The 139888-nt window shown below is 37.6% G+C and overlaps 13 protein-coding genes across 19 annotated transcripts; 6 read left to right on the forward strand and 7 right to left on the reverse strand.

Moving 5' to 3' along the window:
* Positions 1 to 10778: 10778 nt before the first annotated feature.
* LOC103992189 (cytokinin hydroxylase) lies at positions 10779 to 13560 on the reverse strand. Its single transcript, XM_009411799.3, has 5 exons — positions 13200 to 13560; positions 12878 to 13107; positions 12530 to 12771; positions 11818 to 12193; positions 10779 to 11481 (listed from the first exon to the last, which is right to left on the reverse strand). Exons 1-5 carry the CDS (start codon positions 13483 to 13485, stop codon positions 11059 to 11061), a joined length of 1557 nt encoding a protein of 518 aa, XP_009410074.2. The 5' UTR covers positions 13486 to 13560; the 3' UTR covers positions 10779 to 11058.
* Positions 13561 to 23201: 9641 nt separating this feature from the next.
* Positions 23202 to 24848, forward strand: LOC135679146 (zinc finger protein CONSTANS-LIKE 16-like). Its single transcript, XM_065192580.1, has 2 exons — positions 23202 to 24345; positions 24439 to 24848. Exons 1-2 carry the CDS (start codon positions 23308 to 23310, stop codon positions 24670 to 24672), a joined length of 1272 nt encoding a protein of 423 aa, XP_065048652.1. The 5' UTR covers positions 23202 to 23307; the 3' UTR covers positions 24673 to 24848.
* A 5698-nt stretch (positions 24849 to 30546) lies between these two features.
* On the reverse strand, positions 30547 to 35369 carry LOC135679147 (protein CURVATURE THYLAKOID 1A, chloroplastic-like). 2 transcript variants are annotated; one of them, XM_065192582.1, is made up of 7 exons: positions 35063 to 35369; positions 34669 to 34772; positions 34485 to 34592; positions 34191 to 34262; positions 33605 to 33665; positions 32716 to 32990; positions 30547 to 30708 (listed from the first exon to the last, which is right to left on the reverse strand). In XM_065192582.1, the coding sequence occupies exons 1-6, from the start codon at positions 35211 to 35213 to the stop codon at positions 32743 to 32745; spliced, it is 744 nt and encodes a 247-aa protein (XP_065048654.1). In that variant the 5' UTR covers positions 35214 to 35369; the 3' UTR covers positions 30547 to 30708; positions 32716 to 32742. The 2 variants fall into 2 exon arrangements, with proteins under 2 accessions (XP_065048654.1, XP_065048653.1); XM_065192581.1 differs by lacking the exon at positions 30547 to 30708 and having other exon boundaries at positions 32585 to 32990.
* A 601-nt stretch (positions 35370 to 35970) lies between these two features.
* LOC103992193 (protein PLANT CADMIUM RESISTANCE 2) lies at positions 35971 to 37109 on the reverse strand. Its single transcript, XM_009411803.3, has 4 exons — positions 36751 to 37109; positions 36601 to 36672; positions 36302 to 36517; positions 35971 to 36207 (listed from the first exon to the last, which is right to left on the reverse strand). Exons 1-4 carry the CDS (start codon positions 36935 to 36937, stop codon positions 36134 to 36136), a joined length of 549 nt encoding a protein of 182 aa, XP_009410078.2. The 5' UTR covers positions 36938 to 37109; the 3' UTR covers positions 35971 to 36133.
* Positions 37110 to 38354: 1245 nt separating this feature from the next.
* LOC135679149 (formin-like protein 11) lies at positions 38355 to 41907 on the reverse strand. 2 transcript variants are annotated; one of them, XM_065192585.1, is made up of 5 exons: positions 40959 to 41907; positions 39886 to 40862; positions 39612 to 39802; positions 39283 to 39518; positions 38355 to 39212 (listed from the first exon to the last, which is right to left on the reverse strand). In XM_065192585.1, exons 1-5 carry the CDS (start codon positions 41586 to 41588, stop codon positions 38487 to 38489), a joined length of 2760 nt encoding a protein of 919 aa, XP_065048657.1. In that variant the 5' UTR covers positions 41589 to 41907; the 3' UTR covers positions 38355 to 38486. The 2 variants fall into 2 exon arrangements, with proteins under 2 accessions (XP_065048657.1, XP_065048656.1); XM_065192584.1 differs by having other exon boundaries at positions 38356 to 39212; positions 39886 to 41906.
* A 2625-nt stretch (positions 41908 to 44532) lies between these two features.
* On the forward strand, positions 44533 to 45841 carry LOC103992194 (cell number regulator 2). Its single transcript, XM_009411804.3, has 4 exons — positions 44533 to 44871; positions 44952 to 45023; positions 45134 to 45346; positions 45458 to 45841. Exons 1-4 carry the CDS (start codon positions 44679 to 44681, stop codon positions 45529 to 45531), a joined length of 552 nt encoding a protein of 183 aa, XP_009410079.2. The 5' UTR covers positions 44533 to 44678; the 3' UTR covers positions 45532 to 45841.
* A 17899-nt stretch (positions 45842 to 63740) lies between these two features.
* Positions 63741 to 64841, forward strand: LOC135679999 (cell number regulator 10-like). The gene is made up of 4 exons (XM_065193977.1): positions 63741 to 63957; positions 64042 to 64113; positions 64210 to 64422; positions 64499 to 64841. The coding sequence occupies exons 1-4, from the start codon at positions 63741 to 63743 to the stop codon at positions 64576 to 64578; spliced, it is 582 nt and encodes a 193-aa protein (XP_065050049.1). The 3' UTR covers positions 64579 to 64841.
* Positions 64842 to 67702: 2861 nt separating this feature from the next.
* LOC103992196 (aluminum-activated malate transporter 4) lies at positions 67703 to 73806 on the reverse strand. Its single transcript, XM_009411806.3, has 6 exons — positions 73329 to 73806; positions 72618 to 72755; positions 72245 to 72514; positions 71500 to 71636; positions 71252 to 71398; positions 67703 to 68676 (listed from the first exon to the last, which is right to left on the reverse strand). Exons 1-6 carry the CDS (start codon positions 73681 to 73683, stop codon positions 67984 to 67986), a joined length of 1740 nt encoding a protein of 579 aa, XP_009410081.2. The 5' UTR covers positions 73684 to 73806; the 3' UTR covers positions 67703 to 67983.
* A 2994-nt stretch (positions 73807 to 76800) lies between these two features.
* Positions 76801 to 82040, forward strand: LOC135679150 (probable glutathione S-transferase DHAR2, chloroplastic). Its single transcript, XM_065192587.1, has 6 exons — positions 76801 to 77108; positions 77278 to 77368; positions 77467 to 77610; positions 78772 to 78889; positions 80440 to 80580; positions 81627 to 82040. Exons 1-6 carry the CDS (start codon positions 76907 to 76909, stop codon positions 81711 to 81713), a joined length of 783 nt encoding a protein of 260 aa, XP_065048659.1. The 5' UTR covers positions 76801 to 76906; the 3' UTR covers positions 81714 to 82040.
* Positions 82041 to 86279: 4239 nt separating this feature from the next.
* On the reverse strand, positions 86280 to 96216 carry LOC135679151 (GDT1-like protein 5). The gene is made up of 12 exons (XM_065192588.1): positions 96064 to 96216; positions 95921 to 95989; positions 94925 to 94984; positions 94797 to 94844; positions 92272 to 92360; positions 92132 to 92168; positions 92002 to 92049; positions 87154 to 87222; positions 87024 to 87068; positions 86880 to 86941; positions 86709 to 86781; positions 86280 to 86614 (listed from the first exon to the last, which is right to left on the reverse strand). Exons 1-12 carry the CDS (start codon positions 96082 to 96084, stop codon positions 86540 to 86542), a joined length of 696 nt encoding a protein of 231 aa, XP_065048660.1. The 5' UTR covers positions 96085 to 96216; the 3' UTR covers positions 86280 to 86539.
* Positions 96217 to 99873: 3657 nt separating this feature from the next.
* On the forward strand, positions 99874 to 105449 carry LOC103992199 (uncharacterized). Of its 2 annotated transcripts, XM_065192589.1 has the most exons (8): positions 99874 to 100054; positions 100123 to 100215; positions 100303 to 100498; positions 100631 to 100686; positions 100768 to 100846; positions 100943 to 101081; positions 104077 to 104194; positions 104984 to 105449. In XM_065192589.1, exons 1-8 carry the CDS (start codon positions 99889 to 99891, stop codon positions 105169 to 105171), a joined length of 1035 nt encoding a protein of 344 aa, XP_065048661.1. In that variant the 5' UTR covers positions 99874 to 99888; the 3' UTR covers positions 105172 to 105449. The 2 variants fall into 2 exon arrangements, with proteins under 2 accessions (XP_065048661.1, XP_009410087.3); XM_009411812.3 differs by lacking the exon at positions 104077 to 104194 and having other exon boundaries at positions 104980 to 105449.
* Positions 105450 to 105989: 540 nt separating this feature from the next.
* Positions 105990 to 108058, forward strand: LOC135679152 (uncharacterized). Of its 4 annotated transcripts, none has more exons than XM_065192592.1 (2): positions 105990 to 106620; positions 107584 to 108058. In XM_065192592.1, exon 1 carries the CDS (start codon positions 106111 to 106113, stop codon positions 106573 to 106575), a length of 465 nt encoding a protein of 154 aa, XP_065048664.1. In that variant the 5' UTR covers positions 105990 to 106110; the 3' UTR covers positions 106576 to 106620; positions 107584 to 108058. The 4 variants fall into 4 exon arrangements, with proteins under 4 accessions (XP_065048664.1, XP_065048663.1, XP_065048665.1 ...); XM_065192591.1 differs by having other exon boundaries at positions 107587 to 108058; XM_065192593.1 differs by having other exon boundaries at positions 105990 to 106605.
* A 1933-nt stretch (positions 108059 to 109991) lies between these two features.
* LOC135680000 (probable WRKY transcription factor 9) lies at positions 109992 to 111924 on the reverse strand. Its single transcript, XM_065193978.1, has 5 exons — positions 111588 to 111924; positions 111381 to 111521; positions 110976 to 111296; positions 110777 to 110890; positions 109992 to 110693 (listed from the first exon to the last, which is right to left on the reverse strand). Exons 1-5 carry the CDS (start codon positions 111807 to 111809, stop codon positions 110142 to 110144), a joined length of 1350 nt encoding a protein of 449 aa, XP_065050050.1. The 5' UTR covers positions 111810 to 111924; the 3' UTR covers positions 109992 to 110141.
* Positions 111925 to 139888: the final 27964 nt, after the last annotated feature.

Here is a 139888-nt window from a genome sequence, read left to right on the forward strand (position 1 = left end):
GAGAGGTTATTGCATTTGATTTATCCATGCCTTCACGTACGTAGATACGATCTGAAAGCGAGTGGGACCTAATCTTTGAACGGTGTTCATGTCAGCTGTCGTCTTAGATTTCTTACCTGCTTTCGCGCTGGTAACTGAGTATGAACCGGATGACTGCGTCCACTACATGGTTATCCAAAAGAAAGGTTTCAGTAACTATCATGGCTCTGGTGGAGGAGGACAAGATCCCAGTGTTAGGGGAACAAAGCCCGTGATTGACGGGCCTGAAATGGCTGCAGCGCTGAGTCTTTGTCGTTAGCAAGCAAAGGCCGCAGCAGGTTCGGGGAACATCGCTTGAAGAAGTCAAGAGTGAGACTGGTTAATGACACGGCTTTTGATTTAAATGCTTATTTAACTCTTTGTTAGGAGTGGTCACGAAGGTCGCGCTGTCAAAGCGCCGAGTAGCGACGACTTTGTCTTCACCACAGCGGGTTGACGCTGCAGCTCTCGTTGGACGGGGATTGTTCGTCGGCTCTCGCTTTTGCGACAGTAGCTGTTTCGTCACCGTGACTGCTTCATGACGACAGAGAGAAGGGGAAGACTCCTTTTAACTCGTAGAGACAAACCATCGCTGAAGTGTGAATTTAACTCATTATTCATGTGCCAATAACACCACAAATTTGTTCTTTGATTATTTTCTTCCCTTTTTCTTCTTTCCAAACTCATGTGATCAGTGAGAAAAAACAAATTGCCTCAACAAATTCTACTAAACCCCATTAATTTGCTAGGAAAAGTCCAACTGCAGGTCATCTTCCTGGTATGAACATTTGTGACCTTCATCAGAAACAATTCCATGAACCTTCGTGTGGGGCATGCAGATATGAGGTTAATGTAGAGGCTTTACAATCACATGAACAGCAGAATTTATCCACTTATTTTGACTGGATCGAGGGTTCAACGTTAAAAGAGAGGGATTGATGATCATGAGATTGACTCCTCGGTTGCTACCTTTCTATGGTGGATTTGTAAGAATGTTACTTGTCTGATTGACTTTGTTTTTCATTGCATTATGGTTGATTTGCTTCCTAACCCGCAAGTGAATAAAAGGGTTTCTCTTATAGCTCTCAGATGGGAAGATCCAACATGAGTTGGTATAAGCTCAACAGTCATCAATAAGGTAAGGGTGGTATTGACTTTTTGATCAGAGATACTAATGGTGGCTGTTGGATTGTAGGTTGCAATGTTACCATTGACGGCAACAACAGCTACAGTTAAAGAGGGACTGTGCAATCTACAATCAAACAGCCACCATTAGTAGCTGTTGGAATACGCCAAATGTATCACAAGGCTAATCCAAATGACCTGACTTGAGACTTCACAGACTAATCCCGACCCGTCCAAGCCCGTCCCATGGTCGGGTTGGGCTTGTGTGGGCTAAAGAGTGCAAATATAATTACTCCAAATGCTTGTAGAAAAATCGAGTCAAGTCTCAATTTGCAGCACAAAAGTGCAGTTAAGAACTTGGATGACGAGGGACTGTGCTTTGGCTTGAAATCGACAGACGATTAATTGCAGCAACATTTTCTGAACTTTTTGGAGAGAGTTTTCTGCATGGTCAACGCTTTCACGAGTACTTGATGTAGGAAACATTTTGATGTATGTTAATGTTGAATTAGTAGGCTAACATTTCACTGGATGATACTTTAGATGATGTTAAAAGAGCAGGCCATTTCACTGGATGATAGAGGCAAGTTTTCCTGGGAAACTTACAGCTTAGGAGGAACCAGTTCTATTATGCACCGAAGTGAAGAGCGATTAGTACTCAGACAGCACTATCTCCACTGCCAGGAGCCTTTATCTTAATCTGCCCACAGATGATCTTCGCTGCTTTTGGTTTAGGTAAAACTGTTAGAATAATTTTTTTCTTCGGTTTCTCATAAATATATTAATTTATTATCAAAATATAAATATTAATCGGAGCAATATAAATAGTAGAATAATAAATCAATTAGAGACATTAATTTTTTATATAAAAAATCTAATGTAAAAAAAATCACGGACCATAGTCCACCTCAAACTTCCACTATTACCGATAATGATAATATATTTACAATAAGTTTTAATAACTAAAGGATCAATGCAATAACATATATTCATTTCATGAATTTTTTTTTTTAATCTTATAAAATGAATATAGTAGGAAAACACTTTAAAGAGGATAAATTATAGATCGGTACCCTTAAGATCGCAAAAATTATTGCAAGAATTCTTTATATAAAATTTGAGCCAAATCCAATAAAATTTAGTTGCACGATCATATAGCAAAAACCCTAAAATCCTTTTTTTTTTCTTCTCCTTTTCTCTCTCACTATGCACGTCTTTTTTTTTTTTTTTTTTAATAAATAAGATTTAGGCTTACTGCCTAAATCATCTAATCCAAACCCAGATATGAGTTGGATCCAAAATTATTTTCCCTCTAGCTCATATGATGGGCTGTATTAAGCCCGCTTTTTGTCTACATGCTTTAAGCTTCTTTTTAGATAAATACTTTATCTATATATAATCCATTTTCATTGATATGTATCTTTTCCAAGTATAATTTTTTTATCTCAAGCATATCACGAATCCACCAGTGACAACATCAATATGCTTGGATCTTGTATGTTGAATTCAACATCAATATGTTGAATTCTTTCTTCTTTTCTCTCTCACTGCCCTTATCTCTATCTTTTTTTTTATTTTATTTTTTAATAAATAAGATTTAGGTTTATCGTCTAAATCATCTAGTCCAAGCCCACATATGGGTTGAACCTAACAATTCTCTCCCTCTAGCTCATATGGTGGGTTGTACTAAGCCTACTCTTTGCCTACATGCTTTAAGCTTCTCCTTTGGCAAACACTTTATTAACATATACGATCCATTCTCATTAATATACATATTTTCCAAGCGTAATTCTTTAATTTCAAGCACATCACGAATCCAGTGACATTTAACATCAATATGTTTGGATCTAGAATGATATATTGAATTTTTGGAGAGATGAATGACATTCTGATAAACAATATATCCTTTCTATTTCAAGCCCAATTCCTATATAAACTTTTTCATCCATAAAGTTTCCTTACAGGTTTCAGTAATTGATATATATTCTGCTTTTGTGATTGTTAGAACAATATAATTCTATAACTTAAACTGCTAAGAGATTGCTCCCCCTGTAAATGTCATCAAGAATCTTGAAGTGGACTTCTTGAAATCAGTATCACTTGCCATGTTTGTATATGCGTACCCCTCTAGAATAGGTTCATCATTGCCAAAACATAAATATAACCTGGAAGTACCTCTTAGATATCTTAATATCCATTTCACTATTGTCCAATGTTAGAGAGAAATCGATTGACAACTCCAACTACATGAGCTATATCTGACCTAGTATAAATTATAGCATACATCAAACTGTCTACTACAGATGAGTAAAGCACTCTCGATATTTCTTATTTTTCTTTCTTACTTGAAGGACATTGTTTTGAACTAAGCTTGAAATGACCCGCAAGTGAAGGACAAACTGCTTTGGCTTTACTAATGTTACATCTTTCAATAACATTTTCAATGTAAGTCTCTTGAGATAGTCAAATATTCTTTTTCTTTCTATCACGAAGAATCTTCATGTTAATTATTTGTTTCACCGATCTCAAGTCTTTTATAGCAAAAGACTTAGCTCTCTTTTAAGTTTTTTAATTTTACCAATATCATAGCCAACAATTAATGTATCATCAACATATAGTAAGCGAATAATAAAATCATTATTTAAAAACTTCTTTGTAAATAGATCAGATGTGGTTCTATTATATACTTGGCTCATCATAAAAGAATCAAACTTCTTATACTATTATCCAAGGTGATTATTTGAGTGCATATAAGCTTTTCCTAAGCTTGCACACCAGATTTTCTTGTTGCTTCATGTAAATTTTTTCTTCTAATTCATCATAAAGAAATGATATTTTCACATCAAGTTGCTCAACTTCTAAATTTAAACGGGTAGCCAAACCAATAACAACTCAGACTGAGGGCGTTTTCACCAGAGAAGAAAATATTTCTTCAAAGTCAATACCTTTCTTTTGATTAAATCCTTTCATAACTAGTCATGCCCGGTATCTTTTTATAAGTTATTATTTTTGGTTTTCAATTTGTAAACATATTTATTTTTTAGAGTTTTTTTCTCTTTAAGTAATTTTATCACATACGTGTGGTTCTTAAGCAAGGATCTTATTTCTTCTTGTATGACTTTAACCCACTCATTCTTATGCTCATGTAGAATAGCTTCTTAGTAAGTTTTTGGTTCTCCCCCATCAGTAAGTATAACATACTTATGTAGAGGATAGATGGTTGTTGCTCTCTTGTGGATCTTCTCAATGAAATCACAGTTTATGGTGGAGGTACTTATTCAGTTGGTTTAACATCATCAACTATAGGAGTATCATCATCGACATTCTCACCATAATCTTCTTGCTCATCTCCCTCATGATCATCATAAACTACAGGTGAAAGAACTGGACCCAAACTCCAATGAATACAAACATATATTTTTGGCTTCTCAATATTATCACCATTATTAAATAATTAATTTTTAAGAAACACAACATCTCTATTTCTAATAATCTTTTTATTCATTGAATCTCATATTCTGTACCTAAACTCTTCATGACCATATCCTAAGAAGATACATGTTTTTACCTTATTATCAAAATTAGACCTCTTGAGAATATAAACAAATGCTTTATACCCAAAGACTCTCAAGTGATTATAAGATATATCTTTTCTTTTCCATATTTTCACTAGCACATCACCTTTCAGATGAACTGATGTAGACAGATTTATCAGGTCAACTGTAGTTCTCATAGCCTCCCTCCAAAATGACTTAGGTAACTTGGCATGAGAAAGCATATACCTAATCCTTTCTTCAATGGTTCTATTCATCCTTTCTGCTACATCGTTCTACTAAGGAGTTTTAAGAATTGTTTTCTCAAGACTAATACCATGGAACTTGTAATAATTCTCATTCTCAAAATGATCCCTATACTCGTCACCATTATCTACTCAAACACACTTTAATTTTTTACTAATTTCTCTTTCAATATTGATATGAAACTCTTTAAAAACGTCGAGTACATGGTCTTTAGATTTCAAAATAAAAGCCCAAACTTTTCTAGAATGATCATAAATAAAAGTAACAAAATAAAGAACACTTTCAAGAATTCTAGTTTGTATAGTACAAACATCAATATAAATCAAATCAATAACATTTGATCTTTTAGATAATAGATACGTATGAAAGGCAACTCTATGTGTTTTTTTCAACTAAGTAATGATCACAAGATTTAAGAGATGTACCTTATAACTCTAGTAAGAACTATTTTCTAGCAAGAGTTTGAAGTCCCTTTTAGCTGATATGGCCAAGCCTCTTATGCTAAAGATCTATACTTTCACCCTTCTGAATTACATTAATATCTTCTTTATGTAGTTTAGCTTCTATGATATAAAAAGAGTTAAGCTTCTTTTCTTTTATCATAATTAGAGAATCTTTAGTAAGTTTTCATTTGCTTTCATCAAAATAGCGTGTAAATCCTTCATCATCAAATCTATTCGTAAATATCAAGTTAAGACAAATATCTTGAACATGTCTGACATCTTTGAGTATCAATTTGCTTCCAATACTGGACTCCAAGCAAATATCTCCAATACGAAAAATCTTAGATGTACCACTGTTTCTCATTCTGACATTATAAAAATCACCAACAGTATAAGATACGAAGAAATCATCATGAGAAGTAACATGAAATGAAGCACTAGAGTCAATTACCCAATTATTGTCTTGAGCTACAAGACTAACACAACCGTTATCACAAACAATAATGATATCACATTTAGCAGCAATTGTATTAGTTTCTTTCTTATTTTTCTTCCTTTCATTATGTTCTCGCTTCCACCTACACTCTTTCTTCATGTGACCTGACCTATTATAGTGGAAACATTTGATATCTCCTTTAGACTTAGATCTTCCTCTATAACCATATGGATTTCTATTATGACTTCTTCCATGTCTTTCTTATTTTTCAGTAACAAATGCATTAGAAGATTCTCCATATTATTTTCTTTTGATATCTTCATTTAGCAAACTGTCTTTAATAATATCTATAGTTAAAGTCCCCTCTAGCATAGAGTTACAAATTGTTACCACATACATTTCCCAACTTTATGGTAAAGAGTTGAGAAGTAATAATCCTTGCATCTCATCATCTATATTTATTTTCCTAACAATCGGCTTGTTTGCAAGACTCTAAACTAGGTTTATGTGCTTAACAATGTTACCACCATCTTTATACTTCAAATTTACAAGTCTTCTAAGGAGAAAAAATATATTTCTTGCTATCTTTTTCATAAAAAGAATTTCTAATCTTTGTCGAACAATATCAATTTCCTTATTTTCCACCGTGGAAACTTTATCTTTAAACTTGATGGGCTTATACAAATCTTTGCAATAGAGTAAATCTTCCATCGTGGAATAATTTGATGAGTTTAATTTAATCATATCATCTAACTATTCCATTTCAATCATATAAGAAAAACTAGCACCAAATAACATATTGCACTGATACCATTGGTTGGGAAAAACTATTATAGCGGAATAATTCTTTTATCTCTTTGTGTATCAAAATGAGTTTCGTATCAAAATACCAACTTATTACCAAAATATAAATATTAATTAAAGCAGCATAAAAAGTGAACAATAAATCAATCACAAAGTGAGACAACAAATTTTTATGTGGAAAACCCAATATGAAAAAAATCACGGGACCGTAGTCCACCTCAAACTTCAACTATCACCAATAATGATAACATATTTATAATAAGTCTTCTCCAGATAACCAAAGAATCATAATAATATCAAGAATTGACTTAATATTAACATATCATCGTCATCATCAAAGATAAATTTCATGAAAAAAAAGAAGATAAACTATAGATTGATGCAATTAAAATTATAAAATTTATTATAAAAATTTTTTATATAAAATTTGAATCAAAACTAAAAAAGTTTAGTCACTCGATCGTCTAACAAAAGCTTTAAAAACCTTATTATTATTTTTTTCTCCTTATCTTCATCTCTCTTTGTTTCTTTCTCACGCTGTCACTATTGACTGCATAGACACCTTCGCTGTGCACGTTTTTTTTTTTCTTTTCATTTTTTTTAACAAATAAAATTTAAACTTACTATCCAAATCATCTAGTCCAAGCCGGCTGGACCCAAACATTTGGGTCTTAGAACTCATCTTTGATGAGCTTCCTTTTCCTGCTGCAAATGTCTGTCTATAGAAGAGCAAAACGCAGCGCATGAAAAGGGTGGCAAACCATGTGTGCGTCTCTCGGGTTTGAGGTTGACCCAAGTCACAGAAATGCTTGATGAGGCTTGGCATGAACAAAACCATTGCTTTATCTATCCTCATTCGTCTGCTTTAGCTTTTCTTATATGTTCTGTAGCTACGGCGATATTGGAGGTGTGTTTGCAGATCTCATTAGTCTAAAATTGTGCATCGTTGGACGCCCACAGGAAGTCTTAACGAGGCTTGGAATGTCCAAATATGAGGTCTTGCTTAAAAACCACGTTGCAGATGAACTTTAGCTTTGCTTTGCAGCTATATAATATCGAGAGGAGCTAAATCTTTCTTAAATGTGACTTGTTGGATACCCACTGGGTGCATGACATGTACATGACGCAGTCGTTGTGTCTATCTATAAAGAGATAGACACACTTCCCATGTGAACATAGCTTGCCACTAATTAATCATCATGGTCAGTCTAAGATAAGAAGATGAATTATCATCTAAATTAGTATGACATGTACGGGTTAATCAATGTAGTTTAGTATTGAAATCTAAAATAAAGTAATAATATATTTAAATTTATAAATATAACTTTTGATATTATTCAGAAATTCTTTATCTAATTTACGAAATGTACCATCGATTTGCAAAAAAAATTAGATTCATAGGAGAGAGGAGATAATATATGTAATCTTTTAATAATGTCACATATCAACACATCTATATATTCGTATATTTATTATCATAATTATTTTTTTTTATTAATTGATAATCATAATTAGAATCCAATAATATTCATAATATATCTTACCTAACAATATAAAGTTACATAATCTAATATTCTTCCACTTAGCCAAGTAATTAGTAAGATATATTCAAAATAAAAAAAAAATAAAAAAATAAAATTTATATAACTATAATTTTACCCAATTGGATTTTAAATTTTAAAAATCATTCATATACACATGAATAAAAAAATAGATCAATAAATCTAATAAATATAATAATACTCTATATTAAGTCTAACTAGTAATGCGAGTCTATATATCATTAATATTATATTTCCTTTAATATACCACAACAACATTGTTATCATTTACTAATGTAGTTCAAAATGACCTCATAATTTGTATTGTCAAATTAATCCCATTATCACATTCAAATTGTACATAATGTGAATAGAATAATAAAAATAAATAACTTTTTAAGTACATAAACAAGAATATCAATAATTATGTTGACTCATATATCATCATATCTTTTATGAATTATTTACGAACTCAATTATAGAAATATATTATTTCAAATAATTTAGATTGTAAATCATAATCGAATGAATCAACAATTAAATTAGATTGCTATAATTTAGATTATAGTAAAACTTAAATTATTAATTGACATTAGTTATTTCTGATTTTTTTTTTCCACAAGAGTATCAAGTTATTAAACGGACGCCCACAGAAAGTCTTAACGAGGCTTGGAATGTCCAACTATGAGGTCTTGCTTAAAAACAAACGTTGCGGATGAACTTTAGCTGTGCTTTGCAGCTATATATAATATCGAGAGGATCTAAATCTTTCTTTAATGTGACTTACCGATACCCACTCGATGCATGAACATCTACACGATGCAGTCGTTGTGTCTATCTATAAAGAGATAGACACTTCCCGATGCGAACAGAGTTGCCACTAATTAATTATCACGACCAGTCTAAGAAGTTAAACAATCATCTAAATTCGTATGACATGTACGGGTTAATCAACGTCGTCAGCATACCTAAAATCTAACTTCCATGTTAGGGACATAGCTGCTGCCTCTATGGTGACGGAAGGGGCCATGGGGAGAACATTGACTCTTTACATGCACAGGCCGCCGCTTACCTGTTCTCTTAAACCCGAGATGGTGCCATGGCCTGCGCGAGAGAGCCTCGATGGGGGACTTACCACCAATGCCAAGTCTCAGCACTAGCCGATCTATCTATCTTCCTATCGTGGTGGATGCAGGAGATCATGTAGCGTAAAAAATGACATGGTGCTCGAACAGTTCAGCGGGCGACCCCGCAACAGGCGATGAGTGCGCGGACGACGGCGAAGCTCATTGTGAGTGCGGCAATCTAAGAAGGCAAGCGGAGCACTGAGACTATTGTGACAGTGAAAAGGAGAGGAAAGTTCGGTCGAAAGCAACGAAAGAAGAGGATGGGGCTGTTTGATATCCAAACTTATTGGAGTCAGTTAAAATTGCTCCTCTTTTCGTATACTATTTCAGCACATTATCTTTGTTGTTTGGCACACAAATCTTTAGCGAATCTGAGTTAACCAAGCATCAACAATTCACTGAGTCCAACTAGAGTTTAAACGAGTTTCAATCCTGGCAAAAATCCAAGGTCGAGACGACTTGAAATCTTGATGAGCTTAGTTTCATGCAAGCTAAATGGCGTCCTAAAGAAGAATCGGTTTTGATTGGATGTGTACCACATTATGTAGGAAGGAGAAGTTTTTTATAGTAACAAATGGATTGAGAAAATGGTGGAATGAGTCATGACAGACAACGACAAGCAGAAAGCTAGATAATGGTAGAGAGGAAAGTTGGCAAGCTTTAAATCAAGTTGAGCAGCACTTCACATTAAACTTTAAGCTACAGAAATATCATGGGATGGCACATGAGAAGCCTCAGATGCTGCTTAGTTGCTCCTTTACGAACCTTTAGGGTTTATCCACTCTTCATTGCATCTAAGGACATTGCTCTCTGATATAAAGTAATTCGAGTGATAGCTTAATTTAATCCTTGAAACAAAGCACTTCGGAGTCCACCAACTGCCCATTAACTTAAAGCAAGCTCGTTAGGAAGACACGTGCTCCTGTTATTGAATGAACAATCGATTCAGATTAGGTTCCCGCACAAGCCCTCAGCTTGTTTTGAAGTTGAAGGATCAGCAGCTGTAAACCAACTAAGCCGATGAGTTTCTTGCTGCTTGTCAGCTGGAGCTGTAGAGCTCAGCTCGCGTAAGCTTAGTTCTCATTCGGTCATTTAGCTTTCCTAGAGTTGGTTTTTCTCGGTTCTACATATTGGAGGGTCAATATCATACATACTCTCTCAAGACACTAGTTTGTTCATCAACCGAGAAGACAATCTTTTTAGGACCAAGAATTTTATTTTGCTCATGAAATCATTAGCTACTTGGTGATAGTGGGCATCTTAGCTTAAAGAGATGGGCCCCCTGATGCTTTCTACCTTCCCAGTTCAAAGCTAAGCATAATGAGAGGGGCTGACAACATGAATCAAATTCTCTCACATACATGGGGGAACTTGTCAACTAGTTGCTGCACTTGCTTTGCAACAATCAATGGCGTTTCACATTCCCGTCTCCTTTTGAGAGGTAGGCCAACCTGCCAAAGTTCTCATCGGACACCAATGAATCATATCCATCCACATACCTTTCCTTAAAAAACTATAAGAAGCATATCCAGTACATTGCAATTTGCCTTATGATACACTTGGTCACGCTCGGTAGCATGAAAAACCTGTGCCTGCGGACTTCAGCGACTTACTGAAGGCGACTGGGCATTCAGAATGCTTGGCACATTATTTTTGCATCATATTCTTCTCATCTTCTGGTCCTCCTCAAAAAGCATGTCCCTCGAAGTCCTTAATACGACTCTCGTTGGAAGAAAACGGAAAATGGATGTCTCGGTAGGAAGATCAGTGCCTGAGGGGTCTCAAGTGGACGGGGACGCCATACTTTGGCTTCAAGGTGAGGACGTTGATCGGCGCGTGCCGGTAATTATTGGAGATGGCGAAGCTGAAGCTGGAGAGAAGCATGGCCAGGATGATCTTAGCTTCCATCATGGCGTAGGCCTGCCCGACGCAGTTGCGAGGTCCGGAGGCGAACGGCAGGAAGTGGCGAGTCAGAGCAAAGGATCTACCGGCGAACCTCTCTGGGTTGAACTCATGCACATCCTCGCCCCAGATTGTCGCGTCGTGGTGGATCGCCAGCACCGGGATCCAAATGGACAGTCCCTTGGGAATGTGAAGGTCCCCCAGCCTTATATCCTCGAACGCCATCCTCGGTAGAAGGGTTGCAGGAGGGTACAGCCTCAATGACTCGTTAATGATCATAGTTAACTGCAAAGAACAAAGATCATGCAACGTAGTTATAAACAGAAAGCAGACGGGTATGCATCGTTGCGAGTCGTCATTGACACAGCTATAGTGGTCCTCTGGTCAAACCGTTGTGCGGCCACAAGTCCTCTGATCCCATATCAACGAATACTTTATGCTCTACGTGATGATTAAGGTGGAATTCATTGCAGTTAAATTCGGTGACCGCAGCTACGTGATGATCATTATATGATTGGCCGGATCTCGTTATCATCATTATGAGTCATCGGATGGACTTCATCTGATATTTTATATGTGAATTGCTTTTTCTTGGTCATGCCTGGACGTGGAATTGCTTACCAGTGTGAGCTTTGGGAGATGCTCCGATGAGGGTGGGTCGTCCCCACAAACTTGCGCAACCTCTGCACGCGCTCGCTCTTGCCATGTCGGGTTCGTGGCGAGGAGCATGACAGTCCATGTGAGGAGCAGCGCCGAGGTCTCGTGCCCCGCGAAGAAGAAGGTCTTGCACTCGTCCATCACCAGCGGAAGGCTGTAGCTAAATCCCTCCCTCTTCTTCTGGGCCTCCGACAGCAGCATACCCAGAAGGCCTCTACCGTACGATGAACTCCTCCCTATCTCGACGCCATCTTTGCTGCTCTGTATGATCTCCATCAGCAGCCTCTCCACTCTTACCTTCATCTGTTTGATCTCCCTCCGGAACCTACTGGGAAGGAACCTGCAACACAAAAAATTAGATGTGCAATCAGTCAATGTGCGGAAAAGAACAAATCCAATTGAATTAACAATATGGTGATTCCACAACACGAAGAGGCCAGTTGTTCGAATCATGCAGGCCTCGAAATCTGTGCTCATGTCGAAAACCAACCGACAGCTGTGGACATGCCAGGGATGGAGGGAATATTAAGTAAGAAAAGAAGAAGATGATGAAAGAAGAAGAAGAAGAAGAAGAAGAAGAAGAAGAAGAAGAAGAAGAAGAAGAAGAGGAAGAAGAACATCGCACGTGGATGCGAAACCATTCATTCTTTGAATAAGTTGGTAAAATCTGAGTCACCTGCTGCCGGGAATCCACAAGTAGCGGCTCGATAGAGCAGTGAGGCTCTGCAATCTCTCAAGAAGCTGGAAAATCTGCTTGCCTTTCTCGTAGCTGCTATCGAACTCGGTCCGGGATATTATATCTCCGGTAAGGCGAGTCAAGTAGCCTCCGATCTCCACCTCGTCGTCGCCGGTCGCGATGGCATCATGCATGGATTTGATCATTGTCTTCGTGCAGGTCACCATGTAACCGGCATGGCTCTGGGTTATGACATTATAGTCAAGTAGCGGTAAGTCGAGTTGGTACAAAAAGAAGATTGACCCGTTCAAATAACGAAATCGAGATGACACACAGGGGATCGCGTACTTTCAATCTGTCTGCCATGAATGCCGGAGACACGATGCGGCGCTGGTGGAACCAGCTGTGGCCATTAGCCATCAACAAGCCCTGCCCTACGAAGTGCTTGGATCCTTGCTGTTGGAGCCAAGACCTGCCGGTGATCTGCACATATTTGGATGAGAGGAGCTCCTTGATCATGTTGGTCTCCGTCAAGCACAACCTCGGCTCGCTGCCGTACCAGTACATGAACCTCTTGCCTAAAAAACGAAAAACTTCGGTTAGAGAAGATGCTGGTGAAACTTTGCGTGCATGAAATGAGTTCAAGCACAAAACAAAGAGAGCTACGCACCGTAGATTTTGGACCAGAGGACGTAATGGGGCATGAGGCGGCCGACGATGTCGTGACCTATCACCTCCATGTCATCGGAGGTAGTCTTCTTGACGAGGACGGCTATGTCTTTTAGATTTCCGACAAGGAAGCGTGGGTCGGGGCCGTGAACTCCTTGCTCCGCCATCGCTCTCCTGATGCGCTTGGGAGTCAAGTAGTAGCAAGAGATGGTGATCCATACTGCTCTCAGCAACAAGGACAGAACGACCGCGCCCGGTATCAGTATCATGAGCGCCATGAACACCATCTTCAAAGCCTTAAAGAGAGAAAGAGGGGATGCGGCCAAGGAGGTAGACGGGAGGTGTTATGGCCACTGAGACCGTCAGTGGTTCTCTTTATATAAACCCCAGTGGTTGATTCCTTTAACTAGAAAATGCAATGTGTAGAAGAGTTGCATGCTTCAATGCAATTTGGCTAAAAGAGTAGAAGAGTTATCTGCAAGGATCCTCCTGCTGCAAGCCACTTAAAATGCTTGAGGAATAAGAAGCAGGAGTAAAAATTCAATAAAGAAGTGAAAAAGATCTTGAGAATTTTCAAAAGATAAGTTATGACCATGGATTTTGATACTCACTTTCATATTCTGTTCTTTGACAAAAACCAATTTGGTAAACAAAAGGGCCATGCTGAAAGCATCTGTGCTTCCACTCAAACCTCAAAAAGAAGTCTAAAAAAGAAGAAAACAATGTTAAGATAAGGAACATTTTTAACTTAAATATTGTGTTCACTGCATGCAGTTGAATAGATATCCATGGAAAGGCTGATAGATGTATTCTTGGCACAGTTCATGTAAAGTGCCAATCACATCCATTAAGTAAAAAAAATAAATTAAAATTAAAAGGTGTTCTATGTGTACAGTTCACACCCACCTTCTCTAGTACTAGTCCTTACTAAATCTCTTCTCCCATCCAATTGATTTGGTCTTGCCCATGCCCAAGCCAGTCTAACAACACTTCCCTTTTGTTTCTTAATCTGCTTTGGATGTGCATCTACACTTTGAATTATTGGATCAAGGCTCAGTGGGCTTTCATACATGGCATATGGAACAGAAGTGGGAATGCTTTGGCATGCCATTGTTCTAAATGTGATGGCATGCTTAGGAACTGCATTTCTTCCTCACCTCCCTCTAAAAAGTCATGGCTTTTGCACATAAATACTCTTTACTGATTTATTTATCCTTCTTTTCCAAGGTGACCGGTAACAGCATTAGAATATCTTGCTTTGGACTATTAACTCATAGTTCCATGCATTTCTTTATGAGTTAAATGTAAGCATTTTGCTTTACTTGAGGAGGTGTTTACCTTTAATCAGCAGTTTTTTACTATAAATATTTGATGTGTGTAGATTATATCTCTAAATAAGTTATGAGTTTCGTTATATTATAGAAAAAATAAAATTACATATTCATATTATAAATTATTTTTCAAAAATATATTTGTCACGAATGGGTTAATTGATCTATTAATTTCGTTTGGTCTAAACGACTGATCAAAATACTTAAACTAAAATTAATAATACTATACTCGTATCTTTGTAAGTTAATCTTAATCTTTTAAGGTGTTATAATATCAAGTGCATTAATAACCTAACTTTTTTACATATTATATTATATATTTTTTTAAATATATATTATACAAAGATAAATTAATCTTTAATTTTTTCTTTTTGTATTAAATCTTGCATCCATTCAAACAACGAATATTGCAGCAACAACCTTGCTTCACAGGAATGAACTTGATAATACATGGCTTATTAATTTTATGTACTTGGATCATTGTTGTTACTATAATCCTTCTTTAGCTTCGCTATAAGTCATTATGGCTTATAATAAATACAACACAAAGAAATACCTGTTGCCTTAAAATTAAAATAAATAAAATTCAAAATAATTTAATATAAATCACGTCAACAATTACTTCTTCTTATTATTATTGTTTTCCGGTAATTCTCAATGCGTTTCACCAATTTGGAAACACCCAATGGAATTGGTTCCATCCATATCTTTCTTAGGATGCGTCGTTATTCTGAACACCTATATCTGGTTTTTGAATTCTACGTAGAATATGTTCCTTCCAACTGTTAATTTTTTTTAGATTTTTAATATTCTTTGTGTTTTAGAGAGAATTTGGAACAATTTAATGGTGAGAGAGGTACGGAAGAATCAACCCATTGAAACATTCTTTTTCGCCATAAGAATATTTGGCCTAAATATTTAAAACAAAATCAAATTGGCATAGGTTAAAAAAATAATTATTTATGAAATAAAAGAAAATTTTGATAATTCATTATTTCACTCTTTTCAATAAACCAAAGTGTAAATCGTACTATGAATACAATTATTCAATTATAATTGTTATATTTTATTTATATTTATTTTTATAAAAAAAATTAAATTATATTAAATAGCGTACCAAATGCTGACACGGATACATTCAATTTCTTATAAATAGCAACATTTGAATCTATTTGTGGCTTTCCCATGACATCACCAGAGATTTCATAAGAGCATATTGTATATATTTACGCAAAACATTATCTTGACTCAATTTGTTTTGGATTTATTAGAGAAGCAATTTGATTTAATGTGCAATTTTTTGTAAGTGAGCACCGAGTCATGTCACAACTCGAGTCACAATCGGCTCGTGCACATCACACTTTTGGACGCCCTTCCACACTCGTGGCTTAAGTGGTGTTGTTCTGGTGCTTCTATATTAGCATGTACCTCCGACGAACCGAGCAAAACTCGATGGGGACCCAAAGGCACTTGGATAAAGAGGAGGAGCCCATGCTGACAGAGGTCGGAGCAAAGGCGTCTTGCTCCGAAGATTGGGAAATCATGGGATGCCACCAAGCCAAGTCACTCTCACGGATGCTGACACCGCTAAAATAGGGCCAAGATCTACTCGACTCATTTGGTGACTGGCTACGCGCAGACGTCTATGCAAATCCATCGTCTTGCTCAGCCACAGCATGGGCTCGACGTCGACATCGACATCGACATCGACGTCCCAAATCTGCTGTACACTCTGCCCTCCTCTCCGAGTTCAAGGAATGCAGAATATCCGTGCAGCTAAAACTTGCAGTTCGTGTTCTCGGTGTGGCATCATGGAAGATGCTTGTGAAGAAACCAGTGGGATGTTCCAACTCCACTGGCTGTTAGATTCCTCATAGCTAAGTTAATTTGCAGTTCGTTTTCGGATTAAATTTTGATAGCAATGCTGTTGATGCTCTCTAACATGCAATTTAAAAAAATTAAAAGTTGGACGGATTAAAGATAAATATAGAATGATAATTTTATATTTATTATGTATTTTAATCCACAGTCAATCTATATGATTCGAGAATTAATTACTATGATATATGTGCATGATTTGAGCATATAATTGAAAAAAAAATTCTCCCTCAAATCTGTATAAATTAAATTATCTTAGATTATCATGATATTCTTCGTGGTATTGGAGCCTTCTTATTTTTAAGTAAGATTTTCTCTTTCTCCTATTCTTCAACGGAGTTATCTTAGCATTTCCTCAGTTGGGGAAGTGATTTCTTCATCCTTTATTGTTTTGGGACATCAACGTCTATCATCATGGGCTTCTTCTAGCAAGCAAATCTATGCTCTACTTCACAAACAACGTATAACTCCGGCACAATGCTAGGGATCAAGCTTCATTTTCTCATCGAAAACTATTTCTTTGATTTACACATGCAACTATAACATCATCTTCTTTCTTGCTATTCTACTTTAACAAAAATTTCTCTTACTCACCGATTCCTCCTCTCAATTTGTGCTTTCCTTACTGATTTACGATCGTTATTGTTACAAAGTAAAGCCTCCTCCCTACCCATGATTTCTCTGTTAAGAAATCAAAGTATATTTTTGAAATATCATAAATTAATATTTTTTTTATTTTAAATAAAATTAGATAGAATTATAGGGATAAATAATTCTTAGTTTAAAAAGTTAAAATATATTTTGAAATATTTCAAATTGATGTCTTATCTTTTAACTAAGATTAAATAGAATTATAAATATTAGGAACTTTTATATTTTATATCTATAAATAGGTAATATATACATGTTTAAATCAATCCAAACCTCAAGTATTCAAGCTTATAAAGCTGAAGTCTAAGAGTCTTGTTTTTCTTTTTTAGAAGTTTAATATAATTTTTTTCGTCTTGATTTCTTTTATTTTATTTGATTTGATCTTCCGCTGGTAGAACATTGTTATACTTAAAGTGCTACGCTTGTATGTGATCCCACCTTTTCTTACTACTTTGTAGCTACTACAACAGCAATAGCAACTTATGTTTACGTCTACAACCAAAGATTGAAGGCTAGTTGCACCCTTTGACCAACTTCGTTTTAAATCATCTGATCTACTACATCAGGCACGAAACAAAGTAGATAAAGACTTCCTAAATTATCTATGCTTATCATATCAGTTAGGTTAGATCTTATTAGAAGAAAGACATCAAAGGCGACTTCATCATAATAGATTCGCTTGATCTAACATAGATATGATCTACTCTAGATTTGATTAGATATAATTAGTGTCATCCTCCATTTGCTATCTAGGATCAACAACCGTAATTGTCACAACACTAAATGTAGTGCAAGGAAGTCATCTTTTTTCAACAATAGCATTAACAACTTATGGTATCTCTTGTGATTACTTATATAGTTCTAATCAGTCTCTTTTTTAGACAACACTTATTATCAACATTTCTTTTTTCTCAAGTTTTGATGCTTCGATTGTTATTTTATCTGAAAATAATAGTTTTTCATAATCTATCATGCTCATATCTACTAATCTTCTATTTGGATATAATTTAGTGGGCTACATCGATAGATCTTTTCCTTCTCCATCCGAAAAGATTCAAATACTTAGAGAAATAAACTTAATGATAAATCCTGATCACATGTTATGGTTATGTTAAGATCGTCTTATTCTGCAATCTATCCAAACTTCAATCATTAGCTCCATAGCATCATCAATTTCTTCTTATAACACTAAAGTATAACTATGGTCAAAATTATAAATCAATTGCTCTCGCACTCACATTCTAAGTTATGAAAACCACTCAACAAGGGATTACTATTTTTTATTACATGCAAACTCTATAGGTTATTGTAGTTGACTTAGCTTTAACGAGTCATCTTCTAAGTACCGAAGAAGTCATCGTTCACACTCTCAATTTAGGAAATGAATACAAAGAATTGATAATTACTATTCGAGCATGTGATTCATCGATATTTTTTTAAGAACTATGTAACAAACTACTTAATCATAAAACCTATATGAAACAAGAAGAAAAAATGATCAGATTTGCAATCATAAGTCTCTAAAAAGATATAAAGGCAAAGAAAACTAAAACAATCAAAACAATAAGAAAAACAAGATGCATTATGGACATGTGGGTAACCCAATCATCATCCATCACTCTACTACCAACCTACTAATCATTGTGGTCATTTCAACCCAAGAAGTAACTTCAAATACTACTATTACTAAGAAGCATGACACCTTAATAACTACTATAGTCAATGAAAAGTCATCTATCAACTATGTGATAAGATTGATCATACAATCAACATGTGTCATTCCTAACTAAAGTCCAATCACATACCTAATTAGCCTCAAGCAAATATTATGACTAATCTGACTACTTATTCAACTAATTATATTATCGATTCGGGTGCTTCATATAATATCAACTTTGACTTATAGAATCTATCCACTTCAACTACGGTGGCAATAAAGACATTCTCATTAATGATGATAATGGAATCCCTATCATTTACACTGGTTTTATGACACTTAATTTACACATGAATATTTTTACACTTGATGATATTTTATATGCATTTCATATCAAAAGAAATATTTTTTATATCTCTCAATTCTGTAAATAAAATAACACTTCTATTGAGTTCTTTTATGACATATTTCTTGTAAAAGATTTGAGCAATTGAGTATCCTTAGATTGAGGCAAGAATAAAGATAATATATACAAGTGGCTGTTAGCTCCACAAATCACCTAGCTAATCACTTTTGCTTCAATTGCTACTCTAATCTATATGTGACATCGTCGTCTTAGTCATCCATCATCCTTTATTCAATAATAGTTACCTTGGTCTTTACTTATTTTAGAAAGATGATCAAAAATTTCTTTCAATCTACCATTAAAATAGTTTATACTAATGGAGAGGTGAATATTAAGCTCTAACAGGTTATCTCTCATCATGTGATATACAATATCTCAAGTCATCATCATACACATCTCAACTACTTAGACTCTCCCGAATGAAAGCACCAACACATAATTGAAATTGATCTCACCCTCCTACACTAAACCTTCGTACCATTAATCTTTTGGTTAGTATTGTTATAAATTATGATCTACCTCATTAATTGTATGCTCACCCCAATCTTATAACACAAGTCATAATTTAAAAAATTATTTTATAAAATTTTAAATATTTAAAAACTTAAAGTATTTGATTATTTATGTTATCCCTTGCTACATCTCTATGCTTTACATAATTTAACATCAAGATTTATGTATTTTCATTAGGTACTCCCTTGAAAATAATATTTTTTAGTATTTTGATCCTCAAACTTATAAGATCTTTGTATCACATAATATTATTTTTGTTGAGTCTATATTTTCCTTCTAAAATCTTGCTAATTCAGTAATGTGAGCCACTACAATGATCATTCATTGTTGGGTTCATATCATTATACCTCAAACCCCCTTAAGCACACCTCTTACCACATCAATCAATAGTTCTCCTTTAAACATGTACTCTTCTATTACTCTAGTTTATTAATATTTCACCTCTTCTGTAATTTTTCCATCCACAAATTACATCCACCTATTCACCAACTTACTTTATGATGCTCAATGAAACAATACCCTCAACACCACAAATGATATTTTTGTCCTTTTCTCGACAAGTGATATCGAAGTGCATTAGCTTGATGAGGCATATGTCATTGACTTTTCACCAATTCTTATACCATTAACATAACCTAATAATACCATCGAGTTTAAACATCACATGACAACAAATACCAAAAATGATATCTTTAAACTATACTAAATCCTTAATTTTTATGTTACCTTATGCTCTCTACCCGACCCTACTAAACCCACAAGCATCATCAAAGCCCAAAAGTAATATGTAAGAAATATAATGCTCTGTTTCACAATGTCATACAAAATGTCATCGGGTGTAAGTAGACCTTTCAAATTAAGTAGATCCTAGATGGATCCATTACCAATATAAAGCATGTCTAATGGTAAAAAAATTTCACCAATAATCAGGTATTGATTTCATAAAGACTTTAAGTCTAGTTGTTAAATTGATAATAATTTGATTCATCTTAAGTTTGACTATCACTTAAAGCTAGGATGTACGTCAACTAGATGTTAACAATACTTTCTTACATGAGACTTTAACTGGATATATCTTTATATAGCAACTCATTGGCTTCATCCACAATTAATATCTAAACTATGTTTGTAAATTATGAAAAGTTATTTATAGACTTCATTAATCTCCAAAAGCCTAATATATTGAACTTAGTTTTTTTTTTTTTTATGTCAACTGACTTCATCAACTCCAAATCTGAAATCTCTTTATTCCTACAATAACAAAAAGATACAATATATATCTATTGATTAATGTTGATGATACTATCATCACAGACAATAATTCTATGAAGATCAAGCAATTCCTTACATAATTAATAGATCAATTATCCATCAAAGTCCTAAGAACCTTAAGATATTTTTTTCAAAGTGGAAGTAACGTTCATATGTTATAGACTTATTCTATCTCAAAAAAAAAGTACATTTAAAATCTATTATCAAGGATAAAAATATATATTATGCTAAAAAAGTTATCACCCTACCCTTCTTCACCAAGTCACTCAGATTATATAATGGTAACCCTATTATGGATCCCCCATAATATTGATAGATACTTGTTCCTTATAATATTTTTTTATTACACATATAAACATTTCATTTATAATCAATACATTATCATAATTTATAGCTTCCACCACACTTTGGTTTGTACTATAATGTGATATCCTAAGGAGACTTTCAATCATGAAATTTTTCTTTATAAATACTCATTCCTTCATTTTTATACCTTCGTTGATGCTGATTGGATGGAAAATATGAATAATACAATAATTACATCAGTCTACATTATGTACCTTAGAATAAATATGATCAATTATAGTTTTAAGAAATATAATATAATTACAAGATCCACCACTAAAACTCAATTATGTCACCAATATACTATAGAACTTGATGTTACCTCATAATTCACTCCAATAATATACTGTGCTCAAACTCGACTTTCACTTTGTTAAAGATCAAATTTTTACACATTAACTATGTGTTTCTCATGTCTATACTTTTGACCAATTAGCTAACTCTCTCATAAAATTTCTTGCCTATAGGGTATTTCAATTATATCATTTCATTCTTAGATTGACTTTGGTGAAAGCTCAATTTTACAAGATATGATAAAGGATCATAATTGAGATAAGTCTAGAATGATAATTTTACATTCCTTTTATATCTAATTCTCAATCAATCTATTATTTAAGGATCAATCATCATGATTTAAGAAAAAAAATCTTAAATTTATATAAATATATATTATATTAATGAATTAGATAATCAAGCAGCAAATTGTTCAATCGGCTGCATATATTATTATACTTTCCTTAAAAGGGTTTTATGGGCTGGTATAGTCTGTCGCCATCTATCATCAGCCATTCATTATGAGATGAATGATTAGAAGCCCAGTTATGATGATTGACATTTAATATCTGGCCACATCCCTTCTTTAATTTCTGCATCACTTTCGGAGACATTTATGGAACGAGTTCACAGACATACAACAATACCTGACGGACAGCTTCTTATCTCGGAACAGAGATGCTAACATTAACATGATCATTTAATTCTGAAAAGAGACTGTTTTCATCTGTTTAACCTGTGCTTTATCTCTGCAGATAAACAAATAGCAGATGTCATTACCAGACACCAAACAGTTTAAGTAAGCTAATCGAGCTGATGGCATGTTGCACTTGTGCAGCAAAATGTTCATCCACTACTTCACACACATGAACAACAGTGGATCACTGTTTCCCGTTTTCCCTCAGGTAAACAGTCACATCTGTACAAAGGAGCCCATTCTGTGGGTCAGTGAGCTATCGTGGCTCTCCAAATACCTTGCTCTATTCTCACTTCTGACAGGGAGGTGTTCCGCATAAGTACAAAGGTACAGTAGAGGCCCACTAGAAGTCCCCATACAAGTCTTGAGCGTACTCTGCAGTCGCTCATCCTTCTTTGCCTCTGAAAGCTCTGTCTGTTCAACCATCTTTGGATTTTAATGCTCCTTGCAGTTTATTATACATGTTAAGATACAGATAGAGCTCTGTCAAAGATCGCTGTATTAGCAAATCTGGAACAGATTTGCTTCTTCGAGCACTCGCCAGTTCCTCGAGGATAAGATTGGTTCTGGCAGACACAGAGATCCAGAAGTAATCAGCAATTCCGCGTTGAACAAAACGCCCGTCGTCGTCGCCACCATGGCGAAATAAAGATCGAACCTTTAAGATTGCAATCCATGAGAGACGTTGACACTGAGCGACTTGTCCGGGGGACCGCCGCCGGGTTTCCTTCTTCCAAACGAGGAATTATTGCTGCGGTCCCGGGCCGATGGCGAGGGCGAGAGCTCCCCCTCGTGGACCCCGCAGGGAAATCTCGACCGCGGCCAATGGGAGTGCCGGGAAGCGGATGCCCTTCCTCGCCTCGGCCAATGGCGTTGCGGATAAGGCCCGCGGCCGTGAGGAAAAGCGCACCACCGTCTCAAAAGTGCACCTCCGGTGGCCCACCCGGACTTCCTCCTTTTTATAACGTTCGCTTCTCTTCTAGTCTTATCCAGCTCCGGAAGATATAAGCCACGCTCGTGCGATATTTCTGTGCTGCAAGTACAGTGTTCTTGTGGATCTCCTCCAATCTACCATTGTAGCTAGTAATGAGCCTATACGAGAAGCAGCGAACGGCCGCGGTAGCGGCGTCGAGCGCCGTGGCCGGGAAGACGGCACGTGCCTGCGACGGCTGCGGACGTCGCCGCGCTCGGTGGTACTGCGCGGCCGATGACGCTTTCCTCTGCCAGAACTGCGACTCCTCCGTCCACTCCGCCAACCCCCTCGCTCGTCGCCATAATCGCATTCGCCTCAAAACTGCGACGTCGTCCGGTGCGCCCGATGTGGATTCGGACGATTCGGCTCCCTCTTGGCTCCGGGGGTTCAAGCGAAAGGCGCGGACGCCCCGGCCGCACCAGCATGCGAAAACGGCCTCTGAAGCGAGGACGGCGCATCCGACTGCGGTGCCGGAGCTCGTCGAGACATCCTTGGATGAGACCGAGGACGAGGAGCAGCAGCTTATCTACTGTGTCCCGGTGTTCGACCCGGCATTCGCGGAATTCCGCTCCCCTCCCCCTCTGGACGACTCAAACGCTCCTTCCGGCAATGAAGCTAAGCCGACGATGGATTTACAAGAGTGCACCCCTGCGTCCACCCCAACCATTAATACCGCCAATAGGCTGACCGCCTTCCTTCCGTCAGATATGGAGATTGCGGAGTTCGCAGCCAACATGGAGAGCCTCCTTGGCGGCGGTCTCGATGTCAGCGACGGCTCCTTCTCCATGGAGAAGCTCGGGCTCGTAAACTCTATAGAGGACGGCGTCAACTATTGCTTGGGCGATGCAGGGCGCTTGAAGACGGAGCAGCCGGACGACACGGTAGGGTGCCCAGTCGAGCTGGACATCGACATGTCGAGGGAGACGCTGGAGCTGGACTTCAACTGGACAGGGTCATCGACAGCTGAAGAAGAGGAATTCGAAGAAGAGAAGATAATGGTGGCCACGGAACAGCAACAAGTAACACAGAAAGCCAGACTGAGTCTCGACTACGAGGCGGTCATAATCGCATGGTCGAGCCATGGCTCTTCACCGTGGACTGACGGCGAGCGGCCTCAGATTAATCTAGACAGTTGTTGGCATGACTGTACGGTAAGCTCAGTACTCCCATCACCCAAAATATGTTTAAGCATTGTTTCTCTGGCGTTCGATGAAATGAAAACTGTGGTTTTTGGCGGACTTAAGGGCATGTGGGTGGAAGGAGCGGACTCACTGGGAGTCGGGCTTGGCAGCGACACCGGAGGGGGGTATGCGGATGTGGGGAGGCAGGCGAGGGTGACGAGGTACCGGGAGAAGCGGCGGACGAGGCTGTTCGCGAAGAAGATACGGTACGAAGTGCGGAAACTGAACGCCGAGAAGCGGCCGAGGATGAAGGGCCGGTTCGTGAAGCGAGCTCCGGGACCAGCGTTCGCTCACTGACAGAGCCTCTACAAGCAAATCTAGTTCTTCTAATTTCTAAGTGCTCGGCTTAGTCAATAACCGACTTCTGCTCTTTTTACCCTATCATTGTCTTTGGGCACTTCTGCTGCAAGAGACAGTTTTTTAGTGCCCATTGTTTTTATGATGGGATATATAATAAATCCACTTTTTCTTGATGTGGAAGGACTCAGATTTGAAAGATGAGATAGTTTCAAAAGAAAAAAGAAAAAAAAAAAAAGAGGAAGAACAGGAGTTGAGAAAACCATTCCCAGGATATATTGCTAATATACTGTGTTTATGATAGAATATATATAATGTGTTCTAGCTAGCCCCTCGATTGTGAAGAACAAGAATATTCTGCTCTCAACTTAACCTTGATAACTATTTTCTAGGTACATGTTCGAGCAGAGCCTCTGGGTGATCAAACATCATTTTCAGATCTTCTAAATGGCGACAAACCATTTCAATTTATCAAAGTATAAAGGATTACAGGCAAAAGCACCAGAAGGAAAGGTCTCAATTGTCTGTTCCATCTTGATTGGTGCTCCGACCATGCAGGTCAAGAAGAACTCGACAACATCCTGGAAAACATCAAGATTATAAGTGGGAATCATTTCTGTTTTCCCTTATAGTCATCTTTTTATTGATTGCATCATCCCTCCAATTCAGCCAAGGGTAACCAGTAAACAACTGGGAATCCAAACCACTGTAGTGCGAAGACATATCTGGATCAGGAACAGGGAGAGGTCAGAAGTTTGAGAGCAAGAAAAGGTAAGAGAGATTTAAGGTGTTCATTGGTTTTTCTCATGGATTAAGTTGTCCTCAGAACACAATTACCTTGCACGGCAGTGTTGGCCATATGTTAGGACTTGGATGTGAGTCTCCCCAGCATGAAGAGATAGCTGATGCTTTCAGCTGATGAGAGTCATCGATAAGATACAGTGTCATGGGATAAGTCCAAGCAGATAATGCATAGGCTACAGAAAATTCCGTCCAAATAAATTTCCCCAGCAGTATTCTCGATGTCACCATCCCCGTCTCTTTGACAAACCCAGCCAATGAAGTCTTTCTCCGTTGGGGGATCAAGTGAGAGCCATTGCAGATTGCATTCATCCTTTGTTGTCAATGACATCGCCCTCTGATGAATAATCAAACATGCTCCGTTTCAAATATTTGCTACGGCTGCACTGTTACGAACAAACTTCTAAACAGTATATTTGATGCAATACTTATGTATATTCGTGTCTTTTGGTATGTTCATATTTTGTACAACATGTAGAGGGACGATCGAAAACTTAATAGTCTCATCTTAGTTAAGTTTGTGATCGCTTTAGGCTCGTAAATAAAGGTTGTATCATGTGGACATGCGCGAGAGATTTTCGGTCTGTAATGGATCATTTTACCCTTTGTTGTGCAACTGTTCAGAGCTTGTAAAGTCTATTTGTAATTTGCATTATCTATTAAGTGTTTTCGGAAATGTTTGCTTGTGGATCCCGAATGAGGCGTTTTCTCTAACCCGTTCTCTCTTTTGTGGGTCCTAAGGAACATGAGAGGTTTCGGGGAGGCTGACTTTTGCAGACGGACACGCAAGGGTGCCACACGACTTAGGCAAAACCAGCTAAGTCCGTGACAGATGGTATCAGAGCGGGACAAGCACTCATAGAAACACTTAGCATGCAAACGTGGGGGACCTAGCGGGGCTGCGTTAAGGGCAGTCAGCACATGCGCGACCGTTTGGGGGAAAACATGCATGGAGATGTAGGGAAAAGGAGTCGCTCGAAGGAGCGGGCATTTGACATTGGCATTCAGAGGAATGACCAACCCTTCGCGCAAGAGGCACAACGAGAACAGGCAAGCTTGGAAGAATACAGAGTGCACAAAGGTTGGGATGGCTGAGTTTGAGCTATGGCTCAACGTTGACAACTATACTTGATGGTGCTCAAGACAAGCGAGACGCTTGGTAAAGGATGAGACCATACAAGGTGGAATGAGTTGTTCAGCGACTGAAAGAGTTGTGCAAAGCTCACAGAGGTGAGGGGAATTGCTAATTCAAAGAATTTGGTACTCATGCATAGACTTGTATGCGGACGATGGAATGTTCGCGGCCATCCCAAGGCGACCGAAACTCGACGCCATGGAGCATTGAAACTTTCTCTTCGGCATGTGAAGGATACGTACGTAGGAGGCTGAAGGGTGCAACGAGTTCAGCATGTTGCTAGGCCTTGAGTGGTGTAACGAGAGCTATATTGACGTGGAGTCGCAATCTAGCAAGTTGCAGGAAGCAGAACAATGCACAGTTTGTTCAGCAAATCGGAGTAGTCCAAGGGGATGGTGGTCTCCGAAACGAAGAGAGATGTTGCTCCAACGGGATAGTTATCCAGGAGGGATAAGTCTCGGCTCTCCAGAGGGAGAATCATGTGGGATGGACCTCACATGTTGAGGAGGAGTACCTCAACAAACAACAACTCCACGAAGCTCAATGGACTGAGCAAGCGACGAGGAGTCGTTGCATGATCTCGCTCGAGAGAATGCATTGGTGGATGTATTACGAGATCAAGTGGGAGAGCAACCCAAAGCAACTCAAATGAATGCACACTTAGAGTCGATATGGAGATCAGACTCAAGGGAGGGCTAACCCGTGGAATGGTGGGCGCGAGGGCCACCATCAACTCACTGCAAAAACGAGCGGAGCAACTTGGGTGTAACTTGGCGAAGTACCCAAGCCGCATGAAGGGAGCCAGCATAGAAGTTGGAACATGGAGCAGAGGCACGGTGCTTTCCTTAGACAGAGGTCAATGACACGAACTCTTGCAGAGGCAAGAGTAGGATCATGTTGTTCCATGGGTCCTTCATTCTGACGGAGCGGACTCATCTTGCATGGTATAAAAGACGAAGGGAGCTTCTGGGCACATGCACCTTATCCCGGAAAAGCATTTGATGGAGGAACTAAGGTGACTCAATTTGCGGAGGTGAAGTTGGGTTCAGAAGGCCTTAACACGGGGCAAGAGGACGCAGAGGCGGGTACTCTTGAAGAATATGCCACAGTGTTGCAAATCAAGTTACTAGGTGACGGACTGTCCTAAAGCGGTGCTTCATCTAAGTGTGACCCAAGAGTGGGTGGATGAAGGTCGATTGCCAAAGGAGCGAACAAAATCGAATGTGGAAGAGACCCAACGATGTATTGGCAGAGGCCACACATGAAGGGTTCACAATTCGAGTTCATCCCACAAAGATCAGAATGCAATAGAGATGTCACCAGGAGGCGACATGGTGCAGCGGATCGTGGTGGAATAGTTCGTGACAATGCGATATACACAACCAAGTCCCATGAGGGACTAGATCATATGGAGGTATGATCGGGAGCTACTGGAAGCTCCACTTCAGTGAACAACACGACGACAAGAAGGGCTATGGATTCAAGGAGTGAAGGCCATGGTACCGTAGAGGCGAGTCTTCCGTGCGTGCATCGAATTTTACATCGGATGAAAACCTTGGTCATCAGCATATAGGGGCTGGGTTCCACCAAGGGAAAAGTTCGTATGCAAGTACCAGTGAGTCCCATGGGAGGGACTTGATCATACAAAGGTATAATCGAAGCAGCTGGAGAGTTGGACTACTCTAGAACTCATATTCGCTTAAGAGAGCCCGGTATGTCAGAGGACAAGGTCGAGTAAGCGAACGTTGCTACCAAGGAAGCTAAGGAGAACAGAATCGGTGCAAACCCTACAACGTGATGGCAGAGGCCATGCATGGGAGTTGTAGTCTGTTTTTCCATCGACCAAAGAGAGCTGCTTGGAGAACACAGAGGTGTTGAAGCAGGGGGTCGAAAGGGGCGAGGAAGCGACGACGAGTCCAGAGGGACTTAGCTACCCAAAATCAAGCATCAGTTGGAATGAAGGTGAACTCAGAGGAGTGCCACAAAGACATATCTATTGATCATGAAGAAAAGGGATGCAGATGCGAGGCGACAGATAGTAGGGCCATGGGCATGGCAGCGCCATGGTACCGCAGAGGCGGGACTTCCGTGAAAGTCATTGATCTCTTGCTCTCATGGAGGGAGAGCACTTGGTCGTGAAAGGGGCCGAGGAGGCGGAGCATGCAGAGGCAATCTTCAAGTACCGAGACAAGACTGAAGGGCAAAGACCAAGAAACTTTGTAAGACCGGTGTCAACAAGCTTCTTATCAAGATAGCCGAAAATAAAGGACTTCGAGTCAGGCAAGAGTGCATGACCAAGGAACGAAGCAGACAGTACGCGGTGTTGTACCTTTGCTACTCAGTGGAGTAGGTGGCAAGGTTGATGGAGAAGACAGTACAATCCCAGAGGCGACCAAACCTATGAGAGAATCACTCCAAGTTGGGGTGAAAACTTCCTGCATTCCAGAAGTTCGATGGTATTGAGAAGGTGAATCACAGTAACTAACTCAACGCAAGGAGTACAAACACTTCAAGTGCTTCAGAAGTGTGAGCAAAGAGCAAGCGAAGGCTAGTAACTAACTCGATGCATGGAGTACAACCTCGAGGAGGCGGGCGAAGTCAAGTAACCTTTGCCTTCTCAACTCTTAAGAGGATGGGCGAAATCGAGTACCCCAATTCTCTTATCTATCCAACAGAGGAGCTCTGCATATGTTCAAAGACCCTTTGAAGATAATGGAAGATAATAGTTGTCAAATCCTCACCAACGGTGAGCAGTGTTACTGAGAGTAGATTGTCCGCTTCATTTCCCAACGAAATGCCAATCAAAAACGGAAGTGATGCGAACCTACTTTGATGTGACAACTAAGTGAAAGAAGAGTCAATGAGCAAATTTTGTGGAGGAATGACCCAAAACTTCATAAGTTTACGAGGCGATGCTCGTTAAAGCTCCAACAAGCATCCACCCAGTTCAAGTAGCATGAGGCATTTGAGAGACTAGCGCAGTAAGGATGGTCTTTTCCTTCATCTGGAGGATCCGCAGGAACCAATATGGATCAACACAACTCAGCCAACCCCATACTAGAGTTAGAGTCATTGGCGAGTTGAAGCAGCATGACATATCAAAGGTTCGACTACTCAAAAACAGTAGTAGAGAGTAGTTGGGAGCCAAGAGGCGCATTGCAGTTGGAGCAGAAGATTGAAGACTCAGCAAAGGCGAGAAGTTGTAGTGTCGACAAAGGCTTCGACGAGGACGTCAAAGGAATAAGTGAGGGAGAATGTCACGGACAAACTTCTAAACAGGATGTTTGATGCAATGCTTATGTATGTCCGTGTCTTTTGGTATGTTCATGCTTTGTACAGCATATAGAGGGACGATCGAAGGCTTAATAGTCATATCTTAGTTAGGTTGGTGGCCGCTTTAGGCTTGTAAATAAATGTTGTGTCATGTGGACACGCGCGAGAGATTTTCGATCTGTAATGGACCATTTTACCCTTTGTTGTGCAACTGTTCAGAGCTTGTAAAGTCTGTTTGTAATTTACATTGTCTATAAAGTGTTTTCGGAAATGTTTGCTTGTGGATCCCGAATGAGACGTTTTCTTTAACCCGTTCTATCTTTTGTGGGTTCTAAGGGACATGAGAGGTTTCGGGGAGACTGATATTTACGAACAGACATGCAAGGGTGCCACACGACTTAGGCAAAACCAGCTAACTCCGTGAAAACATGGAAGATGAGTAAGCTCAAAAACCCATACTTTCGTGACTATAAGAAGCAATGAGTAGGGCTTTAGGTAATCTAAAAAGTGTCGTATGTGTTGCAGCTTCTGGTTGGCATATAATGATTTTTTTGCCAAGATCACTATTGTACATAGAAAGGTTGATTCTTCGGTTCAGAAGATGACAACACACGATGATAGCTCTTAATTTGCTTCACACTTTTCTATCTAGCATTTCAATGGTGTACAGAAAAAGGTGTTATCTTCCACATTAATGAGTGTCTACTTTCCACCACAAAATAGCATTCGATGGCCTGAGAAGTTTTCCATCATACAGAAACCATACAAAACATTATTCACTCCGCTTGATCAAAGACAGTGCAGGAGTAACCCAGATTCTTGATATGCTGTAATAAACAAGGATGAAATGTCTAAATATGACAGATGTGCATAAAAGAACTTTGCCAAATGAGCGGTTAATAGAAAAAAAAAAAAAAAAAACTATGCTGGAGGTTTATAAGTAGCAGAAGCCTTGTCAAAATCACATTTCATGTAGTATTACAATGTTGCAAAGTAATAAAGAAAGAAGAGAAAAATACTTAAAAGAAAAAAAATCATGCAACTTGGACAGTCACTTAGCAATCAAAGACATCAACAGCTCAACCATGTAGGTGACAAGAAGAATGTGTTTGCGGTAAGTGATGCCAGCAGCAGATATGTTCTTAAAAGTATTAATTGTGCCACTGTCAACATCAATGGGAAAATATAACTGTGCACTTGCACATACATATACACATCCATACACACATAAATATAGATTATATATATCTGAAGTATCACAAATTATTAGAATTATTTTTCTTGTTAATAATATAATTGCACTGCCATATTTGTGAGATGCAATAGTCATGCTATTCACATCACAGCAACAAATTTATGAAATGCTGAAAGAAAAAAAAGAAAGAGAATAACGAGCACAATGGCTAACCAAATAGAAAAGCAGAATTAAGAAAATATTCACTTATGATACACAAATAACAAACAATTTATAGAAAGTTTTGATGTTCCAATTTCAGTTTCTTGGTTAGTGTAAATATTGTAAATATTTTTGTGGTCTTGGAAGTTCAAAAGATTCTTCCTACCTGTTTTCTATTTCCCTCCTACATGGAGAAGTGAAGGCAATCAGAATGGTGAGACAGATCCCTAGAATCTACTAGAAGGTCCGGCAGGGATCAGTGTTATCCTCCATTACTTTGAAAAAGATATTGCTCTTGGAAATTTTGCAGTTTTGGCAATTCCTATTTTAGAAAATTGCATGATTTTAAAATAGAAAAAGAGAAAAATGCATAATTATCTTGATTAACATATTCAATTAACACCATGCCACCATATGCGTATCTCCACAAACACAGAAATAATTCATCTCGAGGGAGACTCTTCTTGGCACTATATATTTTATATACCTATGTTTCTCTAATGTACATAATAAACATCATCGGGTACCCTCAAAATGTATTTAAATATGTTACAGTGTAATCCCGTCAAACTCGTTCTCACGATCCTAGAGTTCTATTGTACCTATTCTGATCTCAAACTATCGTAGTTGGACCATTTTAAATTTACATTTTTTATTCAGGTGATTAGAGGATCTTTCTCAGTCCAAGTTAAGATCCAAATCAAAAGCAAATCAAGTCTCGGGAAGGAGTCCTAGTCCTACCCTAATCCTGCTTGGATAAGGAGTTTACATCTACTTGGATTAGGATAAAAAATGATATATTCAACCTTATTTTCAGAGGCAACTTTGAAAAGCCTCTAAAAACCCCATTATGGATGCAGTATATGTTAAGCAGATCTTTTTATTAGCCCGAATAGAGCGAGCAACATTTTGCAATGTGGATTAAACTTTCCATTTTTTGACTTCTATGATTATAGATTCCTAACTGATCAAAAGAATAGGGGAGGGAAGGTATAAAGTATAAATAAAAGGCCTTTTTTGCTTAGCCCTATTAGGAAGAAAATCCTATTACACACCATATGCATATTTTTTAAGCATCAATATTGACTTGAATCTCTAAAACATATGCATATTATTAATTCAGTATAGAGTGTACCGTTTATATCAATTTCATTGCTAGATGTGTATAATGAATCACGTAGATTTCGCATTGTTCCCCAGCTGAATGTAAACCCTAACTCAGCTCCTGAATTGCTAATTAGTGTATGTAGTGTGGACACAGAACAGAACATGGGTGTTGCACATAGGAAACATGAAAGCATATAAAAGATCAGAAAAAAATCAAATTTTTTTATCGTGACTAAGGAACAGAATCACAATTAGACTATGCAGCAATAAGGATAGAGATAAACCAATAGGCCAAAATACCCGAAGCGAACAAGATTATCAAAGTCCTCACCAATTCGAACTAATTGTATGATTCTATTTAAGCCGTGGGTTTGCGTTGGAACCCTTGACCGAGATCCTCGTCGGAAGGAAAGGAGGCAAGGGCGGTGACGGAGACTGAGGAAGGGCCCACCCTGCAGCGCCTCTCGACCATCTGGTCGACCGCGGAGGGGTCGTCGGAGAAGAGGGCCTCGACGGAGCCGTCCCCTCGGTTGCGGACCGAGCTCCCGGGTGGTCTGGACCGTCCAATCTCCAAAGAACGCCCCTTGATCACCACCCGGAGCTGAGCTGGAAGGAAATCCAACCATATCAGAGATCAGATGAGAAGAGGAGTCGAGAACGAAGAAAAGGTCGGAGGGAGGGACGATAAAGTTTTGGTGGACGGAGGCATCGGCGGCGGGGTTGCAGCTGCGGCTATATCGTTCATGGGCGATCCGCGTTGAGAAGATTGGAAAAAGAGAAACAGGGCCGTGGATGGCAAAATAAATAAATGAATTTATATTAAATACCACTGATTTACTATATATATATATATATATATATATATATATATATATATATATATATATATATATATATATATATATATATATATAAATATATATATAAATTCGACTCAATTTAAAATAGATAAAGATAAACCCTTTGATTCACGAACGATTATCGATTACTAAGATTTTATTTTGATATAAAGGAATCTATTTTGATGTAAAGGATTAAAAGTTTTTTTTATTTTGGTTGATCAGTAACTATAAATAATAATTAATAACTTTTTTATCGGCATTACAAGGAGGAAAATTCTCAGGAATAGCATAAGGGGCTGTTTGATATGCTATCAATGCATCTTAGAGAGGTCATCAAGAGAATCCTCAAGAGATTGCCGGCTAACTACAGTTGTTCACCTGTTCCGACAATCTTCTTCTTCAAAGATTCAATATCACTGGCTAATTCTTTTCTGCTTTCCTGTAAATAACAAGTGATCTGTCAGGAAAGAGAAGATGATGACAAAGAACAAGTAGGGCAAGACTAAGCATTACATTTTTATGACAATTAGATGTACCAATTTTTATGACAATTGGCATCGCATTTTGTCAAAACGAACCAAACAATATGTACACTGTTTAACATTTTAGACTTGAGATCATGTAAGCAATTATCCTAAACTACTCTGGCTTTCCATACCAAGCAAAAGAATATTAGACATGCATGAAATTTTAGATACTTTAGAATTCTTATATTTACATACTTTAGCAGCTATAAATGCAATACAACCTATTTACAGATGATTTAGATGAGATATATTCTTTGGTAAGAATCTCTTCTAAGTCCTTGGATAACTTACAATTAAACTCAATGGTAGTAATGATCATAAATAGCATTGGTGTTCATCAAATAAGTAAAATCTAAAATGACAAATGGGTTAGAAGTGATCAATTGCTTTGAATCAAACAGTAACATTCATTAGAACATCTGTATCTTAAACTTTACCTTGAAAAGTAAATAACGATATACGAACCATCCAGTGTATCCAAGCCCCACTAATTCCATGATCTTTGGAAGCTGAAATCACAAGTAAGAAGCTTTGAGGACAAAGCAACTACATTTTTGTGTGTCAACTGTCAAAGATATCACAAGTTTGGCATCATAAATGCTGATTGCATTTCTGCCTTGACTTCTCAAAATATATCCAATGTGGCAGCATTCGATGCTATCACAAGGATTGATAGTTGGTTCATAAGAACATACGAATCTGTAATCAGAGTCAATAAGTCATCTTAATACCAGAGGAACTGAGTTGACAGCACCGACGATTATGGAAGATAGCCACACTGCAACAATTGCACCTCCGCCGTACAAGAAGACCGTGGATTTGTTCTCAATCGAGTCCCACTGCCATCACAGCTCAGTTGGATCAGATTCCAAGACAGGTAAAGAATGCTAATGTGCATGAATTGGGCAGGCTTACTTTGTCCTTCAAATCTGCCAGGAGCTCATCAGTTTGAACAGAGCCAGATGACTCTTCTGATGATGAAGATGCTCTTACCCGGAGCGAAGAAAACCTGCAAACATCTGCAAATAAGATCCTGAATCGGTCGTGCGATGTCACTTGATAACCTGTCCTTAATGCTAAAGACACACTTGTTTTCCCATTTTGATTCATAAAACTCAACTAAGGAAACCCTTTGGTATCTTCTAGGATTCACATTCAATCAAAAGAGGAAGAGAATCATGAAACTTCCTCAAAATCTAATCTTCTCTGTGCAAATTGTACCGTATAAGTGATTCATGGAAGTTCCCAACTAGAAATATAAGAGATTGAAGCTGAAGTTGTATAAGAGGCATGATAAGCGTAAGGATACCATGGGAGTGGGAGGAGGAAAGGGGGAGAGGCAGGGACGAGGAACGGCGAGGTCGCGGCGGGATGAGGACCGCGGAGCCGGGTACAGGGAGGCGAGCTCCGCCCAGCACCGCGGCAGCCGTTGAGGACGCCGCAAACGCCGTCGCCGCCATGGAGGTCTGCTGCGAGAGGACCGACGGCAGCTGCCGTTCTTGCTTCGCTGCCGCTCCTGACTTGGGCAATTTCTTCTTTCTTTTGGCTACTTCACTTTCCTCCCCGTGAGGTGTCGACACCCAACTCTGAGCACTAACCAATGGACAGGTGGCAGATAGGCTCCTTCTGATTGGTTGCTTTCCTGTCATTAACGCATGGTGGTAGAAAACTGCGATACTGACACTCCCCCAATATTTCTGGCTCAATTATTAAGTGCACTTGGGTAATTAATATTTCTGGCTCAATTATTTTCTTAGTTTAAGTAACTTTGAATTAATTGAATTTGATAAATTACTTTATAAATAACTCTAAAAAATCCTTTACTTTGATAAATTACTTGATAAATCCCTTAATCATACCTATTTGAAAATATAAATATATTTTTTTATTAAATTATTAAGCAATTAATATCACGTATTTCTTAATTTAATTATTTAAGATTTATAATTTTGTTGTTGTTGACGAAATCTAACATCGATATCATCTTGAGGAGATGACGCGGAGTAATAATTGAGTGCAGCCTGGTTTCGCCGAGATGGGGCCCAAACATGACATTAATGTTTGAAACGAGGCTAAGAAATATCATCTGCAAGATGCGTGTACATCCACTGTTGTCCCACTTGAGTCAAAGTCCACCTTCCAAACATTAGAAAGTAAAAAACCGTGTGTAGACTGCAAATGAACAACTGTGGGCTGACATCTTGAACCATCAAATGCTTCATGAAACCATAATCCATATGAAATTAAGCATCCACGAGACATACATTATTTACTTTTCATACAGGAAGAAACGGGTAGTACAACCGTAATTTGTTCCGTAATTCAACAACTGCAGTCACTTAATTATAATAGCATGTACTTTCCAGGGTGTGTGCGTGTATCACCCGCTCATGCTTTGGACCGGCGGCGGCAAGGTTGCCGTTTCTCCCTGTCTCTCCATGTTTGCATGCCAACCTGCACAAAAGAAAAGGAAGTCAGATCATGCAGAACTCAGAGAAGAACTCACGAAGAGAGAGAGAGAGAGAGAGAGAGGGTGTGGCTCTGGAACCTATGCTCATGTCGAAGCCACGACGCTTGAGCTCTCGGTACATCTGGCAGAGAGAGCAGGACTCGCAGCAGCAGCAGTGGACGAGGCAGTCGGCGCAGGGCTCCTCCTTCAGCCCGTACTGCCTCCTCAGCTTGGAGCGGTAGAAGCACGAGTAAAAGCACGGGCAGAACGTCACGAACGCTAGAAGCGCGTACAGTGCCCCACTCACCCCACACGCTTCTCGGATATCAATCCATGGGTTCAGACAACGAAGAAGAACAGATTCCACGATTACATATATATATAAAGAAAAAACTCACAGGTGGATCCTTTGTCGATGATCTCCGCGATTTGGCCAAAGGTAATACAAGGGCAGAAGCAAGTGATGAAGCCTGCAATAACATGCGTTACAAGGAAGAACCAAGATGAGTAACAACAGTTGGGATGAAGAGACCGGAGGGATTGATTACAGTTGCCGACGTCGTCGCAGCAGTCGCAGAGGCCGGTCGACCATGGACCGGTCACCGGAGCTTGGATATGGAAAACGCCGGGAGCTAGGGGCACCGGAACGCCCGTGGTCGGTGGCGCCGTAGGGTAGTAGGGGCCCTTCGACTGCGGCGGCGGAGGGTAGTAGGGATCTGGTTTGGATGGATACATCGTGGAAGAACTGGACTTGGTTGATCTACAGCTGGAAGAAGAGCCACTTGTGGGTTATCTAGGGGAAGATCGCTCTAGGAATTAGCTGATCTTGATTTTATATCATCCACTGGGTCATAGGCGAATGCGAGCAATGGAGTCATCATTGCCAATGTCACACCTCCTTGACCAAATGCTTCGCTGGGTCTTCGTTGTGACAGACATCTCATCTTTATATATATAATCATCCTATGATATAATATATCTACAAGTTCCATCAAATTCTAGGCAATTAAGTAATTAAGCCCGATTTAAATATCTACTTTTCTACTTGAATTCATCCTAAATTTGATTAAAAGAAAAGTGAACTCACCATCATACTTATTCGAAGTTGGCTTTAATATATCCACAAAGCATGTGGAAGGCCCTAATCTTAATTATTCTTTCACTTTGGCACACGGTTTGATTAGAAAAGACATTTTCGCAGTACAAACGAAAGAAGGAAAAGTCAAATAGGCGTGTTAGAGAGGATTGACATTTCATTATCAGCAAATAATTACGAGAAAATGATTGCCTCGCTCGTAGAAAGATACAACAGTAGACTCGTCTGAGAGACCGATCGTGCCTAAGAACGTCTCAGTTTAGTCAGAATAGCACTCAAGTCATATGCAGCTTCCAAAGCCTTTCTTCTGCAGAAACTTGAATTCTTCAAAAACAAAAACACCTCCTCTTTTCTTTAATGCTCAATCTACAGTCTATTTGTTAGCTTTCTAAATGAAAATAAAAGCGATCCTGATATAAAAACTATTATCGTAAGGATTGCTGAGGAAAACCATACTAATATACACTGACAAACCACGACAACATCTGATACAGTACGGTAGCCGGGAGGATTCAAGAACAATGAAGCATAGCTTTTTCCTACGGGGGAAACCAACGAGACAAAAGAACAGTGTTCTTGCGGCCATATGCAACTCTTGGAAAGCCAAAGGCAACGATCGAAGCCTGCCAAATTGGACTGTGGCCACTCCACTCCAATGATGAGACTTCGTCAGCCGTGTTCTCCGTAGAATTGTCTGCATTCCTAAGAGACTACTAGTCAAACTAGCTAATAGGTTGATTGCTACGAGAATGGTGGTGTCGAACCGTTCAAAAATAATATAAGTTTATTAAAAATATTAAAATTAATATAAAAATATTCATATTTGGTTATTTTTGTTTCTAGATCAATAAAGATAAATCTTATTTTTATATATAAATAAGTTTTATTTAAGTTTGGAAGTACTAAAAATACAGTGAGTCTATTCAAAAATAATAAATTGATAGTATTAAGTCTTATAAAAGAAATATTGGATCAATTCATTTATGTTCTTGGATTGTTTGAGGTAATACAATTCACAAATTAATTCGCATAACCAATGTAACATATTTTTATCAACACGTTCCAAAGCAATATCATGCCGAGGGTTATCTTCTCATCATGGCTTCTTCACACAAAAGAGAAAGAAAAATTAAGTGATGGCTCTACAATTGGAAGAAATATCATATAAGGGAATGAGGAGGAAGAAACTTATCCGCGTCTATCCAAAAGCAACAACGAAATCGGACCCTGATGAGTCTTCGAGTTGCCCACCTCTTTACATACTCGATCCAACATGCACAGGAAGTCCCCCACGATCACGAAGATCCGAAGTGGGTTCGCTTCATCCTTGCTTACATCTCCATGATAGTACTCCGCGATGTTCCTGACCTGAAGCAACACTTGGTTTTCGTCATCTTTCAGCTCTTTCACTATCTTTTCGGCTTCATTCAGGAAGGATCTCATGCGATGCACGAATCTCTTGCTCTTGTCGTCAACCGTCATGTCTTGTTCTACTAACTGTTTCGACTGAGACAGTCCACTCGAGAGATTTGAGACGGAGCTGATCAGGACATCCAAGTCCATGCTTGCAGTCTTCTTGACGTTGCCGAGCTCGGTGATCAATCCCGAGACAAGTTTCAGACCTGTTGCCCTGTGATCCTCTTCTTTTTCCTCCGCCGTCTTCGACTTGTGCTTCTCTGTTTCGGTCTCCATTGCGTTTACACCTTCCAGTCGAACTATCTCTTGAACGACAAAATGCAGTAAGGTAGTCTTTCCATCAGTTCCTTTCACATCAGCCAGTTTTAAGAGAGCATCGAGCTTGAAGGCTCTTGCACCTCCTCTGATGGTTCCAACGTTCATCCGGTTTCCAGTTTTGAGCACGGCTTCCAGCAGTCTGAAGAAAAGCCTGCTGGATCTGAGTTCCTTGCAAGCTTCCTGGAAGCAAATTAAGATCGATTAGCACCCCAAGTCACTGATCAATAATAATCTGAATTCGAGTCTTCACCTCGATCATAGCAAAAGAATTTCTTAGATGTGCAACTTCGTCTTCGAATGTTTCCCTGTACAACATGACTTCACTCCTCTGGAACGCAAAGGATACTTGGAGTACCGCCTTGAGGAACTTCTCCGCTGGATCTAGTTCGTCGCCCTTGCCTTCGACGTTGGAAAGCTTTTCTTCTTCTTCCTTCGTTGGCGCCATCTTCACCAGTGCCTCCAGTTGTTGCACGGTCAATCCTTCACCTGACGAAACCCAACCAACAGTGTCTTGAAATTAAAAGAATCATGCCAAAGGATGAGCGAATGCGACTACGGAGTATTCGTTTCTGGATCTACCTAGCATCAGAGCATTGCGAACTTGCTCGGCATTCGCATTTAAGGCCTTCATCAGTATGGTGATGTTCTGCAGTCTCTTGTGCTCCATGACATGCTTGCCGGGAGATGGCGTCTTGCTCTTTCCCTCTTCCGTCCTGGATGAACTTCGCAAATTGTACCCGAAAAGTGATTCGATCATCTTCTCATCGAACCTGTAAGGATTCAAATAAAAGGTTGAGTAAGCACCGATCTCGTCCGACCAAGGAACGGAAGAAGATGAGGATATGTCGCTTACTCGAATGAGCTTGATCTTATCTTGTCCCATACCATGGAACGGTCGGGGGCGGCTCTCACTTTGTCCCAGTGCAGGGGTTTCAACTTGGGCAGTGGAGTACCATCTTTGCCGACCGGCGTGCTTAGCTGAGCCGGGCACGGTGGTGGAGGAGGGGCATGGCCAGAACTGCACCCTTTTGGAAATGGTGGTGGCCTGATGGGTGGTGGTGGAGGTAGTGGTGGCGGGCCTGGTGGCTTTGGAATGCGTCCATTACTAACCAATGGCATCGGAGGGGAGAACCCCGCTTTACCATTACCATTACCATCAGGGGAAACTGATTTGCTCTGATGTGGGCATGTCATGGGTTCTTTTGCTGCAGATTCTGCTGTAGAAAGCAAGTCTGCCTTCGAGGGAGCAGGTGAGCTTTTCAATTCATCGGAAGGCGACGACTCAACCGACGCCATTTCTAGCTTTGAACAGAGTTCAGTGCTTTCGAGATCATGAGATTCAATGCTGTGGACGAAGCCAAGTGTTGAAGGTTCACTGCGGCTAAGAGAACTTCTATCCTCAATGCGAGGCGCAGCTCGAGGTCGAGAATCGCTTCCTCCAAATCTTCTTGAAGAAGAACAGAGGAAGGAGTCCGTGGGAGCTGTTACCTTCTGAGGAATCACAAAATTTCTTGCAGGGATTGCTGAGGTAGTGCCATATGAAGATGATACATTGTTGTGGCTCGATGAGGTAGATCTGTAGGAACTGATTGGAGAACAAATCTCTGAACGGCGACTGAAGTTTTCCTCTGACGAACTCACTGATTGATTCAAAGGATGAGAACTTACTGAATGGAAGGAGTCGGAGTCGTCGTCATCGTCATCGTCACCGTTGCCGGAACGACACGCGGTCTCCGCCGGAAGATTTTCCTCGTCCAAACAACTGACATTGTCCGACTCACAACTCTTCATGTGTTCTAAATTAGTCATGCTTTCAACCGAGGCCACGCTCTTGAGTTGAGGTGTTTGATGGAGACTCAAATCACTCTCCAGGTACTTGGTTAAAGAATTCAGATAGAACTGGTCCGAGCAGGGATCGAAGCTCACCTTGTTGGAGGGAGCAGCAGCTGCGGACGCTTGAAGCTTCGGTATTCTGCTAGGGAGTAGCATCAGCCTTTCCGGCCTCTTCTTGGATGTCCGTCTCTGGGCCCTCTTGCAGGCTAGAGTGACCGCAACACCAAGAACGACCAGTGTTGCGCCGGCACATGCCACAACAACGACGATGAGTATCCTTCTCCGGTGCCTTTCTTTGGCTTCGCTTCCACTCCCGTACTCCAGGATCTGAACTGGTGCAATGTGAGGCCGACGGTGCAATGGCGAGGCAGGAAGGACGTGGGTTTTGAACAGGGGAACAGGAGCAGGGGTTTCGGCTCCAATGGCAGGGGCAGGAGCTGGGGAGTAGGCAGCTCTGGCGTGCCCTGCTCTTCTGTGCTTGGGGATCTTCATTCCGAGGAGAAACCTGACCCTTGTGATCAGCCGAGTCCCCAAATCTCCACCGGCATTGTCTTCTCCTGACATCGCTTCGACTCGGACCTCCCTCCCTTCGCTCTCAAACTGCAGAATGGTCCTGCTCTCATGCAGAGCCCAAGATGCGTCCATGAACCGGGAGTTCAAGAAGAGGAAGGTGGAGACAGCGACCAAAAAGAGCATGCGAAGGAACCTGGAAGCTGAGACCATGTTCTTTGGCTCAACTTTTCACCACGGCAGGGAAGAACAGCAGAAGGGGGAGGGGGGGTGGGAGGAGTTAGCAAAAGCTCATAAAGGAGACGAGAAGCCTTGTTTCTCGATCATTGAAGTTGGGTGGCGAGGTGGATCCATTGCAAAAGGCTTTAATGCTACTCCAAGGAATCCCTGAGCACGGCAGTTGTCTGCAGTAATGGCCCTTTGCTTATTTTGCCTCATGAGCTATCCTTTACCATACCCTTCCTTCTCCTCCTCCTCCTCCTCCTCCCCTCCCTTCCCTCGGGTCCTTTTTGTCTCCCTCTGCTGCTGCGTTAGGTGGGATATCACTGCCTTTGGATCCAAGTATTTACCCTGTCCTCTGCGGCCACCCTTTTTGCGTTTGGATCTTCTGATCTATTGTCCCATCATACTCGCATAACCAGCAATCCTCTCTCTGCAACCTGAACTTTTCTGAATGATAGCATGGGATTTGAGCCAAATGGGTTTTAGCAATGAGCTACGCCTCTCGGGACCAGGAGGAACTCATGGAATGTTGTGTATGGGGGAGGTGCATCAGTGGACCACCATTTTTGGTTGGAACTTTTGCTTGCTTCTCAAGAGTAATAAATAGAGTTGGGAGACTTCAAATGTTTCCTTCGACGCCCACTCCTTTTAGTGCATGGAGAGAGTCAAATACCACGTAGTAGTAGTAAAAGATTAGGAGGCATTGGTCTTTTGACTAACGCAATTTGCATTGCCACATCTTTTGGTCGTACACTTCCGTGATTGATGGGGCTCTTAAAATTAAGTATTGGCCTACGTTCATTAGTTGAAGGCACTACTGATCTCACCTACTAACATCAGCTACATAGTTAATGTCTTGTCACAAGATGACCAGCTTTTCTCATTTACATTCGTCCAAACCTAAGTCTGTCCCTCGGAGAAATATTGTTTCTTCGTTAGCCCAACTTATGCCTGCACATTCCTTGAATTGCCTCTGTGAAATTGCTCAGAGGACATGCAATTCTTGGCTAGAGAATTCATTCCATGTCCGGAAAACCATAAATCTAAAGTAGAAATGGTTCCTTCTCTGATGTCTCGCATTGACTCATCTATTCTGAGCCATGCTAAGCACAATTGAATTCTAGTCTAAACAAGGGGAGTGCGGGTTGGCTGGTTCTCCTCCTTCACCTGTTCTTAGCTTACCTGAAGAGCAGCTGCAATATGGTAAAGCCATTATTTGGTTCCTTTACTCCCAAAATGTTCATTCATGTACGATGATTGCGCAGCAGAACACACACACACACACACACATATATATATATATATATATATATATATATATATATATATATATATATATATATATATATATATATATATATATATATATATATATAATATAATATAATATAAATTTATATATAACTTTGAAGGAAGGCATCTCTTAGGTGAAATACACCAATGTTGTACAGTGTGATAGTTCTACCTTAAATTGGATTGACTGCTATTCATAGTCAAACACGGAAAGAAAAAGATGAAACGAATACATTATCCTTTAATATAAACAAATTAAACTAAATATATTTTTGATGGGAAAAAAAGTTTTAAATCTGAGCTATGAATGTGTATGGAAACGAAGAAAGATGTCGTGACAAAGAAATACATCAAGCACCATAGTGTAATATCCTGATTTATTTTTGAATTAGAAGTGGATAAAGACTTGAGTTGAATGATAAGGATTCATGAGTATGATGTCATTAACCTCGACTTAAGGATCTTAGTTCATCGATTTAGATTTAATAAACTAATAATTTAGTTATCTCAACGAGTCTTTCATCCTAAACTACATTAATACTTGTTAGATATTGTGAATTTATAATATCTTAAATTATTTCATACAAAAAGTGAATAAATATTCAAAATTAACTTATAAGAGTTGATTGATGTATTATAATTAACTTGGGATTAAGTATTTTAATCTGTAGTTTATATTCAATAAGTTAAGAGATCAATCTAATTCCTTGGATCGTTTCTACGTTTGAGGTAACTTTGAATACGGAGACCTTCTTTTGTTTCTTGATGATGATCTAAAACTAAACTCATGAACTTATTAAGATTGATAGAATTTTTCTTAACGTTCTCGTAGAAATAATAGAAGATAAGAACAATAGAATATAAGAAGCTTTATTGAAGAAATGAAAATACTTTAGCTTGAAGGATTTTCCTCAATAAAATAAACAAAATAGAGATATTTCCTGGGGGAAATCTTATCTTCTATCAAGTTGGGGAAATTATCTTCTATCACTCGTGTCCCTCTCATATGATAATATAAGAATATAAAAAAGAAAGAGAGAGAGAGTTTTTATTCCTTTTGATATATAGGCCTCCTAATCCATGGACTATTAGCTCAAGTGCATCTCAAATAATTGCATCATTATGCTTGTACTACGAGGGCTTATCAACCGCATCAATGTGTTAATCAACACATAATCATGAGAAATGGATCATTCAGAACATATGAACATAATATACTTCTAATTAGAATTTAAAATCAAACTTCTCCTTAACAAGATAGATGAGACGATTAGGTAGGATCTTACATTCTATTCATTGATTAGATTTAGATGATTCATGGCAACCATCATAGCTTAATTCTTTTTGAGAATCCATATGTCCTTTATTTAAATCTACTTAAATTTAAGTTTCTTCAAAAGAATATTTATCATTAGAAATTATATATCACTTCAGGAAATTTCTGATCATGCCGAACCAATCAAATATAAAGATCTTTGCGCGAAGAAAATATATGGCTGATTTAGCTTGCAAATAATGTCGGTCACACTGTGCGCTTCGTCTTCGTCCCAATGGGTTGGCGTCTTCCATTGGCCACACTAATAATGGCGGTGTCTCTTTCGACAAAGACAGATCCGTTGTTGACCCACCTTTTAGAGCAACCAGCGAAGCCGTGGTCGAGTAGGTACAACCACATGCCGTAATGCCTGAACTCCTCGCTCACCTATAACAGTGGCTGATGGATATGATATCAAGATCATCTCCAAGCCCTCTTCCCCCATCTCCCACTTGATCAACTGCTCTTCCACCATGTATCCATCCAAACAACCACAACCCTACTACCCTCCACCGCCGCCGCCGACGACCGACCCCTACTACCCTCCGCCGCAGCCGACGATGGGCGTGCCGGTGCCGACCGCCCCCGGTACTTTCCAGATCCAAACTCCGGCGGGCGGCGCTTGGTCCACCGGCCTCTGCAAGTGCTGCGACGATGGCAGCAACTGTAATCGAGCCCTCCTCCACTTTTACTCGGTAATTCCTTGGTCCAATTGCTGTTGTTAAGCATCCGATTCCTTACTGCAGGCTGCATCACTTGCTTCTGCCCTTGTATCACGTTCGGTCAAATCGCGGAGATCGTCGACAAAGGAGCCACCTGTGAGTACTGTTTCTTCTTGGAGTCATTGGATCCTCCGTTCTTTTTTGTTGTCTGGCTTTTTACTGCATGGAGGATTGAACGGCGAAGCCTTTGATCGGTATCTGTGAAGCATGCGGGACGAGTGGGGCGCTGTACGCGCTTATAATGTATGTGACGTGCTGCCAGTGCTTGTACTCCTGCTTCTACCGCTCCAAACTGCGGGCGCAGCTCGGGCTGAGGGAGGAGCCCTGCGCCGACTGCCTCGTCCACTGCTGCTGCGAGACCTGCTCCCTCTGCCAGATGTACCGAGAGCTCAATCGCCGTGGCTACGACATGAGCATAGGTCTCTCTCTCTCTCTCTCTCTCTCTCTCTCTCTGTGTGCTGACTCTTCGTGTGTTCTTCCTTTTGGGAGAGAGGGAGACTGAAGCAACGGCGATCTTTCCTTTCGTGCAGGTTGGCATGCAAACATGGAGAGGCAGGGGCAACCCGCAACCATTCCGCCACCGGTCCAAGGCATGAGCCGTTGAGATCTCAACTCAAAGTCCAGTGCTGCCATAATTAGGGACTGCAAGATGTTTGATAAAATGCGAGGTATGGATTTCGTTGTTTATTACTAAACGTCATATGCAGATAATACGACCTATAAGAGAAGAATAAAATCAATGTCTGCGGTGGGCATGAATTGGATGATGATCCAAAGTCGTTTACTACGAGTCTACAATTGAGCATTGTTTGGAAAAGTGGACTTTCACTGTGATTGGCCAAACCTTATCGTCCTTTGTGATTGTAGCCTCACTTCAGATACATGGACATGATGTTTGGGCCCCAATTCGTTCACACACAGGCTGCACTCAATTATTATCTCTGCATCATCTTGATATGTTTCTTCTCCCGCTATCATTAATTATATTAAAAGGCGGCACTAATTATCTATTCCTATCACCCACGTCATGGAGTTATCTATTATATATATAAATACAAACTTATATGTTTCTATCAAAGTCATCACATGGAATATTATTTAATCATAACTAATGTGGATATTGATCATAGACTCATAAATATTTTTTTTAATATTGTAATATGTATACTATTATTGTTATATATATATATATATATATATAATGTAATATCTTTTGAGTGATATTTTAAAAAAATATATATTTGGATATTTTCCAATCGATACTCTGCTTTTTCCCAAATAATACCCTTAATTTGATAAATATCCAAAATGCCCCTTAAAATTTTTTTTTTCGTTAAAATTTTTCATCCATTTTTCATCAGTATTAAACTGTTATAATATTTTTATTTGGTTTGTTTATAGTATTTTTTAATAACATTTATAGTGTTTTTATTGATGTATTGAAAATACGTGGCATCTTCTTTAGTTATCATTGCTCATAGATCATTACAATATAATATTTTTAGGTTTGTAGTTAGTTTAATTAAGGTTAGGAGTTCATTTCGCTTATTTACAATATTTTCGAGTAAACTTTGTAGTATTTTTATTTTGGTGACCAAAATACTATAACAAGTCAAATTTTTATGTTTATTTAGGTAAATTATGATAACTTCTCATATAAATCATAGTATGATATTTTAAATAATTTCTAGTATGTTTTGATTCTGAACTCATTTATAATATTTTTAAATAGGCTTTATAATGTTATTATCATAGTGACCAAAACATTATAACATGTCAAAAACATTATAGTAAGTCAAAAATATTATAACATTCAGAAAACCTTTTCAGGAATAGTTTAGATTTTAAATTAGGAGTATTATTTTAGAAAAACGATACGGATTGAGAAATAGTCAAAATACAGATATTTTCTAAGAAAATCGCCTGTATCTTTTTTTTGGCTTTATCCTTTTCATTTAAGCATGTCATTACCACAATAACTTCATCGAGAAAATGCTAAATGAGTCTTTTAATTGCTCACATCCAACAAGGTGCATAATATTGGCTTATATGCTAGTAATGTATGGGAGTGAAGACGTGAGAAAGAGAGGTATCAAAATTGATCACATTTCTATTTGTAACCCGATCTTTAACAACAAACTGTGGACGATATGAATCGCGAAATCCAATTACAAACACAAATACATATAATACAAATGATTTACTTTGAAGATTATCTAATGCTTGCAAATATATTGCTTGTTTTAAAAAAATTATAAATAGTCCACTTATAGGAAAAACCTACCAACTATATGAAAAATATGGAATATTCATGTCTAGTCTCATATTGAAATAAGATTTCGATCTACTTGTAAGAGGCAAATATTTGTATTATTATTAACATAGGCTTAAATATCTTAAGTCATTGGTTTACACTAAAAAAAATTCAAATTTAGTTAAGATAATTAAATCATAGGTGTTGTAATTGATAATAGATGAGATTTCCTTAACTGTTTGAGGAAATCTCTCTACTCTGTTGTGGAAAATCTTCTAACCTATACGAAAATTCTCCCTTCTAACTTGTATAAAAAGAAGGGGATATGTTAATAATAATAACTTCTTCTACAAGTTGTTTATCTATTTATTTTCTAACATGGTATCAGGAGCAGTTCCTTCTTAGCGACAGCAGTATCGTCGTGTGTTAGTCAAGCGGCCATAGTAACACACTGCCTCAAGCTGAGTCATTGAAGAAGCACTAAGACACAGATTCAGAGCCAATGCTAATGAGCATCGTCTTGGCTCTGCTCATCCACTCCTTCTCTTCCTTCATCGCCGGCCTTGCTCCCTCTCCTATTTGCTGCCTACAGCAGACACTCTCCGTCGCCGCCACATAAGGAGGAAAACATTCTCTCACTGCCTCCTCAATAGCGGCGAACAGCGAACAGTGGTGTCTTCCTCGCTTCCCGGCCAGCAGTAGTCGCAACTGCTACATCTTCCTTCCTCTACCGCAGCAGCTTTCGCTACCGCTTCCCTCTACACAACGACGCCTCCTCAACGGCGGTGTCTTCCTCCTCAATAGCGACGAATGATGAACGGCGGTGTCTTCCTTGCTTAACGACGGTTGCCGCGTTTTCCTCCTTCGCTGTCGCAACCGCGCCAATAGTAGCCGCAACCGCTGCATCTTCCTTCCTCTACCGCAGTAGCTTTCACTGTCGCTTTCCTCTATACACCTAATTGCTGCAGATTTCTTTCACTACAGTTTCCTTGAGTACCGCTGTAGATTTTCAAGGTCATTTCCCGGCAAACCACAGTCTTAAGTATCGTTGCAGTTTTTGCGGCCATCTTCCGACGAACTGCAGCCTTTATAATCTGCTGCAGCAAGCAGCAATCCACAACAGCTGCCGACAACTTTGGGCACTGTTGTAGATTGCCCAATCTGTTGCAGCAAGCAGCAATCTATAGCAGCGGCCCCCCCTCCCTCATTCTCCACCTTGTGTGACTTGAGTACACAAGGTTCACTGCATTGCTTCTAAAAAAAAAAATGTCTTCATTCACTTCTTCTGTTGTTTCAGTTCCTGTAAGGACTCCCACTTCTTGTTCTTCTACAGGGCTTATCTCCATCAATGCTGCCACGCTGATCCCCTTTAAGTTATCAAAGGATGACAACTATGCGTTCCGATGAGCTCAATTTTCTAATCTTTTATTTGGATACGACTTGTTATGTTACATTGATGGCTCCTTCAGTTGTCTCAACATCCCCGGAGATCCCAGTCCAGTACCCAATCCAGCTCACAAACTGTGGCTACATCAAGATCGTCTCATCCTCCAAGCTATTCAAGCGTCAGTTGCTGGATCCGTTGCTCCCTTGATATCTTCATGTGTGATAGCTGTCGATGCATGGTCTAAACTGTAAACCACCCTGGTAAATCGTTCGCGTATTGAGGATGAGTTTGCAAACATGTTGTGGATACTGAGGATGAGTAAAACCGGGGGGTTGTTGCATAAAAAACATCTTCGGTTAGAGATCCCTGCATAAATGTATTATTAACATCCAATTGTCGTAATTGTCAGCCTTTAGTGGTAGCTAGACTCAAGATAAGCCGGATTGTAGTGGGTTTAACAACAGGACTAAATGTCTTAGTGAAATCAACTCCAGGTCGTTGATGAAACCCTTTTGCGACCAAGCGTGTCTTATATCGGGCAACAGAGCCATCTGGATTCCGCTTAATTCTAAAGACCCACTTACACCCGATGATATTTTATGAAGGATGGAAAGGAATGAGATCCCACGTTGAATTATACAGGAGGGCATTATATTCCTCACTCGTGGCAGTACACCAATGCGGAGATTTTTGGGCTTGAGTGAAGGTGGTGAGTTCAACGTTGGGGGATGAGGAATTCATGATAGCTTGTAGATTAAGTACCTGACGAGGTTTAAAAATACCATGCTTAGAGCGAGTGGTCATAGGATGATTGGAGACGATAGGATTGGGAGGTGACGTTGGGTGAGGATCTGTGGCACAAGCCAGGTCAAGTGGAGACACGTCAGGGGCACTTGGGCGAGAAGGTGGTAAAGAGGATGGTTGTGTTTCGGAACATATTGCCCCATCAATTGGGGAAGAGTGGAGTGGAGTAGGTGTTGGGAAATCATTGGGGGCGACATCATATGCGCAGCGGAAGAACAAGAAAACAAAAATCCCCGATTCCCAAAAAGATGTTCGTCGTCGTGCGAAGATTGGTGCGCAAAAATCCGCAAAACACAAAACTGCGTATAGAGATTGTGTTACCTAGGGAGATCGTATATCCCTGTTTCCTTGCAGATCCTTAGGAGAGGGTGAAGGAGGTCAAGCGTCCTCCTCTCTAGCGGTGATCCACACAGTAGGGTTGCGACGACGCTCCTCAAAACTCCAGGCCTACTCTGAGGTGGAGAGGGAGAGGAGAATAGGAAAGGCAAGCAAAGACTCTAGCCTATGAGGCTGTGAATCCCTCATATTTATAGAGATCCAGTGTCAAACCCTAATGGGTCCTTCCCTAGTGGGTATTGGATCTGCATCCAATAAGACAAGGGCTCCGTCGGATATCTCATATCCGAACCTCTACTCATCGCAATGCCTACCATATGTGTGTGACCCTCTAGCCCCAATATCGAGCTGGCCGTGAGTCATACCTGTTAGAACTCCTTCTAACTCAGTGAATTATTATCTCTGTAATAATTCACTCGACTCATCGACTACGGACGTACTAGGCCACTACGCCGTAGTCCCCAGACGATACAGGGGAATCCAATCCATTGGACCTGTCTATCCTCAATTACCATGTACCTATAATCCCTCATCCATCTAATATCCCAGAGACCGTATATCGAGCATGGTGTTGTCAGACCCATACGGTTTCTACTCGAGTCTCGCTCTAATCGGATTCTCCCGGAGAACTCTTTCTCTCTCAACCTGAATGACCCTGGCCAGGGATTTGTCTGAGCAAGAACACATAGGATATTCCTCTCATGACGTCGAGAGTGGATGATCCTCTATTGACACTCAATAGCCCTCGTAAGGTCGACTACCACTCCCAATGACCAGCTGTACTAGATCTGGGAACAGCCAAACCTATAAGTCTAGTATCAAAGAGTGGAGCACTCATACAGGACATCCTTGGTGTCTCAAGTCTAAGGACCAGATACACCACTAGGACTACGGAATCGCTGTCTGACAATAAGGCATCATCAACCATCCAGCATTCCGTAAGCGGATCAATCAGTGAACTCATTCTCCAATGAGCACCTGTACTGTATCCCTAGTGTCCCTACACGAGCAGCTATGAGACCAGCTGCATCCATCATATGGACGGGTATACAGCACACCAGTCTGTCCGGTTATCACGATGTCCCTCTCGAGTAACCTATAACCGGGATTATTAAGGATATGTGTTTAAAGGTAAATCGATCTCATTATCGTGATCTCATCACGATCCGATTCCCATTGCACAAATCCAAGGACATCACAATATGTATATATATATGTATGTATATATATATGTATGTATATATATATGTATGTATATATATATATGTATGTATATATATATGTATGTATATATATATATATATATATATATATATATATATATATATACATACATATATATATACATACATATATATATATACATACATATATATATACATACATATATATATACATACATATATATATACATATATATATATATATATATATACATATATATATATATATACATATATATATATATATACATATATATATATATATACATATATATATATATATGTATATATATATATATATGTATATATATATATATATATATATATATATATATATATATATATGTATATATATATATATATATATATATATATATATATATATATATATATATATATATGCATTTATGCAATAGTTATAAAGTAATATACGCCAAAATATAATAAGCAAAAAAGATTCTGTATCAAGTCACACGTGCCATCACTCACGTGATTGGCTTGCTGGGCACCTATGACTAGCAATCTCCCACTTGACCTAAAGCCAATCACCTATCTGTCTGATCCCCATCAGACTCCTGTGACGCTCATAGATAATCTGAGACAACGGCTTTGTCAGTGGATCTGCAATGTTATCTTCGGATGGAACTCTTTCCACTGCTACATCTCCTCGGGTTACGATCTCTCTGATAAGTTGGAACCTCCTCAGAACACTTCTGATGAGACCCGGGTTCCCTTATTTGAGTAATCACCCCATAGTTGTCGCAATATAAGGAAGTCGACTTGTCGCTATCTGTATCGACTCCCAAATCTGTGATGAACTTCTTCACCCAGACTCCCTCCTTTGCTGCATCCGATGCAGCGATGTACTCTGCCTCTGTGGTCGAGTCAGCAGTGGTATCTTGCTTGGAACTCTTCCAGCACACTGCTCCTCCATTCAAGGTGTACACATACCCTGAATTCGACTTGCTATCATCGACATCAGACTGAAAACTTGAGTCAGTGAAGCCTTCAACCTTAAGGCTATTATCTCCATATACTAGTAAAAGATCCTTAGTCCTTCCCAAGTACTTAAGGATACACTTTACTGTTTTCCAGTGCTCCAAGCCTGGATCCGCCTGATACCTGCTCGTGACACTCAAAGCATGCGCTATATCAGGCCTAGTACATAGCATGGCATACATGATAGACCCTATTGCTGAGGCATAAGGTATCATATCTATGTTCGCCCTTTCTTAGAATTTTCAATGCCAAACATTTTGACAATGGTTTCTATGTACGTGGACTGAGACAAGCCAAGCATCCTTTTGGATCTATCTCTATAGATTCTAATCCCCAAGATATAGGATGCTTCCCCTAAGTCCTTCATGGAGAAGTGTCTAGATAACCAAGCCTTTACCGTGGATAGCGTTCCTACATCATTCCCAATGATCAGGATGTCATCCACATATAACACTAAAAAGGTGATAGCGCTCCCACTTACCTTCCTGTATACACAAGGCTCATCCTCGTTCTTAACGAAGTCATAAGATCTGATTACCTCATCAAATCTTATGTTCCAACTTCGGGAAGCTTGCTTTAGTCCATAAATGGATCTAAGCAACCTACACACCTTATCTGGGCAGTTCTTGGACACGAATCCCTCAGGTTGCATCATATACACCTCCTCCTCGAGGTTCCCATTAAGGAATGCGGTTTTCACATCCATCTGCCAGATCTCATAATCATAGTGTGCTGCAATAGCCAATAGAATTCTGATGGATTTTAGCATTGCTACGGGTGAGAAGGTTTCGTCGTAGTCAACACCTTGCCTTTGACGATTCCCCTTAGCCACTAACCTTGCTTTATAGGTCTCTACCTTTCCATCTACTCTGATCTTTTTCTTAAAGATCCACTTGCAACCGATGGGTACAATACCTTTGGGCGCATCAACTAGGTTCCAAACCTTATTAGAGTACATAGAATCCATCTCAGAATTCATGGCTTCTTGCCACTTCCCGGAGTCTATACTCATAATAGCCTCCTCGTAGGTCTGAGAATCAATATCCTCTACATCCTCTCCTCTAATATGTCCCACATATCTCTCAGGAGGATGTGATATCAGACCTGCGTAAAGTTGAAACTTGTGTATTAGGTACCTAAACAGACTTGGGCTGTAGAGTGGTGCTTGAGCTTGGTTCTCCAACCTCGCTCAACTCTATCATTCTCCCACTGTCTCCGCCAAGAATGTGCTCCTTCTCAAGGAACACTACTCTCTTAGCTACAAAGACATTTTGGTCCTCGAGATGATAGAAATAATACCCACAAGTTTCCTTGGGGTATCCCACAAATTTGCATCGCTCTGTCCTTGATTCTAACTTATCGGGGTTGTGTCTTTTAACGTGGGCAGGGCAGCCCCAAATCTTAACAACCTTAAGATCAGGCTTCTTCCCTATCCATATCTCATATGGTGTAGACACTACCGACTTAGTTGGAACTCTGTTCAGTAGGTAAGCTGTGGTCTCTAGGACATATCCCTAGAAGTAGGTCAGCGAAACTCATCATGGACCGTACCATATCTAATAACGTACGATTTCTCCTTTCAGAGACACCATTGAGCTGAGGTGTGTAAGGAGGTGTCCATTAGGATAATATCCCATGGTCTTTGAGGAACTGAGTAAACTCTGTACTTAAGTACTCACCTCCTCGATCTGATCGAAGAGTTTTGATACTCTTTCCAGTCTGGTTCTCCACCTCATTCTTATACTCTCTGAATTTCTCAAAGGCCTCGGACTTGTACTTCATTAAGTACACATATCCATACCTTGAGAAATCATTAGTAAATGTAATGAAGTAGGAGTAACCTCCAATGACATGAGTTGACATGGGTCCACATACATCACTATGTATGAGTTCCAACAACTCAGTGGCTCTCTCTCCAGTTCTACTAAATGGAGATTTGGTCAGTTTTCCACGAATGCAAGGCTCACAAGTTGCATATAACATATAGTCGAATGGATCTAGATATCCATCATTTAGCAACTTTTGAATCCTTCTTTCATGGATGTGACCTAGCCTACAATGCCACAGGTATGCACTATTCAACTCATCTCGTTTCCTTTTGGACACATTTACATTCATGATATGTGGAGTGGTGTCTAACATAAATAAACCATTATGCAATGTTCCTTTCGTGATGATCTTATCATCTAATAATATCGAACAACCATTGTTCTCAAAAACAAATTTATATCCACTAACTGTTAAACATGAAATGAAGATAATGTTTTTGATAATAGAAGGAACAAAATAACATGCATCTAATGCAATAAAAGCTCCACTAGGCAGATGTAGGGCGACCTCGCCAACAGCTAATACAGCAACTTTTGCTCCATTACCCATCTTGAGGTCCATCTCGCCTCTCTCTAGTCTCCTAGGTCTTGCCAGAACCTGCAACGAATTGCATATATGATAAGCACTACCGGTATCCAATACCCATGTGTTATCATAAGAGTCTGACAAATGGAGACTGATCATGAATGTACCTGAAGCTTCATCAAGCTTTTTGTTTCGCCCTTTCTGCAAGGTACTCTTTGCAGTTTCTCTACCAATGCCCATCTTTACCACAGTGGAAGCACTGGCCTTTGTCCTTTGCTGGGTCTTTCTTAGCAACCTTTGCTTTACCTTGTTTGCCCTTGCCCTTTCCCTTCTTAAGGGACCTTTCTGCTTTCCTTTTCTTTCTGGTCTCACCAGTGTAGAGAACTGGCTTCTCTTTCTTAATAGTACTCTCTGCCTCCCTCAACATATTGAGGAGCTCTGGGAGAGTCACCTCAAGCTTGTTCATATTAAAATTCATTATGAACTGTGAAAAGGAATCTGGTAGGGACTGAAGTACAATGTCCACACACAAGTTATCCTCTAGGACCATTCCTAGACCTGTGAGTTTCTCTATCCACTCAATCATCTTTAGGACATGGTTCTGAATCGGTGTCCCCTCAGTCATCCTAGCGCGGAAAAGGCTCTTGGATATCTCATATCGTTGAGTCCTTCCCTGTTCCTCAAACAATTTGCGGACATGTAGGAGAATGGATCTGGCATCCATCTTTTCACGTTGTCTCTGTAACTCTGGAGTCATAGAGCCCAACATATAGCACTGAGCAAGAGTGGAGTCATCAATGTACTTCATGTAGCGAGCGATCTCATCCTCGCTTGCCCCTTCTTCGGGCGTAGGCATCACTGTATCAAGGACGTACACGATTTTCTCCGCTGTGAGAACAATTCTCAAGTTACGGAGCCAATCCGTATAATTTGGACCAGTGAGGCGGTTGACATCAAGTATGCCACGTAAGGGATTTGAAAGCGACATTTTCTGAAAATAAAGATGTAGCAGAAATGAATAACATGAAGATTTTGCAAGAAATAAACTATCAAGATATGGACTTCTATCTTAATATGCTCCCACTATTTTACTATCGAGTAACGCGACACCCTCAGCACGTAAAACGGAAGTCTCCGGCAGACTTCTAGTGGGGATCAGGATCCAATCAGCGTCTTAGTGTAACCTCGAGGGACTCGACCAATCACACTAAGCCTAAAAGGTAGGCAACTCTTACCGATCACAACTCCTTATGATTCCCGTCCTGTTCGGCCTCCGAATCACCATGGCCTCGAGGGACTCGACCAACCATGATGCTCGGTTAAGTCAACACCTTCGTTACAAGATGAGTCTGATTTGATGATATACCCTCGAGGGACTCGACCAAGCATACCATGCCCTCAGGTCACCGGTGACATCTCTGTGTCGTAAGCAAGATAGCGAATCGCGATATAGGTGAGTCTCGAGGGACTCGACCAACTCAACCTACACCGGGAATCGGTTCCTACTCATAACGATGGAAGGCCACGTGGGTCAATCTAATTGCCTCACGTTTACCGACTTAATATTATCGAGAGATGTTTCTATAATTTAGTCTCCTAATATGACATGTCACACATATACATATTTAATATATATCTACATCGCATGCAAATATATATACATATCTAGTATGTGTATAAGCAATCACACAAGATGATCATGGACCACAACCTAATATGATTAGGCCCGAGCCAGTAGGCCTAATCACTCACATCAAGATCTATGTGTGCAACGGTGCATCTCCATGCCCTGTGATCGTCCATCTCGTCCTCGTCGGTTTCGTCGACATCTTGATGCATCTCCATGCAACACGATCGTCCGTCTCGTGGGTCCCGCTATCGCATCCACGCTCCCGCTGCGCCTCCTCATGTGATTACAACTTAATCATAGGCACGCAGGCCCGACAATAAACGAGAAATATAATGGAGGTTCGCAGACCTCAATAATAAAAATCACAAGTACACACATCACACGGTCCATGATCATCCGTCCACACATCATACATCACATGTATAAATAATCATCATCATGTAGGACTACTAGATAATAATAAAAATAATAATCAACTAAACCTTTTAATTAATTAATATTTTTCTGAAATCAGGGACATGTAGGAAATTTCTCAATTCCTAAGGGTATTTTCATAATTTGGACAAAAGACAGAAATTGGAATTTCTCAAATTCACAGGGGCAAAACTGTCTTTTTGCCCAAAACCCTAATTCCCTCTTACTGCTGCCATTGCCGCCGCCGCCACCCTGCTGGCGGCGGCCTGTGCGGCGGGGTGAGGGCGCTGCCCTCGCCTGCAGGCGGCACGCCCGCTGGCGACGATGCCGCTGCGGGTGGGCGCCCCCTTCGAGCGCCGCTGCCTCCGCAGGCGGTGCTGTCCCGTCGGGCGGCCGCCCCTGTGGGGGGAGTTCCGCCCGCGGGAGCAGCGGCGGCAGGCGTCGCTGCCCTGCGACGGCAGACGCCGCTGCCCTTCGGCGGCAGGCGCCGCTGCCCTACGACGCCTCTGCCCGCGGGCTGCCAGCCCCGCCGGTAGCAAGCCTGCTGCAAGCAGGCCGCCGGCCGGCTGCTGCAGACGCAGCCCCTGCGCTGCACGCACGCAGATCGAGGGCAGCAACTGTTGCTGCCCTTTCTCGCTTTTGCGTCAACGATTTTGACGTCAATATTCTTCCTAAACACAACACACGCAGTTCAAAACCAATCATTCGCACGAACAACCTGGCTCTGATACCACTGTTGGTAAATCATTGGGGGCGACATCATATACGCAGCGGAAGAACAAGAAAACAAAAATCCCCGATTCCCAAAAAGATGTTCGTCGTCGTGCGAAGATTGGTGCGCAAAAATCCGCAAAACACAAAACTGCGTATAGAGATTGTGTTACCTAGGGAGATCGTATATCCCTGTTTCCTTGCAGATCCTTAGGAGAGGGTGAAGGAGGTCAAGCGTCCTCCTCTCTAGCGGTGATCCACACAGTAGGGTTGCGACGACGCTCCTCAAAACTCCAGGCCTACTCTAAGGTGGAGAGGGAGAGGAGAATAGGAAAGGCAAGCAAAGACTCTAGCCTATGAGGCTGTGAATCCCTCCTATTTATAGAGATCCCGTGTCAAACTCTAATGGGTCCTTCCCTAGTGGGTATTGGATCTGCATCCAATAAGACAAGGGCTCCGTCGGATATCTCATATCCGAACCTCTACTCATCGCAATGCCTACCATATGTGTGTGACCCTCTAGGCCCAATATCGAGCTGGCCGTGAGTCATACCTGTCAGAACTCCTTCTAACTCAGTGAATTATTATCTCTGTAATAATTCACTCGACTCATCAACTACGGACGTACTAGGCCACTACGCCGTAGTCCCCAGACGATACAGGGGAATCCAATCCATTGGACCTGTCTGTCCTCAATTACCATGTACCTATAATCCCTCATCCATCTAATATCCCAGAGACCGTATATCGAGCATGGTGTTGTCAGACCCATACGGTTTCTACTCGAGTCTCGCTCTAATCGGATTCTCCCGGAGAACTCTTTCTCTCTCAACCCAAATGACCCTGGCCAGGGATTTGTCTGAGCAAGAACACATAGGATATTCCTCTCATGACGCCGAGAGTGGATGATCCTCTATTGACACTCAATAGCCCTCGTAAGGTCGACTACCACTCCCAATGACCAGCTGTACTAGATCTGGGAACAGCCAAACCTATAAGTCTGGTATCAAAGAGTGAAGCACTCATACAGGACATCCTTGGTGTCTCAAGTCTAAGGACCAGATACACCACTAGGACTACGGAATCGCTGTCTGACAATAAGGCATCATCAACCATCCAACATTCCGTAAGCGGATCAATCAGTGAACTCATTCTCCAATGAGCACCTGTACTGTATCCCTAGTGTCCCTACACGAGCAGCTATGAGACCAGCTGCATCCATCATATGGACGGGTATACAGCACACCAATCTGTCCGGTTATCACGATGTCCCTCTCGAGTAACCTATAACCGGGATTATTAAGGATATGTGTTTAAAGGTGAATCGATCTCATTATCGTGATCTCATCACGATCCGATTCCCATTGCACAAATCCAAGGACATCACAATATATATATGCATTTATGTAATAGTTATAAAGTGATATACGCCAAAATATAATAAGCAAAAAAGATTCTGTATCAAGTCACACGTGCCATCACTCACGTGATTGGCTTGCTGGGCACCTATGACTAGCAGTAGGAACAGAGGAAACATGCAAGTGTTGAACTGGAGTGATATAGTGCGAATCAGGAGGGAGGAAGTAGACGAAGTCATGGGAGGCTCGTCCGATTGGTTCGAAGGTATACTCCAGTGAGATAGTGAAGTGGTCGGTATGGCAGAACATGGAAGGGTTTGGAAAGGAAAGTTAGACTCAACAAAGACAACATGACGTGATATGAAGATTTTGTGAGTATGGAGATTATAGTAGTGGAAAGCATTATGTTCAAGTGAGTAACCAATAAAGACGCAAGGAGTAGATCGGGATGTTAACTTATGAGAGGCATAGAGATGTAACCAAGGATAACATAAACAACCGAATACTCGGAGTTTACGAAGGTTAGGGGGTTTGTGAAATAGTGTGTCAAAGGGGGATTGGTATTGTAGGACTAGTGTAGGCATTCGATTAATAAGGTAGACAGTAGTTTGAAAGACTGTTGTCCAAAAAGTTGAAGGCATGAAAGCCTGATGTAGAAGTGTGAGTCCAGTTTCTACTATATGCCGATGTTTGCGTTCGGCAGAACCAACTAGTTGAGGAGTATGTGGGGGAGACTTGAGGTGTTGAATGTCACAAGCTGAGAGATGGGATGCCAGGGCTTGATATTCACCGCCACAATCAGAGTAGACTATTTTAATGGTAGACTGAAAATAGTTTTCGACCAACTTCTGGAAAGTGGAAAAAAATGCGAGAAACATCAGATTTATGGGAAAGAGGATATATCCATGTGTACTTAGAAAAGTGATCTACAAAAATAACATAAAATCGGAACTTATCAAAAGATAAGATTGGAGCAGGACCCCAAACATCAGTATATATAATTTTAAAAGGTTTAGAGGAGGAAATGGAAGATGAGCCAAAAGGCTGCCGATGACTCTTATTACTAAGACATGCATCACAATGCATCATAGAATTAGTGAACTTAAAAAGAGGAAGAGAGTGACGAGAAAATAATTTCTGCTGAATAAAGGACGAGAGATGACCAAGCCGACGATGCCACACATCAACTGGAGCCGCAACAGAAGAATGAACAGTGGGCTGGGTTATTTGAGAGGCTGACGGCCATTCGTAAATGTTGTCTTTATTCGGGCCTTGGACCAATGATGCCCCCGTGCTCAAGTCCTTAACAAGAAATGAATCAGGAAAGAATTCAATAGAAGTATTGTTATGTTTGCAAAATTGAGAAACAGAAATGAGGTTGCGTTTAATATGAGAGGCGCATAAAACATCATCGAGGGTAAATGTAGTAGAGTCAGAATTAAGCGTTGTGGAACTAGTATGAGTATGAGTTATAGGAAGTCCTTTACCATCACCGATGATGATATTTTCATCGCCGCCATAGGGATTGTGAAGAGACAAATTCTGAAGATCAGCGGTGATGTGATAAGAGGCACCAGAGTCGACAATCCAGTTGGACTATAGTCAGGATATTTACCTGAGGCCAGTGTGACAGAGCAGGGAGACGAGAACGAGACCGGCAAACTTTAGTGGAGTGGCCGACTTTGTCACACAGTTGGCAAACGACCCGTCTTTGATGGCTCGATAGGGTAGGATGCCAAGACGGATGATGGCTGGAGTTGCCACTTTGCGAGAAGTGATGACTAGGAGGATAGGAGGGGTGTTGTATAGAACTCACATAATCAAGAGGCGCATTAGCCAAACCTTAGGTGATGTTCGGCGAGTACCAAGTGCTCTTCTGTTTAGACTTGTGACTGACTTGAGCTGTGACAGTCGATCCAGGCAGTTTGTCTACACGCTTCAAGTACATCTCATAGTCAGTCAGCTTATCATAGAGATCTTCAAAAGAGACTGGTGAGTCGCGTGCCCGAATTGCAGTAGCCAATTCCTTGTAGTCGGTGTCGAGACCATTGAGGGTATGAATGACAACCTCTTCGTCACATAGGGAATGACCTATCAAAGCCAAGTCATCAATGATAACCTTGATATGTTGTAGATAATCAAAGATAGTACTTCCCTCTTGTTTTGTCACCATAAGCTTGGATAGAAGACTGAGCTTGTGAGTACACGAATGATTTGCCAGGGTGGTTTACAGTTTAGACCATGCATCGATAGCTGTCACACATGAAGATATCAAGGGAGCAACGGATCCAGCAACTGACACTTGAATAACTTGGAGGATGAGACGATCTTGACGTAGCCACAGTTTGTGAGCTGGATTGGGTACTGGACTGGGATCTCCGGGGATGTTGAGCATGGCCGAAGGACAACTGAAAGAGCCATCAATGTAACCTAACAAGTCGTATCCAAATAAAAGATTAGAAAATTGAGCTTGCCATGACGCATAGTTGCTACCCTTTGATAACTTAAAGGGAATCAGCGTGGCAGCATTGATGGAGATAAGCCCTGTAGAAGAACAAGAAGTGGGAGTCCCTACAGGAACTGAAACATCAGAAGAAGTGAACGAAGACATTTTTTTTTTTTAGAAGTAGTGCGGCGAACCTTGTGTGATACTCAGGTCACACAAGGTGGAGAATGAGGGAGCGGGGGCCGCTACTATAGAATGCTGCTTGCTACAACAGATTGGGCAATCTACAACAGTGCCCAAAGCTGCCGGCAGCTGCTGTGGATTGCTGCTTGCTGCAGCAGATTATAGCGGCTGCAGTTCGCCGGAAGATGGCCGCGGAAACTGTAGCGATACTCAAGACTGCAGTTCATCGGGAAATGATTGTGAAAATCTACAACAGTACTCAAGGAAACTGCAGTAAAAGAAATCTGCAGCAATTATGAGTTGTGCTCAAATTTGAATCAACTTCTTCAAATTTGTATAAAAAGAAGGAAATATGTTAATAACAATCAACTTCTTCTATAACTTGTTTATCTATTTATTTTTTAACAGTAATGTCATTGAAATCTCAAATTTGAACTTTAACGAAAGTTATCGTTGTTAGCCCAAGGAATCACGAAGATTTTTTTTTGTTAAATTTTATAAATGATATAGTGATATTTCCAAGGAAACTATAAATATTAGTTAAATAAGACACTTTTAATGTTATTACAATTAATCAGCTGAGGAAGCTCTTATTTTTTAGAAAATTTTATGAAAAATTCATAATATATAATCAAATCAACAGACGTTTAGTTTTGGTAAAAAAAGCTGAAAATTTTGACATGAAAAAGAATATATGTTAAACAATAACTATTTTTCGTATTTTGACGACTTATATATAATTTAATTGTTGTAAAAATTTACGTTGAGACACACGGAATAGAATAGATGGGGTGAGAAGGATATAAAAAATTGGCGTGATTAGATTATGAGTTGTGCTCTAACTATATATAGTTTATAGCATCATCATCTTAGCCTTTAAGTGTTTTGCAAAGCCCTAAATTTAAGTAAAAATTTCCTAGGCTTTTAGAAAGATCGATCATAAGTTCATTCAGTGAAGCACAAGATTACTTTTAGGAAGATCAATCATAATATTCTTTTGTTAGATGATACCTCCCATCATTTTTTTCATTTGGTGCTTCATTTTTAATTAATATCCTTAATGTCTTTTGTTGTCACCAATATCTGGTCACCTTCATCTCATTGCTTCACCTGTCACCTCCATCCCTTTAGCAAAGTCGTCGTAGTCACTTTCACCTATGCCACTACATCCTTAACATTGTCATCCCTTATATTCGAACATATCATGCTTGCACTACTTCTGTCTCTTACGTGCTTAGCACAAACTTAAACGCATCATTCAACTCTTCCCACTTCATTGCTTTCGACTATAATGCTTTTAAGCATGGGTGTGACATTTGACTTTACTCTTATTATTGGTACATTCATGTCTCCACGTAGATCACCATCATCAGTGATGCCAACTTAGAGAACCATACTAGTAGTATTAACATCCCATGAAATAATAGGATAATTATTGGATTCTGTTAGGCTTGTGTGCCCTTTGCTCACTTGACCATATCGGTTATCCACGAGTACTATCACTATCTGGTACTAAAGTGTAGACCTATTATATCCTCTACTCATGTGGCTCCATCATCACATCCAGCATCGAGACCTTATAGAGAAAAAGAGATCGAGGTAGAGGTAAAAGTGATAGGGTAACAAGGTTGAAGTGATGGAACAAAAACGATAGGACGAAGACGGTCCTATCGTCCTAAGAACAAAAAGTGATGGACGAAGACGGTCCTATCGTCCTAAGAGCATTGACGATGACAAGGGACATTTAGGATAGTAGAGAAAAATAAAATGAGAAAACTGAAAATGAGGATATCTTTCTAAGAAATTAAAAAATAATAATTTTTCTACCAAATCGTCCAAAATATTATTATTATTTACATATATCAACTTTACATACGTAAAAGACAGCATTATACGTATATGCTTTTAGTTGCTTTTGCCACGTATCTATTTTCACATACATCAACTGACAAGTGACCTGAATAGCTTTTACATATATCAATTTTTACACCGAACTCTCTACACACACAAACAAATATCCTATTCTTAGAATCCAGTTCAATCCAAACATGAGAGTAGTAAGGTAGGCATCACATGATGCTCTCAAATGTGTACCCAAATAATGGAAGTCCACGGGATCGCCAACTTTGAGATTATCTCGTGGAGGCACGTCTGACATCTGCAATCAAAATTTCCAACGCATGTGCAGATGGCGTCGTACCATTGCTCACAGCAGTTTTTGACTTTGTCCGAGTCAATTCCTTGTTCCGGCCGTCGTTTTCTCGTCATCTCGGACGGTTTTGTCCCATAGGAGACGACGCAGCCTCCTCAAAACGTATATGAGACTCAGCTCTGCAGGTAGCGTTTACCAGATATCTTATCATATTTCCACTATAATACCTTTCCTCCGAACTGGCACGGAGTGTTCCTTAAGCTTCTGAATCTGACTTTGGGCGATTCAGCAATGCCAAAAATAATAAAACTACGTGTGCGATAATGTCGATGATATATTTTTATCGGATATGTTCTCACTTCTCAGTCACATGGTTTGTTTCCTTAAATTACTTGTTCTTCGTGTCATCATGCGGAATACAAAGTCTACCAGTGATATTCTACGTTTTGTTGAGCAGTTCATCTCTGACCTTACCGTGTATGCCCTTCTAATTTATTCGATTAGGAACTTTCGGTGTGATAGGATAGCTCGATCGTGCACAGCCAGTCGAGCAGGACTCGCATGTTTATATACGGGATGCTTCTTGCATTCCTCGCATCAGATATCATCTCTGTATCTGTCATTGTCTCCGAAGAAATGTATCCATCCAAGGTTGGTGGGCCGGCATCTGCACCGCCGGTGACCGGCGTTCCCATGGCTCACAATGCCTTTGGTGGTGCTGAAACCCAGCCGGTGTGGTCCACCGGTCTCTGTGATTGCATGGATGACTTCGGCAACTGTGGGTTCTTCTGTCGCCGTCGTCCTTATCGACGTCGTGATTGAGATGGCCTAACGTTGTTCTTGTCTTTGTCCATCGACGCAGGTTGCATGACTTGTTGGTGCCCGTGCGTTACTTTCGGCCGGGTCGCGGAGATCGTAGATAGAGGCACAACCTGTAAGTTCCTTAGCTTCAATTTGTCTTCTCGCGAGCAGCAGTTTACGGTGGTTTACCGGCCCGAGTAACGTGTGCATCGACGATGTAAACATGCAGCGTGCGGGGCGAGCGGAGCGCTGTACGCGTTGATAATGGCGTTTACTGGCTGCCAGTGCATATACTCGTGGTTCTACAGGACGAAGATGAGGGCTTATTACAACTTGCCCGATTCCCCGTGCTGCGACTGCTGCGTCCACTTCTGCTGCGAAACCTGCGCTCTGTGCCAGGAGTATAGAGAGCTCAAGAACCGTGGATTCAACATGGCCCTCGGTCTCTCTCTCTCTCTCTCTCTCTCTCTCTCTCTACAGCAGATGATAATGAAGGTTCTTCTCGTTAAGTATTGCAGGGTGGCATCTTAACGTGGAAAGGGAGGCCGGAGGAGGAATGACACAGCCACCAATGATGCAGGGAGGCATGATGCGTTGAGGAGATCATGAGAAATGGACGAGTGATGCTTTCGGTGATGTCACATGTAACAGTAGCTACCGTAATATCTGCTCCTTTTTCTTCGCTTGTATGTGGTGCAATGTAATATATTCATTCGCTCTAGAGTTGTTCTTGTCTTTGAATAATTGGCGAACAAAGGATACTGTTGTTTGGATCCAATTCTTGTCTACAATGTTTAAAGGGCGTATGTGCTATGCATATATTCGAACAAAAAAGATGGTTTTACGTGGATATTGATCTTATCTTTTCGAGGCCTTCATTTTCATTTTGTATGGCTACAATTTAGCATATACATCACCATAGACCTTTAATTGTTTTATGAAATTGAAAACACAGGTAGATATATTTAATCATACGTGGCAACGACATGCATTCATTCTACCCACGCTTGCCTGTCCGTCTACCTTCCTTCTGATTGGAGTAGCAGTCGCAAGCCTCGTTTCTGGTCACATCACGAGACGGGTATGCGACGCGAGTAGCGACGTGCTCGGGTAGGTGAAAGTATTGTTCTGTTGCGAAAGTCAACTTGACTAACGAAGCAAGTGGCTCAAGTCCAACAGAGAGATACATGGCAATTGGCTTGGTGGGTCCCACGATACCATCAACCTACTACAACTAAAGTCTTCGGTGAAAATGAAAGGAAGTGACAAGAACAGATCAAGGAGGATGAATGCAACCTTATCCTTGAAAGATTATTTTTATGACTTTAATATCTTAATCTAAGGTCATTATTTTATGGTTTATAAGGCCATCAGCATTAGTGGAAATTTTACGGTTATTTTTTTAATATATTTATCTAAGATATTTTTATTAATGTGTCTAATTAGATAAGATATATTATAAATCTTACTAAATTTTGATTATGATTATTGATCAATAATCTTAATTTTTTATGAGATAATCTTGATGGTAAAGATTCTCCTAATTATTATCATAAGTCTTACTAAATTTTGATTATAATTATCGATCAATACAAATATATATTTTATGAGATAATCTTGATGGTAGAGACTCTTCTAATTATCATCATAAATCTTATGTTTTCATCTAAAAATATTAAGATTTCATCGGGATGAAACACCAAAGATTATATATGTAAAGAATAGAAAGAGAAAAAATATATGAATATAGTTCTTCTTGTATATCGTATGTTCGTACGTCAAATAAATTTTTTTTTGAATGGTATCAAAATGTATGTAAATATTAATATATCATATTTGATTTTGATTCTTATATTAAAGTTTTTAATAATAATAGGATAATTATAATTTTTATACTTACAATTTTAGGAGGATTTTAATGGATTCAAGTAATTTTGGAAAAAAAATTTGATTAGAATAGAAGGAATAAAGTTAAAATTTTAAACAAGAAAATCATAATAATTTCTAAACCACGGGGCGTTATACGGTAAAATGTAAATACTGAATTATTTTCTAGATAAATTATCTCGAAACTCATGGATAGAATTATAAAATACACCATTGTGATGAGATCCATACCGTTGATCATCAACATGAGCATTCTAGCCTCCAAAGAGTTGTTCATCGTAGGACAGGACCTCTTTAGGTTTTTTCCTTTTGGATCATATTAAACATGTAAGTTTGTCCAATCCACTTTTGTGAGCATTTAGAAGGGAATGTATAGGCCAAAGTCAGGTCCAAACTTGGATAATTAGATTCAACTCGAGGACACATAAATTGCAACTGAGGGACAAATACCTAATTAGTTACTAAGGTTTGGAGTCAAAATAGATGGAATTAGTAAGTATCCTAGCAGTTGTAAACGGGAAGTCAATGAGCTTCTAAAAAGGGTCACGAGAGATCATTAACCTATCAATTATTGATTGGCAAAGGGAAAGAACAAGACCAAAAGGAATCGAAAATAGCATACCTTTGACATTGATTCCACCTCAATCATACTAGACTCCACGACCATACCTTTGACATTAAATCATGACACCGAGTTTTTTTTTTATTTTTTCCTGGAATAAAAAATCTAATCATGACATCGAATTTTTTTTTTAATCTTGTAAAAGCATAAGGGACAATTTGATCGATCGATCATTGGTGTGGCTCATAGGCTCACGAGAAATTATCTGCTTTAGGAGATAGATGTACCCATACGATTTTATCATTTCGGAGCAATGTGAACTTCAAAAATCATCTTTAAGGATAAAGGAGATCTATCGGGTTCATAACAGCTTTGATGATTGGGGTGATGATTAAACTGTCTTATTACTTTTTTATTTGATGATTGGGGTGATGATTGCTGATTAAACGAGAGCTTTAACATTAGGTATTTTGAGCTTAGTAACTTTCATTCTAAATTGTCTTTAGTAGCTTTGGTTAAATCGTAACAGCAATCGCTTTAGCAATCACTGCTCCGGTGTATATCCCCTCTAAGCGATACAGATGATCTTTGCATTCTCAAAGCTCCCGTATCCCCTTTGCTACAACTTATTGCCATGAATCTTTTGACCACTGATGATTTTGGTCTTACAAATGATGGCTTTGTCATCAAAGACATTGAAGAAAGAATCGTATGGCCTCCTCCTCTATAATGATAGGCTCTCTACTTGAAGGACTCTAACAAGCCCTTCAACACAACTTGCACTCCTTCAAAGTTAAAAGACGGACTCGTCAACTACATCTCCTCCTCCTGCAATGGCACATCAAAATCATAATTATGAATATTCTCTCACTTGCTAACCTGTTAAATATTATGAGATTCAACCAATTTTTACAGAACAATCAACTCTGCTATCCATGAATGAGCATCCCACTTTTTCTAAGGTGCAGCACATTCCCCTTTCAATTCTTGTCTACAGGTCTCCAACGCCTCAGTTTTTGGTAACCCCCAACTAATTTATACAGCATTTTCCTTTCAAAATAAACTCATACCTTTCACAATGATTAAGCACAACAAAAGTTTATAGTTTCTTTCACAATCCATTGCTTTTCTAAAAACCTAATAAATAAAACAAGCAATTGTCTTTAGATATCATTCAGGATGTCAAACCACAAAAGCTCCACCTTCTGAGCCAATTTACCATCGCTGAAACAGTACAAACGACTTGAAATGAATGGACAACATTCCCAGGATATGGCTATCGGAAATAATAATAATAATTTATAGGATATTGTTGTAAAAAATACACGGGGTTATATTTTTTGGGTCATCTGCATGCCCAACTGATACCAGTAGAATCCAATTTCTTGTCATTATATGTTTACATGAGCCTTTGGATATTTACATGCTTGCGAGATAGCAATCTGATTGCCAGACGAGAACTCTAAAAGTTCTCCAAAAGTTTTAGCTGCAACACCGATATTTCACTGCAAAACACTCCGTTAGGAATCTTCGAACAACGAATTCCTTGACCCTCTAAACTAATTCCTCTTTTCTCACATGAAACTTCCTGATTCTGGTCCACAGCCCAGCAGTCTCCGACACTGGTTCATCTACATTCCCCTTGAAATTGGCTTGTTCACTTAGCTCTTCAAATGCATCCACCAAATTTTGAAGCCTCGCAACAAATTCAATGAGAAGCGAAGCAAACGTTGCCAGTGACAATGCACTAGCGCTTTCATAGGTTCTCGACTCTTCTCCATTAAGCATGGCTTCTAAATTAAACGACTGCCTTCCAGGCCACTGCATCTGCCTCTTGAACATGGAGTCCATCTTTGGCAGAGAACCGGTGTCACTTGTGACTAAGTTGTGAATATCAGAACTTGTAGAAAGTGGTGGTGATCGATGATCGACAACTGCTTCACCATTAGATCTTCCTGTGTAGCATTTGCTATCATCTTCCGTGATGTTAGGTCTGCCAGGGATTCCCTTTGTTCCATCAGTGAACTCTACACCCTCCCAGCTTTCTAGATTCACTAGAAGGTACGATTTCCTGTCTATCTTCTTCTGCAAAACTTCAGCTGCCTCATGGACTTCAAAGAGAAAATTTGGTTTATCCAGTTTTCTCATTGTCTTAATTAAATCTCCAAGCTCGCGTAACACTTTAGCACCTTCAAAACCAACTCTCTTCAGCTCGCTGCTAAAAATTTGTCTGCTTTCTGGTGGGGCCTGTGATTTTTAATCACACAAGTGGCAACACTGGTTAAAATGAAAATGAGAACACTTAAGACTTTTATTATGCACATGCAAGTGCATAATACATGTGCTAAAAATCAAATAATTACAATAATCTGCAGGTTCCAGATTATCACATTAATTACATAAATAACAAAGATAGCCTTATACTTGCACAAAGTACCATACTGTATTGGACTTTAACATGATCCACTTCTGCAGGAAGAGAATTCCTTTTTATCAGGTACGATTAGTAAAGCACAGACAGATGAGATTTTAACAGGTAAGCGTAGTAAAGAATAGATAGTGGAAGGTTTCTGAAGAGAATTCCAAAGTCATGCATCTACAAGGATCCTTTTATATCATTAGTTGTACAGAAGAGAATATCCTGAGGCAGTCCAAGGATTCTAATATCAACTACAAGGATCCATTTCTATCATTTAGCTATATTGAAGTAAATATTCAGAGACAACCCAAGGATTATCATATCCTTGCTATTTCTGATGGTCTTCTTTCATCTTTGTCATTTCAATTTGTATTTTCTAGCTATTTGACTAACATTTTCACCCAGATATGGCATGATGACTCATGGTGATGAGAAAGGATCATTTTCTATATGTTGCAAAGCAAGGCAAACTAATTTGTAGTTGAATATATTCTTCAAGTGAAGATTGATCCATGATTCTAGTTTATCATGTAATGAAAATTAAGCATAACTGCACCAAGTATAGTATTCCAAGGACTAAAGAAGTAGAGTTGGCCCGGAAATATGTACATGACATCTCTAACTTTTTCAAGTTTTCCAATGATGCAGAAATAAGCAATTTTACTAGCCAAGAATTACCAAGTGTAATGAAAATTTTGGCACAACTTCTGAAATTGACAAACCTAGAAGGATCCAACTCCAACAACCAACATGAAAGTTTCTACATGGATCAAGGAACAATTCCTCAAACAAATAATTCCCTTGAGAAATATATGCTTATTCCTTTATGTACATGGTGCCAGTTTTTGTTATTGAGCAACAATAGGAGGACATCAATTAAAGATGTGGAATTATTTTATGGAAATCCCGTTGATATTTATGTTCCTCCAAAAGTAGACCTTTAAAACTCTCCGATTATGACATTGATTAAGATATACTAATAACTTAAAATTAGGACTATTATGAATCCATGATTGCAGTGTAGGTTCCTGAATCTCTAGCCTACTATTTGATGTATCTTTTTCATTTATCTTTTTTTTCATATAATATCATATCATGTCGATCACTCTATTGCATGTATAACAGCCAAACTTGGAAGATGTTATATAATAACATGTCATGCCATCTATCATATCATGTGACTGCAAAAAGATTCATGCTGCTCTTATTCAGAAGAAAGAAGTATGGTATAATTACGGTACAATTCACCAAATCAACCACGATATAAGGAAGCTTGTGGAAAAAGTCATAAGAACTGAGCAATACTTGCACCCAATGGCAGTTCCAAATATAGAGCTTAATAGAGGCAGAACTCTTCAGCTGGAAAATCCTAGTACAAATTATGTTTTTGTTTTTTCAATGAGAGTGATGCTACATTCTAAAGCAGTAAGACAATAATCCTTCTTTTGAACTTTCTGCCACTTTACACATTTTTTATACTATGCTTCTTAATGCGATTTTGCACCTTCAATAAAATTAGGCCTATAATAACCCAATAAGGCCTATAATGACCCAATATGTCAAGACCACACCCAAAAGGCTAAGAGAGTTCTTTTCTCGCATTGATCCCATAAAAGACCAGTATTGTTCATTTACCAAAATTTATGTATGATAAACACACACCGCATTTAATTTTCTGTTTATGATATAATCTGCTTGTTAGAATTCTAAGGTTCAATTTACATAACAACATCATGATCGGTTCATTGTCAATCCTAATCATGTTCATAATTAGTTCATGATCAACCACAATAACACATCTGCTCTTTGATGTACCACAGTCAAATATGAATGCGGACTGGACTGGTACTCATACCATTCAATGACTAGTCATGAGTTATTATTCAAATCCTATGGCCCTACAAGCACCAAAAGCCTCTTCTGTGTACACCCAATGGACTGCCGACTTTAATCATGTAGTTGGCCATAAGTTATTATAGACCTCAATTAAGTTTTGTTAGACTTGTACAATTTCTTAAGACTCATTCATGCTCTGTCTTCCAAACTGTCGACCCAAGAACATGGTCCTATCACTTAATTTCCTTGCTACATATTGTCAGACAGAAATCTTGCCTTATATGCCACTAAGACCATGCTACATAATTTCCTTGCTACTACATATTCTCAATCATCAATCTTATCTATGCCACTAAGCCATGTGGTAAGATAATGTTATCCACTATTATTTAGGATTCTTAGAATCAATGATAGACTTAGTTAATCATTTTAATAAAAAATATTTCCCATTCTTACCAGATTCAATAAGCGAAAACAAATAAGAACAAACTGAAAGAGAGCTTTCAAGGAAATATAATGTACTAAATCAAACAATGCTAGAAAAATAACACAAAAAAAGCATCCTACCTGAATCTCTGATAGTATACAACCATGTAATGCCATAACCATGAAGGCACAGTGCCTGAGCGAACCACTAACTTTAACATAGCACTTCCAGGGATAATTCCACATTTTGTAAGGACCATGTGGTGGCTCCCAGATAGCAAAACCTAACTATGATAAAACATGGAAAAAAATACTTATAAAAAATACTCATCTTCCATTCAACCAATGACAGATTTCAGGAATGCATAGAAGTTCAAAAAGATACATACAAGAGCATCCTCTTGACTTGTTGATTGTACAGCAGATCGATACCCACTGTACAGAGGATCATCATAAGCCTGGTAAGTAAGAATTTTTGAAGGAACTCTTTCATATTCAACGCATTGAAGGTATCCATTGACACAACCTACAGAAATAACAACAGGATCAGCTGATAAGTATTATGGTTCTACCAATGAAGGATTTTAATTTCAGTCCAACACCAATTTCCGTAACCTACTGGAGTCGTGTGATATCAGTATGCACCGAGTAGTATACCATTCTGTACTGCCAAATTTCATTAAATAACATAACAAAAAAAAAGAATAGTATTGTACCAATACCAAGATATATGTTTCAGGAAAGGTACTTGGTTGGACTGGAAAATACTGGTGGGTATTTATCAGTCCATCTGGTATTAAAACCTTGCTTCCAATATTAGACTAATCCAGTTATAACTTCAGATTACTCTGCCAACTGAAGATTACATTTCACTTTCTGCCTAACTCTCTGTAGGCAGAAAAAAATTGTAGTAAAAAAATTGCAAAAGTCTTATGTTCAAAATTTTGAATCAATTATTTGACAATGAGTTCAAGTACCATTGTGCAAAATGTACCGATTATCAAACTATTGGAAACAGATTACATTGCTATAGTTGTTGAGCCTGGTCCAAGTCATGAGCACCAAGATGTTTCAAAACTTCAAATCAGATACCATGTGAAATGATAGGATGAAGCGTATTCATATAATAATTACCTTCCAAAGACTTAGCTAGACCTGTGAAGTTCTTTGCTACCAGGTTGTGCAGATCCTCTCCTGCCCAGATTGGATAAATGCAAATATTTATTCCCAAACCAACACCAGCTCCAAGAGCAATTAATAGAAACCGGCTCACTGCAGTCTCAATAAATGCCCTTGTCCTATATCCGGACACCATTATGAAACAAAATGTGAGCAAAAAGACTCGAAAGCCATATTCATAAGGCTTCATTGTCGGGTAGAGCTTTATGAAGCTTGCAAAAAATCCTGCATCGGTGATGGATGAGAAATGAAAAAAAGGAAAAAGTCAGTCCTATATAATGCAAAATACTCAACGATGAAAGCAAGAGACAGGTGTTATGCATCTCACCAGCAACAAAGATGCTAATAACTACAGTTACTTCCTCCAAATCTCCGGTGAGTATTGCTAGTTCTGCAACACCTAGAGCAAGGCCTCCGGCAAGTAATGTTCCTAAACCCCGATTAAGCCCTTTGCTTAGAGTGGCACCTGCATGATGCAGACTTGGATACTCAGGCTGGATTAAGTATGCATGGGGCAAGAATTTAAAAGGAACTAGTAGGAAAATTCATTAATGGGCCTATGATCTGCTCACTCAGAAATTCTCACAAGTAGATAAAAGACTAATTACAACTTCTTTATCTTCTAGCGGTCAAACAGCTCCAATAATGTTCCATCAGTCTTCACACTTTCTCTAAAGAATGTGTTACAAATGTAGAATCGACTCTGTTGACCATGATGAATGACCGTTATAAATTAATTTACAAAGTCAGCTCACTTTTTATAAACATGAAGTAGACTAATTGGCATGTCCATTAATCCAAGGTTTATTCCACCAGAAAAAGAAACCTCCAAGATCTTATACTATACATGAGGGAATCCACATGACAAAGCATGAAGAAGACAGTATCTGATATAAGGAAGCGCATTCATCTTCAAAGCACAGATAAGCAATCAAACTGCGATTTTAGGCATTTTTCGTGTCTCGGAAAATAAATTTGCACGAAGAAAAATAGACGACATGAAGATCTCATCGATCATTCAAGTTCCCACCCACCCCACCTATGCTGAACTCGAAGACCACGACGACGGTGAGGATGGCCCAGACGGAGTACTTGGTGAGGTCCCGGAAGGGCTCCCGGAGGAAGATAAGGAGGGAGATGAGGGTGAGGGCGAGGCCCATCTTAGCGGCGAACACCACCTTCCGTGGGTCCGACCGCCCGAACTCCCAACCCTCGACGGCCAACCACCGGATGAAGGCCCACGCGGCAGCGATCCGATCGGCCAGGCGGCGGAAGCAGCCTCCCTGCCGGGTGGAGGGGTCATCGTAGAGGTGGGGGAGGAGGGTGGAGGAGAGGAGCCGTTCCTTGCTCCGCTGCTCGAAGTTGTAATGGAAGGATCCCAGTTTAGGGGCCATTTGGTGGTGCGTATGGAGTTCTCGGTTACTTGCGGTGGCGAGAGAGAGATAGAGAGAGAGAGAGAGAGAGAGAGAAGCTTTTAGGCTTTTCAACGTCAAGGAGGAGTGGGTCGACGCGAAGGTTAGATGGGAAAAGATAAAAGAGGGAGAAGCGACGGCTGATCACATTCCACCAACTATAAATGGCGAATTTATGGGGAAAAAACTGTTTTTAGCTTTTTCCTCATAAAGGTACCTAATTTTTTATTTTTTATTTCCTAATACCAGCTACTTATTATTATTTGACAATCTACCCATTTTTGCTCTTTTTTTTTTTTTTTTTTGGGATGGATTGAACCCCTACGATAAATCTATCCTTTTATAATATTTTTATATTATATTTATATAAAAATATTATACTTGAATTGGTTCATTTTATCCCTCCATCCATAGGCAAAGAAAATAAAAAGAGATTGATGGATTGATATTTTAAATATTAAACAAAAAATACATTATATTTTCTGCGAAAAACTCAAAAATTGATCTTTTTCGAAAATTCAGCCAACTACGGTTAGGATCTATTTATATTTACATTTATACCCCTATATATATATATATAGCCTCAAATTACTTCAAAAGTAGGACTGCTAATGATCGAAAAATTCTCATATTCTAAATGTATATTAAATTGTCTTGCCTTTAATTTTATGTATTAAATTAATTTAAATCAAAAGAATCCATTATTCTTTAGTAGTAGTGCATCCATGCAAGTGTAAATACGTAAATTTAGAATTTAGTAAAATAATTATATGTAGAGGGGCTATATAGTAAGAAAACTCAACATACGAGCCGCCCAAACCAACATTTCTTAATAGCGCACGAGATACACGAGGGGGTTTCATCGTCATTTCAGTTTCATTCTGTGCGGTGCCGGCATGCCCCCGAAACATGTGGTTGGAAATGATTTCCATTCTCAACCAAGAAAAGTGGACATGTCTTTTTTGACTGTTCCCTTTATTGGACGGTCCAAATATATATATATATATATATATATATATATATATATATATATATATATATATATATATATATTTATAATTGGTCAGATATAGGCTTGTTATGAAAATAATGGTTTCCCTATCGGCCGTTTGGCTTTTCGATACAAAGAAGGGTTGTCAACCCCGTGCTTGTGTAATCTGCAACGACACTAACAAACATTCTATATAGTGTACGATTTTTAATTTCTAATAAGATGACAAATAGCTAACAAACGTCACAAATTTATTAATTAATTTTTTTTATTTTTATAATCATTTAAAAAGTAATCATGGATGACTTTACCATTGTGTGAAGGCGTTCTTATCCAAAAATTTGAATACATGTATTTATTTTTTGTCAGGTACATTTTTAATTTTATTCTATTATTATTTTATCCAATCGATTAATCAATCATATGGTGGCCTACCATCTTTGATGATGATGATTGCTTTGCTTAGAAGATTGATTTAGCATTCTTAAGATGCAGTCAGTGTGTTAGAGATCAATCGATCATAATCTGTCTTTGTGTTAAGGAGTAGATCTACATGTAACCTTTGTTCTGAGAAGTAGTAGGTCACCATTGTTTAAGCCTTGAAGGCATTCATCGATGGGCGAATTCTTTTTTTCCTAAGAAGCATTTTCATTTTTAAAATTCTAGAATATATATATATATTTCTTATAAATCAATCATAAAGTTAATCAATCTCGTATAATATTTTTTTTTTATTGTATTATATTTTTTACAAAACATTAAGGTATTTTTAATAATATTATAACATAGTATATAAACACTATTACACAATACCTTTGTACTATATTATAATATTTTTTATATTACTGGATTGATTCATCATGTGCATTGATCGCTAAGAAAAAAGACAGACGATTGGGGTATTTTTATTTATTAGAAAAAATAAAAAAAGGAGCGTTTATGAAAAAAGACTCAAAAAATAATTTTTTTGCTAATGGATATTTATAGGTCAATGTAAAAATGTTATATAATTTTAGTAATAGCAAAAAAGAAATATTATTTTTATAGTACTTTTACACAACGTTAACGTATTTTTAATTATAATAATTTTATTTTAAATAATATTAGGAAAAATATTGTAACATAGTATATAAACACTAGTACACAGTATCTTTGTACTATATTATAATATTTTTTTATGTTATCTATTGTAGTTAAAAATATTATAATTGGATTGATTCACGATTGATCCATAAAAAAAAATAGATGTTTCGGATATTCTACTTATTAAAAAAATAAAAATTTTAAAAATAAGGAGCGTTTCTGAAAAAAAAATCAAAAGATAATTGTTTTGTTAATGAATATTTAAAGGTCAATGTAAAAATGTTATATAATTTTAGTAATAGCAAAAATATTATAATATAATAATTATATATATTTTTATAAAAATATTGTTTTTATAGTATTTTTAATTATATTAAAAAATACTAAAGTAGTACAGCAATATTATAATACATTTTTTTATTTTTAAATAATATTATAAAAAATATTATAACATGGTATATAAACACTATTACACAGTATCTTTGTACTTACTCTATTATAATATTTCTTTATATTAATTAATGTAGTGTAAAAATATTATAATCGGATAGATTCGCCGTTAATCCATAAGAAAAAAAAAGATGATTGGGATATTCTAATTATTAAAAAATAAAAATTTAAAAATGAGGAGCGTTTCTGAAAAGAAATCAAAAAATAAAATTTTTTTGTTAATCAATTTAAGTCATTAATCTTATTGATCAATTTAAGTTATTATGTTAAACTAAATTGGGATATCACACCCGAATCATAAATATTAGCCTAAGCTGAAATGAGCACCACAAATTCTTCTGAAAAAGAAAGAAAAAGCCAATTTTTCGAATAATTTCTTCAATTAATTGTGTTTTTCTATTCTCATTTTATGAGGAAACGATTTCGCTTCACTTCTCCGCGACATGTGATTCACGTGAGCCGCTGGATATGCAGGCTTCACTTTCATCCGCCGTCCATTTCCGATGGCGAACGCGTGCACGTCCCATCTTAAATCTCATCCGTTGATGCCCTACCCGCGCAAACGTCACCAAAAGGAACACCCGTTCGTTCCATCCCATCCCACCATCGCAAACCGCATCCATCTCGGGGTGCTCTCTTTCGTCGTGTACCCACGGCCGCGAGCGGCGAGGGGAAGCAGCGATGTCGGCGGCGACGGCAACCATCGCTCCCGCCGCCTTCTTGTCCCGTTCCTCGTCCCTCCTCGCATCCACCGCCGCCGTCCGCCTCCGCTCATCCCGGCGCTGCTTTCGTGTGCTCCCCGTCCGCGCCTCGTCCCCCTCGGAGCCCCCTTTTGAGGTCTGCGTCAAGGCGTCCATCACCGTCCCCAACCGACTTGGCGATTGTAAAGCCTCTCGATCTCATCTCTCTACTTCCCCCACTCTCATGAATGATTCCTTTATAATGTTCTGGTGGAACTAATTGGAACTATGTACTAGACATGTTTGTCTAATTGTCGGTGGTTTTCAGCATCGATGTTTGCTAGAATTAGACCATTCGTAATGTCTGTTCAGGTCCTTTCTCGCAAAGGGTTCTCTTGACCCTCGAGGAGAAGCGTTTATCGTATGACATGAAATTGGTCGATCTGGGAAACAAGCCAGAATGGTAAATCTTTAATTCTTGTTCTGGTAAAGGAGGAGCAAAATGCAAGGGATGGGATGGATTCATCTCATGATATGTTTGGTTACCATTCACTGCTCTAGGTTTCTGCAAATAAGCCCTGAAGGAAAAGTTCCTGTCATTAAGCTTGATGAGAAGTGGATTGCTGATTCAGACATTATTACAAAATCATTGGAAGAAAAATACCCTGTTCCGTCTTTAGAGACGCCTCCAGAGAAGGCTTCAGCGTATGGATTTCACTTTTTTTTTTTCTTTAAATTTGTCATCGGATTGGTATTTAGTGAAAGATTAGATACAGTTTTCTCTCTTTTTTTGTTGGTTCAATTATTTTATATTAATTCATAACTCTTTGCAGTATTTCATTGGACAGAAAGCATGCCTAAGTCATTTAATTATAAGCTATCACCTAGTGTTCCCAACAATTTTGAGAGTATCATGCTTGTTTGATGGTTATCTCAAATAGAAATCTAGATTAGCCATCTAAGAGTTCCTCCGTGCTACCTATATAAACAATGGAGTTATACCAGGAACAGGTGTTCTATGTACATGATAATTAGTGATTGAAAAATAGGCATAAAATACTGTTATAATTGTTACCGACTCCTTGTCACTTTTCTACAAACTCAAGAAAAGGGAGAAAGAACTTTTGGAATGTGTGCAATCAAGAGCCTAGTGCTAGTGTAGAAAGTAGTTTCTGCAGTTCACTTTTTTTATGCTTTAATGATCTGTTGGATATATCAACTTTTGTGATCAAGGGACATCTTTGATAGTGTCACCATGTAATATGTTCTCTTGATTCTTGAGATGATGTGATCCATTACTAACAAGTCCTTTGGCTCATTACTGAATGGGTTATGTTGAGGAGTTCATCAATGACACTAAACCATTTTAGTGGTTCTGAGACAGTTACCATGATGATGTAAAATCCATGACATTTGAATTTCTTAGGTAGCTTTTTAATTATCATAGTGCTATTTTACGAGTTTATCACTCTTGCCATTGGCAGCTTCTTGCAGGAATGAGGTAATTTATCACATTTTGAATCATAAATATAACACATAGGAGACCTGTACTAATACCCTTACATCAAGAATTTATTTTCATATTAATCTTGTTGTAAGTGTTTTAATCTATCTTTTGATCACTCACTGAGGTGTCTGGAATATTGTCTAGAAATTTCTACAAATTGTGGTAACTTGTAACTACACTATTTTGGAGTATAAGACAGCAACCGACGAACCGATTTACCTAATCCAGATCCAGTATTATCAATCTCCTTACTTTTTTCCCAATCTATTTACTTTCTGTGAACAACTTTTATTTACATTTGATAATTTCTTTTTACATCTTTTTAATTTGATATGACAATAACATGACTTTTCTTGTAGTGGTTCAAAAATCTTCTCAGCTTTTATTGGTTTCTTAAAAAGCAAAGATCCTAATGATGGCACAGAACAAGCCTTGCTTGATGAGCTGACTTTGTTTAATGAATACTTAAAGGACAATGTAAGTTTGTCTTGTCATTTTGTTTTGAAAAAAAAAAAATTCATACTACTTTCCGGTCATGCATTTACCGCCTTTATTTTTTGAACTGTCTACTGGATTTAAAATTGTGTGCTACATGTATTTAGGGCAGCTTTTTGACATATTCATGTCCTGTTTTGTTGTTAAAACCTGTTTTTTTGTTAATGCTGTCTAAGTATAACTTTTGTTGAAGACAAATGCCTACGGTTTCTTCTTTATGTTTTATTTAATGATTTTATCTATCCCTATTTACTTGTATTATGTTTTATTTTATCTTTGAAAGTTGCATGTGTGCAGGTGGTATGGTTCTGATTGTATTATTGTCATCGAATGTGAAAAAAATATGAAGGCCAAGACATTAGACCAGCAAAGCAGTGTATAGTTTGCCTTCTTGCTGAAACTTGTTAATCAAATTTGATATTAAATGCTTGATTTGACTGATAGAGTCAGGAACACCATTTGCTAATTTGAAAATATACCCATCCCATTTATTTTATTATTGTTAGCAATGATGGATAATAAAGACTTGTTTGATACTTCAATGACTTTTTCTTTTTACATTCAATAATTAAACCAAGAAGTTAAAAATTAGAAGTGTTACGGTAAGTAACTTTTTTAGCCGTGACCTGGGGGTCGACGCGGCTGGATCAGGGGTCCAAACGGCTGGGATCAGGCGTGACTGGGGGGGATCTTGTGACGGCCGATTGTGAGGGATCTGGCTGGAATGCTCCGTGACGCCTGGCTGGGTCGGCTTCGGTCGAGTACCTGCATAAAGGTCGGGTCGGCGGTTCGGCCCGACCCCTCCGACGATCAAGTCAGTGATTGGGAGAGGAGTTTTTGGGAGAAGTCGTGCTTTTGTGTGCTTACCCGGCTTGTTTGAAGCCCGAGGGTATTTATAGGTAAATTCGATGTTACCTGATGCGCCATCCCGCCGGGGCAGGGCCGTACACCCAATTGTGTCTGTCGTCGTCGTGGGCGTTGCGTGGGAGGCCGAGCCGCCGCAGGGTATGGCGAGCCTTGGTCGACGCCTTCCCCTGCCTCGTCCGGTCGTGTGAGGTCAAACGATGAGGTCGTCTGGGTACGGTGAGCGAGGGTGCACATTACGTTGGTGTTAATGCTCGCCCCTTAGGGCAGTGTGCCGTCCAAGTGTGCCCGACGTCGGGGTGTATTACGTCAAATCTGGTGTGTTACGTCAAATCCGTTTTTACCCCTATCAAGAAGTATGTCAGACTTATGATATTTTTAGCTCTTTAACATTTTTAAGTTGATTGATTTGAACAAATAAAGCAGATGCCAAGTTCTACTTGTTCGCCATCATGGAATTTTTTTGGCTAGACATTTTTTGTGAATTGTATACTTGATTCTGCTCTTTGGGATTGACTTGAGAATTCATTGTGCAATATACAACAGTAAGTTTCATGTGGATAACCATCTAGTTCTTGTTCATTTCTGATTCCAATGATTGAATTTTTGGTAGTGGTTACAACTAAATTAAGAAACTTAAAACTTGGTTTGTTTGTTTTCTTTGTCAGGGGCCTTTTGTGAATGGTGACAGTATATCTGCTGCTGATTTATCCCTTGGGCCTAAGCTTTATCATATGGAGATTGCCCTTGGTCACTATAAGAACTGGTCAGTTCCAGAATCACTTGCATATGTGAGGAACTACATGAAGGTATGTAAAATAATCTTGAATTTTCTGGGTTTTTTAGATATTTTGTGATTATATGGTTAATCAATCCGTTATGAATATTATGACAAACTTTATTACTGCACTTTCAATACTTTGTTTACTCTAATATATTTGGTAAAATGTATGAGGCATAATTTATATTATATTTCAGTTGATGATTAATCATTTTATGTTCTTCATGAGATATCTATCCTATGTCCAAAAAAGCAGACAAGAATATTTTACAACATTTCTCTGCTTTCCTAAATGTGATACATGTGTGCAAACCATTTTCATCATTTAATCAAATGCCTTTCCACTTTATTATGGAGACTTGTTTGTAGACAGTTATTGATGGAGGATTATGATAGAGACAAATCTGGAATAACAATTTTGCATTCCTTGCATGTTTCAATCCAATCTATGATATGAGGATCAAGCACCGCATGATTGAGGGAAACCTCTCCCTCAAATTTGTATAAATACATATTACCTCATTGAATGAATTCATTAAACATTATAGCAAATTCTTTAGCTATCTTCAGAGGACAACCAAGAGTCGAAAGCAATTATGGATGAAAATTGTGGAAAGTATTGGAGAATACTCACTAACTGATTTCTAGCTTCTGTTTTAGAAAAGTATATAGATAATTGGCGATATTTTGGTTGGATTTCATATCATCTTGCTTCTCTTGTGAATAGAGAATTTCTCTGCATTGTTGCTAGAATTTTGTTAAATCACAAGTTATGTCATTGTGTACAAGCAGATTTTTTATATTTTGTTTCTGTTGTCATGTCGGTACTACGGTAAGTGATCTACACATTTTAGCTGATTTCATCCCTATCACGAGTGATAGTTCTTCACACTTCACTTGCTTGCTTCCGTTAGACTTTTACCTCATGATGCATGTTTACCTTTTCTTAAAGCATGAATCTTAGGTTATATACAATCTATGGCAAGTTGATATATCCATTAAGAAAGAAGTGATCTTTTTCCTTTTTGTTCTTTTCTTTCGCCTTCCTACTAATGCAAGTTGTTGGTGTTGCAGTCGATTTTCTCCATGGATTCATTCGTCAAGACTCGGGCACTCCCAGAGGATGTCATTGCTGGATGGCGTCCAAAAGTCATAGGTTAAACCATTTAACAACCCTCATATATTTCTGCTTGAATTTAGCATGGCAGCACATGAAATGCTAGTCAAATTTTGGCTTCAGTTTTTAACATGATTACTATATCAGTCTGTTGCTAATTCGTAGAAAGGCTTATGTATCTTCAGATTTACCAAGCTTTGGGTTTCTTTTATATTTATAAGTGAGGTAAAAGCCTATATCTGGTTTCATAGGCTAATCTGTAAGAGGTCCAGTAGGAAAAGGGTGATCACATGCTCTACTTGAGAAATCCTTATTGAAGTTCCAATTTACATATGAATACGTTTATCAATATCAATGATCTTTAGATGACACTTCCAAGAGTATTTAAAGAGAACAATGCTTGACTGGGGCCTTTAACCCATATAAACATTTTTCTTCCTTGCACCTCATGCCCTTTCTTGAGCTCATCTATTTTTTTATCGAGATAATTTTAGATCATATAAAACTAAACTAATATTAAAGGGTAATATGATGATATCGTGGCCGACATATGTCGCTTAATATATTCTTTAAGTTTTTTTTTCCTCTCATGTTTATTGTCATCATCGTCTTGTCTTCTCCTTCCGATTTCTCTCTCGCATCTTTCTCTTGTGTGCATCTTCTATGCTTCCGTTACTACGACGTCTTTTCTAATACCCACCCACCCCTTTAATACTCTTTTTTGTTACTAAAATATATCATAGTTGGCGAGCTTACTATCTGATCCTTAACATATCATAAAGTTAAGACCGCAAAATAGCTCTTTGGGCACCGTTAACCCTGCTTTATTTTTGTATTCGATTCACGAAATGGAGATTCACTCAATCTAAAATCTATTTATACACTAGATGAAATCCGTTTCATAGTGTTAGTGCTCCTTATAGTTGAAAAAATCTCGATGGAGCCAGTGCAAGTAGTCTCCTCGGGCTAGAGTGTCCGACTTGCAAGAAGTTGTACAGGGTGTTCTTTGATACGAACCTTTCTACGCTTTCAGAGAGTCGAATAACAAATATTGCAAGAGAATTCGTTTGCTCTTGGTATTTTTGAAGGTATTATTTTTCACATGCGAGTATAATTGGCGATGCGGCAATTGGTCATGTTTCGTGCGATGTCGTGACGCGTCGTGGTGGCCACCCACGTGTTGCAAATTAGCCCCAACATGAAAGCTGACGTGGGGTATGTTTGAGTGACTTGTGTCAGTCTATGTCCACGTGGATAGTAAAGTGTCGGATACATACAGCACATAGAAACAAGGATAACACATAATTTGTTCTGCTATTATTCTTGTATACTCCTTCACATCTTTCACACCATCGACACGCATACATAGCCCACCGCGAACACGTTGTGCACGATATGTTCTAGACATCGTACGATTAGCATGCGCAATATTTAAAGCACCTCGTAATCGTACAAGTACAATTTAACACCTTAGAGAGAACGAAGAGCTCATATAAACACTCACATTTTATATAATGGTTACAATTCATCGATTGCCCGAGAAGACGCTATAACAATCCGCTCCGGTAAGGCAAGGGGTATTTGTGTTAGATTATGTGGCTCTATTAATAAGATAAAATATATATAATAGAGCTAATTGAATTCTATAATATATATTAGTTAATAAAAAAAAAATTATATCATAGTAGGATTCTTTAAGGGATGTTTTTGATAGGAAGAACTCGCCCAATAATTCATCTATTATAACAGTTTTATACTAACAATTGATATCAAAACCTAAGTTCTTGATATCAAATATCATAGATATATTATTTTCTGATTTACGTTGTTCGAATGATTCATATTTTATCGATCTAAATTTCTATCTATTTTGTCTTGTCGTCTACTTGCAAGCGATAATCTATTTTTCTATTTTATTTGTCCTATCATTTGATTACGATCGATGGGGTTCCTAATAAATAAATTATATAACTTCTTTTAAGTTATAGAATGATAAGAAACCTAACTTAAGATATTTACATATTTAGAATTATCCTACGGAGAAAAGGATCTTCAACTCACATAAAAGAAAATTAGATTTACTAACTATTTTTAACTATTTTATTATTTATTCAGAAAAGTTCAAAGTTCAAAGGGATATATATCTTATTGTCCTAATTATGGTAGGAGGATAGTTAAATATGATAATATAAGATTCCTATAAAATAGTGAATCAATAGGAGTGAAAATCTCAAAATTTAATTTTGATATTGAGGAGATATAGATTGATACTCCTTTATTATTCAAGAGATTGTTATTACTCAAATTATTAAATGATTTGATAAAAGTTAATAATAAAATAATATTACTAAACTCTCACATTATATTGATATCGCTATTAATGATCTTGTAGAATAACCATAATTGACGGTCTTAGGAATATCTTGAAAGGAAAGAAATCCTATCATTTATGGTTATTATATGCTATTTCTATAGGAATTATACAATGATATAGGAATCAGAATGATTCCTCATTGTTTTCACATGTCATGAAAAATAATGATTCTGAAAAGTAATATAATGTAATAAAAAAGAGTTAAAATCAATAACCAGAATAGTGTTTGATGAATTCGTTGAATTGTTCAATAATTATAAAAGAAATTATTATATAAATATGATTTAAAGGATAATATCGAACGATATAATGATCAAAATTATAATTAAAAATTTTACTCATAAAGAATATATCAGTCAAAATATTTAGTTTTTAAATGAACTCATTAAAAATCATCATGACATTAATGACTCATTATGAGTTTGAGTTACGATATAAAAATAAGTTTTTGATTAAGGATCTAGCTATGGGTTCTCTAAACAATTTATAGAGAATATAAAGATAATGATCTTAAACAAGCTTCAAGATAATGATATATAAAGGTTCTTGACATCATTACTTTTTTTCTTCATATTTAAGAAAAATACTATTAATCGGTATTTATATCAATATGAGTAATTTTATTATATTAGTCTTATATATGGATAATATTTTATTTACCAATAGTGATCTTGGTTTATTATACTAAATTAAAAAATTTGTCACAAAGAATTTTAAGATGGTTGATATGAATGAGACATCTTATTATTATTGAATTATTTAAGGATATATCTCAATGATTATTAAGACTATCTCAGAAAAGAATATATTAACCAAGTCTTAAAAGGATTTAATATACAGCTTAGTTCAATAAATATAAAATTTTAGTCAAAAGTAAATGCTTTAAAATGATTTAAAAAGAATCAAAGAAAGAAAGTATTTTTTATATATACACAGTTAGAAGTCTATGTTCAAGCTTATCGGAATAGAAAACACTAAAGAACTGCAAAGAAAGTAATAAGATATCTAGAAAGGACGAATGATTACGTACTCACATATATGAATTATATCAACTCGAAATGATGATATTTTTTAAATATTGATTTTATAAATTACCTCCATAATAAGAAGTTCATCTTGTGAATAATATCTATATCAATTAGAGAGATAATTTATTATTATATTATTAATAATAAAATTTGATTTTGTAGCATGTTTTGAGCCATTGATTAAACTTTATGACTGTAAAATTTTATCTTAGGCAGTGTGGTCAGACTCAATTACTAAATCACTAAAGATATTTTATGACATTGTAGTAGTTTTCTCCTCTAAGATAAGTATTATTACATCTCTATGCATTATTATATAAAGTACTTAGATGGTCAGAGAAAGGAGTCCAAAAATATCCAATATCAATTAATTACTTGAGTTATATTGTATTGGTTGTTGATTAATTCACTTACAATATAAAGTATTGTATTTTGAAAGAACATGTTCTTATGATTGGGTTTATAAGCAACTCATAAAGGATATAATGATATATGTTTTAGTGGACACTATAATTGATATTCGTACTTACATACTTAAAATTATTTGTTTCTAGTATCTTATTCATAATTATGTATATATATATATATATATATATATATATATATATATATATATATATATATATATATATTATGGTTGAATGTGATGATATGATTGTAGACAAATTATAAGAATCATTTTGGACTGTATTAGGAAAGAGTAATAGTGTTGTGATACATAGAAAGAAATATGACAATGATGATATACAACCGTTATGACTCATATTATTAGTCAGACTTAATATAGTATTATTGTATTTATTAGACTTATTGGTCTATTTTTAAAATTTACGCGTGTAGATAGTTTTTTAAAATTTTAAAATCTCATTGGGTAAAATTATTTTCAAATAAATTTTATTTATTTATTTTTTATTTTAAGTCTTCATGTACTTTATTAATTAATGGGTCAAATGAGAGAATATTAGATTATGTAACTCTATATAATTGGATAAGATATATAATAGAATTAATTAGATTACAAATATTGATGAATAGAAAAGAAATTCATATTTAGGATTCCTTAGGAGATTCTCTTGGTGGGAGAAACTCTCCTAATAACTTATTCTAGATCCTCTATTCTCACTTATAAATAGACAATACCTCTAAAGGAAGCAGGATATAGTTGAGAGATTACAGTTTTTCTCTCAACCCTCATGAGAGATAAGAAGGAAAGTCTAATTCTCCTTATAGATTGACAACATATTTTGAATATAAAGACCGTATCTTTACATATTACACAGAGATCATTTTCAGATACATATCATAAAAACCAATATAATATTATTTGATTTTAATCCTAGCATAAATTTTTTTTTTGCATTACATATAACAGTTTTTTGATCGTAGATTCTCCATGGCTCATTGAACAGAGGATGATATACATGATCAACTACATTTAAGTTCAAAGAAATTGTGGAGCAGTCAGGATTCATGACTCTCCTGTTACTGATAGAAAGGAAAGCAGACCAAATATTAAGAAAAGTACGCCGCTGGAGAGTGCAACCTAAGAAATCGGATTAAAGTATGCATCAACTCCAACGATAGTGTTGTGTTTTGTAACTTTCAGGAATAATGGAAAAGAGAGGACAGCTGCTTACCATTTTTTCTGATATCTGGGACGCCAAGCTCTTTCCTCCGAGTACTGCTGCTGTGGTGCAGAATGCTTGTCCGCTGCATCAAAATAAACGAAGCAAATCCACACTGAGCCGTTGGGCTGAATGAATGAAATGAACCCACATATAATGAGAATTGAGGAATGGATGCCATACACGATGCCCCCGAGAACCACACCAAATGGGTTTTCATCAGAGGCCAACCCGATTGTAGCTATCTGAGAAATACAAATGGCTGAATTGAGTAACCATACCCAGTCAATGCGAGGAAAAGATTAATCACATTTAACCACGAGTTACCTGGCTCTTGTCACCCCACTCGCCGAAGAAAGTGATGGAGAATGCCTGGGTTATCAAAGTGGCAGGACGGTTCGCATGACAAAACAATACATTTTTTTTATTAATTAAGTCTTTTAACTAAAACAATTACCTTTAGGAAGACGGGCGAGAAGAACTGAGTTAGAAATGGCCTCTGTTGTTTCTTTAAGTCTTCCCTCACCTGATTATGGCAAAAGCATTTACATTATAATCTCTTCCAGGCAACAGCTTAAAACACTGGAATCTAGTAATAGGGGAAATTGACTGTTGTGTTTATCTGATTTTGCCAATTTCGTAAAATGGAGATGCCTTGGCACTTAGGAATCAAGTAGTCTCGGTAATTTCTCAATGTGTTATGTTCAGAGTTCTTAATTGAGATTAACTTGGAATTCTTGTAAAATCATATTTGATAAATATGAAACAATTACACTAAAACTAACTAATATATTCACACTGTACAAGGACATCTGTCAGCATCAAAATTGCAGAAGAACCTTAGACACCCATTGTATCAAGAAGCCATTAGTTGTACATGGTGGTCACGGATTCATGTTAAGTAATTCGAGATCAGAAAAAATAAAATTCTCCTTAAGGGTTCAGTAAACTCTATGTACTGATGAAATATTGTTAGAATAATTTTTTTTAACTTTTGCAGACAATATTAAATGTATGGAAAAATAACTAGGACTAGAAACGTCTTGAAATAACCGTATGTTTGGCCATAAACAAACTGAAATTGTGCCTACTAAAATATTTGATTGAACGCTGCAATTGCTATTTGAGAAGAACATGGCCAGCAAAGTAGCACAGGCATAGTTCAACAATCGCAAATGAATTGACTTGATTAAAAATTATGTAAATGATAAAATGACAAAGAAGGAAAGAAGAAAGCCAACAGATCTTGGCCAAATCAAAAGGTTTAAAATCTTGGGCACCAAATCTGTACCTATCACCAGCCGGACTAGTACAGGTCCAGTTCATATTGGCATATTGACACATGGTATATTAGTATATGATGCAGTAACTCCCTGGTCATAGCATACGTAATAATATTTTTATTGTATAAGAAACTACTTACACCATGTATTCTTCCAAAGGTAAAAACCCTCTTGTCATAGTTAAACTAGATCTTGAAAAAGGGTTTGATAGATTATCTTGGACTGCAATTTTAAAAACTATATCCTCCATGAATTTTCCTCTAAATTTTTAGATTAGATTCAAGCTTGCATTTCTTTACTGAGCTTATTTGTCTTATTAATGGTGAAATCTCTTCATCTTTTTCTGGCCACTGTGGGGTTCGACAAGGTGACCCCTTGTCACCCTATCTATATATTCTTGCTCAAATTTTTACAAATATGATAAATCAAGCAACAAGAACAATACAACTTACCCCCTTTCTCTTGGGCCTAAATACAAAATTAGTCATCTTATGCTTGCAGATGACTTATTACTATGCTTTAGGACTAATGCAAAATCTTGTTTAACAATTACGAAAATCTTTAGAGATTACGAACGCATTACTAATCAACGTATTAATTTCTCTGAATCAGAAATATTCTTTTCTAAGTCAGCTTCTAGATCTTCCATAAATCATCAGGTTTGCTCAACATTGGGTTTCAAACATGGTTTTTTCCCTTTTAAATATTTAGGTGGCAAAATTGTCCCTTGAAGGGTCACCTCATCAATTCACAAAGAAATGCTCAGTTAGATTAGGGCAAAACTTGGTAATTGGTATTGTTACCACCTTTCTCAAGCTAACAGAATTATATTAATTAAATAAGTCCTAAACTCAATTCCCATTCACACTTTAAGTGTTACCTAGATGCATGATACTTTGTTTAAAAAAATAAAACCTTGATAAAAAAATTTCCTTTGGAAAAACTCATCTCAATCTAAAGGTCTACATCTCATAAATAGGAACACAATAACCTCCGGTAAAGAGGAAGGTGGCCTTAACCTTCATGATATTAATTATTTCAAATATACTTTACATCACAATTTTTAATTTTGAGCAGTACATACCGGTTCGACAACATAACGATATACGGAGCGCACGCAACCAGGCAGAACGCTTAATATCGTGCAATATCAGATGATACGAGGGTATATCGGACGGTAATGGTCAAAATTTCGACCATTACCGCTTGACACAGCTCGATAATGGTCGATTTTGATCGTTACTACTCGGCACAGCTCAGTAACGATCGATTTTTGCTGTTACCGATTTGTAACAGTGCTCCAACGGTCATTTCTCATGGGTTTTAAACTCATTTCTCCCCTATTTCATTCCATTTGACTCTCACACTCTCTTAAACTACCTCAAACTCATTTTTTCTTACATTTAAACCTCCTAAATTCTACAAAGCAATGATTTATAAATTGATAATTCAAATAATTTTCTGTATATATTTTAATATTTACAAAAGAGCAATCTATAACGAACCAAAATACGAACCTTATACAAAGCTATTCCTCAAAGTCTGAAAAAGATATGTGTTATTATTCTTACCTAATTTATATTGATTTTTCTAAACTTATACTATTACTATATTTATTTCTAACTTAAAAACCCCTATCCTAACCTTTTTTTTTTTTTTAAGTATTTTGGAGGATTTTACACCTAAATTAGGTGTATTATACTGAGCGAAGCTCGAAACTCCGGTATGATACAAAATTTCAATCCTTGCTTTATATGCCTCCTGTATTAATCGCAATCTAAACCAAGATAATACCCTTTAGAGTAATACCCTACATTCTAAATATGGAACGATTCATCCTTGGAGCATTCCCAAATTTAAAAATATAAGTTGTTGTAGTTGGAAACTCTTCGTTCAAGCAATGTCTGAATCAAAAGAGGGTTTCTCTAAACACAGAGGGAATGGTTATAACACTGAATTTTATAAGGATCCATGGATCCTTCTCAACTGGCTACCTCTTTATATTAATGTTAATCTATTGCCTGCAGATTGTAAGGTTGATGTGCTGATCCAATCTAGTAGCTAAAATACCCAGTTGCTATTGGACATGTGCATGCCTGACTTGGTTTTTGCTATTGAAGCCTTAGATTTTGCTCAGGTCCATTGTGATGATAAATGGATCTGGAAGGCCCATCCTTTTGGAAAACCTGTTTCAAAAGGTGCATATCATTTATTGCATCCATCCAAACTTGAGCGTTGCTAGCACTCCACAAAGGTTCAAATCTTCTGCTGGAAACTACTCCACAAACGTTTACCAACTGCAGACAGACTTATACGTTTTAACCTTACTATTCAATCCAATATCCCCTTTGTCTTACCACCGGTGAATCTATTGATCATCAATTCTACCACTGTTCCTTCACTTCCCAACTTTGGGATCTATGGCAACAAAATTTTGATATCAGTTTTACCCAAACAATTTTCGGATTTGGGAGATTGGTTAAAAGATGGTGAACTTTTGGGATTGGGGAAACTGCTACGAACAGCTATAGTAAACCAGTTTTGGTTTATTTGGAAGATACAAAAAAACCCTCTTTAATAAAAAAGTGCCTTTTATAAAATGGGCCTGGTCAGAAGCTGTATCTCATACTAGCTATTATGCTCGATCTATATTGTCTAAAGGGACTAAAATGAGCAATACTATTATACTTCATTGGTAAAAACCACCTGTAGGCTGGTTCAAACTGAATACTGATGGAGCCTCTCTTTTGCAGGATGGAGGCATTGGATACATTATTAGAGATCATGAAGGAAATTTCTGTGCTGCTGGACAAAATTTCATAGACAACAAATCTGACCTTCAATGTCAAGCTTTAGCAATCAAATTGGGATTACAAACTGCAATCACAAAAAAAATCACTCATTTGCAATTGGAAACAGACTCTTAAGGTTCTTCAAGACCTGCTGATCACCAACAATGATACACCATGGTCTATTTCAAACACTACAGCTGATATCAAGATTCTTCTACAGGAATTTATCACTTTTAATGTGATTCATTGTTATAAGGAATGTAATCAAGCAGCCAATTGGCCTGCTAGAAATGCTAGGATTCAAATCTCTCCTTGTTGTGGGAGGCTTCTTTTCCTACAGAACTTTGCTCCCTTTTGTATAACAATTTGCCCGGATCCTTTACCAGATCTATGTTAACTTAATATATTTATTTTTGTTGAAAAAAAAATATATGCTGCAGTATCAAGAAGGGAGGAGGTGGATAAGGAGAAGAAGAGTAGAGGAGGATGAGAAGAATTAGAGAAGAGGAGAAGAGTCCCAGTAGTACTGGATGATGAGTGGACCAGCAAAGGCAAGCAGAAAGTGAGTGGGTGGCGATGACATGCCCTATACCCAAGGCTCAGGTGTCATGGTTGATCAATTGATCGATCAATATAGAGAGAGAGCGCTCAGGGGTTGCAATTAAGAGAGAGACAATGAGAGAGAAGGCAGGTTTGATATATTTTATAAGTTTTAATTAAAAACTTTGAACCAGATCCAGACAATGGCTAGTTCACGGCCTGGTTCTTCGTCGAACTAGTATCTATCTCCTAACCATGGTTAATGTTAAAAATGATAAAACATAAATGAAAAAGAAGCATGTGCCCATCTATGCTATATTTTTAATTACTTTTCTATCAAGTTTCACATATATCCACAGGAAGAATATGAAAACATAGTCTAGAAAATTAAATGTCTGGTGAACACATAAGATGTGTACACTGTATGCACAAGCCTAAATACCTTAATCCTAGTCATTTTCATTAAATACAAAGAAATTAATATATGACAGCTACACATGAAGGCACCAGCAACACATCTTTATCAATTCTGAAGCATTAGTTATTTGATTTTGAGTCATGAACTTTTAGATGTATATTTTCAGTAAGCTGAACAGATAAATGAAGAACTGTCTTGAAAGTTAGATGTTTAAGACTCAAGAAATCAACATATAGACAAATATGCAGACGTCAAATTAGATGTCAAATTACCTTAGAATCTCCCTTGTTGCTTCCAGTTTCAGCCTTCCAATCAGCGTTCTAAATGGATGAAGAAACTTAGAAAAAGATTTATCCATGATAATAGATAAAAGAGCAAATACTTTATATTATTTCAACTGACCAATTTAGCTTCTACTTCTTTCAATTCTTCAGCCTCCCTAAAGGAAAACGGCAATGGTTTTCGTACTATTCAGAAACCTGATATGAATTATAAAGCAAGAAAGATAACCGTTTGAGGATAAGGTAGAAAGATAACCATACCCTTCTTCTGTAAATCCTTCCCACAATGACCAAAGCCCAAATCCAAAGAATAACACAGTTGTTAAATGGTGCGACCATCTACGAGAAATCTGTTCAAGTGCAACCCCATTCTTAGCATGTATGAGAAAAAGATAAGAGACAGAAGCATGATCTGGTGACTTTCTATTATAAAATAATGAACAACTATGCAAATATGAAAATATGGAAAATATTTAATAAAATTGACAAAAGCAGAACTTCCTAATTCCTATTCAGCAAGTCTTGGAAACCAGCACAGATAGCCTAATTGATCCTTGAGGTAATGAGTACAATGACACAAAATATGAAGCAACATATGTTACAATTTCATTTTATCATTCATTTCTGAGAAAACCAGATTATTGCTACCAAAAATGTATCAACTTGGACAGAGTCAAAGACTATGTTAAGAATGAGCTTCTTCTAGTTATTTCAGGAATATCAAGTTCTATAATTACTTTAATATATGGCAAGCACCTTAGTCAAATATATGAATCTCTACAGAAGATAAAAACTGATAATTATCTGTCATGAATTTTATGACAGCAGTTACCCACACAAAACCAGAGTGCACTATGATTCAAACCAAGCTTCAGCAGTAACTTTTTAGAATTATTACATAGCACCTAGTATTACCAAAAAAAAATGATTTTCAGAAAACCAATAGATCATGCTAAAATCCCTGTTCCCCTCAGAAGTCTCAATTTCTTGTAACTTAGGTACTACTGTCAAACATCAACAACTAGAATTGAATGATTGGCTACAATGCAGTAGTCAGTAGCAAATCATCTTCATGGTTTTTATATAATAATTAATCATTAGATGCATGGCATTGAATGTTATTTTGGCACTATGTACATCTATGAAATAATAAATCACTGTGAGTACTCATTGATTCAAAGGAGCAGTATAGTGATTTAACTAAAATTGAGAAAAGGAGATTGAAATGAACTCAGATTCATCAGACAGTAGTATCTGTTAAACATGAAATGTAACAATATAGAAATATTGATTCCTCTCAAGGAAGTTATTTTTATCAAATCCAAGATAAATCTGAACCTTGCCATCTTTTTCTTGTGTCTATTTTTCTTGCTTAGAGCTTGTTTAAGACTTATTTCATGCTTAGATTACACCCTACTCCATATCATTGTAGTTAAAGTTTCTAAACTGAAAAATGCTATAGATTGGCTACTCTGTATCATTGTAGTCCAACAAAGTAGCATGCTCATCAACTTGAAACACCATTATTATAAGCAATACATCCACTATGACTGCATCAATCATGATGGAAGAATAACAAGGAAAAAGTAGTAGATGACCGATGGATCTCATGATGTGACCAGATGCACTAAGGTCTCTTGAGAAAACAGATAAATGAACTTGATAGGCAGGCATTTAAGCAACCATTTTTTGAATTCCTTGAACCCATCATGTTAGTCAGGACTTCCAATATGAGGATAATAAGTGATAATTAAGTTGGTGGTACTTTTGAGATAATTAAGAGTGCCAATATGAGACGATCAGCACCATTTTAGCCCTTAATAGAGTGCATTAGGGACTTTTCTAGATTATTTGGCTGGAGACCAACATCAGATATCAATGATATAACATTTGACCTCATGACATCCCCCATTAGAATGTCAAATAGACCACGACAAATGATTTCTATAAACAAAAGAAGAAAAGGGATTTTGGTAAGACAAGTGCGACGTGGTTAAATTTTGACCATATCACTCCCAATATGGCTTGGGACAGTTCATGGTTTCCACTCAAAAGTGTGGTTTTAGATTGTAATTTTCTATTTAATATGAGAATACATGAAGGTATCCTGATGAGGAGATCGAAAAAATCTTCACTTGGATAAAGTCCTTTAAGGAATGGGACCTTTATATTGTAATCCTTGTATGTGATAACTGATCAGTACCCATCAGGATGAGCATTATCAATTTCTTGGTACATTGCAACATGAGATTCATCAAAATATATAAGGTTTTAGGATGGTTAAAACTGACTAAGAAAGAATTTCAGACTATTGTGAGATTTTCAATATTTTTAGGGTCAATGGTTTATGGTTATGACATACAAGGGATTTGGACTGCATTTCTGGGCTTGTAAACCTGAAAAATAAAGAAAACAGAAAATAAAGATTACTTGGAATCATACTGATGCATCAGAGTCACACCTATGATTAGAAGGATCACAACAGTGTCTCGTGCATAACAACACATCACACACAAAAAAGAAAGAGATGAGAAATATCTTACATTAAATTGCCATAAAATCAAATACATCCAATTGCTGTAAAATCAAATACATCCAACTCACTAGAGAACCAGTAGCAATTTCCACAAAACTAGCAAAACCCAAGGATCTATCTCACTGGTGAGTTGCTACAGTACATGTAATGAATGTCTCAACATAACTATCACACAATGAATGGAATACAAATCAAAAAGCAGAAGTTTAAAATTGCAGAAGTAATGATTCTTATATCTTGAACAGCTTACCAGATTTGGGGCAGCCCAACCAAGAGATGCAGAGAGAATAGTCATGACCTATAGTGTCGCCCAGAATGTATGTAAAGGCATACATAGTTACAGCTTGATAAAGGTAAAGATTAAGGCAAGGAACTCACAATTAAGGCTGTTAAACAACCTGATAAAACAAGCTTCCGAGGATGACGCATTGCCAAGATCTTAAATAGAAAATATACAGTGTTAATTAAATCATTGTTCAGCCTTCAGACTGTTACAGAATAACAGAATCCATCTTCCCGAACTTAAGAATATAAGCATCATATAAGTCTCAGGTGATAATGATTGAAACAAGGCAAAACATTCAAGAGTTGCACTATAAACAGGCAGTTCAGCCATCCGGTAAAAGACGAAAAAATATCAGAAAATTTTAAAATAGATAAAAATAATGCCCCCGGGTATTGAGAAGAGATTCTTATGTCAAACTGTGCTCTATGGACTTATTATTGGTCAGACTCTATGGACTTTGATAAATGTGATTCAGTAGATGAAATATAAAGCAACTCCACGATCTTGCTTAAAGTATATCCAATCAAAGAATTACAATGACAGAAACAGCAAGGTAGCAGAGTGTGTGCAACCAATGGATTGGACAGGGGCTTCGGCCAAGGCAGATCTTTAGTTAAATTCCTAAAGATGTTGTAGGATAGAGAAAGAGAATAGAAACAAGAACTATTGTCCTATCTTGGATAATATTAATATAGTCCCACACCATATCAATCAACACCTGATCGGAGCAAAAGATCTTTACTAATATCTGAACAACTGACTTCAACTTCTTACTAAAGCCAGGAGTTGACTTTCCCGTATGAGCATTTGGTAGATGTATCAGCCCGTGAAATAGTCAAAGAATCCCAGACCAAATTGGTCAACAAAAAACCAGGAGAACTTAGGGTGATTTTAGACTTAACGCATGCATTTAAAGCCCAAGACTCCAAGAACAATAGCTCGAACAATGATATCGAGTTCCAACTTCGATTCAATCATATCGCATTCAAGTTGCAGTACCAAATCAGAAATTGCAGTCTAAGAATCAAAGAGGCACTAATCCCAGATCTAAGACCAACATAAAAGGAACTCAAGGAATAAAGATTCACCGCGGCTGCGAAGAAGGTCTTGTCCCCGATCTCGGAGAGCACTGTCATGGCCAGCGACTTAGTGAACCCCTGATCGATCGCACAAGAAAAGGTTAAGCAAGCATCATCAACTCTCATCTTCATACATATCAGGAAGCGCGTACCTCGATGAGAGACAACCCCATTTCCTTCGCCAGTGTCTTCGGAGCTTTGCTCGATTCGATTGGAAGACGAGAATTGATAATATATATATATATATATATAGGAAGGGCGAATCGCGGCCAACGCAGCCGAAACTTGCCGAGCGGATGGTGTTCACGAATCGGCTCGGTGGTTGGGTCGTTTTTGCTGGCCCTTAAAAAATGAAAAAAGTAACAAAGTCCTTTTTTTAACTACGCCTCGACGCCTACACCATGGGATCCACGTGGGCAGCGTTGACTCACAGATCGCCACGCAGGGGTGTAAGCAACCTGCGGGTAGAACTAAAAGGTGCAGCTAAAATTAGCGAAGAAGTGGGAAATGATTTGTCGTATCAACGTGATGTTATATTCCTCGAGTGTTGTCTCGGCTGTTTTGTCCTCCAATCGGTATAGACCACGTTGCACCTCATTCAAAATACTCCTTTACCCATTCATCGTCTACTCTATGACTACCTGCGATTTTATTGGCCTCTGAGTGGTCCCACAAGTGGTTCACCGATGAGCCTCACTCATGCCTCCGATCACGCCTTTACCTGCGACTTTTTGCACGCACCAACGTCGAGCAATTTTAATTTTTGAGAGTTGTTTCCAATTCAAGAGTTCTTTTCCAAGTATTTACCTCGCACGAAAAAGTTACAATAGGAGTTTTGAAGAAAATGTTCCACGTAAATGGTTAATTACGTACTTATTCATTAGCCGAATTTATTTGCAAAAGTTTCCTAAAAATATATATAATATGTATATATAAAAATATGATAATTTTTTTAAGACATGTGATGGAAGCTGAACAGTAAAGTGATCGAGGATTCCAATTCTATTATAAATATTTACTATGCATAGTTATAATATTTACATGTGCAAGGAGTATAGTAGAAAGAGTGATTTGCTAGGAAATATTCACATTTTAGGTATTTTTCAATCGAGACATATATTTTCTTTTTTTTTCTCAAACAGTTTTCCTAATTTAAAAATATATATATTATTTCTTTAAAAAAATTTCATCTATTATAATGTTTTGGCTTGTTACCATGTTTTTTATATGTCATAGTATTTTGGACACCACAACAAAAAAATACTATAAAACTTACTTAAAAACATTATAAATAAGTCAGAAAGAATTAAAAGATATAAAAAAATTACTTCATATATTATACTATAATTTAAATATATATATTTATAATAATTTATGAATAATATCACTGAAATAAAAAATTATCTTATTATAGTATTTTGGCTATCATGATAAAAAATGTAAAATTAACTTCAAAATAGCGTAAATGATTCAAATGAACTCCTAATCTCATCCTAACTTATTATAAATTTAAAAGTATAAAATCATAATGATCTACGAGCAATAACAACCAAAAAGACTTGATATAAAATTACTTATAGTGTTTTTTAATAGATATTTTTAGCACATCGATAAAAATACTATAAATTAAAAAATAATATAAATAAGTCAAATGAAAATATAGTTTAAAACTGAATAAAAAAGGGTAAAATTTTGACGGAATAATTTTTTGGGAGATATTTCATATTTTTTAATTAAGAATACTATTTAAAAAATAAAAGGATATGAATTGAAATGTATAAAAATATATGAGTATTTACTTTAAAAATCATCCAATTAAAAAAATAAGTGGAGCCTCATGTGGAAAAAATCAAATCAAAAATCAATATTCAAAGGAAAGGGCAACTTTTGAAGCCAGTTTACGGTGACCATGGATTTTTAGATGAATGGATGTGCTCCCCTCGAGCTTGAACGGCAAGGTCCATTTGCATTTTATCGTGTTATATTACAGTCATGCTACATGCCACGTGTCCTATCAGATGAGACGAGTCACGTGTCGCTGAGTCCACTCGCTTGCGACGAGTGGGAGGGACAAGTCCACGCTTTCGCCGTTGATCTCACTAGAAAAAATACGTCTTTTTCCTATATTTTTAAATGTTTAATTACTTATATGACTTCAAGTAGAATAATGGCGAGCGTTGAGCTTTCTCTATCTAATATCTCGTGCGCGACAAAATGTCACGTATCGCACAAAATTCTCGAGTGCAGTACATATAATTGTAATATACATTTATCTTCTTTCACCAAATATGTAACGAAAATAACCTTAATTGCTAGAAAAAAATTATATGTATATATATTCGATTTTCTTGCCTATATATACATATAACTTTTATATTTTTAAAATATTAGTTAATTGTTTGGGGTGATAATAAGTATTATGGATGAAATTTTGAAAGAAGTATTTTTTTGAAATAAGTTTGAAATTTTTCTAGATAATGTCTCGTCTTTAAAATAATTTCATAGAGTATTTTTTTAAAATAACTATTTAGTCTTTGTCTGTAATTGTCCTAAGTTTCCCTATGTTTGACCCATCTAATGATGAAGGCGTAAATAAATTAAAAATAAAAGTGTAGCCTCCTTAACCAATGATAAAGATTGGTAGCTTGCCTTCCTCTTTTCCTCGCTAGTGATCAACAATAAGGGCACGTCTGCTCCTTCCTCATGAATAATTGATGGTGAGAAGATGGTGCAAGGAGACTACATGACCTTTCTATAATTAGTGACATATGGATGAGGGTAGACAACACTCCAATTTTTTTTTTTACCCATGGCCAACAATGAGGGGTATTGCGTGTGATGATGATGGTTATAAAGGCTGCACCTCTATAGTTCAACGAAGAGATCCACTCAAAATAGGGGTGGTTGTGGATTAGATGAGGCAAGATTAAAATAATCTTTTCACATTAATTAGAGTGTTGTGTGAGGATTTTTTTAAAGGTGAGATATTCTAAAACAAATTCACAACGACATAGCTCTTTTTTTTTTTTTTTAATTCACCCTATTATTTAAGATTATTTAGCTGTAATATGTGTACTAAAAAGGCTTATTCTTGTTCCAATAATGACAATGTGATGCATGTGATAACGAATCATCAAATTCGTTATGATTTGTTAGTGGAATCGGATTCAGCAGTATTTTCTCTTAATTAAATTCACATAATAATTAGCCTTGACATATTTGACTGAAAAAAAATCTATAAGTGCTTTTTGATCATTTTTATTATATAGATAATCAATTGAATTGCTTCTTTCGCTTGATAGAATGACTATTTTTTAGCAAATACTGTATTATCGGGTTAAGTCATGTCCATATCATGATAACTCATTTTCATGTTGTAATCAATCAAGCTGTCAAACAAAATAAAATATTCTAATCGAAAACTCATATACGTGTAATATATAGTTCATGGTAAGAATTGACGAAATAATAATATGTTGGAATCGATCTTGGTTTGAGTGTAATTTCAATGCAAGCTTGATGTTCGAAAATCTAAGCGGACAGAGTAGTCAATAAAAGCCATTTAATCCAACGCAAAACACCGAGTGCAAGTAGGTCCGACGGGTACAGGTCAGGATATTATCACAGGTCCACTCCCTGTCCACATTTCGGTGGAGAAGAAAGTTTGAAGTCAGTGGTGGAAAAAGGTCCAGTTGTGTTGAGGTGCTTCAGCCAAAAGAGCAACATTTTCCGCATACTCACGGGTCGTTACCCCCTACCAACTCGCCTTCTGATTGGACAAATGGGGCCCACGAGCAATAGACATACGACGAAAGCGCACCCGGTTCAGGTTCGATGCCTTTCGTCACCCGAGCGGGGTGAACTGTGGGTTAATAATTTTCCGGTGCCCAAAGCGAGACTCTCTAGAATTCAATGCAAATTCCACTGCTCCTGCGGAATATGCCGAAAGCTTAACACCAAAAGATTCCTTTTTCTGAATGCGCTCTTGGTGTCATGTGCCCCCCAAATTCCCGTTCGGATGGGGAGCTCCAAACTGGCAGAGGAACGGTCCCTTCCCCATCTCTCCCCAGCCAAATCTCGTCTCTGCCTCAGACCGTGCCGATACTTGTTTGCATTGGTGGATCACGGCCGGTTTCAGTCAAGGTGATCATCGATCATTGTTTTCTCATCTCAGGATCCTGAGACCTTACTTTGAGCACAACTTGTTGCAGGACTCGGAGGAGGAATCAGGGTTTTCATCCTTGAAGAGCTCAAAGCCTGCTTATCGAGATCATCCTCTGGCCGGGTGCTTCTCTCATCTAAAGGTTCTCGCGTTCTATGTTCACCGTGGGTTGCTTGCTCTCTTGCTTCTTTGTCTTCTAATTCTTGGCATTGGCACTGTTTGATTGCAGTCCGCACAAGACAGGCTGCCCTCATGGGTGTCAATGGACCTTCAAATACTTCTGGAATACTAGACGGGATTCATGGGGTGCAGCTGGTAGGAAGGTCAGCATTCGAAGTTGAAAAAGCACTTCACTGTAAGGGCGTCGATCGTTCAACTTGCAGAGGTGTGGATATTGCTGAGACGAGCCAAATATTGCTAATCCGGTGAGTTATATAACAAATACATCGATTAAATCCATATCCAGGTTATCTTGTCCGTATCATTCACCTAGCGAAAACCCTAACTATCGTGTATCGAAGAACAAAAAAGCAACTGACCGATTTATGTGTTGCCAGAAGGATATGGCAGCAGAGGCCTTCGTGCTTGAGGCCAATTCGTTGTACGCTTCACGGTATGTGTAGGATAGAGAGTTTCCCTGATAAACTCACATGTATGATTTATATCTTAAACTCAATGTTTCTCATTTAATTAGGTGATCGGAACATTACAGAATCTGTTGCCAATGTTTTAACTTCGTTGCCTTTTGTTGTTCTTGGATTGCAGGTGCCTAGGTAAGTTTATAAGAGAATAGCTCAACAAAAATATTTGCCGACCTATTTTTTCCTTCTTTCCTACAATATCTGAAAACTTGTAAATTAACTCTGCAGGAAGAACATAAACACTTCACTCTATGCTAATTCATTAATTGGAGTAGGGATTGCTTCAAGTCTATATCATTCCTCAAGAGGAGTACTCCGAAAGTATCTAAGATGGGCTGACTATACAATGATAGCTGCAACTACTCTTGTAAGTAATAGATACTTAACATCATGGTTGAAAATTAATGACTGACTTGTTTCTTTCTATATTGAACCTATTTATAAGGATCTAAATTAACGTGTATGTTCAATAACATGCTTATTGAAGTTAAATAACATGCCACTCAGGAGTTCGATGCTATTTTACAAAAAATTGAGTGGTCAACCCCATGTAGACCTCAAGAGATGATGTGTTGCCTGCGCTCATAATTAGACATGTCAAGTATATCCCAATATACTTAAATATCTGCTTTCTTCTCCTTCCTTCCCTATTTCTTGCCCCTTGGTTCCTCCTTGTGCCCTCTTATTAATCCAACCATCCTCTGACACAAAGCCATTATTCTACTGTAGTGTTTTATCAATTGCTAGGAGATACACATGTAGAACTATACTTTGTCTTCACAAAATGATGAGTATTCTGTGCTGAAAATGTTGTTAATGTTAACCCATCATTCATGTTGTAATGTGGCTTGAATTTTACAGTATCTGATGAATTATTTTCATATTTTCTTGTGATCTGTATTATGTAGAATATCTCAACTACTTGTGATTGGGTTGAGTTCTTGAGGGGTTAAACTGATGCTGTAAGAATTTTATTGTATTGGCTCCATTGATAGGGAAGTTTCTTCTCTGGTCTCTCCCATGGCTGTGGGTCAGAAAGACATTTACCTATTACAGAGATGGTGCGACCATATGATTTGATTCATTTCATTTTTTCGTTTAGTCTAGTCATCCTAAGTATTACGAGAAAGAAAAGGGATGTGGTTCGGGATAGAAAGAACCAAAATTTTGAAATAAGGTCATGCTTGGTGCAGGTGACGTTTGGAGATAGAACAATTCCTTCTGTCTTTGTTAATTCACTTGTTCTTTGGTGTGGCTTTATATCTTTTATAATCTACTTGTTATAACAATTCATATTAAGACAAGATCATGCACTTGTTCTTTTGTTTTAAACTGAAGCAGATGTGAAACACCTGCTGGTTAAGATTTAGAAATGCTTCTGTAAGCATAATCCTGATATACTAGTTAATCCATGGTAAAGTGCATGCCAAAGCTCCAGTTATATTTACAAGTGGCTTTGTGAACATATCACATCTAGTCGTCCTAAGTATTACGAGAAAGAAAAGGGATGTGGTTCGGGATAGAAAGAACCAAAATTTTGAAATAAGGTCATGCTTGGTGCAGGTGACGTTTGGAGATAGAACAATTCCTTCTGTCTTTGTTAATTCACTTGTTCTTTGGTGTGGCTTTATATCTTTTATAATCTACTTGTTATAACAATTCATATTAAGACAAGATCATGCACTTGTTTTTTTGTTTTAAACTGAAGCAGATGTGAAACACCTGCTGGTTAAGATTTAGAAATGCTTCTGTAAGCATAATCCTGATATACTAGTTAATCCATGGTAAAGTGCATGCCAAAGCTCCAGTTATATTTACAAGTGGCTTTGTGAACATATCACATCTTGGATACAAAGATGTCCACTAGGTGTCTACTGATATGGTACTCCTATCTCTTTTGATGTGAGGAAAACATGTGAATTGGCATAACTAAAGGAAAGCATGTGAATTGACAAAACTAAATTTTATGTCAATTTCTGAGATATTCTTTGGTTTATTAGTTTTTGGATTGTGTATGTGCTGTGTTACAGAGACGATTGGACCTAATCCATAACCTGCTTAAGTCATTCAAAGCCATTATCCAGTAAGCTTCAAAAGTTTGGACGTAGGAGCATTTCTAGAGCCTCAAGATAAATGTTTACAACTATTAGATTATTGGGACAGCTGATATCTTGTTTTATAAAAGGACTAGAGATGGAAACTAGCTTCGACGAGTCATAGTCACCAAAAGAATAGGGACCAGTAATCCTATTTTCAGAAGAAAAAAGGCCCATATGAGAGAGAGAACCCAAGAGTCCTACTTTTAGGCTTTGAGCACAAACCAGCCGTCTGTGCAGATGACTTTGGGGCTCCTTTTGGGCCAAGGTTTTGACCCTTAGAAAACTTGTTGTACCAGGAAATCTTAGGAGTCCTCTTTGGTTATTATTTTCAGCGACATTGTGTGATTTGATGGACTACCGTACAATTGTTTAGATTTCTAATTAAAATTGGAGATTTGGGCATATGTAGCCCCTACAAATCAAAACTCTGTAAGGCATGAAGACTCGTTGCATGGATTTTTGTGTTCTTTGTTGCACTGGATTTATTATTAGTTGATAATTACTTCTTTTTGTTTTTTTATCTTTAAAGGGATTTCTACTCAAACTGATTTAATCTGATAGAAGGTAAAATCTTATTTGTTTGGTATCAGAGTAAAATTAACCTACATTGAAAATCACCATAACTTATCTTTTTTGGAAGATGCCTGCACCAAGGGCGCAAAGATTGAGCTCAGAGATCTCTTTAATTTGATTATGATTACTGTATTATGTTATATAAGTTATCTAGGGATTAGTAGTCGTATTGGCAGAACATTCTGGTGGGTTATGAGGAGTAATGAGATTGCCAATAGGGAGAGCTTTTGCCCACATCTTTATTATGATTGTGCTATAACAAGGAATGGCATTTCAGATATCACATTGTATTCATGATATGTGCATGTGCATCAGGTGTGAAATCTACTAGTGAATATACAGTGGTTTTCATATGTGCTAACTGCTATTACTTCAACATGTATGTTTCGTTACCTAATTCATTTATCTGTATATACACATATATATCCTTTTTAGCTTGTGAGTTTTTGCATGTAAATTAAAGAGGGTTTTACCTCATGGTTAGCCCACTTTGTACCTATTTCTTCTTAACTAATGCATGCTCATACATTATACTCAAGATTGCTTATTTTGTGATTTCATATGCTTTTTAGTCTATATACGTAAACAGCTTTTGGTCACTCTAGTGCTTGATTGTTTGTACTTTTTGATACTCTTTTATGCACTTTTCTTCTCTGTCTTGGTGACTTGTGAATTATTTAATTTTGGTAGTGTCTATCACGGTCACTCAGAAATGAGAACCCAAAACTTTTAATGGCGGCATCCACATTGCTTTTGCCAATTCAGCCATTGATGGTTTCAGCTGTTCACACTGGACTAATGGAGGCAAGTAACTAAAAGCTACTGTGATTAGCAACTTTGCATGGCAACTCAAATCTTTGTGTACATGTAAACCATATATTTGCTTTGTGTTGCCAATCTAATTACACATAATTAAGGTTTAAATATCTTTTGCTTGTATTCTTTTATCTTAACATTTCATTATTTGGATTAGATAAGCTCAGTTATAGGTGATGGACCCCCCTTGGAAATCAGCATTTAATTTAGCTATTAGACTAGGAAGTGTTGCTCCATCACATTTTGTATTTTAGATTAGGAAGTCTTGTATACTTTCCTTCATGGTTTAAGATTGTGTTTGCTGCTTGATTTAACCAGCTTGAAGTACAACCACAAAGTACATCTTTCTAATCGCTAATCTTTTAAGGTTTCTGCTTGTCACTTTATAAGTTATCTTGGTCAATTAATTGATACCATTTTGACATGTTTGATCTTGGAATGAGCGGTGGTCATAGGATTCTGCTGAAATTTCATGGACTCTTGTTAACTTTATATTGTGCAGCCAACTATTATACTGGAAAATTTTTGGATGATAATTATGATTAACCATTAAAAATCTGCACCATTGGCTTGTATCTTTCTAAAATATGACTAGCCTTCTAGCTTAGTGGTTGCTGATATTCACATAGTGGATGCAAATTATGGTAATTTTTTTACATATAGAGACCGAATGCTACAGGCTATTTTACAAAGTTGACTAAAATTCTTGTGGTACACAGTTTAAATAGTTGACCCATGTTAGCTTGATATATTGATTGTCTTGTTGCTTACTCTCAGGTAGCATTTGCCAAACAAGCATTGACAAGACCAAATCTGAGGATGGCACACAACCTACACAAAATGTCTTCCCTACTGGGAGCGGCACTTTTCATTGCTGATGATTGCTTTCCTCAAACGCCCTATCTTCATGCAGCTTGGCACCTTGCTGCAGCAGTTGGGGTTGGGACATGTAACAAGCTTCTTGAATGACTTACCGGCATCCTAGCAGCTGTTCTTCTCATTTATTTGATAATCAAGACAATCATGCAAGAGCCAATGACTTTTAATTCGTCGATATGAATTTATGTGACAATGTATCCAAAGTTTCTTTCAAAAGTGGAAAAGAAACTAATTGGCTGCCTCAATCATCTATCAATTGAGTTGGTCTCAGGAACAATTCTTATTTGTTTGATCTTCTCTTGAAAATTCCTCTTGGAATACTACAAAACAATCCTATTATTGGAAACGAAAGCTATATACATTTTTTCTCTTGCTTTTGTTCCAGACTGATTGCATGTGCCGTTGTGGTAAATTCTGTTAATAGAAGAGAGACAATTCTGGAGACCAATTAAATAAAAGGGGTTTTGCGGACATCTTGCATATATCATTATTGCATAACGTGATAGGCTTGGTGAACTCATAAATTTGGATCATGTATTGTCAAAGTTTTATCAGTTAAATTAGCTGACACTTTGAAGATATTATAATATTATATTATTACGAAAAATATCTTTTATAATAATAATCAATAAGGTTCCCACATTATTTTATTTATAGCATAATTGGAAGGCCCTTCATTTATAGGATCTCATAAAATTGATGTGTGATAAAAACAGTGTTGTTGATTCGTCTAATTTCTTCATTAACTTTATTAGATTTCATGTTATTAAGTAATTTATTCGGTTAATTGTTTAATATTTTTATCGTGCGAACCTGACACCACAAGTGTGCTTACAGGACGGACCGGTCCGGTGCGGCCCGAGCCGAGCCGGGCCGGCAGACAAGTCTACAGCCTCTAGTTTACCATGTTACGCTCAGCCTTAGGGTTTTGGCTTTGGCGGCTTTTTGAGGGGGAAGCCTCCGCCGATCGTTCAGCAGCTTTCTTCCATCCCGGCGAAGATCCCTGTGGAATTCCTCGATCCGCTGCGAATGGCCACGCTGAAGGACGTGGTAGCCCGGCGGCCCATTGCCGCCACCATCCGCCTCACGGTGCCAGCCGGCGGCGCCCGCCCCGCCCCGCCCGTCGGCCCCGCCCTCGGGCAGTACCGGCTCAACCTGATGGCCTTCTGCAAGGACTTTAATGCGCGCACCCAGAAGTACAAGCCCGACACCCCCATGGCCGTCACCATCACCGCCTACAAGGACAATACCTTCGAGTTCATTGTCAAGTCTCCCACCGTCGCCTGGTTCCTCAAGAAGGCGGCCGGCGTCGAATCCGGCAGCGGCCGCCCCGGCCACGTAGTCGCCTCTTCCATCACCATCCGACATGTCTACGAGATCGCCAAGATCAAGCAGGCCGACCCCTCTTGCAAGCACCTTTCTGTCGAGGCCATCTGCAAGTCTATCATGGGCACTGCGCGCTCCATGGGCATACAGATCGTCAAAGATCTCTGATCAATACCGCCGCCCTCGTCCGCTGCCATGGTTAGCTTCTCCAAGGTTATCATGCGTTTTCTATTAGGTTTTTGGTTTGCCTAAAGACTGTATGTGCGTTGCCATATCCGTCCAATCTTCTTGATGATAAATTAATGCTTCTTTCTCGATTGGCAGTCTTGTGTTTCCAAGTATCAGCCCTAATGAATTAAGTTTTAATTTCCATAATTCACACACTGTTTTTACTACTACGAAAGTTTTTGTTTGAATTCAGATGCATTTTTATCGTGGAGATGTGAATAGTAAAACAAGTTAAATTCTTCTGCCAGTAAAAGAATTGGTCGAAGAAAAACTGAATTAGACTTAATGATGAACCATTGCAAACAACATGACACAGTCTTAATGATGAACCAGATTGAACTTGGTCTTGGGAATTTGCAGGTTTAGACGCAAACTTATGAGCATCACATGATTTTTCCTGGTATAGTTTACCTCAAAAAATCAAATTGTGAAATATTGAAATCTCTTACAATGTTTCTGAACTCAGACCTTAACTCAGTATTAATCTTATCAAGTATCTGAACTAAGATCAATCTTCAGCAATTTATCAACTAATTTGAAGAATGGCATCCACGAAGTGGTAGCCACTAATTTCTCTGTGATACAATGCAAAACTTTGATATAACTAAAGTTATTGTTTTGGCTGTGTATTCTTCTTTGTGGTGGTATCTTTGAAGACTTGCTACGTCGAACTGTCCATAATAATTAGGTTTTCTAATCACCAAGGAAAATAGGTGGTGGCAAATCATGTCAAACTTGGATTAGGAGCAACATCTTTACATTTTGAGTATTGTCACACTGTGAGCTTTTCCTATCTTTTTGTATTTATTATGCCGTCTATTAACCCTTCATGACATTACGTATATGATTTAGCTAACTGAATTGGGAAAAAGAAGATTATTGTCGGCCATCATGTGCTCCTTATGGAATTCTATGATCTTGTCGCTAGTTTTTTTCTTTTTGTGTCAGTAGGCACAACAATTGATTGGCAACCTTGGCTAGAGAGGGCAGGTTCCTCGTGGATCATCAGAATGTTGTCAGATAATACTCAGCTCATGACAGAGATGATTGGCCAGCTTCAGTTTGAAAGTACACTTCCAGAGAGGTTCCTCACACCCTCTTCCTATTGCCATTTATGAAGTCCAATAATTTGTGCAACGGAGAAGATAACAGGCTATGATATACTTCATTAGGAGAGAAGTAGATTTCTTGCTATTCCAAGAGAGAGCAACTCCATTACACATTGTATTGTCAACCACAAAGCTGGAATGAAGGTGGGGATGGTGGTGAGGAACAAGTCTGTTCCAAGTTCTAGCTAAAATTTGTGTTAGGGCAAGGGAAATTTATGAGCATGGTGCATCCATAAAACAAAAAGACATTGTAGATAACATTGGTGTGAACATCATGTTAGATGCTAACATGTACCATCGATTACTTTCGCTTAGCATTTTGAATTAGTGATCCGGATTCGATGAGTCAATGAGTGAAACTATGTGCATACGCAAATTGCTCGATCTATGGCAGGTACACATCTATTCTTTTCACTTTTTCAATCTTTCTTCCATCTTCATTGCAATTTTCATGGTTCTGACTTGAACGACATGCTGCGTAAGGAAGCTTTGGACACTTGTTTTGGGATTCAAAAAGTCAGCCACCTCATGGGGCAAGAAGAGTTTGAGGAGAATTGCTAACCATGTCGTGAAGCAATTTGACCTTATAGAACAAAACCTAATATTTCGAAGGTGTTGACCATATATGATCGTACTAGATTTACATGTGATTCCAGCTTGGCAGGCTTCCTCCAATATCCAAATATCATTTTGACTATTGGAATCATCAACAGGTGTTAATATGCATATGAACATAAATTTAGTGATGACAAAACATATTCGACTTCTGATAGTTACAATTATTAAATGTGCTGTAACATGTTCGACAACAATATTCTATTTGAATTATATATGATTCATATGAAGAACCTTTTGGTCCTTTTAGATCTTTTAGATGACCAAGGGGTCATCAATTTTGTGAAAGGAACATCCACAAGCTTCTTAGTTGTTTCTATCTACCATCACAAGCATCAAATTTAATGCCCACTGAAGTAATTGATAGTTCTCAAACACATACGTAGGGAGTTCAATTTCATGGCTCATAGTTTAGCTTCCTCCTCTTTTGCTCCATGTGTAGCAGAGTCTTTTGTATCTGACATTTAATTATATAGATATTTCTTTTTATTTCAAGAAAAAAAAACCCATAATAATGAATGTATTTCTCTGATCAGGTTCACATTACGTAAGGACTCACTCTTTTATGGTACATGAACTTAAACTTTTACAAAGTTAATTAGAGCCATTAAATTTTTTCCCCTGCTCTGAAAAAACTCAGAATCTACAGATATCAGTGATCTATATCTGATTCCCGGGGCCAGAATTATACAAAAATTTGATTCTCATTAAGACTTGTACATCAACAATAATTTAGCATGTCACACCATCTTAATGAGATATTAGATTGCTATACTCTATTGCTCAAATATTATATCCCTCATCAAGGAATATTAGCTATTATCATGTCAATGTGACGAAGTTTTGCAAAAGAATTATTTTGCACTAGTAATAAGGGCTATTATATATATAAAAAAAGAACTTGGTGAGTGAAACTAGCTATATATATGCCTTCAAGCTAGGTATCTCCAACCATGAATCCATGCAAAACATTGGTCTCGAGGCCAGTTGAGTGTGTGGGATATGGGTACTAGTTCATCATTATGATTTAGCAATGAGATATGGGCAAATTTGGTTTGTTCATGATATAATCTTGAGGTTTTAATAAGTAAAATTCAGAAAGATAAAATATAATGATATCATTAGGAAAAAGAAAGTGTAACTGGCATTTGGTGCCATTTCAACCAGCTTTAGAGCATATGTCAACTACTCTGATATCAGTAAGCTAAACCATTTATGAACAAGATTGAGATGCATGCTAAAACTGTCATGCTTATATGCCAAGGTGAAGAACTTAGGGCTAACTCTTCTGAACAAACACCATTAAGTATCTAAGATAGGAGTCAATGCAAAGAACATTGGCAAATCAGTTGTTGATTTCAACATTATTTCATTAATAATTTCCCCACAAACAGTAGAAGTAGAAAAAAAAAAAAGGTGACTTTCACTTGACAATGCATTTGTTGCTTCTACTTTCTTTTTTTTCTAAGAATAATGGAGGGCATGATCCTCAATTTAAGGAATTGCTTGGGTCAATTACTTGGTTATCATCTCTTAACCATGAAGATCTTGTAACTTTTCTACATTGTTTGCTGCTAGAATTCAATACCTCCAATTTAATTAGCTACAATGAGAGAAAAAAAACCCATATAATGACTGAGCAACCAAATCTAGTTAGTATCTTTCGTATCACTAAAAAGAGTTTGACGAGCAGTGAACAACGACAAGGCAATCATGTAAGCCTCGACATGAAGCAAGAATCAATGCCGCAGTAAGGTTATAAACCTTCCTTTATTGCTACGCTTAGTGCGGGGAGGCAGACTCGAGCACCCAATGGTTGCTAACTCTGCTGCTGCTCTCCCCGTCCTTCCCAGCCAACGTCGCTCCGCTAATGGCTGCTGCAACTGTGACGGTGAGCTTTGGGTCTGCAGCAGTAGCACTAGATTTTTCTGCTGAATACTTCCCGTCCTCACTGTTCCAGACCCCCTTACTTGATAGCCAAGAACTTCCACTGACAATGGCGGGATTCGAGGAGGATACAGCCCATGGATACATCGGTCCCAAGAGACCAAGTTGCTGTTGTCCATGGCCATTGCTGCTTGCTGCACCGAAGAAGCTGGCGAAGCTATTCGTGGTCGGTAGATGTGGAGAAGGACTTGCTAGGAAAGGGCTCAAGTACGATAATGGCGGATGGCTAGAAATAGAAGATGAGGAATTTGTCTCGTTCAACAACGTGAAATTAGATGCTGCTGTTGCTGTGGAGGCTAGCGCAGTTGCTCCGACTGGTAGAGGATGGTTGTGCGTCCCTTCGTAGGTGGTGACAAGTATCGACATGTCCTCGAGGCATCGCTGCACCTGTTTGATACAAACATTAACGTGAACGAAGCTCGAGTTGATTGGCAGAGACATTGGAGATCGGCTTTGGTTCTGCAAGCTACCTGCTTTCGAACTGGGCATCCTGGTGCCACGGTGCATCGATAATAGGCTCGCGGGCATGGGTTCCCTTTTGCCACCTTTTGCCCGTATTTTCTCCATTGGCATCCATCATTCATCTACAAGTACTCTTTGCAAAGGAGAATTGATTAGCTCGAATGCATGAACGCAAAGAGGACCCAAAGAGAAGCATGTAAGACTTACGGTAGGGCCTTGGCATCTTGCTCTCACTGAGACCCTAGTCTTTCTGTTTGCTGGGTTGATGCTTTGACTCGTTGTCATGGACAATTGGCCAGTTTGGAGCTTGGCATCGAGTGGTTGACAGCTTCTCAGGCACTTACCTTTCTCCTCAAAGCTTGCATCTTCTCTTTCGTGTGGATCTGAATACGTTTGCAGGCTCAAAGATAAGCCCAACTCCTTGTCATCAGCCACCATCGATGGTTGTTCCTTGATCTCTTTGCTCTCACCGGGCTTCTTCCGCTCTAGCAACCTCTCTTCGCCAAGCGAATTCGAAACTTGACGCTCCTAAATGTACCAATTCATGTGAGTTGAATGATTGAATTTTTCTGCTGGATGGAAGAGAAAAGATTCAGGTAATAGAATGATTACTTTTGGATGTCGATCCTGTTGCTGCATGCCTGCAAATTGCATCTGCAACTCATGGTAGTCTTTCCAGGTGCGATCGATGACATTTCTTAACAGCTTGTTCTCTTCCTTCATTCGGTTCATCTCAGCTTGCAACATGCACAACTGCAACGACATCTTAGCAGAGATAACGGAAGGTAAGAACACAGTATGTTGTGCGAGCGAGCTAACCTCATCCTTCATGGGCTTCTCATGACTTTGATCTTTCTCCTCCTCCTGGTCCTCCTCATGATTGCTACTTTCCTGCTTGTCTTCACCTTCCTCTTCCTCCTTTCCTACTTGTTGTTGATCACCATCTTCACGACCTACTTCTAGTGTTCTTTCCTCATCTTCTGCTGGCTCCAAGGAGAGATCTATATGCATTATCCTCTCCTCCCTCTTCTCCGACGACATGATCTTGTAGTTGATGTTCACCTTCCGATTCTTGCTCAGACTTCTGGTCTAAATGATCTTATCGAGGCAATGGAGTCAACGTCCAAAGCGATTAAAGGCTGAGAAGAGAGAGAGAGAGAGCTTTCACTTATGCCAACTAGTAAATAGAAATATGGGGAGTACACGAAACAGTGATGGATCCAATCCTCAGCCAAGTGGGATATTTTTAAGAGCCTGCCTTGGTGGGTGCTACGGTCAACGCCATGGAATTTTGAGAGTTGACTTCCGTATCATCACCAAAACCAAACACAAACGAAAGGCTGCTATAGGTTACCATGAGACGAAGTTTCTCATGGATAGATACATCGTTGGATTTAACTTGAGCCTGACGTTATAATTCTCAGCAAATGGATTGTTTTCTGCACCACCTCAGGTTTGGATTCCACCTCCTCCAAGTCGTCTTAATTTTATGCATGAAATCGCATTTACTGCGATGATTAGTGTAAGGAGCCACCATCTTCAACCTTGGGATCGAGGTTTTGGTCAATGAATTCTCGTTTATCAACAACATCTTCTTGTCGTCGTACACAATACATATATCTGCTTTGAATTAATTGCTTAATCAAATTCTCTTGGTAGATGATTTGATCAAGAAATACTGCAAAAAGAACATACAAATCAATAACTTTAAAAAAAATCTTGGATTGTGAACAATGAAAACAACGTCACTTTTGGCATCTAATTCGTGCATCCAACTCAGGTAAAAAAAAAAAAAAACTCTTAAAAGATATTATTGAGAAAAATAAATCATGATAAGATTATTTTGATTATCTTAATATTTTGATAATATATTATTATAATTTTAAATCATAAAAATTATGATAATTTATTATTATTATTTTTATCAAATAATAAGGATCATGATATGAACATGATTTTTATATTATGAAATAATTTAGATAAATATTTTATATTTATTATTATTAAAAATATATAATTATTATATTTTATAATCTTTCTTTATGTATATAAATTCATACCCACTATCAATAAAAAATTAAACTAGTCATTTTTTTATACTATTAGAGTTTTATTCTTTAACAAGCGCTCTTTGTTGCGAGTTTCTTCGGGTCTTTCTTTTCTTCACTTTTCGATGTGATCGATAATATCTTTTTAATTAGTCACTCATCCCATATCATTCCCAACTCTTTTACTTTTGAAAATATTCTTATCTCCATTAACGTTGCACCCTAAGCTTCTCTTAAACCCATGTCCACAAACTATATCTCTTGGCATACTCAATTGTATTCTTTTTTAATCGATCATGATTTTATGGATTATGTAGATGATACCATTATTTGCTCTTTACAAATCTTGAAGTTATTAACCCTAAATATATTTTTTGGATCTGTCAAGATTATCTTTTTAGAAGTGCTAGCATATGCACTTATTATGGCTCATGCATCTTCTAACGATAAAGAGATTATTTTTTATATATTAAATGGTCTTGGTTCATATTACAAGTAGATATTGACTATGATTCTTACCTATGATAATTCTATATCTTTTGAAGAAATTTATGAAGCTTATAATTTAAAGTTTCAAATCATATTGTTTGTTCTTATAATTTACCTTTATCATTATCATCTTATCATCCTTTCTCATGCAATTTATGCAAATATAATAAAATATATAATCTTTCATTTTTTATATCCTCTTTCATAAGTAATTCACTTTTTAAACTTATATATCATAATGTTTAGGGTCCTTCACCAATATAATCTCATGATAGATTTAACTAATATTTTTTATTTTTCTTAAGTTCAAACATGTTGTTGAAAAGTCATTTCAACTATCCATTATTTTATTTTACTTTGATAATGGTGGTAAATTTCAAATGTTTTATAGTTTTTTAAAATCAATAGAATCTCTAATTTTCTTACCCTTCTATATACTACTAAACATAATGGGATCATGGTATGTCATCATATCGTCTAAACTGGTCTCACACTCCTTACTCAAGCTTCTTCACCTCTTAAATTCTAGTCTGATGCATTTGTCACATTAACTTATCTTATTAATCGCATACTTATTCTAGTCTTTAACATAATTTCACCATTGAAAATTTTATTTGGATCTGCTACTAACTATAAATTATATGTTTTTGAATGTCTATATTATCTATAGTTAAGAACTTAGATCCATAACAAACTAGAAGCTCGATCAAAATCATATATTTTTCTTAGATATTCTACTAATTAAAGTACCTTTAAATTTTTTGATCCATCAACCAATTTTTTTATATTTCTCACCATGTTGATTTTATAGAATATGTTTTTTTCTTGTAAATTACTTGGCTCTTTTTTTAGCTACACTAACTTCTAATATATTTATTAATTTAGTCCCCTAAATTCTTAAGCAATCTCATATTATCATTCCTATTTAGGTTGAAATGTAAACCCCACCCATCAATCTAAATGCTTTATCTACTTAATCACCCATGAGGTCCTTCCTCAATAGTACATAATGAACAACATATTACCTCATCCATCCAATTGTTTCATAAGAGTGCCATGCATAAAGAGAATTCACAATAAGGTTTGATTTCGGTATCCCTTATTTTAAATTTTTTTTGTTTAACATGTCTCAAAGAAGTTATTGGTCTACACTAATTCACTCAATGGTTACTAGATCCAAAATTGTAAAAATAATTTTTTATTTTCATAAAATAATCCTAAAAATTTATTTTTGAGCCATATACTATCAATCAAACATTAAAATTTCTCAATTAAGGAGTAGTAATGTTTAAAAAAATATAATATTTTATTACGACATAGGACTTAGTCTCAACCCACCTAAGTTAAAACTTCATAAGATGCTTTATACTTGCTTAATAAGTATAAAGCAAGTCTTGTTGTAAAGGGATCTCGTTAATGTCTAGGCTAAGTACCATGATATCTTTAGCCCAATTGTGAAGCCAATAATAATTCATATTATTTTATGTCTTACCTTATCTTGGATGATGTGAATAATATATTTCTTCATTGTCATATTTCTGATGATGATGTATAGATAATCTTTAAGCTTTATTGATTATAATCTTCATCATCTGAAAATTATGTAAGACTCTTTATGGTCTTAAGTAGACCCCTCGTGCTTGGTACCATGAACTTTAAACATATCTAGTCTCAAATAGATTTCATAATTCTCAATATGATAATTCATCGTTCATTTATTCTCATGAGTGAATGATTATATTTTTACTAGTTTATATGGATGACCTAATTATTACTAGTAATAAATCAATAATAATTTATCACTTTATTTAACAACTTAAATGAGTTTTCTATCAAAGATCTTGGGTCCCTCAACTAATTTCTTAATGCGTACATCATCTACACAATAATGGTCTATTTTTTTCTCAATAAAAGTATATTCATAAATATTCTTGATCGCACAAAGATGATTGAAACCAATATCATTACTACACCAATCTCTACAAGTATTCCTCTTATCTTATCTGATAATGCTAATATAAATGATGCCATTAAGTATCGTCAAGTTGTGGTAATTTACGGTATTTGACAGTCACTCATCTAAACAATACATATGCACAAGCCTACTTTTAACCATTGGATAACTATTAAACATTTTCTTCCATACTTAAATGATATTATTGATCATGGCTTATTTCTTTAAAATGACTCTCTTCTATTGCCTTATGTATTTTAAAATATTGATTGGACATCTAATAAAGATGGTAGAACATTTACCGGTGCTCATGTCATATTTCTTAGTTATAATCCAATTTCTTATAGTTTCAAAAATTAACGCTCTATTGCAAGATTTTATGTGGAGGCTAAATATCAAGTAGTTGCTTCTACAATTATTGAATTTTGTTAGATTCAATCATTGCTATATGAACTCTTTATCACATTATTTGATCCTCTATTTATATATTGGGTTAATATCGAGATAATATATCTTTGTGTTAATCCCATATTTCACTCTTAAATGAAGCATATAGTTATCAATTTTCATATTGTTTGTGTTAGTTCGGCAAGTCCCATAGTCCTACATCGGGAAAATTAGGTTTGTTATCTCCTATTGAAACTATAAATAAGGGTCTGGGCTTTGAAGTCAAATGCACCACAAGAAGAACCCAAGTGTTTGCTTTGGGTTTAAGTCCACACTCAGTTAAATAGTTTGTGTTTATAGTTTGAGTTTTTCTTGTTTAATAGATTCAGAGATTAAGCAGTTTCGAACAGATAATGACATGGAATTTTGTGAAGGTGACTTTGATGAATTCTGCAAAAAAGAAGGAATCGTTCGGCATCGCACTATTAGGATGACGCCTCAACAAAATGGTATGGTCGAACGTATGAACAGAACACTCTTGGAGAGAGCAAGATGTATGATCTCAAATATAGGGTTGACAAAGGATTTTTGGGCAGAGGCGATTAATATGGCCTGTTACGTTGTCAACCGCGCTCCTTCTGCGGCACTTAACTTTAAAACTCCGAAGGAAGTTTGGTCAGGTACTCATGCTGATTACTTAGATTTAAAATTTTTTGGGTGTCCAGCATATATGCATATAAATGAAGGAAAATTAGAGCCTCGAGCTAAAAAATGTATTTTCCTTGGGTATGCTTCTGGGGTGAAAGGATACAGATTACGGTGTTCTGATCCCAAATTCCCAAAATTTATAATCAGTAGAGATATTACTTTTGATGAATTATTTATGTTATCTTCCAAAGAGGAATCTACTAGTTGTACAAATGATAGTGCGCAGAAGTAGGTGGAGCTTGAGATTAGTGGGTCTGATTCTTTTCAGTCGAACTCTTTTACTCAAAAAATGCCAGTAGATGGTCCCAAGTCTACTGACGTAGATGATCTAGAGGAAGAGCAATATTTCATAGCCAAGGATAGACCACGGAGAGATATTTGACCACCACAAAGATATGCAAATTTGGTTGCATATGCTTTGTTTGTTGCAGAAGAAACAAGTGAAGTTGGTGAGCCTACTTCCTACTTAGATGTAGTTTCTTATGATAATTCCGCTAAGTGGTTGATTGCGATGAATGAAAAAATTGAATCTCTCTATCGGAATAGAACTTGAGATCTTGTGAAGCCGCCTTCGGGTAAGAAAATTGTTGGATGCAAATGGAATATCATTGCTGAGGGAAAGGTCTTTGTTCAGAAAATTCATACGAAGGACAATCTAGCTAATATGCTTACGAAGCCTCTTCCGGTTTACAAGTTCAAGCAGTGCTTGGACTTGGTTAGTGTTCATTGTTGAGGATTGCCCGTTAGAGCTTTTATGAAGAAGGTGGATCAAGTTTTGTTGGGACATGCCAAGGTGGAGATTTGTTAGTTTGGCAAGTCCCATAATCCCACATCAGGAAAATCAGACTTGTTATCTCCTATTGGAACTATAAATAAGGGTCTGGGCTTTGAAGTCAGATGCACTATAAGAAGAACCCAAGTGTTTGCTTTGGGTTTAAGTCCACACTCAGTTAAATAGTTTGGGCTTATAGTTTGGATTTTTCTTGTTTAATATTTTCGGGTATTTTATGGCCTAGGAACATCTTCCTAAGGCATTTATAATAGTCCCTCTTTTATAGTAGTGATTTGCTCCTCTTTCGTCCATGGATGTAGGTCAAGGTCAATTGACCGAACCACGTAAATCTGGTGTTCTTGTCGCTTCTTTTATATTTTCGTTTTATTATCTTTGTTGGGTTGCCAAAATTACCCTTTGATAAATTTCCTAAGGCTAGCTCTAATAGATTTTGATATAATTCATAATAATGAGCTATGTGTCTCTCACATGGCATCTTTTAATCAACTTATATATGCTCTTACTAAGCCTTTGTCTCATCAATAATTTCTTCTACTTCGATCCGATGCCTCTAATGAGAGCACCTTAATCCTCTTAATATTCTAACAATATATTATCATAATTTTAAATAATTTATTATAACATGGTATCATAATTCTATCAAATAATTAGGATCATTATCTCAACATGATTTTTTAATGTTATAAAATAATTTAGTTAAATATTTTATATTTATAATTAATTTTTATAAAATAAATTCATATTCACTATCAACAAAAATTAAAGTTAATAATTTCTTTGATGGACTTAAAATGACATATTTAGGGTTATTAATCCCGCGAATCCCTCATGCATTAAGATCTAAATGTTTGTGCATGGTTAATACATATGAAGTCCTGCCTTGGGCTTTGTAATGCAAAATGGACAGTACCTAAACCTGTAGTTTCCGTTCTATAAATTAATGGCTGATTCCAACTATGGTCAACTCCTTACAATATTCAAGAACAAAGCATAAGTTGTCTCTACGTGAGGCATTGGAACTAAGGGTTATACTAACAATTAGGCATCTCCCTAGTGGTATTGAAATCAACAACCATCCACATTAACAAATCCCGAGGCAGAAAGCTTGTGAGATGAGCCTGCAAATTGTCAACACGAAGACTACACCACTCCTACCATTCTCTTCCCCGGAGTTTTCTATGAGAACTGCCAACCAACCTCCAACACAGAGAGTACGAATGAATGGTTTGGAGTTCGTACTCGAAGCCATATCATTGTGGAGCAGCCAGCCAACAGTATCTTCCATAGTTTTATGAGTCCAGGTTTGTGGTACAGTTGACGAGGCTATAAGTTGAAGCCTTCGCATCCCAAGTTGGATAAGGGAACGAAGTCCCATCAATCAATCATCTTTTAAGTCTCCCTGCCTTGGGAGTGCTAAGACAATAAATTTATGCTTCAGATCCTATTACAGGGCGACAGCCACGTGTGATAGTGCTAACGTCGGATTAAAATGGATTAAAGATACCGGGGTCAATCAGATACAATATTATGATTCGACTATATGCAATGTAGTTTGAGACAAGCTCTTCCATTTAGGGATCCAACTAATCTAAGTTGAATTTGGTAACCACTGAGATATATGGAATCTACATATTTGTTTTTTGATGTCAACTGTCTTTGTGACAGCCCGGCCATTTGATCTTAATTTAGTCTTATCCATTTTCATGAGTTAGAAATCGGAGAGGAAGCAAAGTGTCTCATGTAATGTAGATTTCATGAACTAAGAACTAACATAAAGAACTTTGTGTTACTTACTGTAATCATGTCGTTGAGAGCTATCTTACGCCTCACTCTAGTTTTTGTTCTCTCTCATTTTGCCTCTTGCAGTAAATTGTAATTGTTACGATCTTTTAAGTTCGTACTGCAACATTAACTTCTCTATCAGGTAGTGTTCAAGCATGTAATGCAGAGACAGCATTCTATTGTGAATGGAGTCAAAGCAACTTCTGCTGGTTTCTCTATCGTGTATGCTGGGTAAAAAGTAGCTGTTGATTTCATATTTTGATTGAAAGTTCCAGGCACGAAGACTGCAAGTTTTGTGAGTTTGCGTTTGTTAGCTGATTTATTTTATCCTCTAATGCTATCGTCGCAGTGGACTGAACTTCAGTCACTAGTTGACTAAGCATTATTACTAAATTAGGTCATGCTTAGTTTACATCTCATCACATGGATTTGGATCATCTTTAGACACATGAGTTGAGTTATATTTGACTACAGAAACTAGATTATATCTGACTATATGAGTTGGATCATGTTTGATTATATTGGTTGGATTATACCTTACCATATAAGCTAGAAACTTGAATAATCTTCTTCTTGAAATACATAGGACTTTTAATGATATATAAAATGACAAACAAAGCACATAATAAAAAAGAAATAATAAATTATATCTTAATGACTTTCAATTATGAGATATTTGATTCTTCCAAAACTTCTTTATTGCGTGATGAATTATTTGAAGTATTTAATAATTTATATGATGAACTCAAAAAAATTGATAAGAAATATAATTTACTAAAAAGGAATCATGTATTATTTACTAATGAATTTAATATATTAAACATTATGCATGGCAAATATATATTAATATCTTGTACTTCTTGCTTTAAATACGAAGATTTAAAATTATCTAATTTTGAGCTTAAAAAGGAGTCATTTAAAAAAAATAATATATTTTTTAAAAATATAAAAAAGACCTAATTATCATGAATGAGAAACTAGAATATATTTAAAATTGTCTAATATTGAACTTAAAAAGAAGTCATTTAAAAAATTATATATTTAAAAAAAAAGACCTAATTACCATGAATGAGAAAATAGAATATTATTTAAAGAATCAATTGACAGTAATAATATAATAAAATATCTAAAAAAGAAAATATATTTTTATAATAAATATTAAAAAAAAAAAAAGTCACTTGATATGATTTTTACTAAACAATGTTATGTATTTATAAAAAAAAGTATTGGTTTTACAAGTAGAAGCAACCAACTAAATTTGTAAAAAGACTTGTATTATATATTTTTCCTAAAATTAAATATAACTTTTGTGAAAGGTTTAGTTACTATGCTTACACATGCTCTTTTTTAAAATATAGTCATCCTAAATTAGTTTAGGTTCATAAAGAAATTATGAATAATTTGAAGCCAAAAATCAAGAAATATAGTTCTAACCACAAAAGACTAAAAGTTAAATAGACATGTAGAACGAACTTCTTGTTTCTTATAGGTATATCTCCGAATAAAAGTTAGGAGCAAAAGATAATATCTGATAGTTGATGCTTAATACATATGCTTGGAATTCATTAGCTAAGATGGAGGATATATTATTTCGGAGACAATAGTAAAGAAAAATCAATAGTATTAAAAATATTAGTAACAAATCAAATCTTTTAACTAAAGATATGCTTTTGGTAAATGCTTCGAAACATAACTTAATAAGTATTAACAAATTTTATGATAAGAGATATAATATTAAATTTAAATCTAATACTTCTATAATAGAAGTATATAATAGAAAAATCTATGATAGCTTTAAGAAATAATAATGTTTACTATTGATCTTTTGATCTTGATAATTTTTGTGATATAACTTATTTTTTTTATTTTAAATGATGATACATGGCTTGGGCATCAGAAGCTAGTATAAAATTATTTTCACAAATTAAAACTAAAAAACTTTTAAGAAGAATGTATAAAATTAAATTTGTTAAAAATAATTTTTTTTATGTGTGCCAAATAAATCAAGTAAGTACCTTTAGACAATTATAACTAATTCACATAAATTTATTTATACTTATTGATATTACTTGTGATTGTTGACGATTATAGTAGATATACTTAGACATATATTAAGAACCCTTCCATTTTATGAGTTTCTGAGTCCTAAACTAATGTAATATTTTCTTGAGTTTTCTAGTTCCAGTAAAAGTCGACTAGAGGTCTTATTTGAGATTTATTATTTTGATTAGGAGTCTAAGTCTTAATGGACTTAGGAGTTGAACTCTATCAATAGGGATATATTTGCTTCTTTTCTTCATAAAAAAATAATATTTTAGCCTTTAACAAATCCTAAGAGGACGATCTCTTCAAAGTGATATTATCCCTTTCTTCCTCTTCTTCTTTTATGATAAAACCTTAGGGTTCTTACTATATGGTATCAAAGCAGCGATCCTTGGTATTCCTACTATAACTCCTCACATCCCATCTCTCATCGTAGTGCCCTCGGTCGAGCCCTTCTCTCCCCTCTCTTCGCAGTTGCTATTGCATTTCCCCCATAACTCATCATGGTCTCCTTTGCTCTTGTTACAGACACCGTCGCATAGAGGGCTAGGGTTTTCGTAGGGACCTTTAGCGCTCCCACAACCTCTTAGTAATTATAGCGAGCCCTCAGTAACATTGCTCCTAGTTGCACAGCCATCGCTACCACCTAGCCCTCAATAGCAGTGATGCCTCCATGCAGCGACTGCAGCAAGCATTGTTGCCTCCCAGCCCTTAGCAGCAATGATCCCTCCACACAGCGACCGCAGTGGGCATCGTTGCCTCTTAACCCTCAGTAGTAGTGACCCTTCATGTAGCAACTGCCATGACCATCGCCTTTGCCCCCTCCACTACCATCTCTCTCCTTCGCCACACCTTCGTTGGAGATGTCATTGCCAGCGTCTCCTTCCAGCAGCGCACCTTCTAGCTTGCTGATCTATAGTTCCCAACCTCTTGGTGCTTTGCTGCTAACCAATTGCACGATTGCTATGGCTTCCCAATCAAGCCCTTCTCTTCCCTCCCTTCGTCGCCATCGCAGCGTTTCCCCCATGACTCATCGTTGTCTCTTCTACTCTCGCTATAGACATAATTGCACAAAGGGCTAGGGTTTTTGCAGGGACCCTCAATGCTCCCACAACCTCCCAATAACCATGGCAAGCCCTTGGTGACACTACTCGTAGCTGCACTAACCATTGCTACCTCCTAGCCCTCAACAGTAGAGATCCCTCCATGCAACAACCGTAGTGAACATCACTGCCTCCCAGCCCTTGGCAGTAGCGACCCTCTATGCAGTAACTACGACGAACCCTCAATGGCACTACTCCCAGCCATGCCACCATTGTTGCCTCCTAGCCTCTCGAGGTCCAGGGCTTTATCAACATCCTCGCAACCACCCTTTGTGCCCACAATGCTGCCACCAATCGATGTCACAGTTGATGCCCTTGACCCAACACTAGAAATAATAGTTGGGAATTATAGATCTGTAGTCCTATGCAATGGCTACTAACAATTCAATGCAAGCTCAACTAGAAGCCCTAGAATCTAGAATTGAGAATCGATTGTAGAAACTCTTAACTATTTCAAAAAGAGCCAATTAGAGGACTTTAACAAGTTTCAATAAGATGAAAGCTCAAGTCTGGCATTGAACTGATCTGAAGACATAAGAAAAATGTATTAAGAATATGACACAAGCTACCCATACATAAAGGTGAAATTTCTAAGATGGGAAGATGGGAACCTGACCAGTTGGATATCTAGGGTAGAATTTTTTCTTTTTTTTTTATAGAACTCAAGAAGAATTTAAGGTGGAAATAACTTTAATCCAGTTAGATAGATATGCAATGTAATAATATGATTGGTTTGAAACCTATCATGAGGTTCTCTCACGGGAGTAATTCAAGAGAGGACTTCTTGTTTGCTTTGGACTATCTGAATATGAGAATGTTAATGGGCAACTCACTAAAATTCGTTAGACTTCTATGGTACTAGAGTTTCAGAGCATGTTTGAATGATTATCAAATCAAGCTAAAGATTGGTTTAAACGGTAATTAGTGGGTACATTTATAAAGGACTTAATCCAGATATCTGATGTGAAGTCAAGACTCGCTAATCCTGCACTATGACAGTTGCGATCTCATGTATACATTTGTATAAGGAAAAAATTAGCATGGAGAATCACTAAAATAAAAGTAACAATAAATAAATGATTAACAAGCTACCCACCCTATCCATTCCCAACTGAAACTCTAACACCCGATGACTAACTAGAGAAGAATTCAAGAAAGATCAACGAAGAGTTTGTGCTGGCATTGTAATGAAAAGTAGAGTATAGAGCACTGATACAAACAAGGGAAGCTTTTAATGATTGAACCGATCGAGAAACTGGAAGTTGACAATGTGAACTCCGATCATAAAGGTATGGATATTGATGATGATGATGATGTTATACCTATCACACATACAATGCATACATTACCCGACTACTCTAAACCGTAAACTATGAAAGTTGAAAAAACTTTGAAATCGATCTGTTATTATTTTGATTGATATTGGTAGTACTAACAATTTTGTGGATAGTAAGGTTGCTGCTCGATTAGCCTAACACATTGAAGGCTATAACAAATTTGAAGTAAAGGTCGTTGATGGATGGATTCTAACTTTTGATAGCAAGTGTTTGAAGATAAAACTGATTATGCAGGGCTAAGAATTGCTTATGGATTTCTTTTTGCTACCCTTAAAAATTTTTGAAGTGATGCTTAGAATTGAATGACTATCAACCTAGGTGGAAAGTATGATGTTTTTTATTAGTGGAAAGTATGATGTCTCATGAAATTTTTTTAAACTAATAATGAACACGATCTATCTAAATACTTTTGGGTTAAAACCATTAATACGACATACTATGTCATGAACATAGTTCTTATAAGACCATATCTATCTAGAACTACTTATGAATTATGAAATAATAAAAAACCTAACATCTCATATTTTAAAGTTTTTGGTTATAAATGTATTATTTTAAATGATAAAGATGCTTGAGGAAAATTTAATACAAAATCTAATAAAGGTAATTTTCTTGGATATTCCTTTATCTCTAAAGCTTATCGAGTTTTCAATAAGGGATCCTCAGTCATTAAAGAATCTATTCATGTTATTTTTGATGAATCTCTTATAATTAATAAAAATAATTCTGATGATAATTTTGAATTTGATAAAATGAATTTGAATGAGGATGCTTCTCCCCGAAGCAACTTGATTATATCTATTTGTAAAGAACCTTACCTAAGTAATAGAAGTATATAGATGGACATATTGAAGAGTTAATTATTAGAGATACATCAAAAGATGCTTTGACTTGTTATTCATTAAAAAATATTTATATAAATGCTACTTTTTTTTTAATCTCGAATTATGCCTAAATACATTGATGATGCCCTTAAAGATGGCTTATGGGTCTTGACAATATATAATTAAAGACCCTTTGCTATTTGTTCTCATATGATTTTTTATTTTTACTAATAAATAAAGATGATATTTATCCAAATGAATCATGATCTTTCACTTATTTCTTGATTTTCATGACTTAAGATTTATTTTGTACAAATCAAGATCTTTTACTATTTGTCCTCCTATAATCCTTTCTTTTTGCTAATGGCTAAGGAGGATATTTACCCAAATGAATCATAATCTTAGATATATTTTATATAAATCAAGACCTTTTACTATTTATTCTCTTATTTTTTTTCTTTTTACTAATGACTAAGGAGGAGATTTATCCAAATAAATCATGATTATTCAGTATTCATGACTTGAGATTTATTTTATATGGTTCTTTTATATTCATGATTTGTATATTTAATTTTGTTAATAACAAAAGAGGAGAAGAAGTAACTTATATATTTTTATTAATAAAAAATTGGGAGAAATAGTAATTCATGCTTAGCTTATATGTTGAACAAGAAGACTTATGATGCTTTATAACTTTTTATTAGTAGTAACTCATGCCTAATTTTTGTTAATTATTTTTTAAATTTAAAATTTGGTTAAATATTTAAGTTTGTGTTAGGGAAAATAATGGCACAGGAATAGCATGTGGTGGATCGCCATTTAAGATCAACATGGAAGCTCGCACTATATCCTCACATGGGAATTTATAAGAAATGACCATTGGAATAGGACAACTAGACCCAACCTCTCGGTTTTCCCTTGATCACACCACTAGACCCAACTTCTTTTTCTATAGGAAATTCTAAGATTTTGTTTTTTGTTCTTCCATTGTGCATACGATACTACTCCAGATTTTCCAATAGTGATATCAGAGTCAAATTATTCGTGTGAAAGATTAATTTTTAAACTGCATGTATTGAATCATGTAAAATTATTTTACATGATTATTGTAATTTTTATCATAGTTTTCAAATCTGAACTACGTGTCTTCTCTCTGTTAAAAGGAGCTTTAAATCAATATTTTGTTGCTAAAATTATCGTCACATAATAGAGAGAAAAGGGCAACAACTGTTATTGCCCTATGGTTTGGCCAAAGGTTGCTTGTAGCCTTGACCAAGAACATATCTGACTGCTCTCAGCCTGGCCAAAAGCAGTAAGTCCAAGAGTAGTGAAGGGGGCTCTCGGCCAAGAGGTTAGCAGCCCCTGTAACCAGGTTTCCTAGTTGCAAGGGGTAGCCCTAGTGACAAGGATTCCTAGTTGCATGGGGTAACACAGCCATGGTTTCTTGGTTATATAAGACACCTTAGGGACCAAGGATCCTTGGCTATCTAAGGCAATCCTACGGCTAGGGATTCCTAGCTGTATGGGTAACCTTGGAAACTAGGGTTTTCTGGCCGCATAGGGCACCCTAGGGTATGGTATCCCAAAGGCTATAGAATAATTAATTAAATAGTTTTAGTTCATTATTATTATTGTTATTATCTAGTAGTCCTATATGGTAATGTGTATATGTGATGTGTAATGTGAACGGATGATCATAGACTATGTGATGTGTGTACATGTGATATGATTATTATTATTATTGGAGCCTACGAGCCTTCAATTTTTCTCATGTATTATCGGGCTTGCATGCTTGTGATTATGTTGTAATTACATGAGAAGTTGTGGTAGGAGCATGGAGGTGATAACGAGACCCACGAGGTTGAGATGGACGATCACGACACATGGAGATGCACTGATATGTCGACGAAACCGATGAAGATGAGATGGATGATCATAGGACATTGAGATACACTGATGCACACATAGATCATGATATGTGTGATTGGATCCACTTGCTCAAGCTTGATCACATTAGACTATTGTCCATGATCATATGGCGTGATTGCTCGTGTGATATATGATTGACTATACACTTACTAAATATGTATGTATATATATATATATATATATATATATATATATATTTATTTATTTATTTATATGTGATGTACATATATATTAAGTATGTATGTGTGTGACACATCATATAAGGAGACCAAATTAAAATCTCATCTTTCAATAATATTAAGTTGGTAAATGTGAGGTGATTAGATTAACTCATATGACTTTCTATCGTTATAGGGAGAAATTGATTCCTAACGTAGTTTGAGCTGGTTAAGTCCCTCGAGGCTCACCTATATTGTGATTCGAGATTTTGCCTATGATATAGAGATATCACCAATGACCTGAGGATATGGTATACTTGGTCGAGTCACTTAAGGGCATATCATCGAATCAGACTCATTTTGTAATGATGGTGATAACTTAATCGAACATCATGGTTGGTCGAGTCCCTTAAATCCATGATAGTTCGAAGGCCGAACAAGATGGGAATTACAAGGAGTTGTGATCAGTAAGAGTTGCCTACTTTTTTGAGCTTAGTATAATTGGACGAGTCCCTCGAGGTTACGTTAAGATATCGACTAAATCTATATCCTCATTAGAGATCCGTCGAAGGTCTTCGATTCACATATCGGAGGGAATTGTGTGTTTCACAAGAAAATAGTGAGAGTAGATTAAGATAGAAGACCATATCTTGATTATTTATTTTTTTTATAAAATTAACATATTATTATTTTTGTTGCATTTTTATTTTTTTTAATATTACTTTCAAATCTCTTATGTGGCATGTTTGATGTTAACTACCTCATTACTCCAAATTATACTGATTGACTCCTTAACCTGAGAATTATTCTCATGGTGGAGAAAATCATATATATACTTGACATAATGATAACTACGCTTGAGGAAGGGGCAAGCGAGGATGAGATCGCTCGCTATATAAAGTATATAGATGTTGGGCTTCATGACTCTCAAGTTACAAAGGCAGCATGCAAAGATGGATGTTTGATCCATTCTCTTGCATCTCTGTAAATTGTTTGAGGAATAGGGAAGAACTTAGTGATATGAGATATCTTAGAGTCTCTTTCGTGCTAGGATGATTATGTGATATTAGTTCAGAACCATATCCTTAATATGATTGAGTAGATAGAGAATCTCATAGGTCTAGGAATGGTCCTAGAGGATAACGTGTGTATGGATCTTATGCTTCAATCACTACTAGATTCCTTTATTCAATTCATTATGATTTTAATATGAACAAGCTTGAGGTGACTCTCCTTAAGCTCCTTAATATGTTAAGAGAGGCTAAGAACACCATCAAGAAAGAGAAGCCAGTTCTTTATGTTGATGAGACCAAAAGGAAAAGGAAGACAAAGAAGTCCCTTAAAAAGGGCAAGGGCAAATCGGGTAAGGCAAAGGTTGTTAAGAATGACCCGACAAAGGATAAAGGCTAATGATTCTACCATAGCAAAGATGAACGCTAGAAGAAAAACTGTAAAGAGTATATTGCAAAGAAGGCAAGATAGAAGCTTCATATACATTTATAATCAGTCTTTATTTGTTAGACTCTTATAATAACATGCGAGTATTAATACCCGTAGTGTTTATCACATCTGTAATTTATTGTAGGTTTTAACAAGACCTAGGAGATTGGCGAGAGGTGAGATGAACCTCAAGATGTATATTATTGTAATGGCTATTGGCGAGGTCACCTTATATTTGCCTGGTGGAGCTACTATTATAATGGATGTATATTATTTTGTTCTTTCTATCATCAAAAATATTATTTTTATTTTATGTTTGATAGTTAATGAATATAAATTAGTTTTTAAGAATAATTATTATTTAATAATATTGGATGATAAGATTATCACTAGAGGAACATTGCATAATGATTTATTTATACTAGACACTATTTCTTATATCATGAATGTAAGTGTCTAAGAGGAAACGAGATGAGATGAACAATGCGTACCTATGGCATTATATCCAAAAGTTGTAAAAGAATGGATATCTAGATCCTTTCGACTATAAGTCATATACAACTTGCAAGCCTTGCCTTCATAGAAAGTTGATCAAATCTCGAGTTAGTCGAACTGGAGAGAGAGCCAACAAGTTATTGGAACCCATGTATAGTGATGTATATGGTCTCATATTAACTCAGGTCATAGGAGGTTATTTTTACTTCACTAATGATTTCTCTAAGTATAAATATGTATACTTGATAAAGTATAAGTCCGAGGTTTTTGAAAAATTTAAGAAATATAAGAATGAGAAAGAGAACAAGATAGGAAAGAGTATTGAAACTCTTCGATCAGGTCGAGAAGATACGTACTTGAGTACGAAGTTCACCTAGTTCCTCAAGGACTATGAGATTCTATCACAATAGACACCTTATTATACACCTCAACTCAATAGTATATACATAAAAAGAATCGTACACTGTTAAACATTGTGCGGTCCATGATGACTTTCGTCGACCTATCTGGTAGAACCCTATGGTTTTATCATAAAAGAAATGAAAGAAATGAAAGAAAAAAGGGATAATCACTTTAAAGGGATCAACCTCCTAGGGTTTGTCATAACAGATTAGAATAATATTTCATTGATTGATTGATTTAAAAGAAAGGGTTACATCACTATTTATAGAGTTCCACCTAGAGTCCACCCGGACTTCGACTCTTAATAATAATTAAATATTAAATAAACCTCTACTCGACTCTAACTAAGTAGCATCAAACTCGGGAGCTTCTCTTTTAGCACTTCAGTCATAGGCTATCTGCAATGCATCACAACTCGTTAATCAAGTATGGTCTGTCTTTCAGTGTAGTATGCATTGCAAGAAACTCTTGGTCTTGTATAATCAATTTTTATCTTTGAACATCTGCTATTATAAGTTAAAATCCATACATCATCGATTTTTACTTCGAATCTATCACAGCCTTCAATGTTATGGGCTAATCGGTCAATAGTCTCATAGTCCATAAAATTGTTAGTGCTACCAGTGTCAATCAAAACTATAACATGCTGATATTCCAGAGTTTCACCAACTTTTATAGTTTACGGGTTAGCGTTGTTAGGATCAAGAGTACTAAGAGGGGGGGGCGGGGGTTGAATTAGTGCAACGGAAATTTTTCAGTGATTAAAACCGAAAGCTACGTTCGTTTGATAAAAAATGATTTCGATGTAAAAGCCAATTCTAAGATTACTTAAGATTAAGCCAAATGACGTTAAAGTAAATCTACAAAGGCAGTTTGCAGTTTATGATGAAAATCAGAATGCAAGCGCAAACTAAAATGCGACGTTTGTACGATAAAACCAGTTTACGTCTAAATGATAATTTTGAAGATACCGAACTTTGAGATATGTTTTATACATGCGCAGAAGGCAGTTTGCAGTTATGATTAAAATCAAGACGTAAACGTAAACTGAAATGTAATGATTGTACGAAAAAGTCGATTTACGTCTAAACGCAGATTCGGAAAGTTCTGAACTTAGAAATTCGTTCGTAAAAGCACAGAAGGCAGTAGCTATTTAGGAGGTTTGCAGTAAAGATAAAATGGTCAAAGGAAATGCAAACCGAGATTTAGAGTGGTTCGATCAATCTTGACCTACTCGATTTTTGGCTTCCTCCATCGACGAGGTCACCGACGTCAACTAGAGGCCTTCCTTCAATAGGCGAAGGCCAGCCACCCTTTTACAATTTCACTCCTTTTGACGGGCTTATGAGATAACTCTTACAGAAATTTTCTCTCCTCTCTTTACAATTCAAGACTTTGAAGAACAGAGGGAGGAGAATTTTTTGCCTTTACAACAATTTTGAGCTCTAAGAATTACAGAAAGATATCAAGATTTCGAGTGTAAGTTGCTTCCTTTCAGTGCTGAATGGGTGGGGTATTTATAGGCCCCAACCCAGTTCAAATTTGGAGCTCAAAACTATCAATTCACGGAATTCCGGGATCAGGCGGTTTCACCTCCTGACTGGGGCAGTTGCACTGCCTGGCATAGCTCGAAGACTGAGCCTCTGGGCGGTGCCACCTCTGTCAGGGGCGATTGCACCTCTCTGCCAGAGCTCGAAGACCGAGTTCAGGCGGTTGCACCTCCTAACTGGGGCGGTTGCACCGCCTGCTAGAGCTCGAAGACCGAGCTTAGGCGGTGCTACCTCCTGTCAGGAGAGGTTGCACCGCCCAGTCTCGCTTGGAGACTGAGCCCAGGCGGTTGCACCTCCTGGCTGGGGCGGTTGCACCGCCCAGTCTCCTTGGGAGACTTAGCCCAAGCGGTGCTACCTCCTAGCTTGGGCGGTTGCACATCCCACAACAATCAGGGTCCGAATGGGTAGATCCATTCGGCCCAATTTGAGTTTTTCAGGGGCCCAATTGCCCCAATATTAAGTTAACGGGATCACCTCCCATTTCTAACTTAATCATTGTGCTAACTACGATTATTTCCTAAGACATTTACTGCAACTTTCTCCGGTACGTCAATTGCTTCTTTTGGCGAGCTTCCGGTGAACTTCCGTCGATCATCCGATGAACCCTCGGTGATGCTCCTACGGACTTCCGGCAAACTCCTAGACTTGCGACGATCCACTTGGCGAGTTCCGACGAGCTTCTTTGGCAAGCTCCTGGACTTCTCGGATTTGTTCCCGCAGAACCTCCGACGACTGTCCGAACTTCCGTAGAACTCTCGAACTCCCAACGTGATCATTGTCTTGACTCCGACACAAACCCTACTGCATGTCTTTCTTCCATCGTAGTTGATCCTGCACACTCAAAACAAAAACTTCGATCGAGACAATTAATCCTAAGCAATTAACCAAGTTGTCCGGCATGTCATTGGTCCCTCGACGCTTCGTTCGATTCTTCGGCGCATCGTCCTTTCCTGCGGCCTATTGCCCAATCGGCCAGTTGGCTCCGCAACTCCGATATCCTTGGCACAATACCCGCTCTTCTTGGCCCGATGCCCGAGTCCACGGCCCGAAGCCTTTTGTCGATACGTCGACCGATCCACCGGCCCGACGTCCAATCTTCTGACATGTTCCTTCGGCATAACATGATTTTCCTGCTTTAATTGTCTCATCCTGATCGAGGCATCCTGCGTCACTCAAAACACAGATTAAATCATAAACATATATCAAGTAGTTTCATCATCAAAATACGAGATTCAATAATCTCCCCCTTTTTGATGATGACAACCACTTGATGACAGAGTTAAACTTAACTCTCAGAGTTTAAACAAACTCCCCCTATCAATATGCCATATTGATAAAACCTTGAATTCAAACTAAATTCAAGTCATTGCAATATTCATCATGAATACTTGCAACACGTCATCATAAACTTATGCATAAACTTATGCATAACATCATACTTCTCCCCCTTTGTCATCAACAAAAAGGAGAATTACCATAATCAAACGTTTGTGATATTGGTTCAACTCATTGCATGAAAAACATAATATCAAGTTTTATCATCATGCAAGTTTGCTATTATCAAATATCAACATGTAAAATTGCGATGTAAGCTTTTGATATCATAACGCAAACATTTCAAGTGTTTATCAATTGTAGCATTTCATCACATGGTAAGATATCAATGCGTAAAATTACGATACAAGTTCTTGACATCTTAACACATGATGCAGATATGGCATAGTGCAAATTTGGCAATCATAGCATCAGTGTTCATAGCATCAATTCATATAGTTCTCCCCCTTTGTCGTCAACAAAAAGGAGAACGATATAAGCAAATTTTAAATATAAGTGCGATGCCATAAGCAGGTTCATGTCATTTTTCAACAAAAAGTGATAAGATACCAAATATCCAAACATTTCAAGGAAAACATGACATGGAGATAGCTTTGAAAACTTCTTCCATTTTATTTGTTATTTTCTTTTTGCATGACGGAGGAAAGCTATTTCTGAGCTTACTCGAATGAAGTTAAAATCGATAAGATATTAAAGCACGCTTCATTTTTACAAGTATCAAGATATGTGTCAAATCCTTGTACGTAAAAATGACTTCCTTTTTCAAGAAGGAATTTATAAGCAAGAATTATTTCATCAAATCCATTTCTCAAAACAAAATATTGTTCGCATGATAAGTGTATAAGAGATGTATTTGCTGATTGATTCTATATGTCAAAAATTAATGATATGAATTAAACTTGATATGACATATGCTTATTAAGTCTGGAAGAGGATAATTCGAAAATCCAATTGTTAGGATTCCAATAGTTAAGAGAATCCGAAAATAAAATTAACACTTTCATGCATTCGGACAAGGCTGTGCTATTGATTTTCAAATACAATCATGAGGACAAAACATACTTATTATCATGGAAATTTTTGTATCCAAAGCACATAATTTCCAACCTGTTATTAGGGCATGTAATTGTATAAAATCATCATGGCAGTCGAGTGATTTGATCATTTAATCAAGAAAGTCCGAAAATTAATTTTAACAAGTTCAATCATTCGGACATATTTTTGCCATAGTTTTTCAAATACAATTATGAAGATAAGACATGCTCATCATCATGATAGTACGATAGCAAGTTTACAATATACAAGCTAGCAAAATTTTTTTAACATTTTAAGACACGAAAGCTAGCAATTTTCTCTTTGAGATATGCACATTAGCAACTCTTCTCCCACTATGTCATTGGGAAAGAGAAAGGAAGACCCTTTACATTAATTTCTAAATCATGACAAGGGAAGGTTTCAATCTTATTTGTACATCATTATATTTTCAAATTCGAACATGCACAATTTCAAAAAACCTTATATTTCATTAATGTATAATACTGAATAAATCAATCAATATTATGAGCATATCATACATGATACTTAAATTTTTAACTATTTATCAACATTTTGATCATGATACCAAACATTCATCATTTAGAGTATTCATGACATTAAATCAACATACATCATTTTAGTAACAACTCATAGCATTTTAAATCATGATTTACATCATATGCAATACTTCACATCATAATTAAAAAGCTCAAGTATTGCATGTATCATTGCAAATCATAAATGCTTCATATCATGATGGTATTAATTTTGTCAAATTATATCTTACCATGCATGATCATAACTTTTCATTTGTATACATCAAAATAAATTAATAAATATTTCATGTATTCATATCATCACATAAGGAATATCAAGAAGAGTTGGTAATGAGATTTACGAATCATGTAGACAAATTATGAATATTAAGAGACATATTATAATTCTTTTTAGATAACTCAAATAGCTAAAAGAAATAATCACAGTAAGTTATTTTGATTTATAAAAAGAATTCTCAAGTTATAATTCCAAGAAATCACGATTCATTTCAATAAATTTCAATAAGAACACATCATCAAAATCTCAACATTACTTTCAAGAGATTCAAAATGGCATAGATAATTTTATTGATCTCTTAGTGAAAAAGTCAATACGGTAGAGAAAAATAAATTTTCAAGAAAAATACTTTTCTCTTTTTAGTTGTTTTAGTTGATATGATTTTATTTCATCTATGCCAAACATGTAGCATGTTTTAAAATCGAAAGTGCAAGTTTTATTACGACAAAGATCAATAAGGCACTTTCATTACCGTGAAAATCGAAAATCGCAAGATTCATCATCAATAATTATAAAACCAATAAACATGATTTTTAAAATCTCATGCATAGAATAAAATCATGGTATCAAAACATCATTTTATCATGAAGCATGATTTCATATTTTCAATCAAAATCATTTTGTTTGTTTATCATAAAATATATATTTTTCATGATTATTTTCAAAACTACTAGCATGATCATAAATTTTGCATTTTCATCATATATATATATATATATATATATATATATATATATATATATATATATATATATATATATATATTAACATGTAATTTTCAAGAAAATTAATTCTATATTAAAAAGAAAATGTATTATGAAGAGCATCATGTAATTTCGAAATAATTCAAGAGAGTTAAGTTACTTACCTTGTAGTCGAAGCCCGTCAAAGCCCAATTCGCCGTTTCACCTTTGGAAGTTCTTGATTCATCCTTGGTTGCCTTCCTCTTCTTTGGCCTCTTCCTTCGTTCAAGTTGATTGTTTATTTTAGATTTTTGTTTAATAAACTTATTAAGATTTAGTGTTCGAAGTTCAAGTTTATCATTGTCCTCATCACTTGAGTCATCGCTCAAGTGGCATTTATTTGTCCGGAGTTCCAAATCCTTCCTGTTCTTTGGAAGGTGATTGTGTTCAACATGTTCATCATGTGCATTGTGCACTATTTCATATGTCATCAATGAACCAATTAGTTCTTCAAGTGGTAAGTTGTTTAGGTTTTTAGCTTCTTGTATTGTAATTACTTTTGAATCCCACTTCTTAGAAAGAGAATGCAAAATCTTGTTTACGAGTTCAAAATTCGAAAAATATTTTCCAAGAGCTCTTAAACTATTGACGACATCCGTGAAACGGGTGTACATGTCGTCTATAGTCTCGCTTGGTTGCATTCGAAAAAGCTCAAAATCATGCAATAAAAAGTTAACTTTCGAGTCTTTGACTTTACTAGTTCCCTCGTGCGTGATTTCAAGTGTTTGCCAAATGTCAAAAGTCGTTTCGCACGTAGAAATCCGATTGAACTCATTTTTGTCCAAAGCGCAAAATAAGGCATTTATAGCCTTTGCGTTTAAAGAAAAATACTTCTTCTCCAAATCTGACCATTTGTTCATCGGTTTAGAGGGAAGTTGAAAACCGTTTTCAATGATATTCCATAAATTCAGATTCATAGAAATCAAGAAAACTCTCATTCGAGTTTTCCAATAAGTGTAGTCCAATCCGTTAAACAACGGTGGATAAACAACTGATAAGCCCTCTTGAAGAGCCATTTTTCTCGGGTGTAAATCCGAAATGAGAAATACCGGGCTCTGATACCAATTGTTAAGATCAAGAGCACAAAGAGGGGGGGGGGGGGGGGGGTGAATTAGTGCAGCGGAAAATTTTCAGCGATTAAAACTGAAAGCTGCGTTCGTTTGATAAAAAAATGATTTCGATGTAAAAGCCGATTCTAAGATTACTTAAGATTAAGCGAGATAACGTTAAAGTAAATCAACAAAGGCAGTTTGCAGTTCATGATAAACATCAGAATGCAAGCGCAAACTAAAATGCGACGTTCGTACGATAAAACCAGTTTACGTCTAAATGAGAATTTTAAAGATACTGAACTTTGAGATATGTTTTATACATGTGCAGAAGGCAGTTTGAAGTTATGATTGAAATCAAGACGTAAACGTAAACTGAAATGTAATGATCATACGAAAAAGTCGATTTACGTCTAAACGAAGATTCGGAAAGTTTTGAACTTAGAAATTAGTTCGTAAAAGCGCAGAAGGCAGTAGCTATTTAGGAGGTTTATAGTAAAGATAAAATGTTCAAAGGAAATGCAAACCGAGATTTAGAGTGGTTCGGTCAATCTTGACCAACTCCACTTTTGGCTTCCTCCACCAACGAGGTCACCGACGAGGTCACCGACGTCAACTAGAGGCCTTCCTTCAATAGGCGAAGGCCAACCACCCTTTTATAGTTTCACTCCTTTTGACGGGCTTACGAGACAACCCTTACAGAAATTTTCTCTCATCTCTTTACAACTCAAGACTTTGAAGAACAGAGGGAGGAGAACTTTTGGCCTTTACAATAATTTTGAGCTCTAAGAATCACAGAAAGATATCAAGATTTCAAGTGTAAGTTGCTTCCTTTCAGTGCTGAATGGGTGGGGTATTTATAGGCCCCAACCCAGTTCAAATTTGGAGCTCAAAATTGTCAATTCCCGGAATTCCGGGATCAGGCGATTGCACCTCCTGACTGGGGCGGTTGCACCGCCTGGCAGAGCTCGAAGACTGAGCCTCTGGGCGGTGCCACCTCTGTCAGGGGTGGTTGCACCTCTCTGCTAGAGCTCGAAGACCGAGCTCAGGCGGTGCTACCTCCTGTCAAGAGAGGTTGCATCGCCCAATCTCACTTGGAGACTGAGCCCAAGCGGTTGCACCTCGTGGCTGGGGCGATTGCACCGCCTAGTCTCCCTGGGAGACTTAGCCCAGGCGGTGCTACCTCCTGGCTTGGGCGGTTGCACCTCCCACAGCAATCAGGGTCCGAATGGGTAGATCCATTCAGCCTAATTTGAGTTTTTCAGGGGCCCAATTGCCCTAAGATTAAGTTAATGTGATCACCTCCCATTTCTAACTTAATCATTATGCTAAATATGATTATTTTCTAAGACATTTACTGCAACTTGCTCCGGTACGTCAATCGCTTCTTTTGGCGAGCTTCCGACGAACTTCCGTCGATCATCCGATGAACCCTCGGTGATGCTCCTGCGGACTTCCGGCAAACTCCTAGACTTGCGATGATCCACTTGGTAAGTTCCAACAAGCTTCTTTGGCAAGCTCCTGGACTTCTCAGATTTGTTCCCGCAGAACCTCCGACGACCATCCGAACTTCCGTAGAACTCTCGAACTCCCAACGTGATCATTGTCTTGACTCCGGCGCAAACACTGCTGCATGTCTTTCTTCCATTGTAGTTAATCCTGCACACTCAAAACAAAAACTTCGATCGAGACAATTAATCCTAGGCAATTAACTAAGTTGTCCGGCATGTCATTGGTCCCTCGACGCTTCGTTCGATTCTTCGGCGCATCGTCCTTTCCTGCGACCTATTGCCCAATCGGCCAGTTTGCTCCGCAACTCTGATATCCTTGGCACAATACCCGCTCTTCTTGGCCCGATGCCCGAGTCCACGGCCCGAAGCCTTCTATCGATACGTCGACCGATCCACCGGCCCGACGTCCAATCTTCTGACATGTTCCTCCGGCACAACATGATTTTCCTGCTTTAATTGTCTCATCCTGATCGAGGCATCCTGCATCACTCAAAACGCAGATTAAATCATAAACATATATCAAGTAGTTTTATCATCAAAATACGAGATTCAACAAGCGTAACCGGTTAATGTATGAATCATATGTATGGTAGGTCCAACATCTTCATTAGAATCTATACCTTCATGATCGGAGTCCAAATTCCTTTCGGTTCCTCTCCAATTGGTTCCATCATCAGAAGTTGCCCTTGTTTACATTGATACTCCATGCTCCACTTTTCATCATAGTACAAACCCCTTGCTGATCTTTCCTTACTAATTTTTTTCTCATGTAGATGTACGAATGAGATTGCAGCTGTCATAGTGCGGGATTTACAAGCCTTAACTTCACACCGGATATCTAGATTAAGTCCTTCAATAAATGTACACAGAAGTTATCGCCGTTCTGATCAATCTCTAGCTTAATTTGATAATCTTTCAAACCTACTTTGATATTCCCACACTGTAGAAGTCTGACGAATTTTGACGAGCTGTTCATTAACATTATCATATTTTAATGGGCCAAAGCAAACAAGAAGCCCTCTTTTGAATTGATCCCATGAAGGAACTCCATGGCTAGTTTCAAACAAATTGTACCATTGAATTGCATCTCTGTTGAGCTGGATTGAGGCCACTTCTATCTTAGATTCTTCTGGGGTTCTGTGAAAACAAAAAAAAAATTCTGACCTAGAGATCCAACTGGTCGGATCTCCATCTTCCCATCTCGAAAATTCCACCTTCATGTGTGAGTAGTTTATGTCACAATTTTGGGACCTTTTCCTTGTATTTTCATATATGTGCAACGTAAAACTTGAGCCCCCATCTTGTTGAAATTTACTGAGGCTCTCTACTAAGCTCTTTTTGAAATCATTAAATGTTTCTTGCAGCTAGTTCTCAATTCTAATTTCTCATGCTTCCATTTGTGTTTTCACTGAGTTATCGGTGGCCATTGCATAAGACTGCAATTTGTAATCTCAACTCCTATTTTTGGTGTTTGGACTAGGACATCAATCACTGCCCTATTCAATGCTACTGTTGTGACCCAGATGATGGCAGCACTGTGTGAATGAAGGGTTGTTGTAAGGATGCGGGGGTGTAGCTGCAGTCACTGCGTGAAGGGATCACTACTATTAAGGGCTGGGAGGCAGCGATAGTGGTACGGATGGGGGCAGCACCACTAAGGGCTCGCTGTTGCAGTGGCTGCGACGGCGCGGATGGAAGGCAGCATTACTCTATCTCTATCGCACTACAGAAGGAGGCACTGGTGACACCGAGGGATCACATGCGATTGAGGAAATTATGGTGGCTACGGCGATTATGGTTGCCTTGTTTTGATCCACTGGTGGTGGCGCGATGGTGGCGCAGTTGGGGCAGCGTCGCCGACGGTAAAAGCAACAAGGGGGTTGGTCCGCTAGCCAGGAAACAGTGGCCGCGACCCTTCTCGCTCAAGTAGGGTAGAGCAGCAAGGAGGGAAGGTTGCTGGCCAAGGAGCAATGACGACGGTGGACGCTGGCCGGAATGCAGTAGCTACGGTGGGGCTGGCCGAAAGCAAGGGAGCCATGGGGCCCTTTCAACCAGATGGGCTTCAGAGGGGAGAAGATGTGGTTGTGGCAGTTACGGTGCTACGAGGAGGGGAGTTTGCTGGTTGGGGAGCAGCGGCGGTGGTGGTCGAGCCACCAAGAAGCAGCGACGATGGTGGAGAAGGAGTCGGTGGTGTCACGGTTGGGAACAAGGGCAACCGGTGAGTTGCCTTATTTCTATCACTACGGATGCAGAGCAAGGGGGACCGGCACTAGGAGGCGAGCGATGGTCATCGCATGGTGGCTGGCAGCGGTGGTGGCTTGGCAACGAAGGAGGTGGGTGGCGTTGAAGTGGCCGGGAAGCAGCGGTGATGGTGGAGGCAACCGGCACCCGCGGCAGCAGAGGGACCGGCGGCTGCTCTGTTTATATCGCACCACAGAAATAGCAACGCTGATAGATCGCATGGCCGAAGCTACAACCAAGGGGAGGCAACTAGCGTTGCAATTGGGAGGCGAGCGGCGGTGATCGAGCAGCCAGGAAGCAGTGGCAGCGGTGGAGAACAGGTTGCCCTAAAGTGACGGTGGAGAAGGGGAGCAGGGCTACGACGAGATGGGATGCTGGCAGTGTCGTCTCTTGGTAGCGGTGGTGGCTCGAGTGGGAGGCGATGGTGGTCGTTGGCCGGAGAGCAGCAGCAATGGGTGGGCTGGCCGGAAGCAAGGGAAGCAAGCTGCGGCTTCTTCTTTCTTTTTCTCTCTTTTTTTTTTTGAAGATAAAGATAACTGCAACGAGGGGGCAGCGGCGGCGGTGGTGGTTGCTGGCTAGGCAGCAACGACGATGGTGGAGAAGGGGCAATGGTGGTCATTGGCCGGGACACAGAGGTTCCTTCTCGGTTGAGAAGGATCGGCATTTGTGGCTGCCGACTTCATCCTTCCTCACACATTTTTTTTTTTTTTGATAGCTACGACAACACTACAGCGAGAACGCTAAGGATCACCACTCTGATACCAAATGATAGAACCCTAAGGTTTTATCATAAAAGAAATGAAAGAAAAAGGGGATGATCACTTTGAGGGGATCGACCTCCTTGATCGCTTCAAGGTGATCAACCTCCTAAGGTTTGTCATAACAGACTGGAATAATATTTCATTGATTGATTGATTTAAAAGAAAGGGT

The sequence above is a fragment of the Musa acuminata genome, chromosome BXJ1-7, assembly GCF_036884655.1.
Source record: "Musa acuminata AAA Group cultivar baxijiao chromosome BXJ1-7, Cavendish_Baxijiao_AAA, whole genome shotgun sequence".
Classification (NCBI taxonomy): domain Eukaryota; kingdom Viridiplantae; phylum Streptophyta; class Magnoliopsida; order Zingiberales; family Musaceae; genus Musa; species Musa acuminata.

Coding starts and splice junctions, on each gene's coding strand:
- LOC103992189 (XM_009411799.3), bottom strand. CDS start 13,485: ATGGTGTTCATGGCGCTCATGATACTGATACCGGGCGCGGTCGTTCTG. Junction 13,108..13,199: donor CCTCTGGTCCAAAATCTACG/GTGCGTAGCTCT, acceptor TTCGTTTTTTAG/GCAAGAGGTTCATGTACTGG. Junction 11,482..11,817: donor ATCTCCCAAAGCTCACACTG/GTAAGCAATTCC, acceptor TGTTCTTTGCAG/TTAACTATGATCATTAACGA.
- LOC135679146 (XM_065192580.1), top strand. CDS start 23,308: ATGAGCCTATACGAGAAGCAGCGAACGGCCGCGGTAGCGGCGTCGAGC. Junction 24,346..24,438: donor GTTGTTGGCATGACTGTACG/GTAAGCTCAGTA, acceptor GGCGGACTTAAG/GGCATGTGGGTGGAAGGAGC.
- LOC135679147 (XM_065192582.1), bottom strand. CDS start 35,213: ATGGCGGCGACGGCGTTTGCGGCGTCCTCAACGGCTGCCGCGGTGCTG. Junction 34,593..34,668: donor TGGCAGATTTGAAGGACAAA/GTAAGCCTGCCC, acceptor CTGTGATGGCAG/TGGGACTCGATTGAGAACAA. Junction 33,666..34,190: donor ATCGTTATTTACTTTTCAAG/GTAAAGTTTAAG, acceptor TGTTATTTACAG/GAAAGCAGAAAAGAATTAGC.
- LOC103992193 (XM_009411803.3), bottom strand. CDS start 36,937: ATGTATCCATCCAAACCAGATCCCTACTACCCTCCGCCGCCGCAGTCG. Junction 36,673..36,750: donor CTGCGACGACGTCGGCAACT/GTAATCAATCCC, acceptor ATGTTATTGCAG/GCTTCATCACTTGCTTCTGC. Junction 36,208..36,301: donor TGGCTTCGACATGAGCATAG/GTTCCAGAGCCA, acceptor TCTTTTGTGCAG/GTTGGCATGCAAACATGGAG.
- LOC135679149 (XM_065192584.1), bottom strand. CDS start 41,588: ATGGTCTCAGCTTCCAGGTTCCTTCGCATGCTCTTTTTGGTCGCTGTC. Junction 39,803..39,885: donor ATAAGATCAAGCTCATTCGA/GTAAGCGACATA, acceptor GAATCCTTACAG/GTTCGATGAGAAGATGATCG. Junction 39,519..39,611: donor TCGCAATGCTCTGATGCTAG/GTAGATCCAGAA, acceptor GGGTTTCGTCAG/GTGAAGGATTGACCGTGCAA.
- LOC103992194 (XM_009411804.3), top strand. CDS start 44,679: ATGTATCCATCCAAACAACCACAACCCTACTACCCTCCACCGCCGCCG. Junction 44,872..44,951: donor CTGCGACGATGGCAGCAACT/GTAATCGAGCCC, acceptor TCCTTACTGCAG/GCTGCATCACTTGCTTCTGC. Junction 45,024..45,133: donor CGTCGACAAAGGAGCCACCT/GTGAGTACTGTT, acceptor GTATCTGTGAAG/CATGCGGGACGAGTGGGGCG.
- LOC135679999 (XM_065193977.1), top strand. CDS start 63,741: ATGTTTATATACGGGATGCTTCTTGCATTCCTCGCATCAGATATCATC. Junction 63,958..64,041: donor CATGGATGACTTCGGCAACT/GTGGGTTCTTCT, acceptor CCATCGACGCAG/GTTGCATGACTTGTTGGTGC. Junction 64,114..64,209: donor CGTAGATAGAGGCACAACCT/GTAAGTTCCTTA, acceptor GTAAACATGCAG/CGTGCGGGGCGAGCGGAGCG.
- LOC103992196 (XM_009411806.3), bottom strand. CDS start 73,683: ATGGCCCCTAAACTGGGATCCTTCCATTACAACTTCGAGCAGCGGAGC. Junction 72,515..72,617: donor TATTAGCATCTTTGTTGCTG/GTGAGATGCATA, acceptor TCACCGATGCAG/GATTTTTTGCAAGCTTCATA. Junction 71,637..72,244: donor TCTAGCTAAGTCTTTGGAAG/GTAATTATTATA, acceptor TTATTTCTGTAG/GTTGTGTCAATGGATACCTT.
- LOC135679150 (XM_065192587.1), top strand. CDS start 76,907: ATGTCGGCGGCGACGGCAACCATCGCTCCCGCCGCCTTCTTGTCCCGT. Junction 77,109..77,277: donor CCCCAACCGACTTGGCGATT/GTAAAGCCTCTC, acceptor ATGTCTGTTCAG/GTCCTTTCTCGCAAAGGGTT. Junction 77,611..78,771: donor CCTCCAGAGAAGGCTTCAGC/GTATGGATTTCA, acceptor CTTTTCTTGTAG/TGGTTCAAAAATCTTCTCAG.
- LOC135679151 (XM_065192588.1), bottom strand. CDS start 96,084: ATGGGGTTGTCTCTCATCGAG. Junction 92,169..92,271: donor GAAGGATTTACAGAAGAAGG/GTATGGTTATCT, acceptor GTTTTCCTTTAG/GGAGGCTGAAGAATTGAAAG. Junction 87,223..92,001: donor GCAACAAGGGAGATTCTAAG/GTAATTTGACAT, acceptor TGCCATAATCAG/GTGAGGGAAGACTTAAAGAA.
- LOC103992199 (XM_065192589.1), top strand. CDS start 99,889: ATGCGCTCTTGGTGTCATGTGCCCCCCAAATTCCCGTTCGGATGGGGA. Junction 100,499..100,630: donor AGCCAAATATTGCTAATCCG/GTGAGTTATATA, acceptor ATGTGTTGCCAG/AAGGATATGGCAGCAGAGGC. Junction 100,687..100,767: donor AATTCGTTGTACGCTTCACG/GTATGTGTAGGA, acceptor TCATTTAATTAG/GTGATCGGAACATTACAGAA.
- LOC135679152 (XM_065192592.1), top strand. CDS start 106,111: ATGGCCACGCTGAAGGACGTGGTAGCCCGGCGGCCCATTGCCGCCACC.
- LOC135680000 (XM_065193978.1), bottom strand. CDS start 111,809: ATGTCGTCGGAGAAGAGGGAGGAGAGGATAATGCATATAGATCTCTCC. Junction 110,891..110,975: donor CAAGATGCCAAGGCCCTACC/GTAAGTCTTACA, acceptor GAGTACTTGTAG/ATGAATGATGGATGCCAATG. Junction 110,694..110,776: donor GATGCCCAGTTCGAAAGCAG/GTAGCTTGCAGA, acceptor TGTATCAAACAG/GTGCAGCGATGCCTCGAGGA.